The sequence below is a fragment of the Babylonia areolata genome, chromosome 5 (assembly GCF_041734735.1).
Source record: "Babylonia areolata isolate BAREFJ2019XMU chromosome 5, ASM4173473v1, whole genome shotgun sequence".
Lineage (NCBI taxonomy): Eukaryota > Metazoa > Mollusca > Gastropoda > Neogastropoda > Buccinidae > Babylonia > Babylonia areolata.
In genome coordinates, this window is record NC_134880.1 from 48,264,281 (window position 1) to 48,408,459 (window position 144,179).

Below are 144,179 nucleotides of genomic sequence, written 5' to 3' on the forward strand. Positions count from 1 at the left end.
TTTTGGTTTTCATTTGTCAATGCTAATACATTATCACTAAAAACAAACTCGAGTACATACGCATGCACACTCGCACACATACACAAACACGTGTGTGTGTGTGTGTGTGTGTGTGTGTGTGTGTGTGTGTGTGTGTGTGTGTAAACATCTGTTTCACAATGTACTTTAAATGCAGGATTTCTGAATGAAATCATCTTTGTGTTGTTGTCGCTTTTTGATCTGAAGAATCATTTCTTTCAAGTATATATATATTCTTATAATTGTCATAGAAACTGCTGCTGACCCAAGTCATCAAAGTCATTCAGAGTTGAGAAGAGTTCAGAGAAAGGCGCTATATAGATTTCTAGATGATTGCAGGCCCATATAGGTATGAGACCAATGTGGGTGACCCTGTCCTTGATGCTCCTCACTGGTGTCGATTTTCAGGCCGAAAAAGCTTGTCAGGGGGGTTGAGGTACCAGATTTTCCTCAGCGTTGTATGGCAACTGGGAGTGGTGAAACGTTCTTCCTCATATTGTTGCAAACCTGGAAAATATTTGTCAATAGCAATAACAATGATAATGATAATAACAGTAATAATAATGACAATTATGATAATAATAACAACAATAAGAATACACTACTGATAATAATAATGTGTGCATCTAGTGCTTTCCTGACAGCTCGAAGAACATTCAACCATCCAGTATGAATAAGACACAAGAGATTGATTTTTTTTTTAATGTATACTAACAATTTGAACATACACATACCTTCTCCAACCCACACACAAGAGTACTGGTCAGTGCAAGTAATAAACACACATGTTAAAACACACGCACACAAAAACAGATTAATACTTCCTGTCTACAGAGTGCCTTGGATGCTAGGACACAACCCTTGATCCTTGATTATACAGATATATTGATCATTTCATTCATATCTCACACCTCAAAGTAGACTACAAACGCATCCGCAATCCGCATCCCAATATTGAATCAAAAGTAAAACCAAAAAAGCAGGCTCAAAATTGAAAATGAAACAGGACTTGAACATGCTTCCAAATGCGGTGTAAAGCAAAGCGTAATCCTTAGTTTACAGCATGTTGACAAACATTGTCAATGTTGCGGCCACAAAATATCCCGTTCCAAATCTGAAACAGATACTGGTATAAGTTGATGAATGGAAACCTTTTTTTGCTGCCCCACCATCTGCACTGTTTCAGCAACATTACTCCCACGCTGTTCATATCGAGTCCCCCAATCAGCCAAACCCAGGTTCAACTGCCGCAGTCTCAGCGTTAGAAGTCAACAGGGAAATATCGATGTTAGGCTGCCAGGAGGCCATACACCAGAGGAAACCCTGCGCTGCAGCTGAGTCACTTCAGAGAAGTCCAGTGGTGCCTTCTCTATACAGGACACCACCTACTAATCCCCTACTGACGACTTCCTCTTCGTTCATGGGCTGCAACTCCCATGTTCACTTGTATGTACACGAGTGGGCATTTACGTGTATGACCGTTTTTACACCGCCAAGTAGGCAGCCATACTCTGTTTTCCGGGATACCGATGCTGGGTATGTTCTTGTTTCCATAACCCACCAAACACTGACATAGAATAAGATTACAGGATCTTTAACGTACTTATTTGATCGTCTGCTTGCATATACACACTAAGTGGGTTCAGGCACAAGCAGGTCTGCACATATATTGACCTGGGAGATCGGACAAATCTCCACCCTTTACCCACCAGATGCCGTCACCAAGATTCGAACACGGGACCCTCTGATTGAAATTCCAACGCTTTAACCACTCGGCTATTGCGCCCATCTACTGACGACAATAATCACTTAACTGCGGAGCCAGACTGGGTGAGCGTCACATCCATAGAGGAGACCGCTACCATGTCCCTCAAACAACAGTCCCATATGAATCTTCCGATACCTAAAGAATGGAATTCGTTCTCCTCACATTGACTCCATACACAGCAGGACAGTTCTGACAGACAGCCAGTTGCACTGTGAGCTTCAACTGCACTTCTGGCCTCCAAAGATTCGTCAGCTTGGGTAGAGGAACTGAAATGCTCCTCAACCTTTCCTCTTCGGAACTGAAATGCTCCTCATTCTTTCCTCTCCAGGAACTAAATGCTCCTCCTCACACTTTTTTCTCCAGGAACTGAAATGCTCCTCAGCCTCTCCTCTTCAGGAACTGAAATGCTCCTCAGCCTCTCCTCTTCAGGAACTGAAATGCTCTCCCTCAACCTTCTCTCTTCAGGAACTGAAATGCACTGCTCCTCCTCAACCTTTCCTCTTCAGGAACTGAAATGCTCCGCCTCAACGCCACCCTTTTTTTTTTTTTTTTTTTTTTTTTTTGCCTGCACGTTTATTCGTTTTCCTATGAATTTCTCTGCACAATTTTACCGAGGACAACCCTTTTGTTGCCGTGGGTTCTTTTACATATGCTAGGTACATGATCCATAATGGAACTCATCACCTCATTTAACACACACACTCTCTCTCTCTCTCTCTCTCTTTCACACACACACACACACACACACACACACACACACACACACACACACACACACACCAGTCTCTGGCTGACGTGCTCCCGATGACATCTAGTGGTCCTGTTTGGAATGGTTCTGCTGCTATGGCTGCTGATGGAAGATTTCTTGTTGTCCTACTCTTTGGTTGGGCTCGGGGCCTAATTGATTCTGCCGGTCAAAAATGATCTCGGCGCAGGCGCTCCACTCTCTCAGGAATCACCCCTCCATGCTCGCTGTATTCCCTGAAATCAAATTGGGAGCAAGGGGGAAATTTAACAGCGATATACTGTAAACTATCACCCACCCTCCCCTATTTTAACAGCGATATACTGTAAACTATCACCCACCCGCCCCTATTTGGTGTTAAAAATGTGCAGAGTGTAAAATACTTTCTCAAAGCCCACCCATCACTTTCACTCTGTGTGTGTGTGTGTGTGTGTGTGTGTGTGTGTGTGTGTCTGTGTGTCTGTGTGTGTCTGTGTCTCTGTGTGTGTCTGTGTGTGTGTCTGTGTGTACGGTATGTGTGGGTTGTGCATTCGTGTGTGTGTGTGTGTGTGTGTGTGTGTGTGTGTGTGTGCGTGCTGCCCTTTAAAAAACTAAGCAGATGTGGTATTGGGGACACGGATCAATCCGGACGCTTTGGCGCCTCCTTGAAACTGAAACTGAAATTGCCCTCACGGCTGTACTTCATCATAAAACTGTTATTACTGCTAAAATACTGAACAAATCTAATTTTGACAATTGCATGTGTACATTACTACTTGAATAAGAATGATACTTAGCTGACTTGCCTCTAAAGCAAAACCTACATACACTGAGGTATATATATAATATGTGTGTATTGTATTCCAACTTGGTTGGTTCGCAATCGGGTCGACTCTCGCTTCCAGCTGGGGAAGATATGAAAGATGGCGCAACCGTAATACCACCAGATCACAAAAGTCAGTCAGTGTGTGTGTTGGCTATGTAACGAATGTGTCAGCCTAGCTAGAGTTGTGTAAGCACAGTATAAGCGAGCACAATACATGGTGTCAGAAGTGGGATCGATAGCGTAACGTAATGGCTAACGCACATATCGCAAGAACGCCAGAGGCCCTGGTCGTCAGCGGCGGTAATCTTAGTCTAGCCTGGGAAAAGTGGCGAATGAAGTTCGCGAGTCGACGAAGCCAGACACTGTCAAGGTAGGACTGCTTTTGAATCATATTGGCGATGACGGGCTAGAGATTTTTTCGAACTTTGTCTTTCTGGACGCTAGTTCAGATCCAAACGACGTGGATAACGAGTTACCGGCAGAAAGCAAGACGCAAATTCGACCAACACTTTCACAGACGTGACCCGCAGCTGATGCTACGTCAACAGTATTGGTACTGCCTACAACGGGAACCAGGACAGTCGTTTGACTCGTGGCTGCGTACAGTCAAAGAGAAAGCAAAAGCGTGCAAATTTGACAATGTCCATAAAATGATTAGGGATAAACTAGTATTTGCATGTAAAGATGACTCTTCAAAGCTGAAGCTGTATGACATAGGGGCAGAACTGACCTTGGACAAGACTATCCAGATTCTTTCTATGCGTGACATGGTGAAGCAAGAGCTTGCTGACACCAAGACTGCCAGTACTGATGCATTTTCCAGAAAAACCGGCGACCAGCGACATGGAGGAGAAAGAGGAGACCTCAGACATCAGAACCAGAGAAGCAGCCAGGTTTCTGGTGGTTCTATGGCCAGTGACAATTGTAGCTACTGCAACGGAAGACATTCTCCTGGAAAGAAGAACTGTCCTGCAGCTAAGAGCTGCTGCAAGAAGTGCAGCAAGATGGGCCATTTTGCTATTGTCTGCAGAAGTTCAGCATCAGTTTGTGAAGTTTCTCAGGACCCAGCTGAGCATGCAGGGGAAGACAGCTACTTTATTGGAGGCATGAACGACAAGTCAGTGCCATCGACCAACCTGGAGTGGCACATCAAACTCAATGTTGACCACAAGAGCTTACTTGGTGTATCGACACTGGAGCTGAAGTTTCTGTGATGCCAGATCACATCTACAAGCCAGCCTTTGGGACTCTACACACAGCTGACCGCTCTCTTCTTGGACCTGGTGACCAGCGTCTCGGTTTCAAAGGTTTTGCTTACATCAGGCTCCACCACGGCCAAACAAGCATTCAAGAGAAAGTGGATGTCGTGAAAAGCTCTAAACTGCTGTTGGGTATGCCTGCCATTCACAAACTAGGACTGATCCATGACATTCCTGGTGCATTCTCAGTACGTGCCATTCGAACGCTGAAAGCCAATCAGCAGTCTCCCAAGACCCAAGCGCAGATCAAGTTCACATCTTCAGAGGATGTAAAGCGACGTTACCCCAAGCTGTTCACTGGCTTAGGTAAACTAGAGGGGGAGTGGAACATTGAGGTGGAGGACAATGCTAAGCCCTTCTCTCAAGTCCGTGCCCAGACGTGTCCCAGTTCCTCTGCTCAAGAAGGTGGAGGCGGAGCTGAACAAAATGACTGACAGTGGTGTCATTGAACCAGATAGTATGCCTGCTGACTGGTCCAGTCCCATCGTTGTGGTGCCAAATGCTAGTGACGACGTCAGAATCTGCGTGGACCTGACAAGATTGAACAAGAGTGTAAAGCAAGAAGTGTACGCCATGCCATCAGCAGAGGAGATGCTGAGCAAGATCTCTGAGGGCAACGTCGTCTCAAAGCTCGACGCCAACTCCGGGTTCCACCAGATCCAGTTAAACGAAGAAAGCTCCAAGCTTACCATGTTCATAATGCCATTTGGACGCTACAAGTTCAAGCGTCGACCGTACGGCATATCATTGGCGCCTGAACACTTCCAGAATACGATGGACAACATCCTTCAGGGCCTGGATGGAGTGCTGTGCCATATGGATGACATTCTTGTCTTTGGAAAGGACAAGGCTGACCTTGACATGAAGCTCAAGAACGTCCTTGACAGGCTGTCACAGGGCAGCCTCACGCTAAATGCTGACAGATGTTCATACCCGATCTGGCTGAGAAGTCAAAGCCTCTGAGAGAGCTCTTACACAAGGATGCCGCATGGACCTGGGGACAGGATCAGCAGTCTGCCTTTGATGCTCTAGCATCACCAGAGACATTTGCGCTGTACAACCCAGATCGCGAGACCGTAGTTTCCGCTGATTCAAGTAGCTTCGGACTTGGGGCGATACTCCTGCAATGCCAAGGCAATGGGGTGCTTTATCCTGTCGCCTATGCAAGTCGTTCGCTGACGGAGACCGAGCGGCGGTACGCCCAAATTGAGAAGGAAGTGCTAGCTGTCACCTGGAGCCTCGAACACTGGTCCGACCTGCTCATCAGCATGACATTCCATGTGGAGACAGACCACAAACCTCTCGTCTCCCTCTTTTCATCAAAACTGATTGATGAACTTCTTGTTCGCATCCAACACTTCAGGATGAGACTGATGTGGTATGCCTTCAACATCATTCATGTTCCTGGCAAGGAACTGTACACTGCTGATGCACTTTCCCAAGCACCGTTGTCAACGACTGAGACAGTGGACAACGATCTGACCTGCCAGGTGGAGGCATATGTCAATGCTGTCCTGCTGACCCTGCCACCTTCAGACAGGAGGCTGGATGAGATCAGGTCAGAACTCCAGAAAGACGACACCCTTCAAGTAGTGATGCATCATGTGCAGAATGGGTGGCCAGACAAGAACACACTGAAGGTTTACCTGAATGAACAGGGCGACCTGTCTGTTTATGACGACCTCTTACTGTGAAGCAAAAGGCTGGTGATTCCCTCTCTCTCCAACAAGACGTTCTGCGTCATCTCCATGATGGACATCAAGGCGTCAACAAGATGAAGGAGAACGCAGCAAACTGTGTGTGGTGGTCTGGCCTTTCTCAAGACATTGACCTCATGGTGAAAACCTGCCCTGAGTGTGCCAAAAACAAAAAGGCCAGAGTGAAACTAATGAAAGGGACACAGTTTCCAGAGCGGCCCTGATCCAGGATCGCAGCTGATTTTTTTCAGCATAGTAGAAAACTTTTCCTCCTTGCCATTGACTACTACTCCAGAGATGTGGAGATTGCACTGGTGTCCAACAAAGTGACGACTGCAGAGACTGTATCCTGCATGAAGAAAGTCTTCAGTCGCCATGGCATCCCAGATATCCTTGTCACGGATAACGGGCCCCAGTTCAGCAGTAAGGAATTCGCCAGCTTTGCCCAGTCCTGGGGGGTTGAACATGTGACCTCCTCCCCCCACTATCCCCAAGCCAATGGTGAGATTGAGCATGCCGTTCAGACCAAGAAGTGTGGTGACGATTACCTTGGGCAACTCATGTACCACAACACACCCTTGCCCAATTGTTTTTCCCCCGCCCAACTGAGTATGGAACACAGACTAAAAACCAGCATCCTATGTCCCGCCGATACCCTCCTGCCCCAGACCCCTGACAACTACATCCTCAGGAAGAGGGAAAAGCAGTATTGCGAGAACATGAAGGTTAACTATGACAGACGGCATTGTGTAGTTGGCCCTGAAGACCTGTCACTGGCGATGCTGTCTGGAATCCTGACCAGAAGAAAGGATGCACGGTGATTAGAAGCCATGAAGCTCTTAGAAGCCTCATTATCATGACCTCTGATGGTGGCCTCCTGAGGAGAAATAGGCAGATGGCACGGAAACTTTATCCATCTGTGCCCACTAGCACTGCAGAAGGTGTCTCTCCCACCTCCTGTGCACCTCCTGACTTGGATGCATTCTCGGATGCAGCCCAGAGCCGGCTTGCACTGAGCTGAGAAGACGCCTGCAGCTGAGAAGACGCCTGCAGCCCAGTGGACGCTGGCACGCCTGCCAACACCTGGGAGTCCGGAGCTGCAGCCAGCCACAGCCCAGACATCTCAGCCGAGACGATCAGCGAGACTCAGGAAGCGGACCCAAAAGAAAGAAATGTGAAACAACAACAACAACAACAACGAACCAGTTCTTTCAGAATATTCGGTTTCGTTCGACTAATTCGGTTTATGAAAGAATGTCTATTGAAAAAAAAAAAAAAAGGAGATGTATTGTATTCTAACTTGGTTGGTTCGCAGTCGGGTCGACTCTCACTTCCGGCTGGGGAAGATATGAAAGATGGCGCAACCCTAATAACACCAGATCACAAAAGTCAGTCAGTGTGCGTTTTGGCTATAGGACGAATGTGTCAGCCAATCTAGTGTTGAGTAAGCACAGTATAAGCGAGCACAATACAGTATATGCACAGCATTGGCCAAAACTTACTCCAAAATCCTGAGCGCTAAATGTCCTTGACCAACACGCGGTTGGAACAGAGCCTCGATGAAAATCCAAAATGCTGCAGCAGGACGTTTGATTAATCTGTCCAATAGTTTGCGCACTTTTTCCTCTCTGGTATTCTCCGCCTGGAAATCAGATATAATCGCAAGATACTAATTATCACACACATTGATCACACCACCAATGAACAAGTGTACCAAACCATAAATCAGCACATTGGAGCACACTAAAACCTGTTGACTACAGTTAAGAAAAGAAAAGCATAACTGCATGACCATGTAACAAGATCCAATGGTCTTTCTAAAATAATCCTCAAAGGAATAGTTAAGGAAGGGAGGGAGAGAGACAGAGAGGAAGACAAAAGACAACTACAAAAAACAACAACAAAACATGAACTGACAACATTGCAGAATGCCAGACTGGAAAACCATTTGCAGAGGCCCAGGTTTTGACACACAACCGAGAGACCTGTGGGATTCTGGTCAACCGTTCTTTTATGCAAAAGACCCTTCACAGTGTTAAGGGAGAATAAAAAGGATAAGAAATATATGAGACATGAGGGCTGGATTAGGATCGCAGAGAATGACCTTATTCACCTAAAATCATAAACGTGTACACATGGTTATACATTATGTATTATCATACAGGAATAAATGATTGTGATACATGTATAAATAATGTGCATCAGTGCTCATGTATCCACACACACAAACACACACATACAATGTATACGAATATGTGTATGAAGGTGTGTGTATGCACGTGTCATGTGGCAAAGCCTCACATACCTGTCTACCTTTCTCAGTCTACCTTGACTGATGATAAATTTGCCTGTCTTCTCTACCAGTTACGGAGTCAATGTCAATATTTTCCTAATATGCTCACTCGCCATTTCATTGAGATGAAGAGGAAAGTTTCATTATTTATTTACCCCCCTACTCGCCTTCACCTGTCATCCTCTCTTCTTCCTCCTGCCTTACCTGGATGTCACTGATGCAGGGAAAGACAGTGCCAAGCAAGTGGTCTAACAAATCTGTCACTTCCAGGTGATCCACCAAGAATGGTCGCACACGCTCAATAGCATATTTCATGTGTTCATCGAAACAGCTAGCAGCAAGGTTGACGTCTTCCTTTCGACCGCTCATGATTTTGTCCAACTAAAGTGATATCACTGATACACTTTACTTAATTTGCGAGCACACAGTCTCTTTCATTTGTTAACAAAAATAAAACGTTCAAAAGTATTCATCAACATGTACTGTCCTAACTGTTTGGGTTGAGGACACGGAAATGTTGGTGTCTATGCTCTGAACAAACGAAGTCCCAACTTTTAACAGCTTGATCACATGCATGTGGGCACTCGAGTTGTTGGAGTTTAACGACCTATTGGAGTCTACACCCTTAAGGTCAATGGCACTCGCCGATACTGAAGTCACGTCGTTTTAAATTCTCAACTGTCACCGACCGACCCTCCAGAGGTCTGTCTGACACAATTAAGTTCAATAGTTAGATAGCATATATGATATTGGAAATTATATAACTACACTTATTGTCGGTCGCAAATATCTTCCGGTTACCGGCGTCACCGAAACGACGCATAAAAAACCCCGAAGTTTCTAGAGGGGAGGCCACTGTCGCAATGCAGCAGAGACAGCTTCAAAGCGTGCGGACGGTGAGACACACAGTCTGCTTGACTTAAATAAACCAAAGAGAGAGAGAGAGAGAGCCTGTGTGTGTGTGTGTGTGTGTGTGTGTGTGTGACATGATGTTTCTGGAACACACACATTGTGACACAGACACACATTAAATACACACGCATTCATACCGGCTTCAGTTGAACTTGACTTGAACACACTGACGCGCACACACACATTGGGAAACGCATGCCGCGCGGCGCGCGCGCGCACACACACACACACACGCACACACACACACACACACACACACACACACACAGAGCGTTGGGCTACGCTGCTGGTCAGTCAGGCATCAGTCTGCCGGCTTGGCAGATGTGGTGTAGGGCATATCAGTGGATTTGTCCGAACGCAGTGATGCTTCCGGCTTCAGCTATACACACACACACACACACACACACACTGCGCCAATGATGATGATGATGATAAAATCCACCCCAGAAATAAACCGTCAAGTCAGTGCAGGCTCAAGGCTTGTGTTTGTTGTAACTCAAGTTGAAACATCGAGAAAAGATTCATGCCATGCATGTTGTACACCGGCCGTCGCTCTAAATCCATTCCGCCGCCGCGGACTTGCACGTGAAGGCAAACGATGCCAGTGAAAGTTCGTCAGTAGTGTGACGCACAAGGCCAGTGTGCTCGTCACTTTGACGATTTCGAAAGCAGTCAGGAGACACCTGTGCGAGTGTTTCTGTTCTGTTTTGTTAGTCTGACAGCCTGATAGATCTACAGGTTACGGTTTGCTAAAATATGACTAACATGTTAAGTGAATATTTATCTGATTTAAGAAGTATGTGGCCGGCGAACGGTCCGGATAGTCGTGTCTGCCAGTGTCGCATCACAGTTACAAACTGAGATTCTCAACTAACCAGTTTAGTGAAAGTTCAACAGACTTGAGTAGGCCTAGTACTGATGTGACCGAACGGTCGTATCTGTCCCGTTTCAAAGATTCGCATGTATACTAAGCTTATGCCGCCGGTCGAGTCATATTGGTGTCAGTTTTGCCTTCCGCGGATTCAGTAATGTCAGCGACGTTCAACCGATTGTCTTCTTCAGTTCCGCTTCAGTCCCGTTAATCAAAGTTGTTATTCCAGACTTTGGCAGTGTCACAGAATTTAAAAAAAAAAATATTAGAAGAACTCAGTAAAACAACAACAAAATTTAAAAACAAAATCAGAGACATGCGGCGTTACCGAGATTCAGCCTCGAGGACTGATTGTGATCACGAATCGACGCTGCAGCAGCCTACTCAGATGACATATTGGTATTCTTTCAGTCAGTTGCCGCCCGCAAACTGAGTATACAAATGCAAGATCATTGAAGCATCCATCTCAGCTGTTCCGGGAGTCAATTGACGGTCCTGAAAGGTAACTGGATTAAACTCGTCTTCGTTTGTCTGAACTTCTAAGAGTCTTTGTGGTTTGATTGTTTGTTCCCAACATCAGTTTAATTTATCAGCCATTCTTTGCTCCTACATCTAGCATGCACAATAAGGTGTTCTGCTCTTACACTCACTGAGCTCAGTATCAGTGTGTGTGGGCCGGGGTGGGGGGGGGGGGGGGGGGGGCGAGAGTTCAGTTGTAGTACGTTTGACTGTGCTGAGCAGCATAAGAATAGTATTATTCTTCTCATTATTATTACCATTACTGCCAGGATTATGGACAGAGAGGGGTTTTGTGAATAGAACTGACATCAGTCAGACCAACTTGGTGTCGTCAGTCTCAGTTGTGCAGTGGGGCAATTTAATATTGGCCAAGTTAAACAGAGGAACGAATACTCTTATATTGTAGAAGATCAATTTATTGGATGAACAACTACTGGAAGACGCAAAACAAATCCACTGACCCAGTGTGGGGCTCGAACTCACGCCCCTGGGATTAACATTCTCTACCGACTGAGCTAACTCCATGGGCTTCTGACTATGTGCTGTGTAGAAAATATTTTTCATCATATGTTTCAGATTTATAACTAACTTAAAACGTCCGCCTCTAACCTAAACACATTTTATTTCCCAAGTTGTAAATTATCTTATCACTAAAGCAAACATATATGTTGATTTTAAAATTATCCCCTGAACATCCCCCGCGCATAAATGGATCAAGTCCACAACTTAGAAAAGGTCTAAAGCATTTCTGGTTTTGTACGCTTGTGAATGTCAAAATGGAACTGTACGAATAACTTAAACACGTTTGTGTACCAAAAGTAACGAATCCAATCCTCTTCGTGCTACTGGTTACCAATTTCTGCCCGCATTTAGTACAAAGTTGCAATTCTCACCTTCAACTCCATCTTCAGTTGGGTGCTGCCGGCTCCGAGCCATCTGGGAGAATTGATTCAAACCTGCACACCCCGTCGACAACTCAAATCATCTTCCCGATTCACGGCGGCTACTTGCTCCACGCATTAAAACCCGATCCTTCGGTGATTCTTCCTTTTCTTATTCAGCTCCATATGTTTGGAACAGTTTACCTCACGATCTTCGCCACTCTCCTTCATTTCAATCTTTCAAAACTGGTCCGAAAACACATCTTTTTGAAAACGCCTATCCAAAGACCTTCCATACCTTTTCAGTTATAAGCCATGCCGGCAAACTCTCTCTCTCTTTCGTTGTGTGTGTGTGTGTGTGTGTGTGTGTGTGTGTGTGTGTGTGTGTGTAATTATGTAATACGTGTAGTCTCTGAATCTGTTTTATATTATTGTGCGCTAAATCATTATTTTTCTTTTCTTTTGTGAGCAATTGCGCGCGCGAGCGCCTGTGTGTTCAATGTTTCTTGTAAAGCTCTCTTTTCGGGAGGAAAGCGTTAAACAAATGTCGATTATTATTATCATTATTATTATTTAACTACTTAGATATTCCTTTGAAGTCCAGTATGTTCACTTGCTGATGAGAAACGGCAATAACTTCGATGAAATGGGAAGACAAATGAATTAGGCCTACTGGTTGCAATAATTTTTTATTGTACTTTTTTTCTTCTTCCCCCTTTATATATATATATATATATATATATATATATATAAAGCAAATGAACAGAACCTTTTATACAAATCATAATCATACGCAGTTGCGGTGATTTGTGTGGAGGGGAAAAAAAAAACCGCCCAATGTGGGGCTCGAACCCACGACCCTGGGATTAAGAGTCCCATGCTCTACCGACTGAGCTAACCGGGCTTCCGAAATGAGCGGGAAAATAATGTTATGTATAGGGAATGTTAGTATTGTTAGTATTTGTGGTGTTGGCTTTTTTTTCTTTTCTTTTTTCAAGGTAGTGTATGGGTCCGAATCAAGTCATTTTGATTATTGCCGAACTTTTAATGACAATAATGGATACTTATATCGCACACTATCCAGAATTATGCTCTAAGTGCTTTTCAAAACATAATTATATATAACTCGCCGCAGAATTTAACCCACCAGTTTTGAGGGATTCGAAACAACAAATGTAATAGAAAGACAGGCCATCAGCCACTCCCGTGGATTCCGGGTCCCCGACACGAGAACAGAGCAATATCGTAGCTCATTCTTCATCAGGACTGCCATGGAGTGGAACCAACTGAGTGAGGCCATAAGAGCAATAAGAGCTTCAGTCCTGGGGCTGGAGGGGGTGGGGAGGGGGGGTAACGGGGGGGGGGACAACAGCCATACAACAACACCCAGCAGTGGCCAGGCCACCACATCCTCCACCACCACCACTACTGAGCTACCACTACCACCACTCAGAACAGCAACGACCAGATTCCAATGACGGTTGTCTCAGTGCCTCATTAACAAAACAATTTAACTTGCAGTCACTGATGCAGCTAAACATTTTAAAAAATGAAACAGAAAAAAGCCGAAGTTTATAAATGCGGATCGTTATCTATGCTAGCTGGCCTGTTAGTTTAACAGTAGTAAGTTTAACAGTAGTAATCAGTTCAGTCGTGGTAGTATAGCAGTGAGGGGAAGAGCAAGCTTTGAAGGTTATTGATCGTATATTCGTGATCTGTAAGATAGTTTAGTATGAACATTAGAGCTGATTTTGCGAAACTATTGTGTGTAGCTCGATTGGGAAAAAAAAAAACCTGAATAAAAAATCGCCCAATGTGGGGCTCGAACCCACGACCCTGGGATTAAGAGTCCCATGCTCTACCGACTGAGCTAACCGGGCACCTGCAATTCAGCTGCCAATAGTGCTACATGTACATAATAAAAATATAAAATCTTTGTCAGAAGGAAAATTTGCTCAGCTACCTTTTTACTCGTACATATTAAATCATTTTCATGTTTATTGAATATAAACAGGCAAACACCCACATTAGGTGAAAGATAAATAGAATGGTTCTCGGCAACGAATGATCTCCCGCAATACTCCGATCACGCGCGAACTAGGACTTGCTCAAATGTTGTTATATTGTTTCCGGTTTCACATTAATGTTATCACTCTTGTGCAGTCGAGCTCATCAAATGAAACAGAAAATAAAAAGAATAACACTTGACTTGTACAGTCCGATTGTTCTCAAATCAAGACCAAGTGTAGATCAACGATTCTGTTATTTCCTTTGACGCCCTGATTCCTGTGCTTGCAACCAGTCTAACCGAGAGTAAGTGATTTTTCTGTGTATTTGACTTCTAATTCTTCTTCATTGTTTGAACATCCACCATCATTATTTTGATGGTTCTGATGTGTATAGAACTGGGGGGGTTCAACTAGCTAGGTTATTGTTTTGTAGAACTGGCAGTTTGAGACAAGAGGGTGGGGTAGGATGGTGGAGGTACAGGAGGAGGGGGTGGGTGGGAAGGGGACGTGAGGGGTGGGGGGGAGATGTGCTGGTCGGTCAGATTCAGGACTTGAAGCACGCCACCGAGGTTGAGGAGATAACCTCTGGAGGCAGGCTGTTCCAGTCCCTGACAGTCCTCGGGAAGAAGGAATATTTCTGTAGTTCGTGTTACAGGCTGGGAGGAGATACTCCCATTGTGACTGTCTTGTGGACCGTGCTGGGGTGTTTGGTGTGGGCCTGAATGGGGTGTTGATGCTGACCTCTTCACGATGGTATTTGAAGAAGGTGGTCAGCCTTGCTGCTCTTCTTCTATCTGCTAGGGTGGACCACTGTAGATGTGTCAGCATGGAGTCGACACTTGGCACAGTTCACATAATATATATTATATATGAAACTGCAAGTTTGTTGCATATCTGTTATGCATGTATGTGTATGTATGTCTGTATGTTTTACATTTATTTGCTTATTAAAGTTATTTGTTATCATTATTGTCTTTTTATTTTATTTTCATTTATCAATATTATTATCTTTTTTTCTTCTTTTCTTCTAATCTTTTATTCAAATATTCATTTACTTCTTTATTTGTTTAATCATTTATTATCCCTCTCATTTTCTTTCTTTCTTTTTTTCTTTCTTTTTTTCCAAGGCCTGACTGAGCTCGCTGGGTTTCGCTGCTGGTCAGGCATCTGGTTGGCAGATGTAGTGTAGTGTATGGATTTGTCTGAACGCAGTGACGCCTCCTTGAGCTACTGATACTGATACTGATATTGCAAAGAGGCCCTGTTACCCAGCATTAGTTTTAGTTTTCTAACTCTAAGTTGAGTGCTTGAAACAATGGAAGGTAGTCTATTTCAACTTGTTTGGGAACATTAAAATATTGTCAGCATTAATGGATTCTGTTACTATCCAGAACAATTCACTAGTATGTGCTTTGCAAAACACAAAATGCCACTTTACATCAATTTTACATCAATACATGGATGTATACCGTATACTCCACTAAATATCCATGCTTAAACCACATATGATGTTTGAGCCCCCCGTCAAGGGGCCTGTTCATCGTTCTGTAGGGTATAACTATAGATACTCAAAAACATTTTCAGCAAGTATATGGAGCAAAGCATTCAAACGAAAAAACAGCTATGGTGTCTGGCATAGTTTTTTTTAGTAGCTACCTAATCTTGACATGCTGGTGAGAAAGGGTAGGCAGATTTTTTCCAATGATAGTTGAGCCAGCCAGAATACATACAAATATATACTTACCCTCCCTCCACACATATGTGTGCACACACACACACAACTTGCATATTTTACATGCATATGATATATCTATATATGTATATAATTATGTGTACAGATACATAGTCAACCATACCACATGTACAGGAGTATATATACCAAAACTTATTGCTGACATGAGATATCCTGAGAAGTCAAGTATCAGAAGAAGAGCAGAGTTGCCTATCCCTGGACAAGAGGGTTGATATATCAGAATTTTTAGGTACTCTTGGGGACAGGACAAGGTAACATCAGCGACGTCTGACGTGATGCTATATACAGAGAGAAGACTCCTTGGGTAGGGATCTTTGACAGAATACACAGTGTTCGGTATATCTTGAGCAAGGTGCTCCTGGGGATGGGAAAAACTTGTCTGGTATAATACATGTCTGGTACAACCAATGTCCGGTGTATCTGCTGAGTTTTTAGTCATGTCAAAGAAGACCTTCGGCCGGGAAAATTTTTACTAAGACGGTACAAGCAATATCCGGTACATCCTGTGGCCGGTATAGGTGGAGCATGCTCTATCTTGTTCTTGTCCTTGCTTTCCCTCCCTTCTCTTTCCAGTCTTTCCCTTTTCAGTTCACAAATAGCAGTAGAAATATATCTAGCAGTAGAAATATATACCACAGCCCCCAACCCCACCCCCACCCAATAAATGACCTATTTACTTTAACTGCCTAGTCCTGCCTTACCCCCTTTCAAAAAAAAAAAGAATACACAAAGTGAGAAAGGTATAGTGTAAAAGTTGGGTTCCTGCCTTTTCTCATTTGTCAGGAGAGATTGTTCAGTTCTTTGACTGTGGTTGGAAGGAACTGTATATACCACAGATAGACTTGAAGAGACCTGCAGATCTGTTTGTATTGTCTTGCAGAGACCAAAAGATTTACAGAGAGACAGTAGCATGTATGTTTCAGTTTCTCAAGGAGGTGTCACTGTGTTCAGACAAATCCATATATGCTATACCACTTCTGCTGGGCAGATGCCTTAACAGTATCTTAACCCAATGTGCTGGTCAGGCCTGTAGTGTAAACATATATATTATATATATATATATATATATATATATATATATATATATATATTAGTGTACCTATCAGAGTGTATTTCATCTTCAGAATTTTGCCAGATGACAACACTTATGTTGCCATGGGTTCTTTCTCAGTGCTCCAAGTGTGTGCTGCATAAGGGATCTCAGTTTATTGTCTCTTCTGAATGACTAGATGCTTAATGTCATTTTTTCCAGTCAAACTTGGGAGAAAGGGTGTAACCAGGACACTGTATTGGAAGATGAGTATCTTAACCATCCTGCCACTTTTTTGATGTGTATGGACAAGCAGAGAGACCTAATGCTTTTTGTAGGCAGGCAGACAGATTGAATGATGCCATCATGTTTTTGCTGTGTTGTTTATGTTCCAGACCAATCACTGTGGAAGTAGGGCACAGAACTGGATACACGTTTCTCATGCAATATGACGACAGAAACAACAACTACTGCACTTGACTCTGAAAATGAAAGTACAGGTGTAACAGGCAGTGCTGATATAACCTGCCTGTTGAATATCATGAGTGCATTTAAACAGATAAAATGTGAAACTGAAAGGTTAGATTCTCTGAAAGCAGCTTCAGAAATGATAGGGAACATGAACTGCAAAACAAAGTGTTCCAGTAGCTTTGTGCAGCTGGACGCTGTTCTTCCAGACCTTGAAGACGTGGTGCAGCTTGCTGTCCCAGCCCCGTTTCCAGACCGAGGACATTTTATGTTTGAGGAGGAAGACTTCCGGAGTCTGACAGAAAGAACTGAAGTTGTGTTGAGCTTTATGAATTCAGTGCTTGAAATGTGCAATCACTGTGGCTCACCATCAGTGCCCACACTGCTGCACGGCTGCCTTCCCCACCTGCTGATTGTCCTGTCTTCCAACATGAGAGCCAGCCTGTGGTTCAGGGACTCCCTACACAATCTCACCTTGCAGGTGTTGAACCAGGTGAGGATTTTATACCAGGTGGACTCCTTGATGAAGTTGCTGCACTTGGATTGGAAAGGCAAGGACAGAGAGACAGCTACCCCCAACAGCTGCCTCCTGGGGCAGTATCTGAAAGCAGTCCGGGTTCGGCTGACCAAAGAGGACTGGCAAGCCAGCCCAACATTTGTGGAATCATTCGTGTGGATGCTGACGCAGATGATCAAGTTCCCCCACCTGAGTGACTACCTGCACCTGGTGCTGCCCCCAGCGTTGCTGTTTGTCGACAGTCATGTGACGGAGCACAAGGTGAAGGGTATTCGATGCTTGCACCATATTGCTGCCAACGTCTCCAATGAACAGCTGCGGTGGTGAGCCATAATTTCGGTCATGCTGTATAATGTTTGAATACATAAAAATCAGGGAATTAGTTGTTTCACAATAAGTGGGATACAGACAAAGGGGGTGGGGGTGGGGTGGGGGGATGGGGTGATTGTGAGGTGGCATTTATAGGACCCGGACTTGTTTTTGTTGCAGTGCCTTCTTTTCAAAGTAATATACACATCATGACATGTTCTGGATTCTTTTTTCAGCCTTATTGTTCTTCCAGCACAAGTTAAGATTCTGATGATTGTGTGATGAATTTTATTAGCAGAGAGAGCCTTGCATATGAAACATCGCTTTTGTATAGTGTTCTCACAGATGGTCACTTTTGAAATTGTTTGTGGTAGAAAAGTACAGCCTGGATTAAGCTAGATTAGTGGTGCGAAGTAAAATCAATTCTAATGTCTAAACTGATATTTGATAAGTTCTTTCCTGTTTCATGTGGGACCATTCCAGTAGGGTTTTCTTTAAAAGATATTTTTTTGCCTTTTTCACTTTTGACTGTTGGTGAATTCTGCATTCTTTACCCATTTACCATGAATTATGAAATAGGCTTACTTTAAATAGACTTCATTCTTTGAGGATGCTGTTATTTGCCTGTTCAGATCAGCACATGCACACAATCAATCAGAGCAAATCTTTTTTTCTGTTTTTTTTTTGTGTGTGTTTGTTTGTTTGTTTTTTTAATTCTGAATTGATAACAACTTTGTCCAAGATTGGAAAGAGATATTACTGTATGTATTTATGTGTGTCTTTGTCACAGTTTGTGTGTGTTACAGTGTATGAAGGGACATGCTGTGCCCAACCAAAAATTAGTGTTTATTCAGTTGTAGGTCAGCCAGAACTGTGAATGACCCTCACATTGACTTTTTACCTGTGCTGACAGGTATGGAAGAGCGGACGTGGTGTACGCCGCTCTCAAACATCAGATCTACTCCAGGGAGGCAGAGATCATCCGAGTCCTTCATCCAGCTCTGCTGACAGTGCTGCCAGCCATTGACACACACCTGGCCCAGCCCCAGGAGGTGGACCTAGTCCTGTCTTCAGTTAGCAGCAACGCTGTCATGGAGAGCAGCCTGGTCCTGAGGCGTCTGTACATCAGGAGCGTTGTCAACTACGTCAGCTACCTGGGTGTGCGGTCAGTGTGGCACCTGAACAGACTGGTCAGCCTGGCCTCCGATTATCTGGAGGTGTGTGATGGCCCACAGGAGGAAGCCCGGCTCAGCGCTTTGGACCTTGTGTCCACCGTACTGAGGAATGCCTGGCCTCGCGTACCACCCTACGCTGGTAAGATTGTGAAGTCTCTCCTGAAACTGTTCCAGGATTTGGAGACTGGCACTTATTCAGCAACCATGGGGCCTGTGAGGGAAAAGCTGTGTGATCAGGCTTTGTCATGTCTTGAACTGCTGATAGAGATATGCCCCCATGTCAAGGCTTGTTTGCGTCAAGTCGATCAGACGCCGGACCTGAAAATGGTATCGCTCAAATTTCAGAAGTTGCTGGAAAGCTAGCTGAACAAATTGTGGTCAGACATTTTCATCGTCTTACTTCCTTCCCAAGTCTTTCCACTGTTTGTTTCTGTTTTTCCATTTTTTCTTCTTTTTTTTCTATTTTTTAATTTTTATTTTTATTTTTTTACAGTATATATATATATATATATATACATACATACATACATATATATGTCTGTGTGTCTGTGTGTGTGTTTTAGAGCAAGGTGAGGAATGACGAGTTGAAGAACTAAGCTAGTTAGTCTTACAGGTTCAGCTTGTAGCAGTTTTCTGGGCTGTTCATTTGTGCAGGTAGATATGTTGTTGTTTCTTTATAAACAAAGGAGTAAGTAAACAATGAAATCATTGTATAATTAACCTGTGACCTTTGAGTCATGTTTATATATATATATACATCAGAAAACAATCAGACAGAAACACAACTATTGATCAGTTCCATCTTGGATAAAGGGTGAATGCCTGCTCGTGTTACGTTATATATGGGAAGTATTGTGGAGTTGGAACTCCAGTCATATATATTTTCTAATTCTTTTATTTTACTTGCACAAAAAAGAAGAAATTTACAGACAACTGGTAGGTCACAGGATAATTCATACAGCAGGTGCAGTGTATGCCTTCAGTACACATACAAAAGTAACAATGTTGGCGTCAGGACATAGTCACATGTACAAGGTAGAATCAAGCACATGTACACCATTTCCTTTGGATTAACATTCATGTTTTTATTATTATATTTAGTTGGGGAAGGAATAAGGAAGCTAATGCAATTGACTGTCATGGATGAGCGGTAATGCATGAGTGGTAACTGGTAATCTTTTTGAAATAGATTATTGATTTTCATGGGACGGCTTTATTTTAATTTTGTGGGAGAGATTATGAGAGCTTTATTTAATTTTGTTGGAGAGATTAATTTGATTTTAGTGGGAGAAATTATTGATGTTTGTTGCAAATTTGTCTGATTTTTGTTGGAAAGATTTGTTTGATTGATCAATGTAAACAAGAAATAAGTGGCACGAGCATGAAACTTGCATAAATAATGACCAACAAGAAAAACGTGAACATTGATTGTGATGTTTTATTCATTTCACTGGCAGTTTCAACATTTAGAACAAATGGAATGCTATCAAACTGATCAAAACAGTTCTGTGCATCTGAAATAGCAGTGTCTAAACTTAAATTCAGTTTCGACACAGACATGCTTTTTCAGTAAAGTGTGTGCACTTGTACACACACACACACACACACACACACACATACACACAGAGGCAAAAGCACAACTACTACAATCATCAAGTACAAGTCTGTCAGCTGTTTAGAACAATGTAACTGAGATATTTATGGTGGAAAAAAAATAGTACAGTGTTTATACTTGGCACACAAACAGAACAGGGCCAAAACGTGATCCTTGGAAAGTTTTGAGAAAAAAAAAAAGAGAAAAAAATCCATGCCCAGCAACATGGAAATTTTACTGCAATCGTTTTTATCCTTCCTGCTAGAAAAAACAAACATCTGAAATTTGGAGGATAAAAATGAACGCAGTAAATTTCCATAATCAACAGGGACTGACAGCAGTGTGCATGCATGTGCTGCACTGTGTGTAAGGGTATGGGTGTTTCAGGGGCAGCGTGTTCCAACAGGATGAGTGAGCAGCTGTTACAGTGTCAGGTGCTGATGATCCCTTTTCTTTCTGGTCCACTGGTTTTGAAAGAATGCACTAGATTGTTTGCTTTGCTGCTAGCACTGGGTCACAGCAGCTGGGGATTTGGTGATAGATAAACTGAAAACACAACACAACTCCCACCCTCTCTCTCTCTCTCTCTCTCACTCTGTGTCTCATTATGAAATGTCACATGTCCATGAATGTCACATACATGCTGTTCTGACGTATAAATGAATGGGGAAAAAATGGACATAGAACAAGTAAATGAAGAACAGCAATTAATGATAACAAAGGACACAAACACAATAATTTGAATAAATAATATGAATTAATTTTCAATATGAGGTTGGTTAATTGATACAAATGTGTATTTCCAGCATACTTGCAATGAAATGTCACTTTCATTTATAATAAATTGTTTCCCTTTAAAAAAAAAATCAAAAAAAATCAACATTTATTAATGTATAGATCTACTTATTTCTTATTTCTTCAGTGTCATTTCTCACCAACTATTGCATTTCCCTGGTCATTTCAGTTTTATTTGTTACTTCATCTTATGTCCTCAACACATACATACATTCTAAATAAAGTACAGTCCATGTACACAGCTCATGCATGGAATAAATTTATTCTGAAACAAATAAAAACAAAAACACAAAAGAAATTGTGACTTTGTGATGAGATTCTGCATTTGTGTACTTACTTTTTAATCATCATGATTATGATTGCTAAAATAATCCACTGTCTAAAACTCTGATCTTGGTCTTCGTTTAGGGATCAGTGACTGAAAATATATGTAAAAACTGTTCGGTGAGTGTGGTTCGATTCCAAGAGAGAGGATCAGAGAGGGGGATACTGGATCAATGATGATGCACACACTCACTTGCACTCGCTCACTCTCTCTCCACTCTAACAGCAGGGCCACATGGAGTGGTTTTTATAGAGTGTTTACTTTTACAATACAGCACACACTGCCTACTTCAAGTACTTCCTACAAGCAGCACACAGTAAGAAGTTCACCCTATGCCTAAAGCAGCACACAGCCCATCAAGGATTTCTTTGCACCTCACATCATTAAGTCAGCCTGTGTCAGTTTTCATTTTTTCTGGGAGACAGCTGAGAATTAGTTGTGCTGACTTGTTTTATTCCCTTCCCACAACATACTGTGCATACTAATGCAAGCTGCAACACTCACTACCCCAACAAGTTGAACTGAAATAATCAATCTTTGCTTGTCTTAGTGACGCTAAGTGAATGACTGACAGATTCACTGCTTAATCCTGATTCGTCCAATTAAACAGATTGATCTGATTCGCTCACTTCAAAACCTGTTTCTACACACATTCTGTGACAACAAGTTCAACATACTGTGTCACAAAGAGAGGGGAGAGGGAATGGGGGGTGGGGGAGGTACGACTTGAAAGACAGACCGCCTTACTGGAATGTTCTGACATGCTGATACTGGCATGTTTCAAACATGCCAACATCTAATTCAGCACAGGGATTGCAGCAGACATCACATAACCGCACGTGTTTCAACGACTGGGCTGGGTGATGCAGACTTGCTGACCAAAGACAGCCGACTAGGGAGTGCGGGTGCGGGAGGGTGGAAGGAGGGTGGGTGGCACGGTGTCGACGCGATCTCTAAGACTGGACGGAGCAGGGAGGGAGATAAGAAAGGGGGGGTAGGTTGACGGGATAGGGAGGGAAGGGGACAGGGTGGAGGTGCAGGTGACACTGCCAGCACACTATAACATATAAATGCCTTTGTTTTTGTTTTTTTACACACAATTTTTTGTTTCATCTGGTTGGGAAACCTAGCTCACCTCACAGACACAGCTGACAGTTGTTAGCACCAGGAGTACCTGCCAACGCATCAGAACAATATGTATGGCACTGGAGAACGGGTCAGAATTGATCGGAAGAGCACACAACAAAAGCCACACACACAAAAAACATCCCTATACCAGGGCAGGACAAAGTGATTGAGTTATTTCTTCTATAACAGGAACATGCAATCTCTGTTCTCTCAATCTCTGTCATCAGCTGTGTGATGTAATAACTGAAAAAATAAATCAGAAAAGAAACAGTACATTGTATTCAATACAATAAAACCCCACAAAGTTTGAAAAGAGATCAGGAGAAAAATAGTGCAGAGTAGAAAAACAGTGAGATTGTAAGGAGATGAAAAGAAAAACAACCCAAACACTATACCTAGTAAGAAAAAATGGCATTAAAAAAGATCAGGAGGGTGGGGGATCACTGAGAGTCTGGCCTGAAGTGGGCTCAGCTGTAACAAAGTGAAAATGTGAAATCACAGCTCAACATATTTCACTAATTTCTGAATGTTCCGTACAGATTTGTCAAGAGTAAACGAACCACACACACGCACACGAGTAATACGCTCCAGTTATGTCTTATATTTGATGAACATGCCACATTCTTTCACTGACAACATACCTTGTTCACCAAATCTGTAAGGTGACTGAACATACATGTGCACAAAATGATATAAAAAGTAGTATAACATTCACAGGGATCCATGCTCCAAACACGGTGCAGGGGAATTTATCCCTTATCTATCACTATCAGCCCCACAAAAACCATATACCGGTATATTGACAGTGTGTGTATTTGTCAGAGTGCAATGACATATATTTACATATATATCCACATGCTAATACATACAAACACTAATAGGATACTAAACTCAACCCTTAAGTCCATGTATGACTAGAGATAGCATGAGAAATACAGTATTCATTGCACGCCTTTCCTGATTCGCACACACACCCCCAATATTCTGAGGATGGGGCATATCAAAAGAATTTTTCTAAAACATCAACAAATACAATTTGTTCATATGATGGGCGCAATAGCCGAGTGGTTAAAGCATTGGACTGTCAATCTGAGGGTCCCGGGTTCGAATCACGGTGAGGGCGCCTGGTGGGTAAAGGGTGGAGATTTTTACGATCTCCCAGGTCAACATATGTGCAGACCTGCTAGTGCCTGAACCCCCTTCGTGTGTATATGCAAGCAGAAGATCAAATACACACGTTATAGATCCTGTAATCCATGTCAGCGTTCGGTGGGTATAGAAACAAGAACATACCCAGCATGCACACCCCCGAAAACAGAGTATGGCTGCCTACATGGCGGGGTAAAAACGGTCATACACGTAAAAGCCCACTCGTGTACATATGAGTGAACATGTGAGTTGCAGCCCACGAACACAGAAGAAGTTCATATAAATCTTTTGGTCTTTTTCTTTTATTTGTATCACATGTCCTTGTGAATCTTATGTGCACACTAAAGAACTGCAAATTTATGAGCTGAAAGCTTTCACCATGAAAAAACAATCCTAGTCTGCATGGGAAATAATGAACTTTCTTAACCTTCCTCCTTGGGATTTCTTTGCTTCTCATGAATCAAGTGAAAAATGAACATGATCTGTGTATTGCAAACTGACCAGCACAATCATCAACTTTTTATCACAGTACAAAGAACAATAAACTGGTTTGTACAGTGTACATACATGAGCAGCAAAGTTTACAAACTTGGGAATGAATTAGCACCAACTTGTTTAAAACACATGAATGTCTCTTAACTTTTAAGTGTAAGATATATTGGGAACTACAGGACCAAAAGGTAACATCTCTGGAGACATGAAAGATAATAAAGTTGACTGGAGACTGACATATCACACATGTATAGTGATGTAATATAGATAATAAAGTTGACTGGAGACTGACATATCACACATGTATAGTGATGTAATATGCGGCTTCTGTTCAAACGTGTGTGTGAGTGTGTATGAGTGTTTGTGAACATGCGTGTGTGTGTGCGCGCGTGCGTGCGCACATGTATGTGTGTGTGCGCGCGCAGTGCGTGCATGTGTGAGTATGCACAAGTTTTTATACTGATATGCACTTGTATGTATCTTAATTTCTGTATCTGTGTTTGTGTATGATTTTTGATTTGTGTTCGTACATTGTTATGTACTATCCCCCCCAATATTCCTTGTGACCCCGGTACACTTGGTAATAAAGACATATAATCTATTCCATTCTATTCTATGAGTCACACTTCACAAATGCTATCCTGATGATCAACTGCCAAACCCAACACTTGACCATGTCCTTCAAACTACAAGTTAAAAAACAACAGTAGAAAAATCCACTTCAATAGAAAAAACAAATAAAACTGCATGCAGGAAAAAAAATTAAAAAATGAGTGGCGCTGTAGTATAGTGACACGCTCTCCCTGGGGAGAGCAGCCGGCCCAAATTTCACACAGAGGAATCTGTTGTGATAAAAAAAGAAAGAAATACAGACATTTCATCAACTTGTTATTTTCCAATCGCAACAACTGACGTATCATCTATCATTGCTCAATCAACCAAGTCATTAATGTCATTTAATGATTAAAAAAAAAATATATCAAATAATGATCAGTTATTCAGACAGGCTCAATAGCTGAATGGTTAGACTCAAGAATTATATGAAAGTTCTGGGTTCAAGGGTTCAATCCCGGTATTGGCACCTGATGGATTATGGATGGAATTTGCTGATCTCTCATCATCCGAGGTCAGCATAATATATATGTATCATAAACACAAACATGATGGTGATAGTTCCTTATGCTCTTTCATGTGTATTCACATTCAGTCAAAGATCAAATACACATGTTAAAAATCCCATAATCCATACTGGTGTTCAGTGGGTTATGGAAACATAAACCCAGCATGCACATCCACAAAAATGTACTCTGCCTGCCGTAACAACAGGGCTAAAAGAAAGTCACTGCCTCATGAATACACACGAAATCCCGCTCCTAGCAAATGATCATGAGAGCTGCAGCCCACAAAATACGTTGAAAGAAAGAATGATCAATCTTTATTAAAAAAAAAAAAAAATACAACAATCTGACTAAAACTAATTATTTGAATTATTTGTCTGAGTAAAAGGGATGGTGTTTATGATAATCATATTATAAAATTGTATCCACATTTAGGGATTTATATATGGTAGATGATATGGCTGATATGGCTGACTGACTGGTTCAAGATCGAATTCTCAATCGTTGAATAAATCAGCCAAAGATTTTTTTCTTTTCTTTTACAAACATATAATTCACACACTCTCTCTCTTTCTCTACTTCCTTCCATCTCTCCCTCACAACTCCATAGTTAGAATTAAGCTGAAAGATAGATAAAACAGAGTCTAAAACTCACACAAAACATATATTAAAAAAAAAAGAGACGGTCAGTGGTCACTTACAATATGATTGTCATAATTTTTTTTTTCTCAAATGCAGTATCATTATCAGGAGTATGTGAAAGTTCCTACTCATCCCAGTCAACTGATTTTTAAAACACCTTGTAATCATACAAGCACAATGAACACATGATATATAATAATTGTATGTCATCAAAACAAAACACTGAAACTCATTAACCCTCACACTGTCTGAAATAAAGTCATACACAGTATAATCATCTTAAAACATTCACACATAAATGTCAGCACAAAACACCTACAACTGCACAAACCAAATCCCGCAACCATGCACAGTCACTGTACATAATATGAACTACACAGACTAAGGTATATCATTACATCAGACCCATTTCACACATCTAGGTACCACCATTAATTTTACAAAAAGGTGCTTTGACATCATCACTGAGAAACAAAATGCCAGTGACAGTGCCAAAACCCAACAACAGCATGAGTAACTTCAACAAACGGTCATGGGCATTGTTGAACTCTGCTGGCAGAACCTCAAAAAAAGTCATGTACAAGAAAGTTCCTGACGCCATGCCTGTCAAGATTCCGTCAGCAAGATCTGACGTGGTGGATGCCCCAAAGTATGTAATGATGATGCCCACAGCCACGCCAACCGGCGCCGTCAGGGCAAAAAACAGAATGGTCCTGACACACACTCGTAAGGACAGGCGACTCTGGACCAGACTCATTCCTATGCTGAAACTGAGAATGCTTTTGTGCAGCACCAGGGCAGCAAATATGCCCAGGACCTGGCCTGTGCTGGTCTGCAGGCCCACAGCCAGACCTTCAAACACAGAATGTAGTGACAATGCCATAACCAGCATCAAGGCACGCAGTGGGGAATGACTCTGCAAGTCGTCATGGTGGTGGTGGTGGTGGTGGCTGAGATCACTGTCACTTCGTTGTCTGTTGGTTGACACAGCACCGTTGTCTGGATACCTTACATTTTCCACCGAGACAATGTCCGGCTCATCACTGATGCCTGTAATGGTGTGATCACTCTCCAGAAATTCTTCATGCACATCCTCATCAGACCCATTTTCAACTTCACGCCTTTTGTTTGCTTCTCCAAGCAACGGTCTTCTCACGTCAGAGTTGTCATGTCTGCTTTCCTTCACAAGCAGAACGATTTGTTCCACAATGAGGATGAAAAACAATCCAAGAGACATGATAAACTCGGCCAGGGGAAATCCTGACGTAACGTTCATTTTAAACAAAACAGTGATGAGACGTTTTCTGACTCCTGGCAGCAGATCCAGGAAACATGTGGCCAGGAAAACACCAGCAGCAAAGCAGCTCAGGAAACTGAGGATCCGTTTATAAGTGGCAAGCCTGGGCCTCCTGCGCCTCCCTGTGATCTCATCATCCGCAGGGGGTGCAACAGCATTCCTCTGGATAAATGTCATCAACTTGACAGGAACCAAGCCCAGACAAAATGTCATCAGAAATAAAACACCAAGTATCAGACCTTTTGATGCAACAAGCGACAACATATTGGTACTGTTTTTTCTGTCTCACAAAGCTGTATGAAATAATAGTTTGCCTGATCAGTTGCGGGCATATATTAACACATTAACTTGAGCAAGCAACTTGGTAAAGAGTTTTTCAGTATAATTGTACAAAGTTGTACAAAGTTCATTAATTATATTCATACGTATTTTTCTGTCACTATAAAACCGTTAAATGCCTTATGAAAAAATGAAATTCCCTGGCGTCACACGTGTTCAGGTCGGTCTTTTGTGGTTTCAGTTTCACGTTCACTGTCACTTGCTTTAATTGTCAACAAGTGATGTGACGGGCTTTCCTCTGTCACTTCACACTAAACTTTAGTCAGTCCGTGAATAAAACACAGCTTGGAAACATAGTTCCCTTTTCCCATCAAGGCACCAATTTTTAAACGCTTGATTCAACTTTCCACGACACACACTGTGTTTAAAAAATTAGCGCCTGCACACATCACATGAACACGCCGCACATGACACACTATTGAACATGTGACCCATAGTGTACCACACATGAACAAGTTGGTTGTCACAAGCCCAAACCAACAACACTGGATCAGCAAACTTTGACATTTAATCAAACATAGTCTAGGCCAGGAAAGGAAAACCGCTGTGCGAACAACTGTCGAATTTGCAACACTACACACTTACGGGTAATGTTTTGGAAGCTACGTGCGGCTAGCCGTAGTACGATCACTATGGCCGCCAACTCGCTCTGATTGGATAGTATTTTTAACATTCAGCAGCCATTTTTGTTTGACGTCATACCCGGGAATTCCTTCTGCCTTCGCAACCAGCCAATGAACCGCCCTCAGTTGTTTGTTTTGTTTTTCAATCCATCGATTTTTTTTTTTTTTTTTTTAAACTTACTCTGAATTTTGTCTGGGTATTATCACACTTTAGCATCCTAAATTCAGCTCAAAGGTTCGCTCCAACCCCAGTTTTATTACAAAAAATGCAAATTTGACTGTGTGTGTGTGTTGATTTATGATTACAATGCATGTTACTTTGACCTGCTGTTCCAATCATATGTTCCATGTAATATGAGGTTATCTATCCATTAGCTATTGTTTTATTTACTCTCTGTCTCTCGCTCTCTCTGTGAGTCTCTCACTCTGCCTATCTGTCTGCCTCTCTCTCTCCTGTGACATTTATATTTTCATATAGTGATACTATATTTTATACACTGAATTATGCTTTCTTGGCAATGAGCATCCCCACCTTTTATTGCTGTCTGTAATTTATAAGACTTACTGTTTCATATTCACATTAGTATAGTATTTAATAAAATTCACAATGTATATGCCTCTGTGTGTGTGCGTGTGCATGTGAATAAGAGAGAGAGGGGAGGGGGGGGGAGAGAGAAAATGTGTATGTGTTTTCTATGTTGTTGTGTTTTTTTTCCTATGTAGTTTATCAGTACCATGCTTGTGTGTGTGTGTGTGTGTGTGTGTGTGTGTGTGTGTGTGTGTGTGTGTGTTATTACCTTGCTTATGCCATTAAGTAGTATTCTGTTTGCATGCTATGACTTTAAGTAGCTGTGTGTAGTGCATGCAATGACATACATAATGTAGTATTGTGTAGTGTAGACCCTGTTTCAGGGCCGGGACTGGATGAAAAAAAAAAGTGCCAGAGCTTATCTATCATCCTCGAAAAGAAAGAATTTTGTCTTGTCTTGTCACACACACACACACACACACACACACACACACACACACACACACACACACACACACACACACACACACACACATGGGAGGCAAAATATGTTTTTCTGTGGCAGACCTGGAAATAACTTAGTGACTGATGTAGACTGTATTTCAGAAGTATAAAAAAAAAAGGGAGAAAAGTCTATTTACATGTAGTTAAAAATAACAATATACACCAGCAGAAATTGCACATACAAGTTTATTTACATGCATTTTGAGAAAAACCTGCACTTGAATCCAGTGTGCACACATACACACCAGCAGAAATTGCACATAAAAGTTTATTTACATGCATTTTGAGAAAACCCAGCACTTAAATACAGTGTACACACAGTTTATTTACTGTTACATTACCGTCATCAGAACTGCTTTCAATTACTTTTAAAAGCTGTGTTTTATAATGTTGTAAGTTTGCAAAAGTCAATACAAATCAGTGAGAAATTCAAGAAAGAAAACTAACAATCTACAATTAATTCCACAGATTTTAAATCCTAACAACTGAGGACCAGCACACTTGCCAGACATACCTGTGGCATTGTCTGTTTAAACAAACTGCTGTGGATATTCCTATGGCTGGTATGTTTGTGTTCGGCACACATCTGGATACAAGATGACAATAAAAATGTGTTACTAAGAAAACTTTTTGATTCTGGGTTCTGCATGTTTGAGTATAATATGATTTTTGGAATCCTTGTCCACCTTCCTTTTCCATTCAGTAAAATCTTTTTCATTATTGAACTCTTTGATCTGTATTGACATTTCTTTTTTGTGCTTAATGTGGTAGTGTTCTATGAGGTCTTGAACTGTAACACATGTGAACTCCTCACAGTCTTGTAGGCTGATTGCTTTTGTGTTGGGCATACTCAACTGAGTGGTTTGTTAGTTTGTGTTTGGCCAACCCTTCCTTTGAGCCATAATTTTCATTACAAAAAAGGCAATTCCCTTTTTTTTTTCAAAGAGGAGAAGACTGAGCTGAGTGAGAGGTTTTTTTCAGAACTAGATGCAGTGTGGGTATTTGAGGTGTGTGAAGTGCTGCTTTCTGGTTTGTTCTCTTCTGTATCCCCTGTGCTGGCTTGTGCCTGACTGCTGCCTGAGTGGGTATCCACTGTGTTTGTGTCTGTCTGATCATCTCTAATGTGAAAACGTTTCTTGCTTGGTTGGTGAGATGAGGATTGTTTTCCTTTTGCGTCTTAATCTATCCTTGCTGTTGTGGTCACTGTGTGACTGATTGTCTGCTGAGGAACTATATACAGTGATTCTGTCCTCGCTGTTGTAGGTGTGGTCACTTTGTGGCTGGCTGTCTGATGAGGAACTATGTTCAGTGATTCCGTCCTCGCTGTTGTAGGTGTGGTCACTTTGTGGCTGGCTGTCTGATGAGGAACTATGTACAGTGATTCTGTCCTTGCTGTTGTAGGTGTGGTCACTTTGTGTCTGGCTGTCTGGTGGGGAACTATGTTCAGTGATTCTGTCCTTGCTGTTGTAGGTGTGGTCACTTTGTGTCTGGCTGTCTGGTGAGGAACTATGTTCAGTGATTCTGTCCTTGCTGTTGTAGGTGTGGTCACTTTGTGTCTGGCTGTCTGGTGGGGAACTACAGTGATTCTGTCCTTGCTGTTGTAGGTGTGGTCACTTTGTGGCTGTCTGTCTGATGAGGAACTATGTTCAGTGATTCTGTCCTTGCTGTTGTAGGTGTGGTCACTTTGTGGCTGTCTGTCTGATGAGGAACTATGTTCAGTGATTCTGTCCTTGCTGTTGTAGGTGTGGTCACTTTGTGTCTGGCTGTCTGGTGGGGAACTACAGTGATTCTGTCCTTGCTGTTGTAGGTGTGGTCACTTTGTGTCTGGCTGTCTGGTGGGGAACTATGTACAGTGATTCTGTCCTTGCTGTTGTAGGTGTGGTCACTTTGTGTCTGATTGTTTGCTGCATTTAGTCCATTTGGTTTATCAGTGCCTGCATGTGGGAAATGTTGTTTTATTATGGACACATCGAGATCTTTGATCATGAACCACCTGACGATGACTCTTCTCAGAAACCATTCGTACCTCAATGGGTGTTTCAGGAAGATGCCATCATCACCCTTTGGTCCAGTTAATATGCTGAAAAAGGGCTCATCAGTAGCAGCTAGCACAGCACACACACCAGCAATCACCCCACAAACATTGCTGCAGATCTGGAGGGGGCAGTTGTGGTCTGAAGGACTGGGGGAATGCATAACTATTATTTTTGATTTGTCCAGATGTTCTATCCCAAAGGCACCTGTGTATGGAGCCAGCCACTGCATAAGATCTTCAGGAACCTCCCACCCCAAACTGTCACAATACATAATGACAGATGGTCTGTTAAGTCAATGGTGATCAACACCCAGTGGTTGCCTCATCGTTTGGGAGAGCCAACAAAAGTTTTGTACCATTGGACTCCCTGACCAGGCACCCTACCAACATTGGCCACCAAGACCAGTCTCTCTACTGGAACGTCATGCTTGAGTGCCAGTCGCTGAAGAGTATCAGTGTAGACATGCCCACACACACAGTCAGAGCAGGAGTGCCTTGTTCGTTGGCCCTGTCTGCCAGCCATTGCAGCTGAGAGGAATACACCCACCCTCCAAGCCCTTCACCGCATAAAACTGCCAGCTCCTCCACATTGAGAAATATATTTTTTTTCTGAAACCAAATTTCTTTATAGTGAGAATAATAAAATCACAAATCTTTGTCGGAAAGCTCATAGCATCAATCCTTAAAAAATGTAACTGATAATCTGGATGTTTCTACTTCAAGCTAACCAGTCATGGGGTTCAAGGGAATTACAATCAGCATTCTATGATAAGAAAATGCTTAACACTGCTATTTTTTATTATTTTTTTTATTTTTTTTATTCATAATCATATGTTCATAATGTGGACAACATTCATGAAAATAATAGTAACTTCTTGCATTTTCGGATTTGTATAAAACTTCATATCAGTTTCTGTAATTGTTAGACCTGTGAGTCTCTATGTCTGTCAACCAGAACTCCTCAGCATGAGCACTATAAAAGATTTTTTGTTAAAAACAACTAATACCGTGTTTGACATTCCTATCCAAAAGTGAAGATCACAGTACTGCAAAACTTTTTTTGCCAAAGTTTGACAGCCGCATGTTTTTCTATCCAGGCTCTGCAGTATATGCATGGTTGGGATGTGAAGATCTCATTCCGTGTTTGACATTCCTATCCAAAAGTGAAGATCACAGTACTGCAAAACTTTTTTTGCCAAAGTTTGACAGCCGCATGTTTTTCTATCCAGGCTCTGCAGTATATGCATGGTTGGGATGTGAAGATCTCATTGGTCTTTTTTCCTCCAGAAGTGTATGTCGTAATGCTGCCGATGTGCCTGTTATAGTTATGAATGCTTATGAATGGCGTAAGTATAAGGCTTGTGATGTAATACCCATTATGAATAACGTGGCTCATTCTTATATAATGTATTCAATATAAGGACATGGACTGATGATAATGATAACAATCATAATTAACACTTTTTTCCCAGATGTATTCAATATAAGGACATGGACTGATGATAATGATAACAATCATAATTAACACTTTTTTCCCAGACTGAGCCGAAAGCACATCAGGCCTACAAAAAAGATGAAGACAGTTCAATGTCGGCAGATTCATGGGGGGGGGGCTGTTGTTTGGAGGACGTGGTGGTGGTCCCCACTCTGGGAGGGACGCTCACTCAGTCTGGCTCCGCGACTAAGCCATTATTGTCGTTAGTAGGCCGGGCTTAGTAGGTGGTGTCGTAAGTACGTTAAATCAGAACAGGCACCATTGAACATCACCGAAGTGACTCAGCAGCAGTGCAGGGTCTCCTTTGGTGTGTGGCCTCCTGGCAACCTAACATCGATGATTCCTGGCTGTGGACTGCCGACGCCGTGGAACTGTGACGGACGAACCTGGGTGTGGCAGTGTATGCCAGTGGGGGAATCTAAATGAGCGGCGTGGGGGTAATGCCACTGAAACGGTGTAGAGTATGGGGCAGCAAAAAAAAGAAAAAGAAAAAAAAAGACGAAGACAGAAAGAATGAAACAAGTTTATGCAGTCTCAACACCGATCGCCTGCACGTGCACACACACACACCACTCTCAGCATGGAGAACAAGCAGGTTGCAACTGCGAATAATTGTTGAGGCCAAATGGGTTTTGATTAAGAGAGGATTTTAAAGACACTAAATGAAAGTGGAAACGAGTCTGCAGAGATAAGCTGAAAGAGACCACATGAAAGTAGGACGTCTCGTGTTGAATGGGAAGGTTTTCCAGATGGTTGGACTCGGATAGGCGAGTTGGCCAATACATTTACTTAAGGATTGTAGGTTGTCTAAGGAGGAGTTCGAATTGGTTGAAATATCTTATTCAGAGACTGAGATGTTTGTGCAATGGTATATGAGTTGGATCAGGATAGGCCTAGCTCATAGCTAACCCCGCGGTGCTGAATCGCCCATTTTGTGGACTGGGATTGTTTTTGTTTTTTTTCCTCTTCTTTTTTCTTTCCCAGGTTCTTCGGTGATGACCACGCACGCTTGAGAAACAATCTCATCTTTTTTGCTTGGTTCATGCAGAATTGCTTATGCATTCAGAGAAGATGCTGTGGAGTCAAGTTGTAGCCTTCAGTCAAGTCTGCAGCCCAGGATTGCCTGATGGATTTTTTATTCTAATTATCAATTAGACCTTGTTACTTGAATATTTGGCTGAGTGGTATCACTCACTCATGGGGAATGATTTATGCATTGAATCGTTTAATTATTGTGTCTTTTCAGCTAAAGTGAGCATCACAGCCGGATATGCATGTTCATTTATCAGCGAATTTTCCTTCAACTCCAAAAGTGGAATGTCATCCGATTTTCTTTTTTTTTCCCTTCTTCAGCTCAGCAGTGTGCTGATGGATCCTCTCATTCCATCCAGTTCTGAGTTGTTCATTCCAGTCTCAGAAGCAACCTTTGAAGTTTTCTGTTGCAGATTTTTGTCATTCTCATATGTGCCGCAAGTTTTAATTGACCATTATTCAGTAATCTCTTTGGACTTCTACACTATGATAGGAAAAGTGTTCAAGGACAGAGTGGGGATTGCGAGGGGGAAAGGGGGCCAGTTGTTTGAGGGAGGAGCGTTGCTGGTGTCATGACTTAGGTGTTCCCTCTGCCCCAAGCTGAATTCACATACATCTTGATCTTTCTACTGTTCCACCCCAGCTGGCTGTTGCTTCATGATCCCCTCTCAGGCTGATTAGGGATCACCAACCCCTACTTCCTCTGCTTCTCATTTAGCTCAGCTCCAACTAAAGTATATGTATTTCATCAGTCTTGTCTGACAGGTTCTAAGGGTGAGACTATACCTGTTCTTCATTTGTCTAACTGGGAAACTTCTCTCAGTATTCTTTTGACATTTTTTTTCTTGTTACCAAATGCCAGTAACATTACATCAATTGAGTTGCCAACTTACATGTCAATGAAATTAGCCGAGAATTACATCCCCCTATTAATGCTTTCTTTGAAACCATAGCAGCAAAATGATCAAGATTCAATTACAGTATGTACAGTTATTGAAACCTCTGTATGATCCCAATATTTTCCTATGTGATTTTTTTTCTATGATGGCAGTGGTGTCTCAGTTCAATAACTGGTCCTTAGAAGGCAATCTAACTTGATATCCAGACCATATATATTTCATTATGTATTGCATGGACCATGGCATTTGATAAAGTACACACTGGACCAGCATGGATTCATCATGGAGTATACCTGGCAGGTTGAGAAAATAAACTATGTCATGTTGAAACTCTGCATTGAAAACAAAATTGAGTGTGTATGTGTGTCGGTGTGGTGTTGTGCGTGTTTGTGTGCTGGCATGTGTATGTACAGATGTTCACAGACAAAATTTGGTATGTTTGTGTGTTGGCATGTATATGTACAGATGTTTACACATAAGGTGTGGTGTGTGTGTGTTGGCATGTGTATATATAGATGTTCACAAACATTTTCCCATTCAGGTCACACTGCACACAGCAGCAAGAAGAGCATGAACATATGACTGTCACTTTTAATGACCGCATCTCGCACTGTGCTCACACACTTTCACAACTTGGGAACAGTAAACATTACTTGAACGTCTCCGGTTCTTTTATTAGCATTCGTTTCCTAACTAGGCACCTAATCACGCTGCATCATCTTTTGACGCTTGAGCTTTTTCTGTGAGACCTTTTTCTTGACAGGCTCGTCCTCTCCTGCAGTGGGTTTCAGCACTGCCTGTTCCTTCTCAGCCAGGATCACCTCAAAGTGGGAAGGACTGGACATGTATGCTGGAAGACACACCACACTCCATCATTAACCACCACATCCATGGGAACTAGGTTAAAAAGACAGGTAAGTTCAATGACTTAAAAAGAGATCAATATGAAACAACAAACACATACTACAAGTGTTGTTTTGGTGTTATGCTGTGAAGGTTTTCATATCAATGTCCCTCCCCACTCCTTCTGCAGTTCATTCATCAAGGATGGACTGAGACCTTGCTCCCCCCCCCCCAACTCTCTAGTAAACTGTCTCTGGTCAGTGAGGCACTTGCTGGGGCAGGCAGTGCATTGATGCGGTGATCCCCATGATGATGTAGTCTGTTTACTGACTGCTGTCCTAAGGACTGGGCACACACTTTACCTCCCCCATCCACTCTCCTTGCGACGTAATGTGTTAAACTTGTCATGCTGTAGAGAAGTTGGTTTTGAATTGTAGTGAATAAGAATGGAGCAGTGAATGTTTCACCTAGTCACCCAGCATCACTAAGACATGCCAAGATTGGTCAAATTGTTCCAACCAACTGGTGAGTATTGTAGTTTGTATCAGTATAGACTAAAGCTAGTGTGCAAACTTAAATTCTAGCTGTCTCCAGGAGGAAATGGAACCTGGCAGAGGCTGAGTGGAAAAATGCAGGGGAATCCTTGATGACTGTCAGCAGGCTGTGTGCTGCTTAGAGCTTAGTAGGAACTGCTTGACTGGAAATGTATGCTGCCTAGCAGGAAATGTGTGCTACTTCATGTAGGGTGAACTGCTTAATTAAGGGCTGTGTCTTGCTTGTCCACGATTAGTTTGGCTCAATGTTAGTAACATTTTATAAAAACAACTCCATGTGGGCCTGCTATTGGTATGAGGAAAGAGTGTGAGTGTGAGCACCCCTCTGTTCCTCTTACCTGTGATTCTACTATTCCTCAACCCTTCTCTCCTCTCCCCCCAATTCCCCCTCCACCCTTTTTACAATGGCAAGACAACAAACACACACCACAACTATTTCTCTTTGTAAAACTATTAGTCAGTGAGTTTAAAGAGTTTAAAACTTTGTAGGTTTTCTTTTTGATTGTGTACTATATATGATTGTGTGCTAAGACTTGCGTGTGCTTGTGTGTGTGTGAGGGGGTGGGGGTGGGGGGGGGACGGACAATTTTCAATGTTTGGTATATTGTGTTAATTTTTTTGTTGTTGTTGATATTTGCATGTGCATTCTAATTGTTATAAATGCCTATGGCTTATTTGCAAGATTGGGTGTAAATGCTCATAATAATAATAAAACAAAACAGTGCAAGACTGCATGTGTATCTGTGGTGTACTTACGGTTGATCCTGCCGTGAGCTCTGTAGGTCCTCCTCCTCATCTTGGGGGCAGCGTTCACCTGGATGGACTCGATCACCAGATGGTCGGTGTCCAGACCCTGTGGACAACACACACACACTGTGTGTCATTCTTTACACACACAACGTGTCGTTCTCTACACTCTATGCTGGGTGCTTACATGTATTTAATCACAGCACAATTTGTTTTACATAAAAGCCCATGATAGCTATGGAACAAAAATGGGAAAAGGGATTTAAGCTATCAGACTGTAGCTGAAAATTGTCAGATCTTTGCAGCATTTGTCAGGTTCTTGTGGACTGGAGAACTAGCACACTGACCAAAGGGAGAAGAGATGTAGTGCTTTCAAATAACACAACCCCTCCTCACCCTTCTCCTCAACTCTGTTCGAGTAATCCCCACCTCCTTTCCCCAGAAGCAGAGAGACTGACCTTGAACTCAGCGTTGCTCTCAGCATTCTTCAGCAGCTGCAGCAGAAACTCGGCGCTCTTTTTGGGCCACCTTCCCTGAGTGCACTTGAACTGTTTGGACTGCAAGTCAACCACACACCAAATCACTGAATCAATTACAAATCTGTATTCAGAGAACATATTATACCTGTACACAAATATACATACATGTACACATAAACAAGATTGCAGCTCAAGCAGCTAAATTACTGTTTGTTGGATTTAGTCAAACAGTTGCCTAGTTTGTGAACATTACACAAATGTAGTACTGTAAAGTTGAAAAACATATAAATGACTGTTACTTACTTACTGACATCAATAGTTTTTTTCTTTGAGCAGCTGAGGCTACTATTATATTTTTTACACAGTTACTGGCATGGAAGTGACCTTAAACACAATAATTGTCAGACTTACTGTTCCAAACATGATAGAAAGAAAATGTATAAAGTAGCAGATTAGAACAGTAGTATGAACCTTGGGCCAGATAAGGAATTACATCATCAATGATATATTACAATCAAGTGGACAAACTGGACAGAACTGCATATATATGCATACTTTTGTGTAAGTTTCGTTGAATGTATGTTCATATGCTATCTGTATATAAAAGTAAAGCTACGTATATTATATGCAAAAGCTGTAACATGTGCATGTAATTGTTAGCAAGTGAAAGGTGAATGTTTGTAGCCAATGCAGGAAAATGAATAACAAGCCGCGGTTGGGAAAAATCATGGACAATAAATATACTATCAATCAGTTAAATTCTGAATTTTCTTTTTTTTGCTTGACTAACAAACAACATGAACATAAATCATTGGAAAAAAAACACACACAAAAAAATCAAAACAAATCAAACACATTCACACACCAAATTATGTCACAATATCTTTTCAAAAAGACTGCTTTCCATTAAATAATGTTGAATTATGCTTTAAAAGAAAGGAAGAAAAAATATGACATACCATTAAATTAAAAAAAAGGTAAATGGCTATAAATCATTCTCCTTACCATCCACATCCAGACAAGAAATACTCTGCACCACTCAAACCATGCCAAGATTTTAAACTAGAAACAACAGAAAGTGATAAAATAAACTACATGCACACTCTCACCAAGTGACAACAGATATTCTACAGCCATCCTATTAACAAAGGAAATCAGTGCACAAGCAGAATGGAGGCAACAGCAACCTGGTCACCTACCTGGGCTTTGCGGCCAGCACAGCCACTGAAGCGACGGAAAGGAACAATCTCCTTCTTGGCAATCACATTCTTCAGGTAACGCATGGCACGCTTTAGGTGCATCTTCTTGATGGCCTGGGCTGTCTCACGCGTGTTCTGAACAATTGTAGGATATTAAAAAAAATGTATGTGAAACAATAAAAAGAACAGGAATACCTGTCTCATCTTTGTTCTATATAATGCACAGACTGGTGTATGCAATATCATCTAATATCACTCTTAGTGAAAAGACATAACATCAATGACCAACACATTACTGGAAACTGGTGGACATAATTTTGATACCAAAGCAAATGATTTCCCTTGGTGCATTTCGATTCACCAATACTGGTGAACATAGATTGATAGAATGGAAAAGGGTGGCAGAGGTGTAAACAGTAAAGTATAATCTAATTAATCGAATTTGTCAGTTACTCATTATCACCTCTTCCATCAAGACAGTTGTGCACAAAATTAATGGGAGAACCTCCATTTGAACCCTCCAGTAAATCACCTTTCACCCACAACCTCCAATGCAAATCAGCAAGCAAAATTATTGCTCATCATGATGATCTTTCATTAAAAAAAAATATATACCAAATGGAAACTACCTACTTTTAATTAAAAGTCAACACAGAGAAACATGAACTCACTGGTAAAATCAGAAGAGCATATTCTACCACATCAAATAGGAAACATGTGCTGCCCACACACAAGAAAACACATCAAAGGCAGAGACACAGTGAGAGGATCAGACAAGAAGAAAACATGTAGACAGGCACACTCAGGACCAGAACACAAACAAGACAGAAATATTGAACAGATAATGCTACCATAACAATCTAGAGATAACCAACTGATCAGAATAAAAGAGAAACTTATTTGTTAACACTACTGAGGTCAAAGCGGTGGCCAGATTGACATTCAGTTGATACACAGTCAGCTCCTAAACATTTGACACTGTAACTGTAATACTGTACAATTTCTAATTGCATATTTCTTCTGTCATTGCTGCTATGTGCCCATTAAATGATCGATAAGGACAAGCCTTTTATGAGGAAGTGTCTAGATTTGTTCCAATGTACCTTTTCATAACCAGTGTGCTAGCTGAATCAGTAGCATAAGCAGCATCGTCTTTAAGTTGTGTGCCTTGTACATGGAAAAAGTTACCACTATTAATTGTTGTTTGATACTCATCATACTGTACAATGTAATGAGTGCCAAGTTCACCCCAATCAACAGTTTAATCCAGTAAAACAAAAAGACATGTCATTCTTACCCAATACAGAGAGGATTTATCACAATGAAATTATCAATGTTATTTCTTCAGCATATACAGATGCTATGTACAGCAAGTTTACCAGTCACATATAAAATCAGAAAAATAAAATTTCAAACAAATAATTGAAATATAATACATACTTTGAAGTGAACACGCAAGTACGAGCCCCTTGCCTTTGCAGCTGAAAAAGACAAAAATGTAACATTTAAGTTTTATAAATATTGGTTTGTTACATTGTTAGTTATACAAGCTCTTTCAGATATGGACTAACTGAATACCATTCTCAATTCAACATGTAGTTAATCAATGTGTAAACAAGAAATAGACCAAAGCAAGAGTGGTACTGGTAGCTTTCTATCACACATAAAACAGGACCACCTCCCACCTCTCTCTCCACCAAACCTTCATCGGTGATCAGAGTGCAAGTCTTGTAAAAAGATAATGATAAATCAAGGTCTTGTGTGCAGTATGAGATTAGTGCATGTTAAAGCATTTAGTCTTTCCGAAAGGTTGACCCTGTCAACATTCAGAACTCAACTCAACTGTGAATCATAATGTAATATAATAACTAAATAAGAAAATAAATACAGAAATAGAAGGGAAAAAAAGACAAAAAAAAAGACACATACCATGCAGTTCAAATAAATCAAGGGGTAAAATTACACAGATATTTGTTAAACCATATCAGTACATGTATCTTCCTTCAATAAGTAGTGTTATGAATACTTACACTTTGAGGCATTTTCAGGTTCTCGAGCGTAACGGCCCATCTTCTATTCTGAAACACAGTAAAAAAGATTATAACAGTGATCACTTAAGAGCTTGTTTTGTTTGTTCTTAAAGGGTATTTTTTTGTTTTTTTGTTAGGTCAAAAAACAAACCTGTGCAGATATATTGTTACGACAATGGCAGTACAAAAGAGAGTGAGACAATGAGTGGGAGTGAGTTATGAGACTACCGTATTTACTCCTTTCAATGCTAAGATCTTATCAAAATTCAAATGCCCTGAAAGTTTCCAGAATAAACCAACCTATGAACTTGGAAGCCACCTAAGTTGCTCAGAACTGTACTGTGATATTTCATGCAAAAACGCCAAGTAACCCCCCTGAAAAAAAGTAATATTATTTGTATATATTCCTATGAATTTGTATGCATACACCATAACATTGTGTGTGTGTGTGTGTGTGTGTGTAAGTGTATGCACATGCACATATCTCTGTGTGTGCCACGGTGTACCATGTACATGCGTGTGTTTGGAGCACTGAATCATACATGCGCTTGTATACGCATGTGCCAAAGGTATGTCGGCAATTGTATAAATGCTATGGATAAGGAACAGTATGAAGTTTGCATACTTGATCTTTTACTTGATTACCATCATCTATTTGTTGATGACTCTATCGTCAAAAACAAATAAACAGTTGGTTTAAATGATCGAGTACATGATTTTCTGCATGTGTATCACCAGATTCGTACCTTTTCAGCCTTCGACTGAAATGTGTTGTTGTTTTTTTTCAATTCTACCGCGCAATTATGAATCACATCCTTCAACAGATGAAAGGAGGTCTTTATGATGTCCTCATTCTTGATCAACTGGACGTTGCAGTCACATTAGTTACTGCTGCCAACACAAAATGAGAGATCACGCTGGATCAAAAGCGAAACTTGCGCTTAAATCCTATATGAACGAAAAAATGTTCATATTACATTTCTTATAATAGATTAGGCGTAACATGCAAAATACGCACTAAGTCGGATACAAGCTAGATTATATATTTTCAAATGGATTGAACTAAACGTAAAACTCAAGACAGACCCATACCTTCTTCAGAACCGGAAAAAGGAAGTGCTCTCTAAATCGTATTGCAATGTGGGAATACCAACATTGAAGTTACCGTTCGTTACCAAAAATCTACCGTTACAAAAGAATACCTTTTAAATTGATCTCTACCAGTGAGATGAGTTTGGTAATTCTTTGCACGTTGTGAACATATTTTAATATATAGACAGATAAGAAAGTAGGAAGACCTCGTCTGCGACCATTATTGTTTCGACTGTCCCTTAAAATGTTAAATTGCTATAATGAAGTCAATATGAATAATGTTTTTAGAATGTCAGATTATGAGAATACAAGAAATTCAATGATGAAAATTTGTAAAGAGCACTGTAATACTAACCTAAGGAAAAATTCATTAGCTAATAGAATTGCACATATATGGAATGCACTACCATTGGAAACTAAACTTGCACAAAATACTAATGTGTTCAAAAATCTCCTTGACATGAACATCAATTTAAAAGAAAAATTTACCGACTTTGATGAGTGATTTACAGAACATGTAAAAGAAAACATATATGTATCCCACAAATAAAAGGAGACTGATATTGAAGGGGACATAAAAAAGGCCGTGAGACCTAGGCAGTCAAATGCCAGTCCATACACAACTACTACTACTACTACTACTACTACTAAGACCTCGTCTGCGACCATTATTGTTTCGACTGTCCTTAAAATCCGTGGTTCTGCGTGTGTGTTGTTCCAATCATTGTCGCGCGGCACAAGAGACCCACTGAAGAGTACAATCTGTCCCTGTTGTAACTGCAAGTGTTGGTACACATCAACAATCTCCTATTCAATCGAAAAGAAGAAAGTTTATTGCCCGAGAGTCTATTTTATTTTGACATGATTATGTGCTTTAATAATGCACATTGTGGCCACTTTACTCATCAGTCATAATTATTTGCGCAATGCTATGTGTTCGCCAGCATATATGCACGATAATTCTTTAATCACATCAAAATTGAATACTTCTTTCTTTCTTTTTATTTTGATAGTTGCGTTGGTGCTAATTATTTGTTTTGCTTGGTTGTACTGTTTGTTTTGATTTGACTCGTTTGTTGCCAATTTTGTTCGTCGGTATTAGTTTGGCAACATATATTTCTCATTAGTATCTTGTCATCATATTACCCGTTTTCTTTTTAATTATGATTAAACATAAACCTAGGTGATGAAATATTACCCAACCAATTCAAACGAATTCAGTTGATTATGTTGATTTACTTCTTTTCTACCAACAAGACCTCGACCTCTTTATATAATTATCTTTCTACGTCTCTGTTTTGCTGTCTGTCATTTACGTGTCTCCTGAAATCTGAAAGATGAAATCAACTATATATGGAGCGGGAAAAAAGACTCAGACTTTGTTAACCAGTATATGATATACAATAAAATACATGAGTGCTCAGCGATGATGGGTCGTGTATTGAGACTGTAATTTGGTGGAGTAAGGTCGGGATTATCTGATGAATATTCATATATTTCTGTATTTTCGCAACTTCCTACTATTATGGGACATAATGTGTGTGTCCCTATGTCGGTCATGTTTTGACTGAGCCGAACGCAACCTCCCGTTACTGTTGGTCCTTCAGATAGATGAATCGTCTGCTTTTACCCATGATTTAATTAGCTGAGACCCTTTGATGCGTCTGCACGATGCCAGCCAAAAATAAGCTGAACTTGACGATCTCCGTGGCAGAACCAGGCGGCCAGGATGGAAATTCCGAGTGAGTGTTTCATTGATGTCTTCAATCGCAGCAGGAATGCCTGGAATGCCAGAAATTTTATTGTGCACGTCAATTCACTAATAACGCTTGTCTTATTTTATTTTATTTTTAATTTAATTTTTATTTTAAGCGTTGTTCAGTTTTTGTGTTATAGTGATGCGAATGCTAAAGCAGATGAATTGTCCGTGGTGATATATTACTGCAGTGTTTAGCACTCGTCAAAATTTGTTTGGCTCTACCATGCAGTGCAGCGAATTAATCGCCGTTCTGTTTGCTGGCATGTTAAGGGCGTAGGGTTAGGTGGCACGAGCAGACGAGCTCAGGTAAAAAGATTTATAGATCGCTGCGGCTGACACAGTAGGCCGCTTGACTTGGAATGGCAGCCAGCAGCTGCTGTGCTTTATTTTTGGTATCTGGCTTCGATCAGAAAAAAAAAGGAGAAAAAGATCTGGCAGTAGAACTGATACAGTGGTAGTCGTGCAGTTGTCTTTCGTTTGTAGTGAAGGGCGGCCTGATATTTAGTCAGGAATCTGTTTGTATTGAGCAATCGTTGCCAAGAGGTCTGCTTACTCTGCCCTCCCCTCCACTCCACCCTCTCTATCACTTTCTTCCAGTCAGATTCTTTCTCTCTCTACCCAGTCTAGGTCTCAACACTGGCTACAGTCTCTCAGCCTCTCTCACACTTGCAATCTGCACATACCTGCCAGGCTGTTACTGTCTCCCTCTGTTTCTCTCTCAGTCTCTGTCTGTCTGTCTTCATCTCTGTCTCTTGATCTTTCTCACATTTGTAATTTCTGTGATTGTCCTTCATTAATTTGTCCATTCACTTTCAAAAACTCTTTTAGAAATGATAATTCATTTATTTATTTATTTATTTGTGTGTGTGTGTGTGTTTGTGAGGGCATGGTGTAAAGAAGCTTTCAGCTCATCCATTTTACCATCCATAAAACATTTGATATTTTTCATCGCTCTCCCTCCCCTCCCCCCCCCCCCCCCCCCCCCCAACTCTCTTGCGCTCTCAGTCACTCTCTTATTTCACTGGCCCCTGTATATAGACATGTCAGTATGTCACTTGCTCTCTGCAGACTTCTCTCTCCCCCTCTCTCTCACCCTTTCTTTTTCTTTGCCTCTGTCTCTATTGCTCTCTGTCAGTTTCTGTCCCTGTCTCTGACGCTCTCTCTTCCCGTCCCTACCCCACTTGCCTTGGTGTTGTTGTCACTCTGTCAATAAATCAACATGCTGCCAAGTCTTGCTGAACTGCATCAGTGACGTGAAACAGAAAATTACAAGTGGCACTGGTGGTGATAAATCATGAATACCTGATACACTCACAGGGAATGAGAATAGGGGTAAGGGTAGCACTTAAGTGCTGTTTACCTGATAGGTTTCCCCCACCCACAACCCACACCCCCAACATCCCCAGCCCCCTTTTCTTAAGGAAGCTAAACGATGTTATGCAACAATCAGGTATGGCGAACAGTTGAATGGGTGTAATTATATACTTTTTGATTTTATTGGATTAATCAGTTAATAGAATTGATGCAGCCACACAGACACCCAGATACACAGATATCCAGATGCACACACACACACACACACACACACACACACACACAGGTCATGACAAATCTAGGTTGAAGGAGAACCAACTCACTGTCATCTAATTCTGATTTTTTGTTTGTTTGTTTACAAGGAGCCTACTTGGGCCAATTTCATTCTGATGATTATTTACAGACAAAACGAATCATGTTGGGATTTTGAAGCTGTCTTTGTGCCTCTGTAAAAGTGATGAATGTGTGTGTGTGTGTGTGTGTGTGTGTGTGTGTGTGTTGTTGTTGTTGTTGTTGATGATGATAAACACCAGGTCCATTTTCATGATCTAGAAAACTTGTATACTTACATAGTAAAGCAAAATTGTATGCTTGATCAGTCAGTGAGAGATAAAGTGAAGAAAACACGCATGAACATACACCCCCTCCCAACACACACGCACACACACACACACACACACACACACACACACACACACACACACACACACAAAACAGGCTGAAAGTGAAACAGAAAATTACACCAGGAACTTTAGATCATCTGCTTCTTTCTTTGTGAAAATTATAGAAAGTTCCTTGGTTTTTCCTTTGTCCCGACCATAACGAGCAAGCACATGGAATAGATTAGGGGAAAAAGGTGCTTGAAGTTGGATTAAATTCCAGTCAACTTCATACATTTGCTTGAATTAAACAAAGATTTGTGACAAATTCACAGCTTGGATGGAGGAAGAAGGACTATTTGTGGAGTGGTGGCCTAGTGGTAATGGATCTGCCTTGGCAGTGTGAGAATTTGAGTGCACAGGATTGAATCCCACACTCGCCACTGTTTTGACAGGTTGAGTGGACGTGTGGATTCTAATCATTTGGATAAGATGATAAACTTATATCGTGTGTGTAGCATGCAGCATGATGCACTTAGCACACATTAAAGAACCCACAGCAACTAAAAGGTTTTCCATGGTAAAATTCTGTAGAAAAAGTCCACTTTGATAGAACAAGTACACGTGTGTACAGGCAGTAAAATGAGGGAACAGAAGGGTGGTGCTGCACTGCTGTCCCTGGGAAGAGCAGCCTGGATTTCACACATAGAAATGTCCTGTGACAAAGAGTAATAGAATACTATACAATACAATATTACATAATTCAGTTACAGTAGAGTACTTCTTCTTCTGCATTCGAGGGTGCAACTCCCATGTTCACTCATATGTACATGAGTGGGCATTTACATGTATGACCGTTTTTACCCTGCCATGTAGGCAGCCATACTTCACTTTCGGGGGTGTGCATGCTGGGTATGTTCTTGTTTCCATAACCCACCGAATGCTGACATGGATTACAGGATCTTTAACATGTGTATTTGATCTTCTGCTTGCGTATACACACAAGGGGGTTCAGGTACTAGCAGGTCTGCACATACGTTGACCTGGGAGATTGGAAAAATATCCACCCTTTACCCAATTCAAACCTGGCACCCACAGATTGAAAGTCCAACGCTTGAACCACTCGGCTGTTGTGCCCGTCTCAGTAGAGTACAAGACAATGCAGTACAAACACAGTGCAATGATAAACAAGTCACAAGCACCTCAGTGATTGTTGCCACACCCTCCCTCCCACAGCACAAATGATTCGTCCTGAGAACGCCTTTGCTCACAGCTGAGCGTAATTATGTGTAATCACCACAGTAAGTAAAGGTGATGAGAGACAGAGACCATGTCAAGGGAATGACAGCAATGTGCCTATGGACACAGGCTCTCAGTTAATAAATTGTTTCCAACTAGAGTATGTCTGAAAGTGAAGAAATTTTTAACAAAACTGTACCCATTGGTTGATAGAAGCTTTGTTTAAATGGAAAACAACAACAACAACAAAAAACCTCACCCCAGCCCAAATAGTGAAACTTCTCCATTAATAGTTGCACACTGCATAATCAGGTGGTCTCTCCCAACTGATTATTTGCGGGGGAGGGTATCCTGACATAGGACAATAGTTTTTCATGGCATATGTGTTTTGCATCCGGGATCCTGGTGAGAACTCTTCATGGCTCTAATGTTCATGACAAAATATAATAAAAAACCCCAAAAAACGTGGCTCTCAATGCTTGTGACAGGCTGTTTTAAAGAGTTGTTGCTCAGAATGTTAATGACAGAATATTTTAAAGAACCCTGGCTCTCAATGTTAATGACCGAATATTTGAAAGAACCTTGCCTCTGAATGTTCATGACAGAATGTTTTAAAGAACCTTGCCTCTGAGTGTTCATGACAGAATGTTTTAAAGAACCCTGGCTCTGAATGTTCATGACAGAATGTTTTAAAGAACCTTGCCTCTGAATGTTCATGACAGAATGTTTGAAAGAACCTTGCCTCTGAATGTTCATGACAGAATGTTTGAAAGAACCTTGCCTTTGAATGTTCATGACATAATCAGATAATGTTTGAAAGAACCTTGGCTCTGAATGTTCATGACAGAATGTTTTAAAGAACCTTGGCTCTGAATGTTCATGACAGAATGTTTGAAAGAACCTTGGCTCTGAATGTTCATGACAGAATGTTTTAAAGAACCTTGGCTCTGAATGTTCATGACAGAATGTTTTAAAGAACCCTTAGCTTTGCCCTGACCCTCTGTGCAGTATATTTGTTGCAGTAAATTTCAAGAACCCTGCCCTCCTACCTGTTACCCAGGACAATTTTCATGTCAGCGCATCATGGTTTAAACTTTAAAGAAAATGATGTCTTTAAAAAACTCAGAATGAAAAACAGATAACCCAGAACCAACCATTCAACCAACAAAACAAAAAATAACAATCGGAAACAGAAAAGTGAAAAGAAGTGAAGTGTACAATATTTGATTCATGGGATATAAATGCACACAGTATGTTCAAGAGTGTCAAGTGTGTGTGTTTGAGAGAGAGAGAGGGAAAGAGATTGTTTATTCATGTATAGGACAAGGCCCCTTATGAAGGGGTATGTGAACATTATATTAAATAAACATAATTTAAGGACATAAGTCTACACATAACACACTGTCAAACAGTTACAAGAGCTAGAACAATCAACATTCTTATGAAGTAGCAATTTCTTGGAATTTGAAAGCTGAGAGAGAGAGAGAGAGAGAGAGAGAGAGAGAGAGAGAGAGCATGTGTGTGTGTGCGTGTGCGCGCATTTAATGAAGACATGTATTCATGTGCTGAAAAAAAAGCAAGAAAGAAAGCATAGTGGTGTATGAGGAAGTGGATGTAATGGGTGGATATGTAATTGTAATATAGCAATTTTGGCTTGTAAAGACTTGCAGACTGTGACAGATGATGGTTGTAGTGTGTCGTTACTGTCAAGAAGGAGAGCATGGGTGTAGGGAGGGACGGGGTGGGTGGGTGGGGCACTTGAAATTCGACAAGTGATGCAGACACCCGACCCATTCACACACCACATTGCTCTATTGTGTGAAAGCAGTGAATCACTGTGACAGTGAGTCACAGTCTGTGTATTATCATTTGGTTCATTAAAACACACACACACAAAAACAGACTTGGTTGTGTTTGTTTCGTTAAAGCATCTGCATGACAAATTACTCCTCTCTCCATCCATCGTTAGATTCCCATGTCATTATGAAATTGGGGGGGGGGGGGGGGGGGGGGGGGGGAGGGGGGGGGTGTGTGTGAAAACATGCTCCTTGAATCTTTCACTAGTTTAAATTTTATTCTGTATCACGTGTAGAGCGATGGCTGAGTGTTCATGCACAAGACCAGGAAGTGAGGGTTCACGGTTTCGATTTGGGGCATGGACCATGACTTTTGCTCCCACCTTCCCAAAGACCCTGAGTGGTTGTCTGGTTGCAACTGTATGACTTGTAATTTTTATATGAGATGAGAAACGGAGGTCCCTTGTGCATACTGCACTTAGCATATGCTTTTAAAAGGGCCCATGGCAACAGGAGAGTTGTACCTGGTAAAATTTTATTGAAAAATCCTTTTTGATAGTAAAACACACATACCATCCCATTGAAATGTCCAGGAAAAAAAAAGAAAGAAAAAAAGGGTGGTGCTGCTGTCTGATGACAATTCTGCTTGAGGAGAGAAGGAGAGGAGAACTTACACACAGAGAAGTCTGATGTGACCAGTACAATACATTAGAAAAGAATAGAATATAATACAATACAATACAGTTCAATGCAATGAGATGCAGCACTTTAAAATACATATCTTTACCTTGAAATTTGAATTATGGCATGGTGAATGGTCTAATTCCTTGCTACCCCAATTCATATGGTAATGAAAGAAGGCCTATTCTGTTCTACGTCTATATTACGGACTTTATTGTCAGTGTACTATTGGACATTTTGTGGGAGTGGTTCAGGCATATGGTGACCAGACTTAATTTTCTGACATGCAAAATGAACCTCCTAAAAAAACAAAAACAAAAACAAAACAGAAAAGAAGAAAAATGCACACAAAAAATCAATAAACCCCCCAACTGTTCTGTTCCCCCCCCCCCCCCCTTATATCACTTAACAACTTAGCAAAGCATGACACAGTTGTCAGAGCATGCATGACTGATAGACCAGCAGCAGAGTTAATTTTCTGACATACAAAACACCCAAATCTGTTCTTTTTCCTCTGTCACAGAACAACACAACAAGAATATCAGAGCATGGATGACTAATAGACTGGCTGCAGGAGAGGCTCTCAGCAGGCAATAATTGTAATTGCGTGTGTTGGTAATCGTGGTTGAATGGATGCACACTAAAGGAGCCATGACGCCAGAGAGGAAGGAAGTTTTCAAGTGACAAGGAAAGGACTCATTAAAGCCTGATGAATGGTTACGATCCTGAGCGAGCACATTGGTATTGTTGTGAGGGGCGGGATATTGGCCTAAAAACATGTGTATGGCAAGGCCAGAGTTGCGTGAGTCATCGTCATGGTCACCTCTGCCTATTATCAAGTGGTGGCAAGTTAGGAGGCTGTCAGTATAGTTAATGCTACTAACCTTGACCTGACATTAACAGGGTAGTCAGTTCATCTAACTTGTTGTCAGTATAGTCAAGCCTTGAACTGATTAACTGGTGAGACTGTTGATGTTGTCGGTATAGTCAGTAAGGTAATATGTTACTTTTTGTCACAACAAATTTCTTTGTGTGAACTTTGGGCTGCTCTCCACGGTGAGAGTATTACCGCAGTGCAGTGCCATCCCCCTTTTTTTCTGCCTGCAAGTGTATTTCTTTTCAGATATCAGAGTGGATTTTTCTACATAATTTTGCCAGGGACAACCCTTTTGTAGCCATGGGATCTTTTAAATGCACTCAGTGCATGCGGCTTACATGACCTTGATTTATCATTTCATCCAAAAGACCAGCACCAGAGATCACTGTCAAGGGTCAGGTGGAGGAGGGAGTAAAAATCCAGGTTTGTATCAGTTTGGGACTGGAACATGTGGACACTCACTTCCTAGTTGAGCACGTCACCACCAGACCACTGTTTCACACTAACCTTGAATTGATAGGCGTGACAGACACCTACTCACAGAATGTGTCATCCTGAAAGTCACTGAGTTATGGTGATGACAGCAGTGGTGATGGGGTGATGTAGGGTTGGGAACAGGGACGGGGAAGAGGGTGGGATGGGTGAGTGAAAGAGATACTGGCATAATGATGATTTTGCTGAAATTGTTGCTGGGTAATTGCTTTAGATGACATACTAATACGGATGTCCGTTTTCCACATGGTTCAGTTGCGTATATGCGTGAGAGCATGTACAAATGCTGCCTTAAATCTGTGTTCATAAACACATTCACACACACGTAGATACATACAGTGATGCACACACACACACACACACACACACACACACACACACACACACACGTGTATGCGCACTCACATGCACACATACAAACATGGATATATGTGTATATATGCACGTACGCATGCGCACACACCACCACCACCACATACACCACCACCACCACATATGCCACACACACATACAGACACACACACACACACACACACACATACACAGAGTCTAAATTAGTTTGCATTAATTGACATTAAATTAATGACCAACCAAAACACACACACACACACACACGTGCACGCAAAGTGTTGATACAGTGTGACTTATTCCTGTGAACAAGACGGTTTGCCAGGCCTCTGCTGATGCAGAGCAGATGCCTCCAGGGCATGCACACTGTGTCAGCCAGGGTCATGACAGAGACAGATTTTATTGCCCCCAGTTTTAATCAGTTTAACACGCGCCCCTTGCAATGGCCTGAGTGCATTGGGAACAAAATGCTGTCTCTTACCTGCCACTGTGGCAAAGAGGTCAGCATCTTGGATTGATGACTGTGAGGAAGAGGGTTAGAGCCCCACCAAAAGCAGGTTGTTTTGGGGGTTTTTTGGCCAGTGACCAACTCCTGTCCAAAGTTGAGTGTGCTGTGGCATCCAGTGGGAAAACTGGGACACAGTTGAGGGTCATCCACTTGATGGATGCGTCTTTGGGAGTGATGCTCAAATTTCCTGACCAACATTGCAGTTGTGGTTGATGCAGGGATATCAGCCTTGTCAAATCATCCCAAACATAAATGGACCCCCTTAACAGCAGCAGCATCGCCCCATGCATCATTCATTATAATCAAAATATAGAAAAAAAATGTATGAAATTCTGAACCACATGCATGCACATGTACTCACACACACTCTCTTACTCACTCAGTCACATTCACAAGCTGTGATTTTTTCCCCCTCCCCAGCAATTGCCCCTCAACCCCCCTTCTTGTCTAATATGACTTCTACACACAGTTCTAGTGAAACAGACTGAAGAACAAACACAAGTGTTGTTTACTTTCATAGTCATGAAAAAACAACAACCCAAATCTGCTTGTGTATATCTGTCTGATCTGAGTAATCTTTACCTTTTGCCCTGCCCTGCTCTCTGTCTGTCTGTCTGAGAGATGTGTACGTGCTGTTCCCAGGCCTAGGCCAGAGGAGTTTAACCCCTCAGCTGCCAAACCAGGGTGGAATTGAAATCAGTGAGGCACGAATTTAAGTGCAAGAACTACTTCTTAAGTTCTTTTAAGGGGTGTGATTGATTTCGCTGAAGAAGAGTAACGCAGTCGCAAGAGGAAGATGTCCCGACAAAGAAAGGTGACCTGAAACCTCTGTCTTACCTCAGGCAATGGCCCTTCACCGATGAGCGTACTCAGGCATACTTGACAGCAGCAGAGAAGCGGTTAATCAGAGTGCTTTTCATCCTGTGGTCATCACGGTGTTTTGCTGTGTCTCTGCAGTTATACAGAGTGTTGGCCTTGAGAGCTTTTGGAAGACTGACGTTGACACTACTGCACTTTCCACAGAATGCTGAAGAAGAAAGAAAGAGACTTTGTTATTGTCCCCATGACATTGACTGCTCCTCCTTTACATGCATGTATGTGATGAGGCAAGACAGAGTGAGTGTGTGTGTGTGTGTGTGTGTGTGTGTGTGTGTGATGAGGAAGAAGGGGATGGAAAGGGTGGGTGAGATTTGAGTTTTTCTAAAGTTTAAAGCCAAAGGGGTGTGAACAGATCCAGGCAAATTCTATCCAAATATGTGTGTGACCCTCTCTTTGTGAGTGTTTATTACCGTGACTGTGTCACTTTCTGTGTGTATCTTTGTGTATCGTGTGTAACTTAAGTGACATTATGTTTGTGTTTATCAGTGTGACTCTCAGTGTGTGTGTGTGTGTGTGTGTGTGTGTTTATCACTGTGATTGTGTCAGTATGTGTCACTCTGTCTGTGTGTACCACTGTATGCCTGTCACACTCTCTCTCTGTGTTTGTGTGTATGTGTGTTTGCACGTATATATAATGTATATTGTTTTTCACCGTGACTCTATGTCACTGTGTGTGTGTGTACCACTGTGTGTCACCATGACTTTTTGTCACTGTGTGTGTGTGTGTGTGTGTGTGCGTGCCGCAGTGTATCACTCTGTGTCAGTGTGTGTGTGTGTGTGTACCACGGGGTACATAACTCTCTCTTTGTATATATATACGTGTGTGTGTGTGTGTGTGTGTGTGCAGTCGTCAGAATGGGGCCCAGGCCAGCCTGGAGGCCCTGCAGCAGAAGCTGAAGGAGCTGGACATTGACGACCAGCAGCGGGAGCGCCTGGAGGAGTTCCTCTCCCAGAAGCAGAAGGTCGGGGAGCTCCTGGAGGAGGACTTTGAGAAGCTGGGGGAGCTGGGCGCCGGCAATGGGGGCGTCGTCACCAAGGTGCTGCACAAACCTACAGGGCTCATCATGGCCAGAAAGGTAAGGCAACACACACACATACACACACACACACACACACACACACACACACACCTACCTACATGTGGAGTGATGTCCTAGAGGTAATGTATCCGCCTTGGAAGCGAGAGAATCTGAGCGCGCTGGTTCAAATCATGGCTCAGCCGCCGATACTTTCTCCCCCTCCTCTAGACCTTTAGTGGTGGTCTGGACGCTAGTAATTTGGATGAGACAATAAACTGAGGTCCCGTGTGCAGCATGCACTTAGCGCATCTAAAAGAACCTATGGCAGGAAAAGGGTTGTTCCTGGCAAAATTCTGTAGAGAAATCCACTTTGATAGGAAAAACAAATAAAACTGCACGCAGGAATAAATACATAAAAATGGGTGGCGCTGTAGTGTAGCGACGCACTCTCCCTGGGGAGAGCAGCCCAAATTTCACACAGAGAAATCTGTTGTGATAAAAAGAAATACAAATACAAATAAAATACCTTTGATCACCAAGCCAGGAAGGCTTATCATGGCACGTAAATTGAGTTATACGTGTACATAGAGATACAGACAGACAGACACACCAAGGTCGTCAAGGTGCTGCACATACCTGCAGGACTCACCATGGCCAGAAAGATGAGTCACACACACATATACATATATACATACATACAAGTATATATATACTTACATACGCACGCACGCACGCTCACAGTATTCCTCCAATGGACTGGGTTCAGGTGGTTTTCTTCAGTTGGGCCAGTGTTCATCTGGCTGCCGTCGTTTTGTTACCCCCCCCCCCCCACCATAGTGCATGCTGAACATAAGAATTCGCTTTATTGCCTCATCTGAATGACTAGCTCCCAGGCCAACAATCGGTCTGGTGGAGGGAGGAGAGAGAATCACGGTTCATATATATATGGGACTTGAACATGAAGAAACCGGATTCCTTGTCAGGCACATTACCGCTTGGCCACCGCTCCTCAGGGACCTGTGTTCTGAGTGCAGGGATGTTTTTCTTGGGGTTGATTTCCCAAAGAACAGCCTCCCTCACCCCCTACCTCTCACCCCCACCACCACATTCCTCCTTCCTCTCTGCTTCTTTTTAACAACTGTAAGTATAGAAGAATCAATAGACTGTTATTCTTCGCAACATAAAAGCATTGAAATGGCAGGTAACATGATGATATGATGATCTGGTGACCTACTCTACAGACCAGCAGCCTGAAATGTTAGAAGATGTTTTCTGTTTGAGCACATGAATAGGAGGGGCATGTTGAAAGTGGGTTTATTTTGTGAGAGAGACAGATCTATCTTGCCCTCATCAGAATATCTTCTCTGTTGATTGAATGTCTGAGCCAAAGTGAGTGTGTGTGTGTGTGTGTGATAGAAAAGAATAATATTCCTGAACCTGTAACCTTCATTAGAGAAAAGACAATGCGACTATGATACATATATATCCAGATTGTCATGCATTTATGTGTGTGCGTGCATGTATGTGTGTGCAGTTAATTCACCTGGAAATCAAGCCAGCGGTGAGGAACCAGATCATCCGTGAGCTCAAAGTGTTACATGAATGCAACTCGCCGGACATTGTGGGTTATTATGGTGCTTTCTACAGTGATGGAGAAATCAGCATATGCATGGAGTACATGGTAAGTGACTACTGACACACTGCAGTCCATTTATCCTTCAGCTTGTTTGGTCTTTTCCAGTTATAAATGCTTTTGTGTGTGTATGTTTTATTTGTTATTTTTGTAAAAAGAAAGAAAAGAAAAAGAAGTACATACAAGAACATGTAAGAATCAATAAAGCGTATTTCACCAAAGGAATGATTCAGCGCTTGTAGCTTTTAGAGGCGTTTGATTGGCTAAGAGCGGACCGGGCAAGCCGGTGTCCTTTCACCGTTAGCCACACAAAATTTGGCCAAGCAGAGCAAACCGATAGGCCTAGTTTGCATCAGTTTGACATGGTAAGTGTATGTATCACCAAACATGGAGTATAATACAAACTCCTCCTTTTCATTTAAATGAGTAACGAAACAGGATGAATGTGTAAGTGAAGGTTGTGATGGGTTGCAATCAAGAAATCTTACAGGCTGGTATGGTTACACAAAATAAACTTGTGATGATGGGACCAGGCAAAAGATAACAACACTGCACTGTGGATCAGTAAAATGTTGTTACACATCACAAGAGCACATTACTCTTTTTTCTTTTTCTTTTTTTTTCTTTTTTACTAGGAAAATGTGTGTGGGTGCACACTTAAACCCATTCGTAGAATAAGAACACACACACACACACCCACACACACACACACACACGCATGCACATACATTATGCTCTCAGTCTCTCTCCCCTGACCTCCCCCCATCCCTCCCCTTTCACTCGCCATCTCACAGACACACACACACACACACACACACACACACACGCACACAATTTCCCTCGCATGCACAAAAACACACATGCACATCCACACATGTTCACAATACAGTTGGATATTTGCTTTAAGTTTTGCAGTTTATATTGCATCAGGTTTTTAGCACCTTTGTACATGGATTTGTGTGTGTGTGTGTGTGTGTAAAAAAATCATACTATCTGGATTGATGTTAGAGTGAAGAACATGCGCGCGCATGCACGCACACGCGCGCGCGCATGTGCACACACACACACACACACACACACACACACACACACACACACACACACACACACACACACACATTCCCTCCCTCCTGTTCTGATGCCTCACAGCACAGCACAGCACAGCACAGCACAGCAGGGTTTAGAGATGGTGGAGATAAAATCACTCTCACCTTGACAGGGCTGTGCATGGAAGGTCAGGAGGGGCAGTGGGGGAGGGGAGGGGGGTGAACACACACTACTCACCAGTCCCAGCTGATGGTCACTGACCTCTCTATCTGTCTCACACACACACACACACACACACACACACACACACACACACACACACAGAAGCAGACACACACGCACACAGACACACACACGCAGGCACCCAGAGGCAGACACACACACACACACACACACACACACACACACACACACACACAGACATTTCACACAGACACAGACACACACACACACACGCACACGCACATGCACCCAGACAGACACACACACACAGAGACATTTCACACAGACACACACACACACACACACACACACACTGCAGCTGTTCAGGGTCTGGTTGATTTTGTTTACCTTCACAATACTTCATCAGGTTGCCTTTGTATTCCTGTGTCCAGTCTTCGCTAAAGAAGCAGTGCTCTCCTTTGCGACCCATACTCACTGTTGAGTCAGTTTTTGCAGCTCTCCTCTTTCTGAGCATGGTGGGTGTATCAGACCCATACTCACAATAAAGTCAGTTTAGCAGTACTCCCTGTCTGTCTGAATGTCACGGGTCTGTCAGACCCATACTCACTGTAGAGTCGGTTCAGCTGTGCTTCCCTTGGCCACGGTATATGGGACCTACATTGTTTTGGTTAATGCACACAAACTCAAGGCTGCCTTCATGAAGCGTGATGTTAAAAAAAAAATGACAGCTGTTCTTGAGGCCCAGTTTGAAAAGGGTTGGGGGTTGGGGGGGAGTGGGGTTTTTTGTTGTTGTTTTTTTTAAAAATTTTCTATAGATCTGTGTTGTTTTTTTTCTTTAGAAAGTGTGGTTCTGTGAGATCACCAAAGTGATTATAGGAGTTTCTCCGAGGTGTGTTTATTAACTAAACCAAGACGATAGAAAATGTGCTAAAAACAAAGAAGAACAAGAACAAGAACAACAAAAAACCAACACGAAAACATAAAATTAAAAGAATGCGCAAAATGTAGAGTTAAAAAGACAAAACAGTGTCTGCTAGATCCAGGATGTATGGTGAAGGTTGAATAATAGAAATAGTGGACACGAAATATTTTGTTCTGTGAACAGGCAGCATCAACATCAGCAACCAGATCAGGAACTACAGCTATAACAATACCATCAGCACCATAGTACCACCACCACTACTACTACTACTGAATGATAAATAGACAGTTGTAATAATAATCATCATGATGGTTATATATGATGAAGATATGATGAAGAAAGCATGATGATGATGGTGATGTGTTTATCTACTTTACAGTATGTACATTTACTTTTTTGTTTCTTAACTGGTCTATTTTTCTGTTGTTTTTCAGGATGGTGGCTCTTTAGATCTGATTTTGAAAAAAGCGGGTAGAATTCCTGAGCCAATACTGGGTGTTATCAACATTTCTGTGAGTAGACATTGTTTTTATGGTCTGTTTATGTTATTTGTTTGCACAGGAATGGTTTGTAAAATGTGTGATGTTTGCCACTTTTGATTATTTCTTCTTTTCGAGAGTTCAGATTGATCACATGTAATGCTGAAATGCACATGTACGCTTTTTTTTTGTTTTTTGATTATGTGACAAGGCTGCCGTCTACGCTTACCTTCATAAAACAAACAGGTCCAAGTCAGGAAATTTGAGCAACACATCCACCTGTGAAGCAGATGATTGTCGACTATGTGGTCCTCGATTTCCAGTTTAATCACATAACACATTCAAGTCTGGGTAGGAGCCAGCCACGGACTGAAAAAAAAACACACCCTCTACCGGGAATCGAACCAGCATCCTAGATGTCAGTCTTTGATGCTAACCACTTTGCCACAGTGGCTACTTTGCAAGAGATTTCTTTGTTGTGAATTTGATTTAATTGTGTTTCAGTTTTGTAAAAAAAAAAAAAAAAAAAAAAAAAAAAAAAAAAGACTCCATTCCATGTTTTTTTCCCCTTCTTTTTCAGGTTTTAAAGGGATTATCATACTTACGAGAAAAACATCAGATTATCCATAGAGGTAAACAAAACTGTCGGTGAATTTTAAGAAATGTCCTGTGTGTGTCATGGCTTGTGTTGTTTGGGATGGGGAGTGTATGAAGACTTCTGTCAGGGATTGAAGTACAGATGATAGAGAATACAACATTTAGCACTGTGTTTACCCCCTTTTTTTTTTTTAGTCTTTCAAAGCGCTACTTTAAAAAAACCCAACTCAAATCTGACCCCTGCAGCATATCAGCTGTATACACCCTATCTGTGTCTGAAAACTTAATTCTGGCCACCACTTTGTGCCACCTGTCATAACAAACTCAATATATGACAAAATTGTTATTCACATTACCTGTACATAGTAACACTGAACAGCAACACTTCCGTCTTACCACTGTTTGATCCACATGTTGAGAAGGAGCATTATTGTCAGTTGATGGAAAGAGAGAGCGAAGTGTTGTTTTTGCTTCATGTTGTCTGTGCTGTTTTTCTCATGGCTGTTGTGTTGATATTCAGTGTAATTTTTCTCCCGAATGTTGAGAATGAGCATTCATGTTAATGGATGATGAGAAAGAGTGAAGTGTGAGTGCATCTGACTTAGCTTCATGTTGCCTGTAACAAGATTTCTCACGGCTGCTGTGTTGATATTCATTGTAATTTTTTAAAAAATTTGAGAATGAGCATTAGTGTTAATTGATAGTGAGAGAAAGAGAGAGAGAAGTGTAAGTGTACCTGACTTTGCTTCATGTTGTCTGTGACGTCCTGTTGGTTGTGTGTGTTTCAAAGAGTATACCAATGTAAGAGCTGATTTTATCATTACTTTCTTCGAAATATTCCTAAGCAATTTTATTTGTTGTTTTGCCTTGAACATGTGCATGGATTTTGTGAACTTAATGTTTTATTCACTACTTGATTTGTTGCTGAGACAGTTCAGTTATTGGTTGTATTTTCATTTATTTTGTTGATGTTTTCTGTTTGTTACCCTCCATGCTGGGAAAAGAAATAAAATCTTGAATCTTGTCAACTGTTTCTGACAGACGTGAAGCCTTCCAACATTCTGGTCAACTCGCGAGGTGAAATCAAAATCTGCGACTTTGGGGTCAGCGGCCAGTTGATAGACTCCATGGCCAACTCCTTCGTGGGCACACGCTCCTACATGGCGGTGAGGGGGAAATAATGATAACAATAACAATGATAGTAATTATGATGATAATGATGATGATGATGATGATAATAATATGTAGTACTTACATGGTGCAACATGGTGCAAACTCCCCATGTGACGGGCTCTAACTAAGCACCTCACATAAAACAATAAATATACGCTAGTGCATGGTAGTAAAGGGAGATGGTTAAATGATAATAATGATAGTAATGATAATAATGTGCAGTACTTAAATGGTACAGATTCCCTATTTAATGGGCTCTGAGCGCCTCACATAAGAAAAGATATATAGTTGTGCATGGTGGTAAGGGGACGATAATCAAACTGATGATGATAACAACAACATTGAGAAAAAAAAACAATTGATGGTGATGATGATGATAATAATTATCATAATAATAATTGTAATAATAACCGTAATAGTAATATGTAGTACTATATGGTGCAAACTTCCCATATACTGGGTTCTAAGCTCCTCACATAAAACAGTACATGTACAATAGTGCATAATAGCATACAACAACACCAGAGGACATAAAAGATAAGAAGAAGAAGAATCTATATATACTAAGACAATACTGCAAATTGCAAATGTAAGCAACCACAGCAAAAAGCAGTAACTATAACTGGGGAACTCAACACTGGAGTTGTCAGTCTGTTGTTATTATCATTATTATGTGGAGTGATGGCCTAGAGGTAACGCGTCTGCCTAGGAAGCGCGAGAATCTGAGCGCGCTGGTTCAAATCATGGCTCAGCCGCCGATATTTTCTCCCCCTCCACTAGACCTTGAGTGGTGGTCTGGACGCTAGGCATTAGGATGAGATGATAAACCGAGGTCCCGTGTGCAGCATGCACTTAGCGCACGTAAAAGAACCCACGGCAACAAAAGGGTTGTTCCTGGCAAAATTCTGTAGAAAAATCCACTTTGATAGGAAAAGCAAATAAAACTGCACGTAGAAATAAATACAAAAAAATGGGTGGCGCTGTAGTGTAGCGACGTGCTCTCCTTGGGGAGAGCAGCCCGAATTTCACACAGAGAAATTGTTGTGATAAAAAAAGAAATACAATACAAAATACATACGATTATTATTATTATTATTGATACCTATATTATGCCAGTCTTCAGTCAGAGACCAAGCTCTAAGCACTTTACAAGTATATAGTCATTTGCACAACAGGTTGCCTACATCTAACCTGGGTAGAGCTGACCTCTAACCTGGGTATAGCTGACTGACAGCTGTTTTTAGGAGCTCATCATTCATGTCCTGTGTCACTCAGTCAGGCTTCTGTCACGTGCACACATACGCTTGAACACCAGCATGGGTTTTTCTTTAGAATTTTGCCAGGGACTACACTTATGTTGCTGTGGGTTCTTTAACGTGCAGTAAGTGCGTGCTGCACATGGAACATAGGTTTATTGTTTCATGCAAATGACTCATGTCCAGACCACCACTCGAGGTCTAGTGGAAGGGGAGAAAATATTGGTGACGGCGGGGTTCGATCCTGAGTGCTCCGATTTTCTCACTACCTAGGTGTTATTTGTTGGTACGGTGAACTGGAAACATGATTTTATAAGTTAAAAAATTGTTGGTTTTTTTTTTTCGTTATTGCTATTATTGTTGTTGTTTTTATTCTTATTTGTTGTTCACTTGATTTTATGAAGAATAATCAGGAGGGATGTACACTATTATTTTTTTTTTTTATAGCAGTTGTTTTATTATTATTATTACTATTGTTGTTGTTATTATTGTTTTTTGTGTGTGTGTGTCCTGTGTTGTTAATTTTTGTAACATTCTGGGCCCCAGTGCTAAGGATGTAGAGCACATGATGAATATCCATCATATATAACAACAACATTATTATTATTGTTATTATTATTAAACTATTTTAAACTTATATATTGTCAGATTTGTTATTATTATTCTTAGTAGTTGTAGTTGAGGTTGTAGTAGTAGTAGTGAACAGCTATTCTCATATTTTTAACTTGTTAAAAACATTCATTATTTTTACTGTTATTATTATGATTATTACAAGTAGTAGTAATAGTAGTAGTAGTAGTGGTAATATTCTTATATTTGATAGCTTGTTATAGATATTCATGATGATGATTACTATGATCATCAGCATGATAACGATTATTATTGTTCTTCTTAATGTTATTATTTAACAACTAAGCTGATATTTTGTAGCTTGTCACAAATATTGTTTATTTATTATTTATTACTGTTATCAAACAACCGCTGTTATTTTATCTATTATTTTTGTTCACCCTGTCAGCCGGAGCGTCTGCAAGGAACGCACTACTCGGTGCAGTCGGACATCTGGAGCCTGGGTCTGTCCATGGTGGAGATGGCCATTGGCCGATACCCTGTGCCGCCCCCTGACCCCAAGGACCTGTCGTCCATCTTTGGGGATGACGTCATGGAGGAGCACATGGATGCTGCCCGCACGGGCAAGGCCCTGAAAGGTGAAGTGCATGGTTTCCGGGTTCAAGGTTCGAGCCGACCACCACTGTCGTTAGACCTGTTTTTACTGCATGTCTGAACCTTGTTCTCTGTGGATGTGATTATAGATTATGGAAAAATTGATATATTTTATGGAGGCTTAGCCGAGGGGTTACATCGACACCACACCACACCACACCACACCATCCCAAACCAGCGTGTATGGGAGTGCAAAGGAAAAATATGTTTTCAGGGAAAATGTAGAAGAATTTTAACTATAAACCCCCCCACACGTCCCCCCACATGCCCCCCTTACCCCCCCCCCCCCCCACCCCCCCTACTCCCTCAAAAAAATGTTGCCCAGATTTTCCTTAGTTTGGGTTAATTTTTGTTTGCTTGTGCCATAGGAAGTTGACATTTTTTTCTCTTTTTGGGGTGAACGTAATACAAAGGATAATGCTGAAGGGAGTTGGATGTTATTTTTTTTTTTTTTATGACAGTAATACTATGGCTAATGTTGAAGGGAGTTGATGTTATTATTTGTTTTATGAGACTAATATGATGGCTAGTGCAGAAGAGAGTTGATGTTTTTTTGTTCAGTGAGAATACCAACGTGAACTTCAGATAAGTTACAGATCTTGGGGGTCCCAGGCACATTTTAACTATAACTCTCGGGGTCCCAGACAACCCCCAGAAGGTCATTAATGTTGCACATTGTTATGGAAGCTGCATTGATACACACACATAGAGGCAGACATACCTTCCAGTCATAACTGTCCAAGAAGTGGCTAAGAGAAATAACTCTTTTTTGTTGTTGATCCTTGTATCGCTGATGCTCCCATATAGGGATTTTCACTCTTTTTATCAGATGTTTGTTCTGATTGAGAGTAACATGATGGCTAGTTTCCAAGGCAGTTGCCTTTTTGAAAATCCATTTTGTTTTGTTGTTATTTTTTATTATTTTTTTTTTCTAGTGAGAATGGTGATGGTGGGAAGGAGGGTAGGGAGAGAGAGTGGGGGTGACGCTGTGGGTGGAGGTGTTGGTGAGAGTGGTGGTTGTTGTGACGTGACTGTGTGTACTGACTGAGACCCAGTTCCACTTTCCAGCGTGCCCTGGCGGGATTGACGTTCTAACCAGCACCAGTTACTTTCCAGCCTGTCCCGGGGCGCCGGAAGTTGTGAGTGGCGATGGGCCACTCCCCATGGCTATTTTTGAACTCCTGGAGTATATTGTCAACGAGGTAATGGGACGGACATCCCTCACCCCCACCCACCACACCGTCTGCCTGCCTGCGTTGTACATGATCTGTTCTTTTTTTTTAAAACATCTTTTTGATTGCATCACTTGAGCTGTACAGCCGCTGTTGTGTCCTTTTTTGTTTGTTTTTTTGTTGTGACTTTCTTTTCGGTCATGTTTATTTATTCATTTTTTTATGCTGCGCTGGGTCCATGTCTTACTACAGCTGACTTGTCTTCTGTTCTTTGGTGTGATCTGTAGCGTTGGTTATTTTTGTTGTATTGATGTTACGTCGCAGTGTTGGTGTCTGCATGGTTGGGGTTTGTTATTATATCTTTTCTGTTTGTTGTTTTAATTCTGTTATTTAAAAAAAATTTTTTTTTTTTGCATTGCAGACTGACTGTGTAGCTGATGTGTGCGTGTGGGGTGTGTGGATGTGTGTGGGTGTGGGTGTGTCCTCAGTAGCGAGCTGTTCAAAGGAGCACGGGAACTAAAACCTAGTTGGGGCATTTTCTCTGGCATCTCTTGTTTTGTTCCTGTTCTCATAGTAGTATACAACAGCACATGAAGTTATTTTAAGAAATTGAAAGGTTTTAAGGTGTCATCTATAAGTATCCTCACTCAAAAATGCAGGATTATGGTCAAAGAGAGATGGTGACCAAAAGTTCACTGGAAACACATGAGAAATCTGTAACCCAAAAAAGATAGCAAAGTGAGAACACAGAAGAAGCGACCTGCCAGCAAACAGCTGGAAACTTGAAGATATGATCTGTTAACCAGAAGATAGCCAGGTTTTCAAAATGATCTCCCAAGTTGAAGAGATGGAAACATAAAATGAAGATGGTGAAATTGAAAAAGAAAAGACAAGTCGCCCCAGTCGTTCATTCTGAGAGAAGACAGTGAGTGGTTACATGTGTGTTTAATGCATTGACAGAACATTCTTCTTGATGACTGATTCTTCGCACCTGTAAGACAGAAAATAAAATGACCAGATCATAATCATGCTCACATCGATCTATCACCAGGTAAAACCTTGGCAGCGAGTCATTTTACTTTGGAGCGCTTTTAACAGAATTAGAAGAGGGAAGAAAAGCAACAAAACAACAAAACTTGAGGAAGGAGAACGGTTAATCTTGCATGGCTGAGTTTGCCTGTGGTAGAGGAAGGAGGTAGGGAGGGAGTGGATGTGGGGAAAATGGGAGAGGTGGGGAACGGGTTTGGGGGGCAGAGGAGGGAGAGTTGCTGCCCCTGCGCATCCCGAGCCCCAGCATGCGGGCCAGCAGTAGCCAGGAATGAATTGGACGTCCGCTTGCTGGCTTGCCAGGCAGCAAACCCCCCCCAAGCCCCCCACCACCAACCCACCCACACATTCTGCCCCTTCACCCAGCCCAGGCTCCAGTGGGTTTGAATGTAGAGAGACTGGCACCGCTGGCTGCTTCCTCTTTCTGGCATGATTCCAGACTGTGAACACTTCTCTCACTCTCTCTGTGTCTGTGTCTGCATCGCCATCCCTCATGTTCATGTTCTATGATCAGCAGATGAGGGTGAATGTTTGGACCTGTCATCGTGTCTGGTATAGGTCATTGGCTACGGATAGTCTTGACTTGTCTTTGCTGCAGGGCTCTTCAAGGACGGCTGCACTGAGTGATGTGAATGAACCATTTTACAACATGCATAGCAGTCAGAAAGCTCACAGGACGTGGAACGCTCCAGTGAAGGAGAAATGGACTTTCGTTGTTTTGGCCAGCTTGTTGAAGACAAGGCAGATTGGGTGATTGAGTACCCCTTTTTGTGAGACTGGACTGGTTCGTGTGTTGTTTGAACATACGGAACACAGATACTGGTGTTCCGGGGAGGGGGGGTTGGGGGGGGGGAGACAAAATCAATGAAGTTATAGACAAATCAATTAAATGATTGGTCATTGATGAAACAAAATCAGTGAAATTGTTGGTCATTGATTATGTAAAGTCAGTGTAGATATTGGTGACTGATTAAATAGAATCAGTGAAGATATTGGTGACTGCTGAAACAAAATCAAGTGCAGATATTCATTGTTGATGAAACAAAATCAGTTAAATCATGGAAAAACAAACCAAGTCCGGTTATTGGTCATTGATGAACTAAAATCAGTGAAGTTTTTGGTGAAACAAACCAGTGAAGAAAATGGCCATTGATGAAATATAATCAATCAAGTTATTGGTCACTGATGAAACGAAATCAGTAAAGTTTTTGATAAAACAAAACCAGTGAAGATATTGGCCATGGATGAAACAAAATCAGTCAAACTATTGGTCTTTGATGAGACAAAATCAGTCAAGTTATTGATGAAACAAATTCAGTCAAGTTATTGATCGTTACTGAAATGAAACAAATCAAAATCAGTCAAGTTATTGATGAAACAAATTGTCAAATTACTGATCATTACTGAAACAAAAATAAATCAAAACCAGTCAAGTTATTGATGAAACTAAATCCATCAAGTTATGAAACTTATTCAGTTGTGTTACTGGTCATTGATACCCATTGCAGTGTCAGTGAGGTGATCACTGAGAGAACTGTTAGCCTGGAAAGCTGTGGTGTCCATGTTGTGTTTAGCTCTCTGACTGCTGTGGTCAGGTCTACACATGTTGTGGGCTGTAAATAAAGACAGCCCCATCAAACACCTGCTTGTATTGGGCTGTATATATTGAAAGTCCTGTAACACACCTGGTTGTTGTTGGCTGTGTATATAGACTGTCACACACCTGGTTGTTATGGACTGTGTGTATAGACACACACCTGGTTGTTGTGGTATATTGACAGTCCTGTGACACACCTGGTTTTTGTCGATTGCATATATACAGTCACACACCTGGTTGTTCACTTGTTGTGGACTGTGTATATAGACTCATCACACACCTGGTTGTTGTGGGCAGAATATATACACAGCCCTATCACACACCCGGTTGTTGTGGACTGAATATATACACAGCCCTGTCACACAGGTGGTTGTTCAATGTTGTGGACTGAATGTATACACAGCCCTATCACACACCTGGTTGTTGTGGGCTGTGGTGTGTCTGTGTGTCATGACGGAACGCTGTTGCTGATTGAATTCATGTCCATGTCATCTTTTTAACCGGTTTCATTTGCAGCTACAAGTCATTGCCCTTTTGTTGTTGGGTTTTTTTTGTTTTGTTTTTTCTCTCTGTGTTGCGTGGATGTTGGATGTGCTATGTGTGTGTGTGTGTGTTCAATGCGTGTCCTGTCAGTCATGTATGCATCTCTTCTTCATGTTCAGTGTGTCTGTTTCTTTGGTTGGGGTTTGGCTGGCTGCTTTTGGTCGTTGTGCACCGTTCACTTTTTGCTTTGGCTGCCCAGGCGTTGTGACTGAAAAACACAACCACCACAACTTTTAAGACTGAATGTTTTGGGGTTTTTTTTTATTATCTTTTTTATCTTTTTTTTTTTTTTTTTTTTTTTAGAAAAAAAAGTGTGAATTTTGGTGTCAAGCTTTATGTCATCTGAAACACCCATGTACAGTTTTTTAAAATTATTTTATTTTATTCTTAAGCAAGTGTTCATGTTTGTGGTTTGTTCCTTCTTGTTTTGTGTTTCACAGGTTTAACAAAAAGAAAAAAGAAGTCTGCTTTGTGTTCACACACATGTCACGCACAGCCATGTGTTGTGAGCGTGCACAAACCACCCCATTCGGTGCAAGTGTTGAAGAATTGCGCACGTTGAAAGGTCATGGGCGACACTTAGCAGCCAGGGAGACCCCCCAACTCCCACACCCACTCACTTCTTTCCATCCTCACTCCCCTCTAAAGCCAGACATTGTCCAGCTCTTTTTTCTGTGGTGGTTGTGTTGTTGGTGTGTGTGTGTGTTGCGTTGCGTGTTTTGTAGGTACGTTGTTGGTGTGTGTGTGTGTGTGTGTTGCGTTGCGTGTTTTGTAGGTACGTTGTTGGTGTGTGTGTGTGTGTGTGTTGCGTTGCGTGTTTTGTAGGTACGTTGTTGGTGTGTGTGTGTGTGTGTGTGTTGTGTTGTGTGTCACTGTGTGTGTGTTGTCCGCGTGTGTGTGTGTGTGTGGTATGTTGTATGTGTGTGTGTTGTCAGTGTGTTGTGTATGTGTGTCAGCCAGTGGCAGGGGCGGTGACCGGGCGATGTGTGTGTGTCTCTGCTTTCTAGTGGCGCGCAATAGCTTGGTGTGTCCCCCCGGAGCAGACGGACCCCGACCCATGGCCATTTTTGAGCTTTTAGATTACATTGTCAATGAGGTAGGTCACCATCCAATCCTCAAACCCCCCACACACCCTCCACCCACCACCTCCACTTGCAACAGGCTCTGTGGACATTCTGATAAGGAGGAGGGGTGTCTTTTGAGAGGGTGCCTTTGAAAAAGAGTGGTCGTCGTCTTGTTTGAAGTGTCACTGATATTGTTGATCTCTTTTTTTTTTTTTTTTTTTTGGTGAAAAATGGGAAGACGACGCTGAATAAAGGTTCAGAATGATTTTCATCAGTATTGTTCAGAACTAATTGATTTTTTTTGGTCTGTTTCCTGTTGTTGTTTTTTGTTTGTTTAGTCATATTACTTAATTTTTTTTTTAATGTAACTATGTGAATAAAAGAGAAAGAGAGAAACAAAATTTTTGAAAGAGAATTACACTGTATTTGAAAAAAAAAAACAAGGAAAGAAAATGACGACAAAAACATGATATATTTCTTAAGTGAGAATCTGTGTTATATTTTATCACCATCTTTTTTTTCTTTTTTTTTTCTGACGACAAAATCAGAGAAGACCGAAGTGTGTTTGACATCAGGCATCATACTGAGCGCTGTCTGCAGAATTTAGCCTTTTAAAAGAACAGAGGACAACAGCATGATGATTGTCAGTGGTGTGTGTGCAGGCTTTGAGAGCCATGTGCAGTGAATGGTCTGTGGTAACAGAGCTGATTTTGTAGCAGTCAGTTTCACTGTTTCTCTCAAAATCCTGCCAGAATTTTCTCCACCTCCACTAGTGGTGGCTTGGATGTGGATGAGACTATAAACCAAAGTCTCATGCACTTTAAGCATGTTAAAGAATCCACGGCAACAGGAATGTTTTCTGTGGCAAAATTTCACGGTATAGTCCTCTCAAATGCAAGTTTGTTTGATTGAAGCCTGACTGAATGACACAGGAAACGAATGATGAGCGCCTAAAGGCAGCTCTCAGCTGGCTGTACTTGGGTAATCAGCTTGTTGATCAAATGACTCGGTGATTTTGAAACACTTACACAAATTGTCCCCTCTCGTCAGCACTATGCCGAGTGTCATTCTGCTCTGAATGCCTCAGTGTGCGCACAGGAGCCTTTTGTAAGTGGGTGGTCTTTTTTTTTTTTTTTTTTTTTTTTTTTTTTTTTTTGTCGACGAGACATTCACTGTGTGTACTGGTTGCTTACATGTTTGCGTTGTTGTCCAGTGTGTGTGTGTGTGTGTGTTGTGTTGTGGTGGTGTGTGGGTGTGTGTGCTTTGTACATAGATATGCTTTGTTTGACTTTGTGCTGTCTTCTCTGGTCTTCCCATTATCGCTTGCTGTAAGGCCTGTTGGTGTGTACTTTCTTTTTTTCTCTCTCTCTCTACACTTTGTACATAATCGTTATTGAATTCTTCTAACTTCCGTCTTCAGTCTTTCATATTTCACACACACCCCACCCCCCCCCCCCCTTTTTTTTTTTTTTTTTTTTTTTTGCTGTTTGGGATGTCATTGGGGGAAAGATCAGAGGATGAACAGATAAAGAGGGGAAAGAGAAATGGAAAGACACAGAATGGGGGTGGACAGAGAATGGACAGAGATGGATACAGATGGGGGAGAGCAGAAGATGAACGGAGAAAGATGTGCATTTGTCTGTGGGCTAAATTCATTTGTTTCCAATTCAGACAGAAGTCTCCTTTGATGACGAACTGACACTTTCATTAAATAATTTTCCGCTGTGTTCTGTGCTCATTCTCAGCTTCGATACGAAGAAGGTTCATCCAGGATTCACTCAGAGGTTTATGAATGATCAGAATGATTGACAGTTCACTTGTGGAGCATTTCCTGTTTCCCTTTTTCAAGCAAGTATCATGTGACTTGTTAAAGAATTGCGTACAATTTTAAATGCTAACCAAAAATGTTATAATAAAATTACTGGAAAACTGGCTTGCAACCGTTAACAGCATCTGTTATTTTACTAATCATTCTCAGTTTTTGCATAGTTTAGTGTTTCCTCTGTCTTTTACTTGTTGCCAGTTAGGTAATGCTAGTTTTAACGTGAGTTTGTTTTGCCTTCGGAAATAGCTGGACTGAGAAAAGGTATAATGTGTTCTTGAGTGTGTGTGTTTGGTTTGTGTTTTGTGTGTGAGTGCGTGTGAGTGTGTATGTGTTTATTTGTGTGAGTGAGTGTGTGGTTGTGTTTGTGTGATGTGATGTGTGTGTGTGTGTGTGTGTGTGTGTGTGCTGAAGTAATTTTTGTCTGTACTGGACCAGTCACCTTTTTAAAAGTCTGCACATAGTGGATCAAGGCACACACCTGAGTTTGGCTACAACTTAACAGTGAGACTAAAAGTCCTTCAGTTAATATTATGAATCAGATCAGATAAAATCAGAATAAAATAAGATGAAAGAAAAGAAAAGAATACTTAGCAAATGTTTATTCAATAACTCCTTTTAATCAAAAGGTAAATGAAAAAAAAAAGACTAACTTAGGAACATAGGTATGGTCACTCCTTTAAGTCAAAAGGTAAATAAAAAAAGGGTTTCATATTGTGCACTTGGGAAGGGGGCAGAACTGACACAGCTGTTTGACAAGTCTTTACTGCTTTGATGGGCGTTGAGAGTTCTCAGCCTTGGCTGTCCCAGTGACTGCGGTGTGGTTTTTCCACAAGGCCTTTCTCTCTGCTTCTCTCGTGTGAGAGCATCACTTGTTGCACAATGAATAGCTGTTGGTTTTGGGTTTCCTTTTTCTTGTAGTGCGTGTGGATTGCCCTTAGTGTTCTGTAGTTGTTGCGTGGCTAGGTGCCTGTTGGTGTATGGTCTTTTGCATTGGTAGATACGCATACTCATTTGTGTAGTTTGCAGTTTTGGGTTTTGGGGGTATATATACTGAATGTGTAGTTTGTTGTGTGGTGATTGTATCCTTATATTTGAGGTTTGTTGTTGCTAACATATGTTCTTTCTGTTCTTCTCTCTGTCTCTTCTTTTTCTTTGGGTCTTCATGCTGTCTGTCACTACCCCTCTCTCTCTGTTGCTGAAAGTGAAATGGTTAGTGGGGATATAAGATATAGTTTGTTCAGGTATATGTAGTAAAACAAGTACACTTTGACTTGCAGACAGACAGAAAAAGGGTGCTGCAATATGGTGATGCTGTCCCTGGGTATAGCAGCCCAGATTTCACACACACACTCACACACACACACACACACACACGCACACACACACGCACACACAATATGTTGTCTAAAATAGTAATATGATACATTTGAATACAACGCAACATGAGTTTACACAAGTACAACACAACATTAAACATGAACAACACAGTACTAGAGTACAACACAACATTAAACACGAACAACAGAATACTAAAGTACAACACAACATTAAACATGAACAACAGAATACTAAAGTACAACACAACATTAAACATGAACAATACAATACTAAAGTACAACACAACATTAAACATGAACAATACAACACAATTTGGAGTGGTAGCCTTGTGGTAAAGCATTCGTGTAGGAAGTGAGAGAATATGAGCATACAGGTTAAAATCACACACTCATCAGTAATTTCTCCCTCTCCACTAGACATTGAGTGGTAGTCTGGATGCTAGTCATTTGGATGAGATGATAAACTGAGGTCCCATGTGTGGCCTGCACTTAGCTTAGTTAAAATAAACCATTGTAACAAATGGGTTGTCTCTGGTAAAATTTTGTGGAAAAATCCACTTTGATAGGAAAACAAATAATCCTGCAGGCAGAAAAGATTCTCTCTCTCTCTCTCTCTCTCTCTGTTTCTTTATACTCGCTCGCTCTCTTCTCTCGCTGTCTGTGCGTTTGTATGGCCGTCGGCTTGTGTCTCAGAGTTCTTGTTCTTGTCTGTTTAATGAGACTGGTGGCTTGATATGTGTGAAAACTATTCAGTACATCAACAAAGAGCTAAAGAGATTTAAAGTAGTTAAAAAGAAAAAAAGAGAGGGAAGAATTTCAATATTGTGAGTACAGTTAAACACTTCACACTTGATACATTCTGTGTTCCTGTCTGCAGAAGACAGCAGTTGATATCAAACAGGTTCAACATCCAGTGTGAAGATCATAAACAGATCAAACCTGATTAACTGTTTTGAATTTGTGCAAGGTTTCAGTGAGGAACAAGTGTTATCATTTCATTGCTTTCAAGCGGTGATAGGAAAAAAAAAAGTTTTATGTGAACACAAGGAAACGGCAATGAAATGACAGTCGTGTAAATGTAGAATGAATTAGAAATTCTCAGTGGCTCGTCACTGTGCTGCTCATGAGGTGTAGAGAATCTGCTGCAGTATAGAGAGCCAGAGGGTGCTTACAGTGTTTCTCAGCCTCGCTCTTTCTCCTCAGTTTATATATATATATTTTTTTTATTATTATTTTTTTTACAATGCTGGACTTGTTTTCACTTATAATGTTACTTTCCCACTCCTGTGAACACCCACACTTGCACCCACACCACCCTCCTCATCTACACACTCATACACAGGCATACAACACTACACACATACAAGCACACACAGACACAGACACACACACACACACACACAGACACACCCACCCATGCACACACAGAGACAGACACACATGCACGGACACATTAACACACTTATTCCCTTACAAACACACAAACACACACACACACAAACACACACACACACACACACACTCTCTCTCTCTCTCTCTTACAGACACAGACGCATGCATGTGTGTGAGTGTGCATGCATGCGCGCGTGCACGCGCGCGCGCGCACACACACACACACACACACACACACACCTGTAATAAGAGTTGTGAGAACATTTCCCATAATTATTTTGATGGACTAGTCAATCTTTTGCATTGCCCTGTCTTACGTGAATTAGTATATATATATACTGCCTGCTCCCTCCCCCCTCTCCCCCCGCACCTCCTCCCCCCTCCATTGTTCATACACGTCTAGCTACAGAGAGTGTGTGTGTGTGTGCGTGCGTGTGTGCATGTATGCGTGTGTGTGTGTGTATGTGTGTGTGTGTGTGACCCTTTTTCCAGCCTCCACCCACCTTGCCAAAAGGACGCTTCTCTGACGAGTTCATTGACTTCGTTGATAGATGGTAAGTACTTCATGTGTGTGTGTGTAGGGGGTTGGGGGTGAGTGTGTGTGTGTGTGTGTATGTGTGTGTTTGTGTGTGTGTGTGTGTGTATATTTGGGTCAATGTATGTGTGTGTGTGTATTTGTGCTTGTATGTGTGATGTGAGTGTATTCTTTTTACATTGTGTGTGTGTGTGTGTGTATGTGTCTTGATTAACATGTGGATGTGTGGCAGAAACTGAAGTTGACGCATTGAGAAAACAAGTTGTGATTTTTGTCATGTGTGTGTGTGAGTCTCATGTCAGACTGGCTCTTGTGGAAATGGGACACAACACACACAACACACACACATACCCAACACACACACACACACACATGCCCAACACACACACACACACATACACACTAAAACACACACACACAGACTCAATAGCACACAGTTTTTAACAACTTATTTGTAGATTTTGCTGTATTCTATTACAATTGGGTATTTTTGATGAGTAGAAAAAAAAAAAAAAAGAAAAAAAGGTCGATTTATTCAGACACTAAGATTCAGCCTGTGCTTCAAGATTGTGTAGAAGATGGTCCAGTGTAAAGAATGCCAGATTTGATGTTTTCTTTTGTGTCTGTGCAGTTTGAAGAAAAATCCTGCCGACAGGGCCGACCTTCAGTCTCTGATGGTGAGTACCAGCATGCAGTGCTGTGTGGGAATTATGGGAATGGTGTTTTTTTGTTTTGTTTTTCCTGCACTGTTGCCTGCACCTTTCAGTGGCATTACTCCCACACTACTCATTCTGAGTTCCCCGTACGCATCTGCCCCAGTCTAAACACCTGCACTTCATATGGAACTGTCTGTGTTTGGTTGCCAGGAAGCCACACACGAGAGGAGGCCCAGCACTGCTGCCGAATCACTTTGATGGTGTTTGTTAGTGCCTGCTCTGATTCAGCTTCTGAGGTCAGCACTTTTTAAGACCCTTACTGATGACTGTTATATGTCGCAGAGTCAGACTCAGCGAGTGTCTCCTCCAGAATGGAGACTGCCACCACGTCCTTGTGACAGTCTGCGATGAAACTGGTGACTCCAAACACTTTGACATGAAATTACCCCAAGCATGGATGTAGGGGAGAAAAGGAAACTGAGGTCACCATGAGAAAAGGGCATGAAAGGCCAAAGAAATTGGGGATTTTTTTTTCCCTCTCCAATGAGGATGATGACGGTACTGCTGTGGAGGTCTGTTGTAGGTTTGGGACCATGTGACAAGGCTTTGTCTCGACACCTCTTTCATGCAGCACTCCGCTGTCAGCCAGACTCAAGAGATACAGACACCCATGGTGTTGGTCAGGAAATTTGATCAGCGCTTTGGAAGACACATATGTGAAGGGGTTGACCCTCGACTGTGTGGTCTCCGTCTTTGCATTTGAGCCCTCAGCACACTGAGTTTCAGTTTCAGTTTCAGTAGCTCAAGGAGGCGTCACTGCGTTCGGACAAATCCATATACGCTACACCACATCTGCCAAGCAGATGCCTGACCAGCAGCGTAACCCAACGCGCTCCAAGCGGTGGTGGCCGACTTCCTTTCGCTCCGACTCCCTTTTCAGGGGGAGGTGCTGTGCTGTCCTGTGCGCAGGGGTGAAGGACATGGCTCGGATAGCACACTGAACTCTTTGTAGGAGTGGACCACAAGCTGGAAGCCTTGAATTGGTGTCCCCGTCGTCAGTTCATGGCACTGACTGCTTCACATGGGGGCCGGTTAACCCCTCGACTGCTGAACCTTGGTGGAACAGAATCACTGTGGCTACTTCGTCTGTGCTTTTAAGTTGTGTGATTGGTTTTGCTGAACAAAAACAGTGCAGTCTCTTGAGGAAACAGTCCAAACAGAATGGTGACTGCCGTCCTGACCTGTAACCCCAATCTTTCCTCTGTTCGGCAACAGCCCTTCACCCATGACACTGTAAGCAGCAGTCAAGGAGTTAAATACTGTCATTTATGGCCTGTACATTGATGACAGTGAGAGTCTGCTCTCTGCAGCATGGCCTGTGGTACATGTATGAATAATGCTGTCATCGTCAGCTTTATGTGGAAGGCGTTGTGGCAGAATCAGTTTGGTGTTGGACTTCTGATCGACGGGCACAATAGCTGAGTGGTTAAAGCGTTGGACTGTCAATCTGAGGGTCCCGGGTTCGAATCACGGTGACGGCGCCTGGTGGGTAAAGAGTGGAGATTTTTACGATCTCCCAGGTCAACATATGTGCAGACCTGCTAGTGCCTGAACCCCCTTCGTGTGTATATGCAAGCAGAAGATCAAATACGCACGTTAAAGATCCTGTAATCCATGTCAGCGTTCGGTGGGTTATGGAAACAAGAACATACCCAGCATGCACACCCCTGAAAACGGAGTATGGCTGCCTACATGGCGGGGTAAAAACAGTCATACACGTAAAAGCCCACTCGTGTGCATACGAGTGAACGCGGAAGAAGAAGAAGAAGAAGGACTTCTGATCCAGCATTCACCAGTGATCATGGTTCAGCGCTCAGTTTTGGCATGGTGTTTGAAGTAGTCCTTGGGAAAGGCATTTCACTCCATCTTTAACCTGTTAAGACACTGGTAGAGCAGAAGTTCCTTCATAGAAAATGTGAAGTAGGTTGATCCTCTTGTGACACCACAAAATGTGTGATAGTGTATAATTATGTTTGTAATATGACTCCTTGATTTAAGATATTATCAACATTTAATAATTCTTTGTCTATTGTATATACATATTGAATGGCTGTTGTGTTATTCTTATGCATTGTTTATGTGCTTCAAATACATGAAAATGTGGTATTGGACAAAAAAAAAAAAAAAATCTGTATTCTGCCAGCTGTCTTATTGACTAATGTGCTGTGTCAGTTTCTGCTGGTGATTGTGTGTGTGTGTGTTTGTGTGTGTTTGTTTTTTTTATGTGCACACACTTGTTTTGTGTCTGACATGTTGTACTTAAATGCATGTATATTTATGTGTGTATAACTTTTATTGTAAACACCACAGATCCCTGTCTGGGATGTTTTAGCTTCAATCTGCATATCTATATGATGATTATTATTTTTGGTGTCATATACTGTACCATGTCAAACTGATGCAAACTAGGCCTATCGGTTTGTTCTGTTTGGCTAAATATTATTACTATTATTGTTAGTTGAAGTAGCAGTTGCTGTCATATTTTTAGGTATTTTGTTTGTGAGTCTTTTAAAGAATCATTCATGTATAGGTTTTTATTTTTATCGTTTCTTTATGTTTGTGTTTCACACAAACCTAGCATTGGTTCTCAAGGCTATGATCAGCTCATTGGGTTTATGTGAAGATAAGGCATCTGCCTTTTTTTTTTCTTCGTCCAACAGATATGGTGTAGCATATATGGATCAGTCCACACACTTTGACGTGTCCTGGAAACTGAATATGAATTTGTGTGTGTGTGTGTGTGTCTGTCTGTCCTGCCCAGAACCACTCTTTTGTGAAGAAGTTTGAGAGTTCGGACATCGACATCGGCCACTGGGTGTGCCAGGTAATGAACATCACCCCCAGTCAGGCCAACAACACCTGAGGAGCTGGCTGTTCCGGGCTTCGGCCTCCCTCCCCATGCCACCTCTCCCCCACCCCCACTTTGGCACGTCTCCAGGCCACAACACAACACAGCAGTGGCTGTTTGTTTCGGGTTTTTTTTGTTTTTGTTTTGTTTGGGTTTTTTTTTTAAATGCATACACCAACACACACACATATATATATATATCTATATACCTAAAAGTCATCATGCATTTATATCATTTTTAAAGAAAAATCTTGGACCGGAGCGCCTGTATCTTAGGTGGTGTCGGACACAATGTTGTGATGTTGTTTTCTATTATGAGGCGTGACAGGGGATTTTGAGAGAAATGGGTTTTTTTTTTGTTGTTGTTTTTTTCTTGTCCTGTTTCTTTTTGTTGTACATACGTATGTGTGTGCTTGATGTGACTAGTGGTGGTCTGTTCCACTGTGAAGGATGCTAGGCTCAGTACGCTTCTCTTGTCGTCACCATTGTGATCAAATGCAGGAAGCCATGACTTTGTTGTGTCAGCTGCCTGCTTGTGTGTGTGCATGTGCACTCACATGTACGCACATGCACACACGCACTCTTGTCTCTATCTGTCTCTCTCTCACACAAACACACACACATACATACACATACACCCTTACTGACATACACACACATCCTTACTTACACACACACACACACACACACACACAATTTCAGAATGAACACATGCGAACACATGCATGTTTGTGGATATGCGTTCACACACACGCATGATCGATTACAAAGCTTCATTCCAGATTATTGGAGAAGTCATGGTCATTTTCTACCATTGGATACGTGATCTAATCATTTTTGTTGTTTCTGTGCATATGTATATCGATGATCATTGTTGTTACATGGAAAAGCATTGTCATGGCGGTGTGTTGGTATCATTCTTTCACGTGTTTTCAGTTTCCATCGCCTTTTGTCCTCCCTTCAGAGATCAGAGCAAGTACACTTCATTCATTCAGTCTTTCTCCGTACCTCATGTTTTCTGACACAGTGGTGTAAGGTTGGTTTTTTTTTTTTTCGTATTTCTCCTTTGTTTGGATAGGTTTTGAATTAATTGCTGGGTGGAGTCTGCCGTGACCATAATGTGATATTGTTTTGTTTGTATTATTTCCCCCTCTCTCTGTCTCTTTCTCTCTCTCTCACAGCTGCCATTACCAGCTTTCACTGTGTCTTTGACAATGTTTTTTTTTATTGTCAGTAAGAGGTGAGTTGGGTTTTTTTGTGTGAGATGAACAATGGAATTGTTGTTGATGGATGTTGTTGTACACTGACATCTGTTGTTGATACCGTGATTATTTGGTTGGTTTCTATTCTTTTATGTTAAGTATTATTATTGTGTGTGACTCTTATGGACACATATCTTGTCTTATTTTCTTTTTTTTTTTTCTTTTTTTTTTCTTTTTGTTGGCTGAATATTTGTTTTCAGCTTGTCCACTGATTTTGATTGTTATGTTTATTGTATTGACTTTACTCCTGACACCAAAACATTTTTGTTCTGTTTGATCACCTAGTCAGAGGAAACATTGGGTTGCTCTTTTATCAAGTCAGTTGTAGTTTAGAAAGTAGACAAGCAGGTTTTTTTTGTTTTGTTTGTTTTGCTTTTTAGGAACAAAAATGTCCCACTTTTTTTTGTTGTTGATTCCTTGTCAGAAGCATTACAAGTTACTGGGTCACAAGCTATGATGATTGGATTGAGGATGGTAATGGCTGCAGTGCGGTGGTCTGGGCAATTTGCAACATGATTTGATTTGATCTGATTTCCTCATTCCAGCTGACGGAGTGTGTGTTGGATGGGCCCCACACCTGGCACTGAGGGTAGTTCAGTCAGTAGAAACTAAGGTGTGTGTGGGTGGGTGCATGGGTGTGTGTGTGTGTGGGCATGGGTGTAATATTAAGGTGTGTGTGGGTGGGTGCATGGGTGTGTGTGTGTGTGGGCATGGGTGGGTGGGGAGGGTGGGCGTGCATGTTTGTGTGTGTTTTTGTGTGTGATTTTGTGTGTGTGTGTGTGTGTGTGTGCATTAATGGTAGGATATTTTTTGGCTGTGCATCTTTTCTCCTAGAAGGTTGGTTTCAAATGAATCAGGCGTCAGGTGTTCCCCCTCCACATGTAGCCCAATGGGGATGGTTGTCTTGATAATAAGATCCCCCTCCCCTCCCCTCCCCTGCCCTCCCCCTCCTTCCTTGCTCCCCCTCCCTTCCCTCCCTCATCACTGTTTTGTTTCTTGGTTGTTGACACTGTCCATGAAAGTAGTTGTTTACCAAGCATTGCCAGGGACAACCTACTGTCCTGTCGTTGAAGGTTCTTTAACATATACAGATTATATGGTGCTTGCAGGATACAGCCCTCCCCCCCAACCCCCTCCCCATGCCCCTCCCAACCACTCCCCTCCATATAATGATGATGCTTATCTTCATCCTGGTTACCTCTTGGGAAGCAAGGATGACGATGCGGTGTGCCGTCATCAGTGGACACGATTGTGGATTGGAGCCCCAAATCCAAAGCACAAATGCAGGAACAAGTGGGGCATGGAACATCAGCAGGCAGGGCAGGGGCAGACGCAGCTCTGTGTCGCCCATCTCCAGCAACTGTAAGACACTGGCAGTGGTCTCCCTTGAACGTCCTCACTTTGATTTTTGTCAGAGCACACCAACTACTTCTATGAGTGATATGATGATGATGATATAGACTACTTACATGGCATTGACTCCCTGTGTAGCAGGTTCTAAGAGCTGTACTTACATGGCATTGACTCCCTGTATAGCAGGTTCTAAGATCTGTAAGTGAAAGACAAGCTTCCAGACTGTGTTGGAGGCCTGAAAGTTGAAGGGTGGAGGATGATGAGGTGGGGAGGGGTGGGGTTAGGGGGGGTTCCATTCTTTCAGTGGGGGGGTGGAGAGTAGAGGGTGGAAGTGCTTCCTTGGTAGACAGTGGTCTTACCACTGATCGGTTTGTTCCACACAGGAAAGGAACTTCCTCGGTACGTAGTGGTCCGACTACTGATCGCTTTGCTCCACACAGGAAAGGAACTTCCATGGTAGATAGTGGTCTTACCATCGATCGCTTTGTTTCACACAGGAAAGGATCAGGCTGGGGGTGGGGAGGTGAGAAGATTGTGAGGTTGTCCATAAACATTTGTTGTTTCATTTGTTTAGGAGAAAGTACTTACACCCTTTCGGTCTCACAATGGAGTTATGTGAACCCCATCCCCAATCCTCAATTAAAAAAAACACAAAAAAAACACACCAAAAAAACCAGAAACAAAACAAGAATCCCAGACCAAGAACATCAGCTGAATATTATGACAAGTGGTATGTGAAGAAGACTTGGCTTGAGCAATACTTGATTGACAAATGATTTATTTTCCCATGTAATTAAATTGGAGAATGTGATGTTAACTCTGTTCTTTATTATTTTTATTCAAATTTTTAAAGATTTTTTTTTTTTAGTAAAGGTGTTGCACTTATTGTGTAAGTTGCAGTGTTTGCTGTGTAAAGACTACAGTGATTGACAGTGGGTGAGTGTTGGGGTCAGTGGTTGTGGTGACTCACTTTGCCATCTTGGGGGTCTTTTGATATTAATAATAATGATAATGATGATGATGATGATATTACTGTTATTGGTATTGATAATAGTGGGTACCGTAAAGTTTGGTCTATTGAGTGCACTGGTATATAAACCGCACCCACTAAATTTTGGAAAAAATTGAATTTCATACATACATAAGCCGCACTGGCTTATAAGCCACACTTATTTCCAGTACCAGAACACATACTGATACTACAGAAATGCTGTCAATACTGTAGGTTATGAAATAAACACAAGCAGGAACAGTACAAAGAAAAGCAAGCGAAAATACTGCTAGTGCCACAAAAAATTAAAAAATAAACACAGCGAAAATAAGATCCATAATTTAGGGATAGTCACATTTATTCAACGTCATCCTGCTCACTGAAATCTTCGTCTTCAGTGTCCGAGTTGAAGAGGGGGGGTTGGGGGGGGGGGGGGGTTTCATGAATTAACAACACAGGGCATTGTAGTTCAGACTTAAGCAAGACTATTGGAATGTGTCAATGACTGAGCACACACACACGCTCACATGCACAATGCATACGCACATCACTCGCCAAGCCCCTAGATGTCTTATCTATGAAAGCAGATTCGTACAGGTGTGTTTTGAGGCCAGGTGTGAAGTAAGATTTGTGAAGAACATGCCAGGAGACCGTCACACACAGCCCCATGTTCATGTGTTGGCGGTGTTCTGTTCTGAAGATGTCATCTTCTCTGCTCTGTCGGGTTTGAGACAGACCGTTCTTGTGTTCATGGCATGATAATCTAAGTCATTTGGATTGATATTTTATAACCTGTTCTCTGTTCTTTTTTTGTTTGTTTTTTTATACAGTTATTTTCATTTTTTTGTTGATCATTGGCAAAAATTGTGTGTGTATTTGTGTGTGTATATGAGAGAGAGAGAGAGAGAGGATGAGTTGTTTTTTTTTTTTATTGATTATGACTCTGAAAAATTAAAACAAAATTGGCAGGCTGAGTGAGCAAGTAAAAGAAGCAGAAGAGGATGAATCAAGAGCCGCTGTGTACCTACTTATGTCACATTTTACTGGGTTTTTGGTGTGTGTTTTTTTAACTTTTTTTTCAATGAACAGAACAGTCACTCTGATGTACGGAAAAGAATTGTAGATGTACAGACATAACAATGACTTGTGCAGGTCATTTCTTTAAGGTGCCCTTTCTCAAGTCATTGTTTGAGCTTTGTGGACATAGTCATCCAGATGGAGTACTTTTTTTCTTTTTTTTTTACCAAATTTTTTATTTTATTTTTAAGCTCATGAGGAAGCCTATTTATACCAGACTTATGGGTGTGTGTGTAGTTGTTTGTAATGTTGCAATGTCAGGCTGATGTCAGACAGATGAGGACTATGACCGGCATGTGGCATGCAGCTACCTTTGCCTTCATACCCATTGCCCTTAGCCCCTCCATTCCCTCAGTGGTGTTTTACATCAGTGACTGTTTGCCTTGCATGTGTTCTGGAGGCGGCATGATAGAATCTGACAGGTGTTGGACCACTGATCCAGGGTTCACCAGTGATCGGGGTTCAAAGCCCAGTGTCAGCATGGTGCTGTGTCCTTGGGGAAAGGCACTTGACTGATTTTCCTCAGGGTGTGGATGTGTAGCTGACTTTGGTCAGGGAAGGTTAACTCACTCTGGATGAATAGTTCTGTCCCTTGCTTTCCCTACAGACGACCCATTTGTTAGGGTTAGGAAAAAAAATCACAAAAAAACCCAAAACATAAAGTACCTGAATGAAACTCACTGTACTTGACCCACTGACCCCTCTCCTCAAGTCGTGTGAACGCCCACACCCCTCCCTCTTCACTGCTGTCAGAAGCTGAGTCACTATCAGTACCTTCTTGCTGGTAGCTTTCTTCACTGAGATACTTTATTCAATGTCTTCATCATCCTCGTCGATGTCGAAACCTTCAGTTTGAAGCATTTCAATCACTTCAGCAGTGGTAAAAGCTTCTGTCGTGATCTAGTTTGCTCCAAAAATTTCCACTTGTATCGCCTGTGACGCCATTTTTGATACGTATGCAGATTAGCTTGTCATGTGGGGTCCTGAACTTGCTGGCTTGCTGTGGAGTGTTGTTATGGAATCTCATGAAGAAACTTTCCATTCGACCCTTGACATGTTCGCAGTGCCCGGTGTTGCTATGATTGTTATGCTAACCCATGAGGAAAACGTGGAAAAAAATTTTAATTGTTGAAACCGCTGTAGCATTCCGTCGTCCAGAACGCTGCCTTAGGTCAGGAACACTATAGCTTTTCATCGTCTGGAGTGAGTTAAAAGCAGCAGATGAAGAGGATTGGGCCCCACTTTCCTGTGCCGAGTCCTGGACACAGCGGGTATGTATTCACTGTCCCGTGGCTGTGAAGGACTACGGGATCTTGAACTTTGAACCTTTGTTTGACTGTAGTTAGGGGTTGAGGCACACTGAGTGTGTTCACATCACCACACACACTGAAGGCAGATATGAATGCCAGGATCTTTAACTCTCTCCATACAAACGGCGAAAGAGACGACGTTAACAGCATTTCACCCCAATTACCACCATCAAAATATTGCAAGTGGAAGGCTCTTATACTGAAGAGGTGAACGTTGACAAAGAACACCACAATTCTGACGACAGAAGCTGAAGGTTGGGTCATTCAGACACCCACTGGACATCCGAGGGGTCTGTGTAGAGGAGAAGAGTGGACTGGCCGTACTGAGTGAGTTAACACGCTTAGTTGATCCTCTGTATTCGTAGGCATGTGGAAGGAGTGAAGGAAGTAGCAGGTCTTTCACTTCTGAAATATGAAGTTGGGAACAGGGAAAATCACCACAGGAGGCAGCTGTGTCCTTTGGCAACAGAGGTTGCTCTAGTCAGTGGGATGGCAATACAGACTGACTCACAGATACACACAAAAAACTGGTAGTCATGGACAAAGTGGTCATATTGGGGCCACACCAAAACTTGCAAATCCATCAGATCACAAACCATTGTTAGACAATGAATAGAGGTAAAGAAATGAACCCATAGTGTGTGTGTGTGTGTGTGTGTAAACTTATGCAAATATAACCCTCCCTCCCTCTTCTCCCTTCATAACCCCACCCTCTCCTTTCTCTTTTACCAGGATAGAATCAAAAGTGAAGGACAGGTTGTTTTTCATTGTGACATGTTGTGATTGGCTTTTGTGTGCCACCAGGTCACACGTGAAGTGCTGTGGATGTGTTGGTTTTTTTTGTGGGTTTTTTATTTACTGGGCAGAAATGTGAAATGGCAGGAGGATGAACTGTGAAACTTGAGCACAGAGTGTGTGTCTCTGTGTTTCCACCCTTTGCCTTTTTGTTTCTGTGAAAGTTATTGTTGTGATGGAGTGCCCTGTGGCAGAGTGGGTTAGGCATTGGAGTTCTGATCCAGTGTTCACTAGTGATCAGGGTTCGAGGCTCTGTTTCACCACGGTGCTGTGTCCTTGGGGAAAGACACTTTACCCACTCTGATTTTCCCCGCTCCACGCAGGTGTGAATGGGTAGCTGACTTTGGTTGGGGAAGGTTAAAACAGGAGAGGATTGGGCCCTGCCTTCCCGTGCCAGCCCTGGACACAGTGGATATGAATTCACTGCCTTCCTGTACTGAGCCCAGGGCACAGTGGATATGAATTCACTGCCTTCCTGTGCTGAGCCCAGGGCACAGTGGATATGAATTCACTGCCTTCCTGTGCTGAGCCCAGGACACAGTGGATATGAATTCACTGCCTTCCTGTGCTGAGCCCAGGGCACAGTGGATATGAATTCACTGCCTTCCTGTGCTGAGCCCAGAACACAGTGGATTTGAATTCACTGCCTTCCTGTGCCGAGCCCCAGACACTGGATATGAATTCACAACCCTGATGGCCATTGAAGTCTATGGGACCTTCAACCAATTGATTATTGTGATACTTCATCTGTCATAGATGTTCATTTTCTTCTTTTTTCTCTTCCTGTTGTTTAAGCTTTGTTATTTATTCTCATTATTATTATCATCATTGTTGTTGTTGTCATCAGGCTTGGTTAGTCATCATCATCATTGCTGTTTGTTGCTGTCATTATCATCATCGTCATTGTCAGTCATGATCATGATTGATTTTATGATAATTACGGTGTCTTCACTGACAGTTAAAAAAAAAAAAAATTCTGTTGACGGTTTTTTTTTGTGAGCGATGATCAGCTTGTTGCATTCTGAGTGGGGGCGGTGTGTTGGAAGGTTGGTTTTGTTGCGTTTTTGTTGTTGTAGTTTTTTTGTTTTTTGTTTGTGGTAAAAGAGTGGGCCATCAAGTTGTGTAGAGAATGTGAGTTGGGCCCCGCCCCCGCCCCCCCCACAGCCCACACCCACTACATTGCCACCCCTCATAAAAGAACTACTTAGGTCGGTGTGCAGTGTGCCGTCACAACGATCACCTCTGCATGGTGTTGTCACAACAGTGAACATCAGCTGGCTCCGTTTTTTTTTGTTTTGTTTTGTTTTGTTTTTTCGCTCCAGGTATTCAGTGGACAGTTTCCTCCCTCTCACATGACACCTGTTGACTCCTAAGGCCAGTTCGGCACAGACGTCTGGGATCCTGTTCCCTGCACTGTGTGGTGTTGATCCCAGTCATTGCACCGTGCGGTGTGAGTGGGGATCCCAGTCATTGCACCGTGTGGTGTGGGTGGGGATCCCAGTCATTGCACCATGTGGTGTGGGTGGGGATCCCAGTCATTGCACCGTGTGGTGTGGGTGGGGATCCCAGTTCCTGCACTGTGGTGTGGGTGGGGATCCCAGTTCCTGCACCGTTTGGTGTGGGTGGGGATCCCAGTCATTGCACCGTGCGGTGTGGGTGGGGATCCCAGTCATTGCACCGTGTGGTGTGGGTGGGGATCCTAGTTCCTGCACCATGTGGTGTGGGTGGGGATCCCAGTCATTGCACCGTGTGGTGTGGGTGGGGATCCTAGTTCCTGCACCATGTGGTGTGGGTGGGGATCCTAATCTCTGCTCTTTTTGGTGTTGATCCCAGTCCCTGCACCGTGTGGTGTGGGTGGGGATCCCAGTCATTGCACCATGTGGTGTGGGTGGGGATCCTAATCTCTGCACTGTTTGGTGTTGATCCCAGTCCCTGCACCGTGCGGTGTGGGTGGCTGTCATTCTGTGCGGGTCGTGATTGATCTTCACCGCTGATGGCTGCTGACTCCCCTGTGCTTCCTCTGGGCTTGATGAGGGGCAGGCTTGTCTCCTGCTGCAGCAGACAGCACTTTTTTTTTTTGCTTTACTATCACCATGTTGGCAGTATGCTGCCTGGAAAGGTTTATTTCCCTGGGTTACAGTCCATACTTTGATTTCTGAATAGGACCTTTTCAGCGTCTGATCACAAGTTAACATGATAGTCGCACGAACCTGTACTACTCTATATCTGTCGGACTTGTCACGATACACTTTTTATTTTTCCACTTTATTACTGTTTTCTTATGTCAGCATTGAGGAAAAGGGGAAAAACCCAACAAACAAACAAAAAATGTGGGTAACGTTCCACCTTTTTTTTTTCTCCTCACAGCGACACATCCAACCTTTTGCTGCCCTGTCACTTGAAGGAAGATGTTTGCTGGCTGCCTCTTGTTTCACCTTCACCTTCCTGTGTCAGTGTACAAGGCCGGCTGGTGTGGACAGTCAGCGACATGGGTTCCTGTCCTTTGTGCTCCTTTTGCCCATTGTGTCAAGGTGTGACAGAAACCAGTGTCCTTTGTTCTCCTGTCCCCTGTGTCAAGGTGTGACAGAAAGCAATGTCCTTTGTTCTCCTGTCCCCTGTGTCAAGGTGTGACAGAAAGCAATGTCCTTTGTTCTCCTGCCCCCAGTGTCAAGGTGTGATGGAAAGCAATGTCCTTTGTTCTCCTGTCCCCTGTGTCAAGGTGTGACAGAAAACAAGTGTCCTTTGTTCTCCTGCCCCCAGTGTCAAGGTGTGACAGAAAACAATGTCCTTTGTTCTCCTGCCCCCAGTGTCAGGGTATGACGGAAAGCAATGTCCTTTGTTCTCCTGCCCCCAGTGACAATGTGTGACAGAAAACAAGTGTCCTTTGTTCTGCCCCCAGTGTCAAGGTGTGACGGAAAGCAATGTCCTTTGTTCTCCTGTTCCCTGTTTCAAGGTGTGACAGAATACAATGGCTTAACCCTCCTTTTGCCCGTTGTCGAGGTGTGACAGGAAGCAGTGGCCTTTCTTGGTTCTGTTTGTTGTTTCCACTCTCCGACACACCATGAATTGGTTTGGCAGTGTTTCTTGTTTCTTCTCAGAAGCTCACACCATGAATTGGTCTGGCAGTGTTTGTTGTTTCCACACAGAAGCTCACACCATGAATTGGTCTGGCAGTGTTTGTCGTTTCCACACAGAAGCTCACACCATAGATTGGTCTGGCAGTGTTTGTTGTTTCCACACAGAAGCTCACATCATGAATTGGTCTGGCAGTGTTTGTTGTTTCCACACAGAAGCTCACACCATAGATTGGTCTGGCAGTGTTTGTTGTTTCCACACAGAAGCTCACACCATGAATTGGTCTGGCAGTGTTTGTTGTTTCCACACAGAAGCGCACACCATAGATTGGTCTGGCAGTGTTTGTTGTGGTCTTTCTGTGAGGGGGCCTGAAAAGAGGAGGAATCGTGTGTAGCGTCTTTTCACTGTTCCTTGTCAGTCAGTCAGTCATGGTCACATCCAGTGTGGGAGGGAGGCGGGGAGAGGGAGGAGAGGACTGTGTGGCCTGGTTGTTCCCTTGTGTGTGTGTGTGTGTCTTCCCCCTCTGCCCACCCCCTCCCCTTTTCCTCAGAGGGACACATCACGTCAGTCATATTCCTCCCTGCACATCACATTCCATGCGACTCTTTGTTTTCTTTTCTATTGTTGGTGTGTGTGAAATCGCCATATATTCCATCTGACATTTTTGTTAACAAAACTGGGCTGTATAACTAAAAGCCACGTGATTTGATTTTTCATTTCTGTTTTCGCAGTAGCTATGTAGCATGGACCAATTGAATTCTTTTTCATGGATTGGCATTTGATGATAGAATCCCTTTTGTTCCCCCATCAACCTGTTTTTTTTAGAACAAAATTGTTGAAGCAGTATGTAGGAACGTGTGAGAGTGTGCTGTTAATTAGACTTGACAGGCAGACGATGCCGAGAGAAGTGTGTGGATGTAGAGTTAAGAGAGTGGTGGGAAAGAGACTGTGGGCTGCATGGTCGGCCGCCTCTGCTGGGTTTGGGGATCAGGCTGTTTCCCCCTTCAGTGACACACGTTGTCAGTGTGTGTGTGTGCGTGCGTATGCATCATCGGCTACCAGCCATTCATCTGTCAGCTGTGTGTGTGTGTGTGTGTGTTACCAGGTTGAATTTTTATTCAGTTGGGAAGTCCTGATATGGCCTAGTGCGGTTGATGACTTGAAGCAACAGTGTCAAGTGTGTGTATGACCTGTCTTTGTGGTCACTGATGTTGCCTCCTGTGCTGTCCTGTCCTGTGCTGTGCTGTGCAAACACTGTTCTGTCGCCGTGTGGAATGTTGTGGCCAGGTGACCGTGGCTTTCAGTGACGTGTTAACTTTTGCACAACCACCATCATCATCCGCCTGGATGTTCAGTCCTGATCCTTGGGTTGCGGTCGTTCGTTAACTTTTGTCCTAACTGTTATTAAAGGAAATCTTTGCAAACCGACCTTTTTTTCTTCCCTCTCTCTCTCTCTCTGTGGAACAGGTGTCCAGCATGTCTGTGACTGTACTTGAGTTTAAAAAAAATGTTGTCTTCAATGGAGAAAAATACAATTATTTTGTCTACTGAACTTTGGTTGTCTTGTACCTCTTCTGACCCAATGAAATGACACCAGCAGCAATGCGGTGTGTCTGTCGTCTTTGTTGTACGGGGGCTGGGATCACTGTGTGATATATATTGATGGAATTATCTTTCCTTGCCGTTTTCTCTTGCCTCATGCAGTACATGTGCAAGAATATTTTTATGGTAATTTCAGGGGTGTGTGGGGGAGGGGAAGGGGGTGGGTGGGTTGCTATTTGTATTGCATTGTTTCACATTTTGTCACAACTGTTTTCACTGTGTAAAAGTCTGGCTGCCCTCCGTGAAGAGAGCAGGTTGCCACAGTGCAGTGTCACCCATATATATATATATATATATATATATATATATATACACACACATACATATACACACACACAACCACTGGGCCTTCTCCGCATGGTGCGTTTAATACGATGGGCCTAGAGCACACCCATAATACAGCAGGAAAAAAACAACAGATTTGATGACAATACCCCCGAAAACGGAGTATGGCTGCCTGCACGGCGGGGTAAAACCGGTCATAAGCCCACTCAAAGAAGAAGACTGACAACTGGGGCACTTTGGCACAGTTATCCGAGATGTTGAAAAAGTAATGTGCACAGTGACTGTGACTCCGACAACAGCACCACACAACAGTGAACAAGACAGTATCTTTCTCCCTTGGCGTTGTCTGCCATATGGCCATGGTCATAACTGTATCATCCAAGTTATGCTTGGTTGTATTGTATTACTTATCATCACAACACATTTCTGTGTTTGAAAGGCTGCTCTCCCCTGGAAGAAGAATGCATTGCCACACTGCAGCACCCCCCCCCCCTCCCCGCCTGTTTTTTCTGTCTGCAAGTGTATCTTGTTTCACTGTCAAAGTGGATTTTTCAACATAATTTTGCCAGGACAACTCTCTGTTGCTGTTTGGGTTCTTTTAAGAGCATTAAGTGCATGCTGCACATGGGACTGGGACCTTGGTTTAAATGATCTGAATGAGAGTGAACTGAAGGCATCTCCTCTGCTGACTCTTGTTTCATCTTCCATGCTCTCAGGAAACACATTGTAAAAATTCAGGCTTTTTCTCTGTCTTTTTCCATACTAATTCTCCCCATACACTTGATTTCATCAGCAAATGATTTATCTTTCTGTCACAAACTGAAAATACAATGTCTGAAACGCTGATCATGGAGTCAACTGCCCTGATGTAATCAGTTATTATTATTGATACTTTAACAGCACCTGTCCTCTGTCAGAGACCAAACTCTTATGTGCTTTACAAACACGGAATCATCTGCGCGACAGACTGACAGCTGCCTTTAGGCGCTCATCATTCGTTTCCTGTGTCAGTCAGGCTTCAGTCATGCGCACACATACACAAGTAATCAATCAAAGCACTCTCAGAAAAATGAAATATCTCAAGTAACTGAGCCATGCATGTGTTTATTTCATGTTTCTGCAACACAACCTGTCAAGGGGGACAGCACAATCCATACATCCCACACGTTTTGCTCCACGTCAATAGTTCCCCCACACCACTAATTGTTTAATATATCAGTAATTCCCCCACCCTTCCCCCTCACTCAACACTGAGTGTATACCCCCACCCCCTCATTGTTACCTTCATCAGTACTCCACCCCCAATCCACCAGCTAAAGGAGACCAATGTACAGCACACATCTTCAAGTTGGACTGCCTGACAGGAAAGAGTCATCTTAGCTCACTGGGAATGTTCATGGTTTCCGCTTTTAACATTCACTGCCAGCTGTTTCTCTTCTTGAATAAACCACTTCCCTTTCAACAAGTCCACTCAGTCATTTTCTTAAATTGTACTTCTATTCATTTCAAACATTAGTCTTAGATTCCACCTTTCATCCGTCTTGTTTCCCCCAACTCACCATACCATTCCCTACGTTTTACTTATGTATTAGAAGAAAACAAAAACCACCAAAACAAACAAAAACCATCAAAATGTGAGCATGACAACCTTAACTCAGTGTCTACAATCACCAGGGTGTGTGACAAGACAGTAAACAGGAATGAATCCTTTCCAGGTTGGACTGCACCCCTTCATTTCCTGATGATAAACAGACTGCTTCTCTCACATTTCTCCGACACTGGCCGTGACTTCACAACACACTGACCCAATGACTCAACACTGCTAGCTGTTTCTCTTCTTGAATAAACCACTTCCCTTTCAACAAGTCTATTCAGTCATTTTCTTAAATTGTACCCCTTTATTTCCTGATGATAAACAGACTGCTTCTCTCACATTTCTCCGACACTGGCAGTGACTTCACAACACACTGACCCAATGACTCATCCTTCACTGCAGGGTTCTACTGGCAAGGACACCAACACAACAAGAAGGCAGCGAAGCAAAATACAGTTGTTGCCCTTTCATGGTGTGACCAAAAAAAACAACAACAAAAAAACCTGTGAAAGGAGTCAGAATAAATGCAACATCCAATCAGATATCCCAGTGTTGACTTTCTCTCCACCCTCAAACTGTGGCCTCAGTCCTGAGATTCTTAAGGGGAATAGAAACCCCCCAAAAAACTTTTATTAAAAACCATGTGGAAAATAGAGTACATTACACTGTTCAGAATGTATTTAAAAAATATCTCCTAAAATACTGTTATATCAAAACAAAAATCCCCTACAATACCGTTATTTCAAAACAAAAAGAGTACAAAAGAAACAAGCACCTAATTACAGAACAGTGTATAGGAAGGCAGTATATAAAGAAACAAGCACCTAATTACAGAAGTGTATAGGAAGGAAGTATAATCGACAACAACAAAAAAGCAGACACTTCGCATTTTACCACTGACGATATAGGAATTTAGAGTTAAAAGCAGACACTTGGCATTAAATTCACCACTCAGGAGATAGGAATTATAGTTAAAAGCAGACACTTTGCATTTTACCACTGATGGGATAGGAATTCAGAGTTCAAAGCAGACACTTAGCAGTTTACAAATGAACCCTGCCCCAAGATATTTTTTAAGTTGCACTTATGATGATATTCTACCTCATTTATGCTTGGCAGAAATGTGGCTGCCATACTTTTTAAATGGGAGCAATCATCAACACACTTTACTGTTGAAAGGGTAAAAATATATCAGTCGGCGATAAAAGATACTATCAAACCCCAAGTTAAAAACTGGTCTACCTGATCATACATGAATATGTAACGTGAACAGTTTAACAATGGTTCTAAATGGGTTTCCACAATCACACATATGTGTGAAAGGACATTAAATAAATGTCCTTAAAATGGGTAAAAATACAATTTAAGAGAGAAAACCAATATAACACTTACTAAAAGATGTAACCAACAGTCAACAGAATGCACTGATAGAAAATATCAACCCCGCCAATATAGTACTGACTTGAAATGTAACCAATAGTCAGCGTAATACTTTAATAGAAATATCAACCCCGCCAATATAACACTGACTAAAAGATGTAAACAACAGTCAAAAGAATGCTTGGATAAAAAATATCAACCCAACCAATATATCACTGACTAAAAGATGTAAACAATGGTCAATAGAATGCTTTGATAGAAAATATCAACCCTTCAAATCAATCTACAATATTGTCATTTGTTTCTATACAACAGGATTCCTTCCAACAACCTAAACCTTTCAGCTTCACTTTAGGATTTTTATCACAACAACGTGTACAATTCTGTTCAATATCAGCAGACTACTGACCGGATGCATGAAAAGCACCAGCTGTTGAGAGCTGCATTTCATGCAGGGCATGCCAGAACAAGGTTGTCAGGAAAGACCTTTACTTCTCTGCAGGCACACAACACTGTGACAGCATCACACACACATACACACACACAGAGCCATGGCATTGCTATATAAAATCATCGTCGTCATAGTAACCACCTCCTCCCCCTCCAGTGGCATCTCCAATCAGGTCAAGGTCATCAGCTCGGTCCAGTTTGATGGAGGCTTTTGATTTCTTTTTCTTCTTCTTCTCTGTTTCCTGTGGACGAAACAAAACAAAGAGATGTGAAGGTCAAGGTCTATGTAAAAGTACAACTCACTCAGGGACGGGTGGGGAGGGGGAGTATTATATATTACAGATCAACACTGAGTGGTCAGAACACTGTCTCCCCCCCCCCCCCTTCCCCCAAAAAACTACCTTCTCCACAGGTCATGTTCCTGTTTCCATAGTCCACCCAATACCGACATGGATTACAGGGATTTAAAAAAAAAAAAAAGATCTGCTGCAAGTGTATTATAGTTTATATACACAAATGATTTTCTGCAAGTACCAGGTCTTTCATCCCTGTATAACTTGGCACAGGAATTTCTGCATGTCATTGGCTTGTTACACAAAATCCCCAAAGACACATTTGGTACTGTTTACAAACTACAAAGAACGTTGTTTCTTCACTTTGAATTCTAAGAGGCCTTTATATGGGGAATGATAAAGCTGAAACTAGTTTTGGAGTGAATCTTGCAACACATGGTAACCTGTTATTAAAGGAATCTCTGTAAAGAACAAGGATTAAAGAAAAAAAAGTAACAAATAATGTTAGAGCATTAGGAATATAAGTACAGATGAACCTGAATGTGGTGCATGCTGCACGTTTCCTGAATACTGAATCAGATCTGAGAAATTTACACACAGAGGGAGACAGTGGGTGCAGGGAGATTGGGTGTGTGAGTGTGCATGAGCATGTGTGTGAGTATGTGGGTGTTTGAGGGGAGGATGTGGATGAATGTGGTATTGTGAGGTGTGGTGTGTTTGTGTGTGTGTGTGTGTGTGACTGTGTGTGTGTGTGTGCATGTAACCACACTTAAGCTTATCATATGTCTTTGTGACACACACAGAAACACACACAATGAGAGACAGTCAAAACAAACAAGAAGGCACTGTGTACATACATACAACAGACCAAGCCCTGTGGATCAGAGCACTGGACTACACTAAGACCATACAAGAGCAACAGTACCTTCCGAAGGCGTTCTTTCTCATGGTACAGGTTGTTGACATTGATGCTCAGTTTCTTCACCTCCTCAAAACTCACTGTCAACACAACATACACTGTGTCACTCAACACACAAAATACATAATGTCACTCAACATGTGTATGTGTCACTCGACACACAACATACACTGCCTAAAAACACAACATACCCTGCCTCACTCAACCTGCACTGCCATCACTAAACACTCAAACCAAATCAACAGGCCCCATAGCATTTTATGGCCATAAGGGTACTGTAGTGAATTCAGTATCCACTGTGTCTAGAGCTCAGTACAGGAAGGAGGGTCCAGTCCTATTCTTCTGCTGCGTTAACCTTCCCAAACCAAAGTCTGGTACCCTTTCACACATGCACGCATACTCAAACAAGCATGCACACAGACACACAGAGATATATGATGCACACAGATTGGTTTCGCTGCCCTCCACCAACACGCATACATACCCAGGCCCCATTCTACACACACACACACACACACATACATACACACTCTAACACACAAACATCCTACCTCAAAATGGCAAATATATATTACATGTGACTCACAGACGCATAAAGCATCATTAAGCAGAATTACGCCCACACACAAACAAACAAACATGCAGCATCACTTTCACCTTGCTCCAGTCCCACAGTACATACACACACACACACACACACACACACACACACACACAAACGTCAGGTGGCTGCGCCAGGCGATACTTACTGGTGACAGACAGTTCTTGGACCAGCAGCGCCAGAAAAGACTGGTAGTGCTGACTTTGCTGCACACATACACACAGGGAGGGGCTCACTTTGGATCAGAACATACATTGCTGCTCTAACAAACATCCTGTGTGCCACTTCACAATTCTTAAAAAATACTTTTTAAAGCATGCCCGTAAAGTACAAAATATACAAACTCACACCACTATGCACACAAATAGTTTTTCAAAAAAAAATCATTTAAAGAGGTTGTTAGTAATTTTGCACTGCTGTTAAAATTTTTTGAAAGTTTGCTTCGCAGTCCAGTTGAACAGTTGATTTAATTAAGTTTGCAGTTAACTTTGTTCTTGGTTTTCATTCCTTTGTATATACATACTTCTCTCACCCCCACCCCACTCCCTGTCTAAAATCTAATTAGGTGGATAAACAATAAACCGATGAACACACAAACATATGCACTCATAATGATGCTCATACACACAGAGACACACCACACCCACACAGCATAGGAGAGGCAAGCAATGAGACACTGACCTCAAAGAACTGGATCTTGTTTTTCAGGGCCTCCCCAAACTCGACAAACTCCTCCTCTGTCGTTGGTATCATCTGGTCAACGCTGCTGGTGCCCGTTGAATCTGTCATACACTGTCACACTGCCTCAATACTGTCATACACTGTCACACGCTGTCACACTGCCTTAATACTGTCACACACTGTCACACTGCCCCAATGCGGTCATATGCTGCCACACTGCCTCAATACTGTCATACGCTGCCACACCGCCTCAATGCTGTCATACGCTGTCACACCAGCCTCAATGCTGTCATACACTGCCACAATACTGTCATACGCTGCCACACTGCCTCAATGCTGTCATACGCTGTCACACCACCTCAATGCTGTCATACACTGCCACACCGCCTCAATGCTGTCACACTGCCTCAATGCTGTCATACACTGTCACACCACCTCAATACTGTCACACTACCTCAATGCTGTCATACACTGTCACACTGCCTCAATGCTGTCATACACTGTCACACTGTCTCAATACTGTCACACTGCCTCAATACTGTCATACACTGCCACAATACTGTCACACTGCCTCAATGCTGTCATACACTGTCACACTGCCTCTATGCTGTCATACACTGCCTCAATGCTGTCATACACTGCCAGACTGCCTCAATGCTGTCATACACTGTCACACTGCCTCAATGCTGTCATTTTCTGTCACAATGCTGTCATATACTGCCACACTGCCTCAATGCTGTCACACTGCCATAATACTGTCATACACTGCCACACTGCCTCAATACTGTCAGGCACTGCCTTAATGCTGTCATACACTGTCACAATGCTGTCATATACTGCCACACTGCCTCATTACTGTCATACACTGTCACAATGTTGTCATGCACTGCCACACTGCCTCAATACTGTCATGCACTGCCACACTGCCTCAATACTGTCATGCACTGCCACAATGCTGTCATGCACTGCCTTAATGCTGTCATGCACTGTCACACTGCCTCAATGCTGTATGTCATGTACTGTCACACTGCCTCAATGCTGACATACACTGCCTCAATGCTGTCATACATGGCCACATTGCCTCAATACTGTCATAGACTGCAACACTGCCTCATTACTGTATGTCACACTGCCTCAAAGCTGTCGCACACTACCTGAATACTGCCTCAATGCTGTCACACTGTCCCGATACTGTCATACATTGCCTAAGTTCTGTCATACACTGCATCAAAGCTGAAATACACTGCCTCAATTGTCACACGCTGCTTAAATACTGCCTCAGTGCTATCATACCCTGCCTCAATTATGTCGAACTGCCCTAACGCTGCTGTACAATGTCACACTGCCTCAACACTGTTTTGCACTGTCATACTGCCTCAATGCAGTCATGTTCTGTCATCCTGCCTCAATGCTGTCATGCACTGTCACACTGCATCAATACTGTCACACAGTTCTCTGATGTCACGGTCATGCCTGGTGAATTACGGGCGGACATTTTTCCCCATCTCCTCGGTCAACAGATGTGCAAACCTGCTTGTGCCGAAACCCCCTTTCATTTGTACACGTATGCAGAAAATTAATGCGCACATTAACGATCCAGTAATCATCCACGTCAGTGCTTGGTGTTTTATGGAAACAAGAACATACCTAGCATGCACTTGTCTGGGAACAAAGTATGGCTGCCTATATGGTGGGATAAAGATTGCCATGCACATGAAAGTCTAAAAGTCCACTCACTGATGCAAGTGAATGTGAGACACAGCTCACCAGCACAGGAAGAAGAAATTAACTTGACAGACTACAAACAGATTAATGCCTTCCTGCTGATCGGGTGTCAAGATTTGGGTGGTGTTAAAGTGTGTGTGTGTGTGTGTGTGTGTGTGTGTGTGTGTGTGTGTATGGTGTGGGTGGGTGCATGTGCGTGTGTGTGTGTGTGATTTCTTTGTGATTGTGTGTGTTGGCATGTATGTACACACGTGCCTGAACATGTGCATACATGTTTTTTATGTGCATGCATATGCGCTCATGCAAAGCTTCTCAGAGAAAAATTGTTCATCTTGATTCTTCTATCCAGTCACTGGAATACACAGCTTTAGTTTTGACCAATTGCCTGACGCGCATTCTACATCATAATCAGAATCACTTTACTGTCTCGGACTGAGAAATTAGGAAGTGTCATGTAGCAGGATGGCAGCCCTGGGTGAAATGGGGAAAGGGATGAAATTATGGTGCTTAGAGCCTCGCCGACCACTAAGGCCATCTCAAGGCTATGGGGAAAGGGATAACCAGGAAGTAGGAAGTTTGGTTGTCATGGTGATACATATATGTGTTTAGTTGTTTGATCTCTTTTCTTTTTCTTTAAAACTTTGCTTCATTTCCTTCAAGCCCCTCTTCAGGGGGAGGGCTTCATTTCCTTCAAGCCCCTCTTCAGGGGGAGGGCTTCATTTCCTTCAAGCCCCTCTTCAGGGGGAGGGCTTCATTTCCATAAAGTCCCTCTTCAGGGGGAGGGCTTCATTTCCTTCAAGCCCCTCTTCAGGGGGAGGGCTTCATTTCCTTCAAGCCCCTCTTCAGGGGGAGGGCTTCATTTCCATAAAGTCCCTCTTCTGGGGGAGGGCTTCATTTCCATAAAGTCCCTCTTCTGGGGGAGGACTTCATTTCCATAAAGTCCCTCTTCTGGGGGAGGGCTTCATTTCCGTAAAGTCCCTCTTCAGGGGAAGGCTTCATTTCCGTAAAGTCCCTTTTCAGGAGGAGGGCTTCATTTCCGTAATGTCCCTCTTCAGGGGGAGGGCTTCATTTCCATAAAGTCCCTCTTTAGGGGGAGGGCTACCTCTGAAAATAGCGGATGGCTGCCAATATGGTGAGACAAAAATGGTCTGGCATGTAAAAGCCCACTAACACATGTACATGAGTGAATATGGGAGTCACAGTCCATGAACAATGGAGGGAGAGGGCTGGATGTATACAAAAAGAAAAAAGCAACAACAAAAAAAAGCATGTCCACTGATTAAAAAAAAAAAGGGGGGGGGGGATGGGGAGGTGTGTGTGGGGGAGGGGGGAGGGGTAAAGGTCCTGCAACCCTTTTCAAGCCAGCTGGGTGGTGAATCCATATCCACTGTGTGTAGGGCTCAGCTTCAGGTAGAGCCCAATCCTCTCCTTCAGCTGATTTAACCTTCCCCAGCCACAGTCAGATACCCATTCACACCAGGGTGGAGAGAGAAAAATTGAAGTGAAGTGCCTTTCCAGTTTTCCCCCCCAAGGACACAACACTATGCCAAAACGGGGGCTTGAACCCTGATGACTGGTGAACACTAGGTTAGTACCCAACTGATCCTGCCACAGCGGCTCCCGGTTACCTATTACCCGCGTTGATAAAGAACTTGCCTAGCTGTGTAACCAATGCGGAATGGGATGGTCAGCCCAACAGTCCAATCAAACATACTTTTCTCTTTCACACACACACACACACACATACAAGTTTAACCATCATTCTTTGTTCTCTGATGAATCATTGCAGCAGAACATATAATCCAGAAAAGAAAAAATGTAAAACCAATGCAGTATTGAATTAAACACAAGCAGAAACTTACACAATGAATTACAGAATTAACTAAACAACAACGAAAATAATATATATCACCCTTTATTCAAACAAAGTATAATTATCAAAGAATGAACAAGTTCACAAAGTATTCACACACACACACACACACATACACACACACACACACATACACACACAAACATGCACACACACACAAACCCATGATAACTCAAAATACTAACACATATATAAAACCACACACACAACACTGTCGCCAGGCTAACAACACTACCAACACTGTGTCAGGTGAAACCACGCAAACAACACTGCTCTAAACACAACACTCAAAAAGACCATGCAGTACACATTCACCAATACCTTAATATCAACAAGCAGAGTGATTTAAATACAGAATGCCACATACAAGTGCACATGCATAAATTATTTAAAGCATTTTGAAGAATTTAAAGAAGTTATGAGATGAACTGATGATAGCGGCGATGACATCACTATCACCCCTCCCTGACAGACAGCATGGTGCATTTACAATCAAATAAATCATATTTTGTTATACACTGTGATCATGGCGCTTTTGATTCTATTGACAAGATAGTGAAGCCAATACACGATGAAAACAAAAACAAAAACACTTGTGTGGGGTCACGAATCCTTTAAAGCTTTAAATAAGTTTATTTTTAACACCTCTGTATTTTATGAATTCCCTCCCTTGCGCAGTTTCTCCTTTATACACTTTCTTTCTTTTGAAACTGATTCAATAGTGTTCATTCATCGCTTTCTTAGTAAAGCCTAATCAAAGGTCATACATATACATATACATGTACACTCTGAGATCGCAGCAGACTTCAGACAACAGAAGTACTCTGTGACGGAAGGCAGTCAGTGAGGAATAGAATCAGAAAACCTGTACAAAAAGTGTCTCACCAATCAAGACAATAATGAAAGAAAAAAAAAGAAGAAAAAAAAGAACACCTATAAAAACAATGACAGAAGCCTATCAGAAAATATGACTGAAGAAGACCGAAGGAATCTGTTCCCCTCATTTTCATAATGTTAGCCATATGGAAAACGACAACATCTAAAACAACTAATCAAACTCATCTAATACAACAACAAAGTGATATTTTTATTCCAACTATCATCATTTCATGAGTTCATGTTCACTTTTCTACATGTACAGCATTTATCACAGCATGCGTTGAAAAAAAAAAACATCATCCCAAAATCCAAAATGTGTTTAGACCTTAGAAACTCTCAACAAAAGAAACATACAAAACCAAAGCAGGTAAACATGGAAATACACAAAGGAAAATGAACAACAAAACTCGCCTGACACTCAGAAAAGCAGCATCACAAAAACAGGGGAAGCAAAACCAGCTTAACACGACATACACATGTGACATTCCCACACAATCCTGGTTTCATATTAAGTAGATCAGTATAACTATAAATATTTTTTGATCAGTGAGTGCAAATACTGGATTACATTGTCATTTTCACGACCTTGTGTTTTGATCCCATCACTTCCAGGCACTTGCCCGGCAGTCTAAAACCACAGGTTTCTGGCCAAGTTCTTTGTTCTTGTCCACAACAGGATCGCACTGGTTCCATCATGGAGAAACAACAGCCAGTGTCCAGCAAGTTCACATACATCTTTGCTTCTTCTATCGGAACGGTGCCCGCATGGATTTGAACCGCCTCCCATACGAGTGAAGGCAGCCTCGCGTTCCATACCAGGAACTTGTCCGCATGATCTAGGCTCTACTCTGCAGACAAGTCGGCAAAGACCAGTTGGTAACCTGCCTTATAGCAACCCCTGACACAAACTGTGTCCTTTAGTTTAAGACATTGAACAGAAGGGAAACATGGATACAGGGAGTGGGCTGACAAGGTGGTTGGGCGTTCTGTTCTCTAACCACCACTATTGTATTGTGTTGTCTTTCTTTTTTGTCACAACAGATTTCTCTATGTAAAATACTGGCTGCTCTCCAAGTAATAATTGTGTCACCACAGTGTAGCACCACCCATATATTTTTTTTCACTCTGCAAGTGTCTGTTTTACTATCAAAATGGATTTCTCTACCGAATTTTGCCAAGGGCAACCCTTTTGTTGCCATGGATTTTTTTATGTGCACTAAGTGTATGCTGCACACAGGACCTCTACTTAACATCTCATCTGAATGACTAACGTCCAGATCACCACTGAAGGTCTAGTGGATGGGAAGAAAGTACTGCTGAGTTTGGAATTCAATCCTTTACATTCACATTCTCTAGCATCCTGGGCAGACGTGTAACCACAAAGCTACTACTCCACCTGTGATGTTAAAAGAGTGTTCATACTTCAAATATTTCCTTTCTTTTATAAAATAACTTGATTGTTCTCTCAGTGCTGAATAAGGCAACATGTTATTTATTATGCTTTTTTATTTCTATGGTGGACATTGTACATTGCATATTTCTGTAGTTCTCAAGTATTGTGCATGTTTTTGAAAAGAACAATCTATGCACACAAAAAAATTGTAGCATAAAGAAAATAAAAATAAAAATAGACCGTCTATGATGGATAATCAACTGCACAGTCATTTTTGACAAACTCAGCCTAACCCGATTTTTTTTTTTTTTTTTTTTTTACACCATCAACATGTTATACATCAACCTACATTTTTTTTTTTTTTTTAAATCATTCTTTGATTTTTTTCTCCCCTCTGTAGTACATGGTTTACCCTGTTTTCTTCAAGACATCAAGGACAAAGCGGGAGTGGTAAAGTATGAGAAAGGCAGTCAAACAAACAAAGCTTTCGCATGTAGAAAAGAAAAAAAAAACTAAAAAAAAAAAAGGTAACAACATGTTAGCCACAGTGTGCCCGTCTAGGGGAAGGAAGGAAGGAGCAGTGGGGGAGGGGTGGAGGGAGAAGAAAGCCAGTCCATTAGAGTCTATACTGTAATTTACGGACTACAAGGTGCTTTGGATTTTTAGGCATATACTCCAAAATGTTTTTGAACTAAAAGTAAAAATCGAATTTTAACAACACAAATGATACAAGCAAGAAAGATCAAAATCTTTCAGGTGAGATGACAGACTGAGGTCCCAGCATACGGTATGTATGCCTAATTGCGAAAAATCCAGTCAAAGCTACCAGCGCAATGTGTGTACTGTAATGAAAACATGTCCTACGATAGTCAAACGTAGTTCTTTTGTTTTTGAAGGCTTTCTCCAACTGGTTGCACCAGGAAAATTTCGTCTGCTCATTCTTTTCAATGTTTTGTCGACATCTGAAATAGCAGGGATGCCTGAGGGTAAATGCTAATGGGCAAGTCTAATTGCGAACGATGGCTTTGGGTACATGTAGACAATTAAAACAGAAGCAGGTTAACTCATTAGACATATAATTGAAACATCGCACCAGACTGTTTTATTGCTGGTTTTGATCACACATGCACACAAACACACAAACAGACATTCAAACATGCACGCCCCACACTGCACACAAACACACCCTTTTGAGAGTTCTCAGTAACCATGCAGCATCGTTCGCAAATAGACTCGCATCAAAATATCCTATGGTATAATTGCAAACGACACTATTTCGCAGATTCCTGTCAAAACCAACGTTCTGATCGGTCACCAACACACTTTCTTAAGTTCTCTCAGCACTGGTAATGCGCATTCAACATATCCAATCAAATCAACTATTTTCAACTGTGTCAAAGTTCAAGTCCTACAACTTGCTTCCCTTCATCTTAGGATTTTGTGAGCAACTTTGTAACCTTGGTCAGCAGTGGTGCGCGAAGAGAAGAGAGAGCATGGAAATAGCCAGAAATAGCTGATGTTTGACTGGTTCTTGGAAATGGACATTCATTAAAGTATTAGAAAAAGGTCGAAGCAGACGTTAAATTGTGGAATGCAACCGTCAAGAATGCTTCGAAGTGGGGTGGTATATGAATCGTTCACAATTACACGCTGGTTGCATTTACCAATACCTACTCTACACTCTGCAGCATGCAACAGAACCACAGCCACACATGTTGTCAAAGCGTTGATGTCATCATTGAAACTCTGTTCAAGCACTGCACAGTCTGTGCTGTCTTTGCTCTATCATGGGAAGTTTTCATTCATTTTCGTTACCATGAACATCAGACATCTGGGTTCAGAAGCTGACCTCAATACAATTCTGATCCACGACAGCCTTTTGACAGAATTTAACCACACTTACTGTATGGCACAAAGGGTGAAGTTGATAAGAAAAAAAAAATCACCTTATAGTCCGTAAATTGCAATACTTGATCAAGCAAAGGAAAGAAAAAGATCCACAAAACCACCACTGAACAGAAAAGAACCACAAAAAAAAAGTGAACCAACAAAATCTCATGGTCAACATTCTAAACAGGAATCACAATTTCAAAACCAAAACAATACAGCCCAGAAGCTGAGGTAATAGCTGTCTCACAGAATCAGAATTCCATATTCCCAGTTTGCCAGTCACTGAAATTCTCTCATCAGTGTTAAGTAATCAGTGTATTCATGTGCCTGAGTATAAGTCTCTCAATAAACACCTTGTAGCTCAGACTGTTCACAGGCCACTGCTTTGATATGACATTAGCTGCAGCATCCATTCTGCATCAGATCCTCTCCCCCCTAGCTCACTGTGGAGAGGACACTTCACTGCTTGTGTGCCCCGTCTTCTGCATTTGCAAGCTTACTCCCCACGTTAACCCTATGTACACATGAGATTTTACCCCACCATGTAGGCAACCATATTCCTTTTTCTGGGGTGTCCATACTGGGTATGTTCTTGTTTCCACAAACCACTTAATGCTGACATGGATTATGTGATCTTCCACCTGCTTAACTGATCTTCTGTGTGTGTGTACTCACAAAGGGTGTTCAGGCACTGAGCAGGTCTGCACATCTGCTGACCTGGGAGTGGGAAAAATCTCCACCATTAACCTACAAAGCGGAGCAACATGGATTCGAACCCAGGACTCTCAGACTGAAAGCCCAAAGCCTTAACCACTCGACTGTTGCGCCAATTCTGCCACTGCGTTATTAAGACATGCACTGGTCTGTTAGCAACCACACACAAACACATTGAACAAAACACCAAGCAGATGCAATGAATTTGATAATACCCAAGCCGACAGTCACACACACACACAAGAAACCAAAAACATGCACAATATTTGAGAACCACCAAGGATATGAAATGACAAGATCACCTCCATTCTGGAGAAGCGTGCATCATGGAACATACCAAAGAGGTTTTCAGCCAGATAGAAGCTTACCTGTTCCTTGATCTTTTGGATCCAGTACAATACAAAACAATACAATGTTACATTACTCACCAAAGAGGCCTCTGAGGCTTTCCTGTTTCTTGATCTTTCGGATCCAATACAATACAATGTCACAGTACTCACCAAAGAGGCCTCTAGCCTGACTGAGGCTTTCCTGTTCCTTGATTTTTAAAATCAAATACAATATAACACAATACAGTTCAATACAATACATTATAATACAATACCACGGTACTCACCAAAGAGGCCTTTAGCCAGACTTAGGCTTTCCTGTTCCTTGATCTTTCGGATCCTTTCCTTCTCTGCCTGTTTCTCCTCCGCAGTCGTCCCCTTCCTCTCCTCCTGAGGGAACAATAACAGTTTCAGCTCCAGCTTCTCAAGAAGATGTCACTGCGTTCGATCAATTCCATATATGCTACTGATATCTACTAGGCCTATGTCTGACCATTAGCTTAACCCAACGTAATCAGACTTTGAGTGCATGCAAAGATATACTTGTACTGAGTGAGTAGATTTCTTCAACATAATGCCAAAGGACAGCTTATGCTGCTATGGGTTCTTTTTCAGTGCACAAAGTGCATACTGCATACAGGACATCAGTTTATCGTGTGAGCCAAATGACTAGCCAAATGTTTAAGTTCTCGACAAAGAAGCAAGATGGTTCCAGATGGGAATAAAGGAGGCAGTCCACATCGCCGCCAGGAATCCCACCCTCAACCATGACCGGGGCTGACACAACCTGCCTGTGGTGTACTCCTCACTCGTCATGTCGCACTGTCTTGAGTTCGCTCACAGCGATGCGTACAGCTGCTAGTTCTCTACCCAGCAGTTGCGCTGAAGAAGCCGGCCAGATCGCCGACGAAAGCTACACAAGTGAGTATCCTTCTTTGACTGAGAGATCAGTTTAACTTGGTAGTCATTATGATCAATTTGGTTTTCCAGTCAAACATGGGAGAAAGGGCAAGACCGGAATTCAAACCCAGACCTTCATGGACACTGTACTGGCATGTAAGTGTCCATGGATTCCTACAGCTGGTTTGCTTAGAGAGTCCACAGGACTCCCACTTGGGCATTTTAGGGAGTCCTAATATGGTTCTAGAAAGTCCAGTCAGTTGCAGGTCAAGAAAGCATTCTTTCATCCAGACACATTACACACTGCCTTACAATCAGTTCACATGCACACACACACTGAATGAGTGAAAGAGATAGACACACACTCACTCACAAACACTCTCTCACTCAAAGACAAAGAGAGAGATACACAAAGTAACACATGCACACAGACACACACACAAGACAGACACTGACACTGACACTGACTATAGTTTATTGAATAAGTCACAGTCCCTTTCAACAGGGGTTCACAGTCGAAAGATATATTACTATTTACATAAGAGAAAAAACAAAACAAAATCAAAAACAAAACCCATACATTAGTAATTAGCAAATTCATGGACAGAATTCTTTCCGTGATACCTAGATTAACCGTTTTTTTTAATACGCTGCTTCACATTTGTATATTTTGGTCTGCATTCAAGATCTGATATCTGAGTTTAAAGGCATAAAATAGAAACTTCGCAAAAACAAAAATACTATCTGCTGGAACTCTTACAAATTCCAGATTATGATTTTTGAAACTGACAAGATTCTGTAAATACTCAGATCTTAAGTCTTCATACTTTGGACACACAAGAGAGAGAGAGAGAGAGAGAGAGAGAGAGAGAGAGAGAGATACACATGCACACACAGACACACACATACACACACACCAGTCCCTTGCCCCCATCGCCCTATATACACACAAACTAGCACACAGTGAGAGGGAAAGAGTGAGAGGAGTGAATCACTGAAAATGAAAAGCCATACAAGGACGATGTTTAAAAGTTTGTTGATCCTGTCACAAACGCATTTATTTCCTGGGAGTTGCATGATGACCCGACTGCAAACTTCACACAAGTTCTGCACTTCATTACAAGTGCATCTTCGTCGTACTGCAGCCATTTGAATTCTAACTCCCATGAATGTTAACACGTGCAGCTTTCCTTTTTCGGTGACCTATCCCCTTTTGAAACTGCCTGTTCATCGTCAGCTGACTCAGAATCAGCCTTTTCATCTTGTTTGCGTTTTAAAGCATCAAGCCACAATAGTGGAGGCATTATTAGATTTTAATTTTGAACCGTTTTACCGAATACTTGACAAGCCTCGTGAGCATACCAGAAATGGGCGACAGTTTTCTGTAAAGGGGGATAAGACGAAAGTAATGAACTTTGCTGCAGTCGCCGATTTGCCGAAGATAAGATGCCGACTGAAAACTAGTGAAACGAGAAGAAGCGAGTGCTGTTGTTTGACTGTGCTCGTTCACATTTTGATTGACGTCGATTTTATAATGCGTCCCGTGGACTCCCTAGCCGAAACTGTAATGCGTCCTCTCTCATTTTAGAGCCAGAGACGCACCTATGTGCGTTAACGGAAGCCCTGGTGTCTTAACCATTCTGCCACCCTCCTCCTAAATAACAATCATATACCAATGACCAATGGGCACAACTGATGAGTGGTTAAAACATTGGACTTTCAATATGAGGGTAACAGGTTCAAATCCCAGTCACAGTGCCTGGTGGATTAAGGGTAGAGACTGTACCATCTCACAGGTCGACTGATGTGCAGACCTTCTAGTGCCTGAACACCCTTGGTATGGATACGTATGGAATAAGATCAAATATGCAGATCAAAAATCCTGTAATCCATGTCAGCATTCAGCAGGTTATGGAAACATACCCAGCATGCACTATCCCCAAAACAGAGAATGGCTGCCAACATGGTGGGGCAAAAATGTTCATACACATATAAAGCGTTCTTGTACATATACGAGAGAATGCAGGAGTTGCAGCCCATGAGTGCAGAGGTAGAATCAACCAGTTTCTGCCCAGCACACCACAGAGCTGACAGAACTACTGACATGGTGAATGCTCTACCAGGAACACTGAAATGAAACAGCACTACACACACACACACACACTCATTAATCTTACATATTTAGTGCTCAGAGCCCAGCCCACCACACAGGCCATATCAGTGCTGTGCTTAAAACACTATCAGTACTGATGCCTTATAACCCATAGAAAAAGAAGGAAAAGAAAAAAAGATAAAAAAAAGACTTCCATCTTGCATTCACCTTTCAAAATTTTCATCAGATGATTAAAAAAAAAAGTAAACTCAATATAATCACGTATAATACACACAGTCACATACGAAAAAACAAACATATAAAACCTAGAAATCACAGCCAGCAACCCACAAGTCCTAAAGATAGTCACAAAGAAGATTACAGCAAAGTAAAAATGTCTAATTATCAAGTTCAGAAAAAAGCAAAAAGTATTCAAGGCTTTCCAGGAAAAATATAGGTGAATGGACAAGCAAAGCAGAAATGAAGATCAAGTGTGTGCGTGCATGCATGCATGCATACATGTGTCTGAGTGGCGTGTGTGTGTGTGTGTGTGTGTGATGTACAACTGCTATATAACTGCACTATCATTTTTATTTTCATCTGTGCTTCAGCCACACATGTGGAGTGGTGGCCTAGAGGTAACACGTCCGCCTAGGAAGCGAGAGAATCTGAGTGCGCTGGTTCGAATCATGGCTCAGCCGCCGATATTTTCTCCCCCTCCACTAGACCTTGAGTGGTGATCTGGACACTAGTCATTCAGATGAGACAATAAACTGAGGTCCTGTGTGCAGCATGCACTTAGCGCACGTAAAAGAACCCACGGCAACAAAAGGGTTGTTCCTGGCAAAATTCTGTAGAAAAAAACCCACTTCAATAGGAAAAACAAATAAAACTGCGTGCAGGAAAAAATTTTTTTTAAATGTGTGGCGCTGTATTATAGCGATGCGCTCTCCCTGGGGAGAGCAGCCCAAATTTCACACAGAGAAATCTGTTGTGATAAAAAGAAATACAAATACAAATACAAAACCCGCCAGCTTTTTCTCCAAAGAGTCAACTTTCTTTTTTTTTTTTTTTTTTTAAATACATTTCCTATTTCACAGATACAGTGATACATACATGCAAACACACACACACAAAGTTATAATAATATTCACTGTGCAGTGCTCACCTTCTGTTTTGCTTTTTCTTCTTCCTCCTTTTTCTCCTGGGCCTCTTTTTCTGCTATTTTTTCTCCAATTTTCTTCTTTGGTCTCTGGTACGCCTGTGAGTCTAAACATTGCAGAAAATAGGCTTGTTCATCAGCACAGATGTAAATAACACATTATCTTATTTTAAGGCCAATCAACAAGCGCAAACTAATTCTGCACATCCATGTAGGCACCCAGAAACAGTTACACTTTTTTTTCTTCTAATACACATATTTGTAGATATATATATATATATCTATACATATTATCTATCTATTTATCTATCAGCTAATCTCTACTGATGCTGATGCAGAAAAACTGATCTTAGTTACTGGACATCTCTTAACAACACCTTTCTCATGCTCCTCTGTATAACTATGCACATATAAATTTATGTTTGTGAGTATGTATAAATTTGATGACATCAACAAGCCAGGTAAAACACAAACCAACCAGCCAACCTCTCCTCAGCCATACATGATACTGGAAGATGTGAGACTGACTGTAGATTTCCAAGTTCAGTATAAAAATTATCTCCGAGTCTAAACGCACCTCTTCTGTTCTGCCTAACATCTTATCAACTAACCTGCTTCTTGAAATTCTGCTGGCTGTGTGGATGTACTTGCCTGTCTGCATGTTTGTGTATGAAGGTGTACGGCATACTGTACTTGAATGCATGCATACTGATGTATACATACATAAACTTTATTGTGAACGCCATGAGCTCTGGGTCTGTGAGGTGTGAGGTCAGTCTGCAATATTACTAACATTATTATCATTCTCATTTATTTATTACAATCATTATCATCAATATTATTATCATCATCATCATCATAATCATTTCTAACTGGCTGTGGTTTAACAGGCCATCCTACCTGAATCCTTTTTGCTGTCGTCATCTTCTTCCTCATCCCAGTCACCCTGCCCAACAGCAAGTCACTCAACACTCAAAGACTGCTTTACTGTCTGTGCACATGCACACAAGTTCAAAATTTGCACATAAAAAACAAACCACCAAAATTAATTGCAACTAAGATTTGAAGCACACAATAAACGTTCCCCCCCCCCCCCACCCCCAAATGAAAAACAAACAAGAAAACAAACATGAAACAAGCAATTTAAAAAAAAAACGGTTAAAAGAAAACCCTAAACAACCCCACATACTTAAACATGCCACACACAAGCACACACTTATACATGCATAGGTGTATGTGCACACACATGCATACACACACACAAAGTATCTACCCTCTTTCTCCAATTTGTGTGCATCTATGAACACACACACACACACACACACACACACACACACACACAGAGTTAGGTTTTCTTTCTTTCTTTTTTTTTTGTTTTTGTTTTTCTTTGTTCAGGACAGAACTAGAAAACAGGCAGACGCAAGGAACAGGATAGACAGCCGGCAAAATGGAAGGGTAGATAATCCTGTCATGCCTACCTTTGCACCATTATCTTCATCCTCCCCCTCCCATTTATCGGGATCAGATTGTCTGGAAGGCAGTTCAGGTTCAAAGTCATCAGCATCTGAAACATTAGACAGCCTCATCATCACTGGTTATTCCCTGCATTTTATCTATTTTTGATTTCACTGATACATAACGAAAAGGCATACATGTACGCATGTATATCTCATTATTTGATACTAAAACAAACAGTGCAGGGCTTACCAGTGTGTTGGGGGATATAAATGTGCAGGTCAGGTGCACATCTACTGAATTTCTATTTATCAACCAAGCACAATTTCTACTGATGTGTTTCAAATCCTGGTTGTTCTTTTACATCATGACAAAGATCAACTGTGGTGTTTGCACTGTGAATAAGAAGTTGTGAATACAACTACAAGTATGTGTTTGAATATTTCTGTCTTGATATATATATATATCTATATATGTATAGGATGTAGACAGTAGAGGGAGAGCCCAGGGTATGTGGATCCAGGCAATGTACATGCATTGGTGTATGATTGGGTCTGGGTGTCTGTGGGACTGCAAACTATTGCAGGTGTGTCACATCTATGTGTGTGTGTGCGCACGTCTGTAAGTGTATGTCTAAATGTGTGTGTGTGTGTGTGTGTGTGTGTGTGTGTGTGTGTGTGTGTACATCATTGTGTAAGTATACATGCTTGTGTGGGTGTCCACAACAAGGTTGCTGAATGTACTTTTTTTTTCTTCTATTTTAATTATTTGCCTTCCGTGTGTATAAAATATCATTCTTATTCTATATTATACTTTTTAAAGTTTACTGTTTCATACAAAGCTCTCAAGGCCTGATCACTGCTGTGGGTCTGAGTGTGACCATGGTGTCTACTCCCCACCCTCCTTTTAGTTTTTTTTATATATTTTTTCAATAATAATTTTTTATGGCAAATGTAGTCTTGGGTTTATGGATGTCTGCACAGTTTGATGCCTTCCTGAAACTGAAACTTAATTTGTGTGCCTTGACACTCCCTTTCCTAAAGGAAATTGTTAGAGCTGTTAATTTTCATCAAACTTTACTGGTGATGAAGTTGGTTACAGAACTCAGAAGTATCTTTCTCTGTCCTGGTTATGTGGAAGAATGCACAATCATAAAATTGTTATGTAACTTATGTTGATACATGATGTATGAAATGCAATAAAATGAGGTTCTGCTATTTACCAAGACAGTTGAATAGCACAGGCCTATTTTGAATCATATTCATACATACATTAGGTATCAGTCCATGTACTTGAAAGTATGAAACTCAACCAAGTAAGCTAAAACGAAGCAGACGCCGCCTTATGGTTCAACTAGAAAGTTAAACATTCTTTGCGTGTGTGTAATCATCAGAATAAATGGGGATGAAGAGCCGGTAACGGTAACCCTTCCGAGTGATATTCTCATAAAACAATTTATTACCGGTAAGTGTTGAGGAAAGAACACACGAATTGCCATAACTTACCCCATGCGTCTGTGTCCGCCATTTTGTCACGTTCAGTGCCGACGATTGCTGAGGGCCACACACCAGTTTTAGCAAGGGGGGAACGAAAATTGGGGAAGGGCCACTATTCTATTTTTAGATCAGTGGGAGGGGCGGTTGGGGGAGGGGAGGGGGGAAGGGGAGGAGGGGAGGGGAGAAGGGAAGGGACTGGGTGGGTGGGTGGGGGGATGGCTTGACGTCTGATTCATGAACAACCTGACCCAATTGGGTGCAACTGACCCGGGCCTCTGAGTTCCTCAGTTCCGCCGTTTCAGTTAACTTCAAGTCAAGTTCAGTTCCCAAACCGAAATCAGTTTCCCATTCACCTGGATGGAGCGCTGCCAGGAGCTAAAAACGGGACCTTTCAGTTCAGCTCAATGGGGTGGAGTGAAGAATAACCGCCCTGAGTAACTGACGCTATTCCCCAGGACAGAACACATCGCCGAACGGGGCCTGGCCGTGAACACTGGTTCCTCCGTCGGAAGTCCAACGCCTGATCCATTCTGCTACGACTGACGCTCCCTGGAACTGTTTACTGAGCTCTAAAGCATGGCGTATGGTCTTTGTAGACTGGGAGTCATCGTGAAGCTCAGAAGCGAAGTCAGTGAAATATCTCCGACTTTTTTTTTTCTTTTTTCTTTTTTTCTTCTTTTTTTTTTTTTTTTTTTTTTTAACACGTAGTCCAGTTATGAAGAGAGTGTCAGTGGCTTAAATCGAAAGTCCACATCGGTAAATGTCCTTGTGCGAGTTTGATTGTGTACAAGTAAGTAAACACACGTGTACGCGCGCGCACGCACACACTGACAGACACCGGCACACAGACACAGACACACAGACACAGACACAGACGCACTGGCAGACAGATACACAGACACAGACGCAGACAGACACACAGACACAGACAGACAGACAGACAGACAGACAGACACACACACACACACACACACACACACACACACACACACACACACACACACACACACACACACACACACACACGGCGCACACTGAGTAAATATCATCGCTTTCACTGTTGCAGAGTGAAGAGTCAGAGCGGGTGAGACAGACGGCCGAACAAGTGAGAGGATCATGGACAAGATCAAAAAGTAAATGAATGAGATCATCATGGTTTCATCATCTCTAAACATTGAGACAACGTGTTGTTCAGACACACACAGAGATCATGATTCTATTCATTTCTGAACTTGACAACCTATTCATCAGACACACACGTGCACGCTAAAAATAACAAACATTGGTTTAAGTGCTTCTTAACGTTTGTTTTGTATGCAGTAAGTAACGAATCTTTATATGATAACCCGTGAGCAAATGAAATTCTAGAAATTTCGCCCCAGTTGATTATATTTATTAAAAGAAAGAAGAAACATTGAAACATTACACACTCACATCCTTTAAGCTCATCATACAAACAGAGTCACAGTCCTGATGTCAAAAACTCAGGAAACAAAAAAGCTCGCTCGAGCAAACATACATCAGCATTTGTTTACCTTTGCAATGGATAAAATTCTTTTCCCACACACCAAATTCTTTTCCTTAGCAATGGACTTTTTTCTCTAGCCACAGACCAAATTCTTTTCCCTAACCATTGATTTTTACATAGTCATAGACAAAATTGTATCAGTCCTGCCCGCTGATGTTGTGAAGTCAGCAAACCACCACATCAAGGGCAGTAACCAAGCCAGCAAACCACCACATCAAGGGCAATAGCCAAGTCATCAAACCACCACATCAAGGGCAATAACCAAGTCAGCAAACCACCACACCAAGGGCAATAACCAAGTCAGCAAACAACCACATCATAGGCAATATCAACATGCAACAGCATAACTTCAATCACTTTAACTGCACTATTTAAATGTATTAGAAATGTCATTTGATGTCAGTGTTTGGTCTTCACACATATGCATTACCAAGTGGTAGTATTTCCATGTAATATGTATACATGTGCTTTACTATTCACTTGTGCCAACATGTTGTGCTAATGACATTTGTTTGTGTCATTCCAGGCACTGTCTTCTTACTCTTAGGTCTTCTCTTCTTCTATCTTCTCTTTTATGTCTTCTCTTCTTCGTATTCTCTTTTTATGTTCTCATAACTATTGTAAATAAAACAATAGAAAAACCCATTTGTGACTGGCCTCTATATGTTCCTGGCCTGTGTGTGGGAATTCTGATCTGTCCTTTTGTCATTTAAATCATTTAGTTAGTTCTTTTGTACCGTCCCCTTGAATAACCACTCAGTCGGCTACATATTTTTCGTATACACATGTTTATATATAATAGATGGTGACAACATTTATCTTGACTTCTGTGGGTCGGCATATAAACATAAATGGATAAGACAGAGCAAAGAGAGTGTCACCAACTTTGATTTACTCGTCATGTATAAAAGTATACAATTTACACTAATCCCCAGTTGGTCACTACTCTTTCGCACACTGGTTCAAGTTATGATTGATAAGAACATTGAATAAGTGAAGCAGGTGTCCTTTTACATTACTGATAGTACAGTTTCATTTTAGCATTTCTCCATTACAAATTAAGTAAGTCAGTCTCAATATCTGAAATTATTATAAATATTACTAAAGGTTCTTGTCCAAAATTCTGATGCTTTTTCAGGATCGGTGTATTGATAGACATGAGAAAGTGGAGAAGAAAGTAAATCATACAAAAATGTATCTGTGTTAAAACTGTTGAAACATCTATGGTTTTGTGACTAGCTTTTGGAATCTTAATACCTTTTCTTTTCCAAGTGATGCAAACGGGTGGGTGATCGCTACATCCAGTGACTGGAAAACATATTTCTACAATATTCAGTGTACATGAAACATAAATGTGATCAATGAGGGTGTTGGAACTAGGGGTTACTCGTGTTGGTTTATCGATAAGTTATTCCAAACTGAACGCTATATGTATCTGATTCCATATTGCGGTTGAGGTTTTAACAGATTATCATTAAAGTCACCGAATATCATAATTTCTTTATCTTCGAGCATGGCAGCATCCATCATTGAAATAAAATAATCAAACCAGTTAACTCTTTCAGCCGGGTTTCTGTAAAAAGATCCAGTAAGAATTGGACTGGTCCGTTTTATCTTAATTTCTAGCTATATGCATTCAATGTTGAACATATGTAAACTCATCTTTCGCTTTAATGTGATTGCTTGACTGTAATACACTAACAGACCTGTTTCCTTTGAAGTTTTTGGATCAAGGCAGAGTATCTTATAACCTGGGATAGTTACATCAGAGTCACACATGCTCTCAGAGAAACGTGATTCTGAAAAAAAAAGAAATGAAAGGGATTTCCGGAATTTTCTAAGATTAATGATATGTCTTTCAATTTATTTAATGCGTGATTGATATTTAAATAACCTATGCACAGTCCTTCTATAGAAGGCCATGTACAGAGTGTATACATATTTTTAAACGGAGAGAGAGAGAGAGAGAGAGAGAGAGAGAGAGGTATACGTTCCAACGAAAAATTAGTAATACCGAAGATGCGGGTAAGGATTATAGGAAAACAGTCAACCCACAAAGAGAGACAAGACAAGACAAGACAAGACAAGACAAATTCTTTATTTTCGAGGATAATAGATAAGCACTGGCGCGTTTTTTTTCATCCAGTCCCCGCCCTGAAACAGGGTCTACACTACACAATACTACATTATATGTATTATTGCATGCACCACACAATACTACTAAAAGAAAGAGAGAGAGAGAGAATGCGAATGCGAAAAAATTATTCGGATTAGGCCAAGGCCCCTAACTGAAGGGAGCAAACATAAACTATTTCAATCACACTAGTAGATATTGAGATAGAACACGAGTTACATGGTAACAATTGTTTTCAGGAAACTTTCACATTTCTTTTGTGGTCTAAGGTAGTCTAAGTTGCAACTAAACGTAATCGTTGAAGAGCTTTGTAGAGAGAGAGAGAGAGAGAGAGAGAGAGAGAGAGAGAGGGGTATACGTTCCAACGAAAAATTAGTAATTCGAAGGTCCGAGTAAGGATTATAGGAAAACAGTCAACCCACAAAGAGACAGAGACAGACAGACAGACAGATAGACAGACAAACAGACAGACGGAACAGTCACTTAGACAGACAGAAAGAGATACACAGATGGGTAGACAGACAGAAAGAGAGAAAGGGATTAGAGAGAGGCAGAGAGAGTAAGACAGACAGACAGATTGAGATACAAACAGAGAGAGAGAGAGAGATACATACATACATACATACATAGGTCTACATATATACAGACAGACAGACAGACAGACAGAACGACAGACAGAGAGACAGAGAAATACATACAGACAGAGAAAGACAGATAGAATTCAAATCTCAAATCAAAGTCGTAAAATAACCGATGCTAGCAATAGCCTCAAGATGTGAGTTGGGCCGGATCCGGCTATTAATGAAACAAAACATGTGTGCTTATATCTGTTCGTTAGATTGTTGAGGAGAAGGTTGTAGGGGTGACAGGGACAGGGGAGGGTAGTGGGGGAGACAGGGACAGGGGAGGGTAGTGGGAGACAGGACAGGGAGGGTAGTGGGGAGACAGGGACAGGGAGGGTATGGGGAGACAGGACAGGGAGGGTAGTGGGGAGACAGGGACAGGGGAGGGTAGTGGGGGAGACAGGGACAGGGAGGGTAGTGGGGGAACAGGACAGGGAGGGTAGTGGGGGAGACAGGGACAGGGGAGGGTAGTGGGGGAGACAGGGACGGGGGAGGGTAGTGGGGAACACAGGACGAGGGAGCAGGAGGGTAGTGGGGGAGACAGGGACAGGGGAGGGTAGTAGGGGAGACAGGGACAGGGAGGGTAGTGGGGGAGACAGGACAGGGGAGGGTAGTGGGGGAACAGGGACAGGGGAGGGTAGTGGGGGAGACAGGGACAGGGAGGGTAGTGGGGGGACAGGGACAGGGGAGGGTAGTGGGGAGACAGGGACAGGGGAGGGTAGTGGGGGAACAGGGAAGGGGGTAGTAGGGGGAAAGGGACAGGGGAGGGTAGTGGGGGAGACAGGGACAGGAGAGGGTAGTGGGGGAGAAAGGGACAGGGGAGGGTAGTAGGGGAGACAGGGACAGGGGAGGGTAGTGGGGGAGACAGGGACAGGGACAGGGGAGGGTAGTAGGGGAGACAGGGACAGGGGAGGGTAGTAGGGGAGACAGGGACAGGGACAGGGGAGGGTAGTGGGGGAGACAGGGACAGGGACAGGGGAGGGTAGTGGGGGAGACAGGGACAGGGGAGGGTAGTGGGGGAGACAGGGGGGAGACAGGGACAGGGGAGGGTAGTGGGGGACACAGGGCAGGGGGAGGGTAGTAGGGGAGACAGGGACAGGAGAGGGTAGTGGGGGAGACAGGGACAGGAGAGGGTAGTGGGGGGGACAGGGACAGGGGAGGGTAGTGGGGGAGACAGGGGAGGGTAGTAGGGGAGACAGGGACAGGGGAGGGTAGTGGGGGAGACAGGGACAGGGGAGGGTAGTGGGGGAGACAGGGACAGGGGAGGGTAGTGGGGAGAGGACAGGGGAGGGTAGTAGGGGGACACAGGGACAGGGGAGGGTAGTGGGGGAGACAGGGACAGGGGAGGGTAGTGGGGGAGACAGGGACAGGGGAGGGTAGTAGGGGAGACAGGGACAGGGGAGGGTAGTGGGGGAGACAGGGACAGGGGAGGGTAGTAGGGGAGACAGGGACAGGGGAGGGTAGTGGGGGAGACAGGGATGAAGAAACGATATGAGTCTGAAAGACCGCATAAAAAACAAAAAACAAACAAAATAAACACTAAAAAAGGAGAGAAAGGGACATTCTTACAGCCTCTCTCTCTCTTTCTTTCTCTCTGTCTGTCTCTGTCTGTCTGTCTGTCTGTCTTTCTCTCCACCCTCTGTCTTTTTCAGGGGACATCTTGTCAATTTTTTTTTAATTTCCCATGCGCGCGCGGGAGTATGTAAGCGTATAACACACAGTGTGCAGAAGACTAGTATAGCTCTGTGTGTGTGTGTGTGTGTGTGTGTGTGTGTGTGTGTGTGTGTGTGTGTGTGTCTTAAATTTGCGAGTGTTCTGGTTGGGAAAATTGGTCGAAAATTCTGTTTCATCAGACGGCTGAGTCACCGGTTACCTGTTGATTTCCGTGAACTTGTAATCCTTTTCGCACTGTCACGATGGGCTTGTGTTGGGACCATTGCCGGCCTAACAACCAAGGTCCGGGTTTGGGTGGTGGTCACACACACACACACACACACACACACACACACACACACACACAGTTTAAAAGATTCAATGTGTCTACCTACCTACCCACCTATCTGTCTGTCTGTCTGTCTATGTGATCGGGTGAGGGCAGGGGTTGCTGGGCGGGGAGGGTATAGGGAAAGGAGGGGTTGAAGGGAGGATGGGGGGGGGGGGGTTGTTGTTGTAAAGGAGGAGTATGGTGAGGCCACGGACTTAACGGGTTTTTTTTTTCTTTCTTTCTTCCCTTCTGCTGTCGCAATACAAATACGTGTGTGGAAAAACCTACCACCACACTCCCTCACCCTCATTTCAATGAAATCGCCTAAGGGGGGTAACTCATATATAATAGGCCTGAAAGGCCAAGAAATAAACAAAGAAATCACAGCCCTCCGCTCAGATACTCTCTGACAAAGTGTACGTCACAGTGCCTTCACAAGAAAGAAGAAGCAGAAGAGAGAATTTCAGGTGACCTCCTCTCACCGAGGTAAGAACATTTGTATTATCTGTGACATAGCTGGAAAAGTGAGTCGTATCTATCTACTAGAGCTTAGGGGGGTGGGTGGGTGGGTTGGGGGTATCTAAAAATATGTGCATCTACGAATCTTTCTTCTTCTTGTTGTTCAAACTGGAAAAAAAATGTATTTCTTATATCTACTGTTTCAATTGCTTATTTTTTTGTCGTCTGAACAATACGATATACTACAAAACAATATACTACAACACACTGCACTACATTACAATGCAATGCAATGCAATGCGATACAATACAATACAATACAATTGGAAATTATGTGTGGATTTACTTCTCGTCGCTCAGTCTCTCAGCAATAGTCGAGTCCACCACACACATGAACGTGAGAAATGCTGAAATAAAATGTCAAAGAGTGAAATACGTTAAGCCAAATAACAAGAACATTAACAGCAACAAGAAAACGGCATGAAGTAATTTTTAAAAGACCAAAAAACACACGACAGGTTGATTTTACCAGAAGTGAAATAAAATAACATGTATTAAGAAACAGTACGGTTTTTTTTTTTCGAATAGAAAACACTACTGTAAATTTGTCATTATGAATTATCAAACGGCAGTTCCTATTTTTTAAAAAATCGCATTCATGCGTGCAATAAAAGATATATGTTCTGTTTTAATATGTACATTTAAAAAGAAAATTCCAAAACATAAAACACTACCCCAAAATATAAATTCTAAAGATTTCAGGCACAGTATACATCAATACAAAACATAAAATGTTGGTGATATTGCATTTTTCTCGTTACGGACAGTTCATTCAGGTCGCAGGAAAAGAAAGAACAAAGAAAGAACAAATTGTAATGTCAGTTTGAATTTGTTTCCATTTTTACTCAGTTACTGCCTGTGTCTATGTGTCGAGATGTATTTGTCCTTGCTCTCTCTGTTTTTCTAGTGTAGATTGTGGGACGTGGGGAATAGGGGGATGTGGTAAGGGTTGCCGAGAGAAAGGTGAAAATGTATCATACAACTTTTCAGACAATGTGGAAACCGGTGAAAGAGCAGCAGGTGTAGGAGCAGCTGCCGCCTGGTCGCGCAGTATATGTACAGACACATGTACATGTACATGTAAAGGGTGCAACTCTGCCAACGCGCCAGGACTTTTCCCCTCTTCATACAGCCAGAGGACGTCCCCCCCTCAGAGCACCAGAACAGCCAGGACTTCATCCCTCAGTCTTCATACAGCCAGAGGACGTCCCCGCTCAGAGCACCATAACAGCCAGGACTTCATCCCTCTTCATACAGCCAGAGGACGTCCCCGCTCAGAGCACCATAACAGCCAGGACTTCATCCCTCTTCATACAGCTCTTCATACAGCCAGAGGACGTCCCCGCTCAGAGCACCATAACAGCCAGGACTTCATCCCTCTTCATACAGCCAGAGGACTCCCCTCTCAGAGCACCATAACAGCCAGGACTTCATCCCTCTTCATACAGCCAGAGGACGTCCCCGCTCAGAGCACCATAACAGCCAGGACTTCATCCCTCTTCATACAGCCAGAGGACGTCCCCGCTCAGAGCACCATAACAGCCAGGACTTCATCCCTCTTCATACAGCCAGGGGACGTCCCCCCTCAGAGCACCATAACAGCCAGGACTTCATCCCTCTTCATACAGCCAGACGACGTCCCCGCTCAGAGCACCAAAACAGCCAGGACTTTACCCCTCTCCATACAGCTCTTGATACAGCCAGGGGACGTCCCCCCTCAGAGCACCAGAACAGCCAGGACTTCATCCCTCTTCATACAGCCAGAGGACGTCCCCGCTCAGAGCACCAAAACAGCCAGGACTTCATCCCTCTTCATACAGCCAGAGGACTCCCCTCTCAGAGCACCAGAACAGCCAGGACTTTACCCCTCTTCATACAGCTCTTCATACAGCCAGAGGACGTCCCCCCCCTCAGAGCACCAGAACAGCCAGGACTTCATCCCTCTTCATACAGCCAGAGGACTCCCCTCTCAGAGCACCAGAACAGCCAGGACTTTACCCCTCTTCATACAGCTCTTCATACAGCCAGAGGACGTCCCCCCCCCCTCAGAGCACCAGAACAGCCAGGACTTCATCCCTCTTCATACAGCCAGAGGACTCCCCTCTCAGAGCACCAGAACAGCCAGGACTTTACCCCTCTTCATACAGCTCTTCATACAGCCAGAGGACTCCCCTCTCAGAGCACCAGAACAGCCAGGACTTCATCCCTCTTCATACAGCCAGAGGACTCCCCTCTCAGAGCACCAGAACAGCCAGGACTTTACCCCTCTTCATACAGCTCTTCATACAGCCAGAGGACGTCCCCCCCCCCCTCAGAGCACCATAACAGCCAGGACTTCATCCCTCCTCATACAGCCAGAGGACTCCCCTCTCAGAGCACCATAACAGCCAGGACTTCATCCCTCTTCATACAGCCAGAGGACGCTCCCCCCTCAGAGCACCAGAACAGCCAGGACTTCATCCCTCTTCATACAGCCAGAGGACTCCCCTCTCAGAGCACCAGAACAGCCAGGACTTCATCCCTCTTCATACAGCCAGAGGACGTCCCCGCTCAGAGCACCAGAACAGCCAGGACTTCATCCCTCTTCATACAGCCAGAGGACGTCCCCGCTCAGAGCACCAGAACAGCCAGGACTTCATCCCTCTTCATACAGCCGGGATCCCCCAACCCCACCCACCCCAACCCTCAGAGCACCAGAACAGCAACCACTTCACGCCTCTTCACAAAGCCAGGATTCCCCCCCCCCTCCCCCAACCCCCCCTCCCGCCTCTCCTCCACCCGATCCCTGCACTGACTGAGGGCAACAGACTGTCCACAGCACCACCATGGCCAGGTTAATGCTGTGTCTGGGCCTGCTGTTGATGCTGACCAGCCTAATGTACGCAGCGCCCTTTGCTGCCCGAGACAACCTGGTAGATGGCCAACCAGGCAACTTTGGAGACCAGCAGAAACCCAAATACGGTGAAGAAGGAGGCGACCCAGAAGTCAGAGGAGAAGACAAGCCAGAAACCGAAGGAGAGGCTGCTCCAGAAACCGAAGGAGAGGGTGACCCGGAAGGAGAAGACTTTGCAACCAATCGGGATGAAGCAAAAAGCCATCCGGAAGTGGAAGGTGGGTCTATGGCAGAAATGTGGTCACTTTTTTATTTTTATTTTGATGTTGTTTACACAGTTTTGTTATTTTAGACTTGACTTAAGATCAGATAAAATATGAGCTTTTTTTTGGTTGTGTTTTTCTTTCATTGTAACAAAAAATAAACAAACAAAAACCAAAAAACCAAAAAAAAACAAAACCAAACCAAACAAACAAACAAAAAGAAAAAAAAGAAAAAAAAAGATTCTGAAACCGTTGCAGTGTATATATATATACACATACTGATAGATAGATAGATAGATATGGATATATATATATATATATATATATATATATATATATATATATATATATATATATATATATATATATATATATATATATATCATTTACCAGGCAACAAGATATAAGTGCAAAGTACGATTCTCTTAATGTTCGAGGATTTTGGATGAACTGATACGCATTTTGTTTTACGTCGTAAGTAAGAGAGCAAAACATGTCCTCGTTCAAATGAATGATACCAGGAGCATTACGTGTGTAGCAGGCTCGATGAGCTCTTCACTTTACGAAGAGCAGGTAAAAAATAGCAACAATAAATAACTATGATTACTAATTAACAGAACCTTGTTCGCTTGTTGTGTGCCTCACCTTTAAAGGAGTACCTGTCTCACAGATAATTCAAGTGTGTAGTCAGGTAGAATAATCATGTTCACTGAGTAGAACCATTCAGCAGTCATTCTTCAGAACAATAATTTTATAATACTATTTTTACTTTAAACAGTACGTGACAAAAGTGAAGCAGAAGGTGTGGCTGGACCAGAGGTAGGACCAGAGAGTGGACCAGACGTTGGACCAGAGGGTGAAGTTGGACCAGAGGGTGGACCAGAGGTTGGACCAGAAGGTGGACCAGAAAGTGAAGGTGGAACAGAGAGTGAAGGTGGACCAGAGGTTGGACCACAGGGTGAAGGTGGACCAGAGGTTGGCCCACAGGGTGAAGGTGGACCAGAGGTTGGCCCACAGGGTGAAGGTGAACCAGAGGTTGGACCAGAGGGTGAAGGTGAATCAGAGGTTGGCCCACAGGGTGAAGGTGGACCAGAGGTTGGACCACAGGGTGAAGGTGGACCAGAGGTTGGACCACAGGGTGAAGGTGGACCAGAGGTTGGCCCACAGGGTGAAGGTGGACCAGAGGTTGGACCACAGGGTGAAGGTGAACCAGAGGTTGGACCAGAGGGTGAAGGTGAACCAGAGGTTGGACCAGAGGGTGAAGCTAGACCAGAGGTTGGACCAGAGAGTGAAGGTGGACCAGAGGTTGGACCAGAGGTTGAAGGTGGACCAGAGGGTGAAGGTGAACCAGAAGGTGAAGGTGAACCAGAGGGTGAAGCTAGACCAGAGGGTGAAGGTGAACCAGAGGGTGAAGGTGGACCAGAGGGTGAAGGTGAACCAGAGGGTGAAGGTGAACCAGAGGGTGAAGCTAGACCAGAGGGTGAAGGTGAACCAGAGGGTGAAGCTAGACCAGAGGGTGAAGGTGAACCAGAGGGTGAAGCTAGACCAGAGGGTGAAGGTGAACCAGAGGGTGAAGGTGAACCAGAGGGTGAAGGTGAACCAGAGGGTGAAGGTAGACCAGAGGGTGAAGGTGAACCAGAGGGTGAAGGTGAACCAGAGGGTGAAGCTAGACCAGAGGGTGAAGGTGAACCAGAGGGTGAAGCTAGACCAGAGGGTGAAGGTGAACCAGAGGGTGAAGCTAGACCAGAGGGTGAAGGTGAACCAGAGGGTGAAGGTAGACCAGAGGGTGAAGGTGAACCAGAGGGTGAAGCTAGACCAGAGGGTGAAGGTGAACCAGAGGGTGAAGCTAGACCAGAGGGTGAAGGTGAACCAGAGGGTGAAGGAGAACCAGAGGGTGAAGCTAGACCAGAGGGTGAAGGTGAACCAGAGGGTGAAGGTGAACCAGAGGGTGAAGGTGAACCAGAGGGTGAAGGAGAACCAGAGGGTGAAGGTGGACCAGAGGGTGAAGCTAGACCAGAGGGTGAAGGTGAACCAGAGGGTGAAGGTGAACCAGAGGGTGAAGGTGAACCAGAGGGTGAAGGTGAACCAGAGGGTGAAGGTGAAGTAGAGGGTGAAGGTGAACCAGAGGGTGAAGGTGAACCAGAGGGTGAAGGTGAAGTAGAGGGTGAAGGAGAACCAGAGGGTGAAGGTGAACCAGAGGGTGAAGGTGAAGTAGAGGGTGAAGGTGAACCAGAGGGTGAAGCTAGACCAGAGGGTGAAGGTGAACCAGAGGGTGAAGGTGAACCAGAGGGTGAAGGTGAACCAGAGGGTGAAGCTAGACCAGAGGGTGAAGGTGAACCAGAGGGTGAAGGTGAACCAGAGGGTGAAGGTGAACCAGAGGGTGAAGGTGAACCAGAGGGTGAAGCTAGACCAGAGGGTGAAGGAGAACCAGAGCTTGAAGGTAGACCAGAGGGTGAAGGTGAACCAGAGGGTGAAGGTGAACCAGAGGGTGAAGGTAGACCAGAGGGTGAAGGTAGACCAGAGGGTGAAGGTAGACCAGATGGTGAAGGTGAACCAGAGGGTGAAGGTGAACCAGAGGGTGAAGCTAGACCAGAGGGTGAAGGTAGACCAGAGGGTGAAGGTGAACCAGAGGGTGAAGGTAGACCAGAGGGTGAAGCTAGACCAGAGGGTGAAGGTAGACCAGAGGGTGAAGCTAGACCAGAGGGTGAAGGTGAACCAGAGGGTGAAGCTAGACCAGAGGGTGAAGGTGAACCAGAGGGTGAAGGTGAACCAGAGGGTGAAGCTAGACCAGAGGGTGAAGGTGAACCAGAGGGTGAAGCTAGACCAGAGGGTGAAGGTGAACCAGAGGGTGAAGCTAGACCAGAGGGTGAAGGTGAACCAGAGGGTGAAGCTAGACCAGAGGGTGAAGGTAGACAAGAGGGTGAAGGTGGATCAGAGGTTGAACCAGAGGGTGAAGGTGGACTAGTGGTTGGACCAGAGGGTGAAGGTGAACCAGAGGGTGAAGGTGGGCCAGAGGTTGGACCAGAGGGTGAAGGTGAACGAGAGGGTGAAGGTAGACCAGAGGGTGAGGGTGGACCAGAGGGTGAAGGTGGACCAGAGGGTGAAGGTGAACCAGAGGGTGAAGGTGAACCAGAGGGTGAAGGTGAACCATAGGGTGAAAGTGAACCAGAGGGTGAAGGTAGACCAGAGGGTGAAGGTAGACAAGAGGGTGAAGGTAGACCAGAGGGTGAAGGTGAACCAGAGAGTGAAGGTGAACCATAGGGTGAAGGTGAACCAGCGGCTGGACCAGAGGTTGAACCAGAGGGTGAAGGTGGACCAGAGGTTGGATCGTGGTGGATCAGGAGGTGGATCAGAGACAAGCGGAATTCGGAGACGTCGATGCAGGACAACACACACACACACACACACACACACACACACACACACACACACACACACACACAAAACGACCCTCAAAAACTCCCCTGTTATCTTTCTCTCAAATACACTCTGAATTTCGTGGCTTATAGTTATCCCATTTCTGATGTTTTGTGCTCTAAAAGTTGTCTGCATTTCGGTTTGTAGTCAGCCATGCGGTACACAAAAACCAGGATCCAGTGATTATTGTACAAATCAATGTACATTCGTTTCCGTCCATCAGTTTAAAAAGAAAGTGAAAACGGTGATGAAAAAAAAATTTAAATGTCCCTATTTTCGTCCAATTTTTTCTCAGCGAAAATATCACCCAAAGAGTAAGACACAGTTCGTTTTGTATAATCGCTCTCAAAACATTAATTCACTCACTACGGCTAGTCCTCTCTTCTCCTCTACACAGACCCCTCGGATGTCCAGTGGGTGTCCGAATGACCCAACCTTTAGCTTCCGTCGTCAGAATTGTGGTATTCTTTGTCAACATTCACGTCTTCAGTATAAGAGCCTTCCGCTTGCAATATTTTGATGATGGTAATTGGGGTGAAACGCTGTTAACGTCGTCTCTTTCGCCGTTCGTATGGACAGAGTTAAACTGAACCCAATGAAAATATTGTCAGAGTAAAATATACTATTTCCGCAAGCATTAAACGGGTTAAGTAAAAGTGAAAGTTGGCCTATTGATGAAAAAGCAACAACAACAACAGCATCATCATCAACAACAACGACAACAAAAACACCAACAACTAAAACAGCATCACCAACAACACAATTTACAGATACATTGTCTAAGTACAATTTACAGATACATTGTCTAAGTTTGTTATGTTTTGACTGATATATGTTTATTTCTATCATGTTTTATTTTATTTATTTTATCTTATATTTTATTTTATTGTTTCATATGATGTTTACGGTGTGACCGGGAATTTGTAATGCTACAAGCTAGATTAAAAGTTGTGCGAAACTTGTGTACAAAATGGATTTATCTCATTTATTTGTTTACGTTATGCTTACGACGATGTTGCGCCGTGCATCTCAGTGTATTTGAATGTGTGTGTGTGCGCGCGCGCGCGCGCGCGCGCGCGCGTGTTAGTGTGTGTGTGTGTGTGTGTGTGTGTGTGTGTGTTCTCTCTTTCAATGTCTTTTTCACGTACGTCACTTTAGATAGTGGATGTCAGGATCGTCTGTCATGATTTTCACATTATGGTGAATATTTTGCTGCCTACAAAGTCACAACTTTTAACGATGGAAGTTGACGGGCGCAATAGCCGAGTGGTTAAAGTGACAATAGCCTGGTGGGTAAATGGTGGAGATTTTTACGATCTCCCAGGTCAACATATGTGCAGACCTGCTAGTGCCTGAACCCCCTTCGTGTGTATATGCAAGCAGAAGATCAAATACGCACGTTAAAGATCCTGTAATCCATGTCAGCGTTCGATGGGTTATGGAAACAAGAACATACCCAGCATGCACACCCCCGAAAACGGAGTATGGCTGCCTACATGGCGGGGTTAAAACGGTCATACACGTAAAAGCCCACTCGTGTGCATACGAGTGAACGCAGAAGAAGAAGAAGAAGAAACGATGGAAGTTGAAGCTGTGACACATGCTCTCCAGTGACTATCATCCATTCATACGCCTGGAAACCAACATGCCATGATTCTAACGTACTCAATGAACCTCATACAAAAAACTGAAAGTGGAATGGGAAGCCCGGAGTGGTATGAGGGAATGCGCAACTTTCAGATTCAAAAACTTACATGGTCATACTGCCCGGGACATGCAGGTGTTAAGGGGAAATGAGCGAGCTGACACACATACTGGTAACGCAATAACAACGAGCGGCCTACATACAGGAAAATCGGAAATCCTCAGAAAAGTCAAAGGATACCAAAAAGAACAGGTACAAAGCCATCACACCATCGATCAGTTTCAGTTTCAGTATCAGTAGCTCAAGGAGGCGTCACTGCGTTCGGACAAATCCATATACGCTACACCACAGCGCTTAGTCAGGCCCTGAGAAGAAAAAAACAACAAAACAAAACAAAACAAAAACAACAAAAAAACAAACAAACAACATCGATCGCCTCAAAGAACGAAAGCCAGAGATAGGGAGCAGCCATAAGTCTAGCATGAAAGGTAGAGTGCGATGCTTTACAAATCAAACGATTATTGGCATCATTTCCAAACCAACATTGCGCAAATTTCTTCAAAACATAACAGTCTCTCTGGGCTCACAATAGACTGAGCAACACGCTAGACGCCACGTTCTTTGCACGCCATCAGAGATCTTTTCCCATCTCTCTTGCGGTCAGTCAGTGGCAGCCTCTCTCTCTCTCTCTCTCTCTCTCTCTCTCTCTCTCTGTGTGTGTGTGTGTGTGTGTGTGTGTGTGTGTGTGTGTGTGTGTGTGTGTGTGTGTGTGTGTGTGTGTGTGTGTGTGTCGGAGCTTGTGTACGTTTGTGTGTATTTGGGCCTGTACACTTTTGTTTGTACTTTCATATATGTGAAACTGCATGTTTGTTGCATATGTATGTATATATATATATATATATATATATATATATATATATATATATATATATATATATATATCTGTGGGGGAGGGGTCTGTATGTTTTTGACATATATTTGCTTATTTGTTTATTTATTATCATTATTGTCTACTTCTTTTTCAGTCTTCAAATCTTTTTTTAAAAATCTTTATATATATATTTTTTTTTTTTTTTTTTTTTTAAATATATATATTTTTTATTCATTTATTTATTTATTCATTTATATTTTGTTTTATCTTTATTTACGTTCTTTGTTCTCAAGGCCTGACTAAGCGCAATGGGTTACGCTGCTGGTCAGGCATCTGCTTAGCAGATGTGGTATAGCGTATATGGATTTGTCCGAACGCAGCCTGTGACGCCTCCTTGACCCAATGATACTGATACTGATACATTATGGGTCTATTGATAATAACCAGTACGGAAGAAAAGTAGGTTCATTATAGATTTCAATGTGGGTGGCCAAAAGCTACCTAGCGCTATTCGACAAATAAAGATACAGCTTGAAATGCACCGAACCGTATCGCACTGATTTGTAGGCCCACTGTATACAGATTGCATCACCTACTGTGCACATACTCAAATGTGTGTTTGAGAGTTTTGCGAAGGGAGACCACTCTTGACGCACACACCGATGCACCAACAATCTTTGACGTGGATGAATGTGTACACATCAGTCGAACACAGTTGTACAGTTGTTAAGGAAGAAAGTATGGCTCACTGTGATCGAACCGGCATAGTTCTAAACCATTCATGACAGCGCTTGTGGTTGTTTGATTTCGCTATGAGTGCTCACTCGCATCCTTTTGCCAAAGGCCGAGAGGTTTCCTCTCGCCCTCCTCATAGCAGCAAGGGTCAGATTCAGAACGTGAAAGCCGCGCGAGTCTACGTGTTTGGAGACAGCGACATCGTTGAGAATGACGGCGGCGACGTCGCAGAATTTGAGATGCCGGAGATACGGTCACGGAGGGGTCAGAACGGGTGTGCGGGATCGTCCAGTGTTTCGGCACAGGAGGAAGAGGCGTTCTTTGAGAAAGAAATCAGCGATGGAGAAACTCTGCAGAGCTTGTCTTTGAAATATGCATGCCCCGTGAGTAAACACGCGTGTGTGAGCGCACGCGCATGCACGTGCGCTCGTACACACACACACACACACACACGCACATGCACACACACACACAGCCAAAATACAAAAATGACATCATCAGCAACAACAACAACAACACACACACACACACACACACACACACACACACACACACACACACATGCACACACTACACACATTTGCTGGGTCCTCTGTTGCATAACCTATGGCTATTCTGTTAATCAGATTGACTGTTGTGCTGGTTGAAGAACGTGATCTTACCAGTTGGTAAAACTTATAGTATTACTGTTAGACTCTCAGTCTGACCAGGGGTCCAGGGTTTGATGCCACCAGTGCCTGGTAGCTTAAGGGTGGAGATTTTTCAAATTTTCCACATCTCCCAGATCAGCAGATGTGCAGACCTGCTAGCATCTGAATCCCCTAGGCTAGTGCATAAACCCTCTGTGTGTGTGATGATCAAATGTTATATATAAAATAATATATATATATATATATATATATGTATATATGTATGTGTGTGCGTGTGTGTGTGTGTGTGTGTACAAAGGCCTTTTGCACACACACATGAAAAGTAAAAAAAAAAAAAAAGTGATAAATTATTGGTGGGTAATAATAATGGACTTGCTGCATGCATGCTTGCCTTTAGTCTTAAGACACTCCAAGTCCAATTTGTAGTGTCTATATCAGTGACAGATTGAGTCAACACTTTTCATGTGATTTTGTGGTACAAGTTCTGACCATGTGGTTACCATTTTCTCTGTGAAGATATCTTCACTTGTAGTTGTAAGTTGTCAGTTGTGTTCTTCTTCCCAAACTGTCTCTGACTCTAACAATACATGGTGAGATTCAGAGTAATATTGTTTCACCTTTTGGATGATGCACTGACCTGGAGAAGTTGTGGTGAGAGAGCTGGGACAGAAGTTTAGAAAACAATGACAAAGTCTTCATTTTTATATGGTTCATTCTGTCCTTCATTTTCATTTCATTTCAACAATTTACCAAGAAACGAAAGAATCTGTGATAAAATAATAATGTTCCACAAATGACATTGCTGATGAGTTTCACTATTTTCTTTCTTTGAAAGTGATTGGCAAAAGTATCTACCTAGATATTATAGAATCCGCCCAAACTCCCTTAAAATCCACTTATTGTTTTCCGGGAAAAAAAAAAAGAAGAAAAAAAGTTAAAACTAAAAGCACTTGTTCTTTCTATTTGTTGTTCCTTTCAGTAAAGCTACATCTGCTGTTAATGGATGAAGATGAATTATTTATTAATGTATATTGTATGTGCCTATTGCTGTGTATTGGTCTTTTGTTTTTTCTCTTTGTTCTTTTGACATCACTCTTATTGTTTGTATGGTATATCTAAAATTGTATTGTATTGTATTTCTCCTTTTATCACAACAGATTTCTCTGTGTGAAATACGGGCTGCTCTCCCCAGGGAGAGCGCATTGCTACACAGTACACTACAGCGCCACCCATTTTTTTTCATTTTTTTTCCTGCTTGCAGTTTTATTTGTTTTTCCTATCAAAGTGGATTTTTCTACAGAATTTTGCCAGTAACAACCCTTTTGTTGCCATGGGTTCTTCATGTGCGCTAAGTGCATGCTGCACACGGGACCTCGGTTTATCGTCTCATCCGAATACTAGTGTCCAGACCACCACTCAAGATCTAGTGGAGGGGGAGAAAATATCAGCGGCTGAGCCATGATTCGAACCAGTGCACTCAGATTCTCTCGCTGCCTAGGCGGACGCGTTGCCTCTAGGCCATCACTCCACTTATGTATGTATATAAATACAAATATGTATGTATGTAACGTTTTGATGCCCATAGGGGGCACAAGAAATAAATTTTTGCCTTGCCTTGCGTTGCGTTTACATACAGTGAAGTGTGTTCAGAGTATATGAGTATTTTCATGTGTAAAATGCTGGTAGTAATAATAAATACTTTTGTTCATTTATATTACAGCTAGTTAACAGCTTTAGACTTGACCTGGAAAAGTATGTTGACTGAACAGTTTTATTGTCTCATTCATCTCAGTGTAAAGAGGACAAATATTCAATTATGTTTATCTGAGTCAGGACATTTGTCCTGTTGTTTTCAGCATGGATGTACAACCCTGTACACAACAACTTAAATGTAAAAAGTGAAATGTTTCTCTGTCCATGCAGATGTCGGAGTTAAAGCGAGTGAACAAACTGATCAAGGACCAAGACTTCTTTGCACTGCGGGTGTTAAAGATTCCACTGCGCCGCCATGGTTACCTGGCAGAGATGGTGAAACAGGAGCTTAACGAGGCCCCCAAACACCGCCCACACACCTTCTCTCACAGAGAGCCCATCACTTCAGACTCTGACGTTCCGTCTGATGCTTTGTGTTCCGACGTTGACTTCAGTGACCCAGAAACACAGATCCGCATCATGCGCACGGTCAGCATACGAGACAACTTTTCTCGGCAAGGACGAGAAGCCAACCGGTTCCTGAAGAAGATGGACAAAGACTTGGCCAAACTGCGTCAGTCCACAGTCACTGATCGGGAGTCGCTGGACGAGGTGGTGTCGGTGTTGACCAAGACTCGTATTCAACCTCTGGAAAAGGAGAGGAGCGACGGAGCGGACTGTGGTCTGACCTGGTGGAAGGTGGTGGGTGTGGCGTTCCTGGTGGCAGTACTGGTGCCGGCCACCTACTTCATCTACATCACCTTCTTCATGGACACCAAGCAGGGGTCCTGAGGTTGAATCTGTGCTTGCATGCAATACATGCATGTGATGGGGAGAGGGAAATGTCGCATCAAAGATGTTATGATGTTAGTTGTGTAGACATAAACTCTATGGACACTGAGCACGGGTCCTGAGGTTGAATCTGTGCTTACATACAAGCATGTGATGGGGAGAGGGAAATGTTGTATCAAAGAAGTTATGATGTTAGTTCATGGACACTGATCACCAGTCCTGAGACTATGCTGACGTGATTGATGGGGAAAGAACTATTGCATCATACTCGTAGATTTTATTATGTTAGTGTGTGAATATTAACTTAGGAAGCAAAGCATAATGAATGATATCTATTTGGGACATTGCAGTGAAAACAGAGGCTGGTTCTTGTGGCTGAAAAATGTCAGTAATATTGTATGCCAATTAATGCTGTGTCAGATGTTTTTGAAGGGTAGTTCAATATAGATAGCATTCCATATCATAAGTTGAGGGAAATAATTCCTGGGGATTTTTTTTTCTGTAGATACTGTCTTCATCACTGGGATGGCAATGAATATCGTTTAAAATTTATGCTTAATAGTATACGTCCATAGATTTATCAGTAAACACATGTCAAAAGTGAGAAAGAAACTGAGAGTCTGATGAGCCATTCTGAGCATAGTGCCTGATATATGAATTGACGCATGTGCTTCAAGATTGCATCAGGATTATATATACATGTTTTGCTGACAGGGCATTGCTGACAAAGGCTCACACACACATGATTGCCAGTATTCCCATGCTGGCAGTGTTGTATTTATAAATGTAATGTATGTATGTAAATATTGCAATTATTTAATGTGGTTGTGAACTTGACATTGAAACTGTGGGTTGGAGAAGCAGTGCATGTGTGCACACATAGATCTATGTGTTTGGTCTTTTTTTGCATGGTACGTCTACTAGTCATTATGGAAATACTTCATTCATTATAATTTTAGATATTATGCATGAGCTGCTGGGGTGGATTTCTGACAGACACAGTATGCAAGTTTATAAATTGCATTGTCCCTGTATTACATAGTACTCTTTGCTATAGGGTGCTGTTGACAGTTGGGCTTCTCTGCCACAGCCTCCCTCAATTCTAGACCTTTCTTCTTCTCTGGACCTTCTAAGACACTTTTCTCTGAATGTCCACAACCTGATCTGTACCCACACCTCTGCTCTCATCTTTGCTCTTTTTTCTTCTGCTGAATAATAATTAAAACTTCTCTTACATCTTGCCTTGACTTCCATTGCCATTTCCACTGATCACAGCCCCTGTGGAAGGACCTGTGGTCAGGTCAGAAATGCTGACACTTCTTTACAAAGTGAGTCTTATAAATTTCACTAGCCACAGTTTTCTTTTACAGACTTTCTCCATTTGTCGGTTTATAGACTCAGCAATCATCTTTCGCTGTATCGCTGGGCTTTTGAAAGGGAGAGAAATAAACATAATGACAAGATATAAAAAAAATACATACATGTATTCAGTCAGTGGAAGTACTCAGGTTGTGGTGTCTAACAGTTTATGGAATATTAATGGATGTCACAGTTTTCCATGTGTTCAAGTAAAAAAGACATTCCAGGAAATATGTGTTTATGATGTGTATAAATGATCAGAGCACAAGATGACTTTGTGTACATTTGTGTTATTATACATGCTGGGCAATGAAGGGAAGCATTACTTACTGTTATTGTGAGATTAGAACTGATTTCATCAGAGTGGAACTGAAAAACATGGAGATGGATGTGAATTGGGTCATTGAGAATTCTAGAATATTTTTGTTTATTCATTTCTGTATTAAAATATCTTTTTTTGGTATTAGGAAGTGTAGTCCCAATACCAGCACTGTGTAGTTGGAATGGGATGAAAGCAAACAATTTGAACATTTCTTCATTTCTTGATGTTCTTTTTTTTTTAATGTTTTTTTTTAATTTATAGATTTAATTCTTCCATCTTTGCTTTCTTCTACCCCCTTCCCTTACCTGCTCTGGCTTGCTGTCTCACTTGATGGTGTGCCAGTGAGAAGGTCATCTCTATTCCCCCCCCCCACCTCCCCCCCACCCCCCCATGCCCCCCCCATTACCAACCATCCCCTGAAAAAACGATCATGGTGTGTTGACTGACCCCCCACCACCTTTCCCCACCCCCACCTCCTACCCTGAACTCCTTCCCCCCCCCCCCCCCCCCTTGCCATGTGGGGATGCCAGGTGCTCTTTCAGTAGGTTCAGTTACAAGGAGACGTTTGAACATGTGGACAGATCCATATACACAACACCACATCTGCTGGGAAAAAAAGGACAGATCCTTGACCTTCATATTTATAACCCAACGTGCTTTGCCGTGGGAGCCAGTCCTAGGCTTGTGTAAAACATTAACATAAAAAAAAGAAAAAAGATAACTAGAGAAAAAAGGTACACAGAAACATGGTGAAGGGAAAGATACTTCGAGGGCAAATGATCAAGAGAGAGAGACTCGAGATACAGATAGAAGTCCATTCTAAAATTCTGCGCCAGAAATTGTATCTTTTCTATTCTCTCTCTTTGTTTCTGGCTTTTCCCTTGTCTTTCTGTACTCTCTTCCTTTCTTATTTTCTCCCTTGCTGGTCATTGACACATTTTTTACTAGGAAGCCTTGAATATTTTTTCTTCTTCTGGGCTTGATGACTAGGCATTCTTTCAATAAAAATTCTGTTGTATTTTTTTTGTGTGTGTGCCTTGAACATGTCAGGTATCCACTGGCAAGGTTTGCTTTTGTGTGCCTGTTATTGTGTATGATTTTGTTTATTATGTATAATTATGTTGATGTTGTGGCTAATTTAAAGAAAAAAAACTTCTGATGATAAATTGACAGAGGAGTCAACAACAGAAGCATGTCCTAGGTTTATGTGCATGAATCTCGTTGTACTTGTGCCTAATTTTCTTTTCCAGGTGTTTTGTTTCCCCAGGTTCTTTGGGGCTGACATTTGTAGTTGTTCAGGCCTGGTGTGGCTCTGTGTGTTTGGCAGGGCTTTTACCACATCAGTTCAGTCAGACATGTGCCAGTTCTGGCTCAGGGTGAAGCAGTGTGAAGCCCCCAAACTAGGGAGAGTAACTCACTGCCTGAAGGGTGAGCAGGGTTGAACACGGAGACTGTCGAAGTGCAGATACCCACCAGAAAGAACAATGAACCATATGAAGATCTGCTGTCATCAGTTATGAAAATGTTTACTCTAATATCACTTACAGTGAAAAGACGTTAAACTAAAGAACGAACGAACAATGTTTACTCCACGTAACAAGATCCAATGGCCTTGCTAAAACAACCCTCCATAGACTTGTTGAAGGGGGAAGATTAGATTGAAGGGAAGACAGGAACAGATCAGGAATGATGACATTGCAGAATGGATGGGAAAACCATTTGCAGAGACCAATACTTTGACACAAAACCAGCAGACATGGAAGAATCTGGAAACAGTTGTTCTGTGCAATACCCCAGTGGCTTTTCTCAGAGATAAGGAAGGAGAAGATTCTCACACTGTCACTCCAGCATGCTTCTGTTTGTGTGCATGCATTTTAAACTGTTGCTTTGCTTGTGTGTGTGTGTGTGTGCGCGCGCGCGCACCTGCTTGCAGGTTTTCCCTCTCTCCCTGACTGGTATGTTTTCTCATGATTGTGTCAAACTACATGTGATGCTTAATACAATCATTGGGGGCCTCATGGCAAAGTGTACATCTTCACTGCTTCATTTCTTTTTTTCTCTAGATTAATTTCAGAGAGAGAGAGAGCAACTGAAAAGAATCATGGTAAACATAGGGTGTGCATACCAGTTCTTTACCAAACCATGACGACAAACTGATGATGATGTGCAGCCAAAGGAACAAATACTCTGGAGGCATAGTTCAGTTCTTTCTACATTATGTGAGCTTTCCTTTCTACCCCCCTCCTTTGCGTGGTGAACTCATTTTGTGTGCAGTGTCAGTCAACATGGATTTGGGTGCAGAAATCTGACATGGACTGTTGTTCAGCATCATACAGGCATTATTTAACTCATTCAGCCTTGTTCCCGAGCAGTGCTCTGGCGTCGAAATTAGTTTCATTAATACGGTTTCCACGTTCCTGTATATGCCTAAACCACAAGCAAAGGGAATCAACTTCAGCAGTATTTGTGGCTGTGCCCACTAGCGTCAATTTGGAGGAAAAACCGCTTTATTTCAGTATATTTTCTGTGTTTTTCAGCATCAATTTGACAGGGATGTCTGTCAAGGCTGTAAACTCCCTAGGGTTGAATGAGTTAAAAGTGTTTTAAACAAAACAACGACAAAGTCTTTAAAGATAACAAATTTTTAAAAGACATGGGTTCATTAACCTATTCAACCCTAGGGCTCTACAGACTCGGCAGGCTTCCCTGTCACATTTATGTGGAAAAACGCAGAATATACACTGAAATCAACTGGTTTTTCCTCCTAATTGACTCTTGTGTACACAGCTGGAAATACTGTAGAAGTTAGTTCCCTTTGCTTGCAGTTTGTGCATATTATGTAGGGACATTGGAACAGTGCTTGGGTGCAGGGTTCAATGAGTTAAAGTTTTTTAGATTTTGGCTTACTATATTGAAAACAAACATTAACATTATTTCTGTCAGTGATTATTGATAAAGCACAGCAGGGAAATTCAAATTTACCTAAATTCAAAAGTAAAATACAGATTAAATAAAACAGTTAATTAAAAAAAAAAATCTTGAAAGGATTTTGCAGTTCTCATCTTTGAAGCAGACATCCAACTTGAAAGGATTTTGCAGTTCTCATCTTTGAAGCAGACGTCCAAACATTCAAGGAGTAGAAATGAGCACCCAGAATACTGTGCCTTTCATCCAGATTTTCCAAAATGGTAGTTTTTTTTTTGTTTTTTTTTTTTTTTCCTTTTGGGGGTTTCAAAGGTTTTTAGAAAGTTTTTGAATCTTGCAGTTAACAACCTGTGTGAATCCTGAGGGGCCAACTCCACACCCTGTGCCATGAGACTGGAGACAAACCTAATGCCTGACTGGGACATCTCAGATCTTTCTTCTTCTTCTTCTCATTGCTGTATTGTCGGTTCATGACAAGGTAATGTAATTAGACACATCACTACATATACGTTCTTCTTCTTCTTCTTCTGCGTTTGTGGGCTGCAACTCCCACGTTCACTCATATGTACACGAGTGGGCTTTTACGTGTATGACCGTTTTTACTCCGCCATGTAGGCAGCCATACTCCATTTTCGGGAGTGTGCATGCTGGGTATGTTCTTGTTTCCAAAACCCACCGAACGCTGACATGGATTACAGGATCTTTAACGTGCGTATTTGATCTGCTTACGTATGCACACGAAGGGGGTTCAGGCACTAGCAGGTCTGCACATATGTTGACCTGGGAGATCGGAAAAATCTCCACCCTTTACCCACCAGGCGCCGTTACTGAGATTCAAACCTGGGACCCTCAGATTGATAGTCCAACGCTTTAACCACTCGGCTATTGCGCCCGTCTACATATTCGTTCATTTCAGCACCTACTCACATACTCATACAATTGATGTTGAGATTGGATGAGAGTTTGGACATGGGAGAGGGGGAGGCACTGAGAAAAACACGCACACAGAGAAAATCTCTTGGATCTTGTCACACTGCTTGTGGCTGCATTGTCTGCTGGGCAAGGAGATGGTGATAACGTCTTCACTTGCTCAGCTCAGTAATGGTGCTTGCTTCTTTTTTCTCTCTCTTTTTTTCCCCGTGGTATGAGGAATTATGTAAATTGCGCTTTTTTGTGCTTATTGTTGTGTGGATGTAATCTATAGAATGGAAAAATTTGGACTGTGATCACAGGAACTATTCACATACATGTTTTGTTCCTTCATGTAGATTCGAGTGATTAAATGAGACTTACCGGTACTTGTAAGCTGAAGTTTGATCAGAGTTTGATCCAAAGAATTCAAAGCTCTGGAGACTGTACAAGTGATTATTCTGGTACACTGTGTGTAAATGACTTGCCAGAAGAGTGGGAAACTGGACAGGTTGGAATGTACCGACCAGGGCGTGTATTGTTTATAAGATGTGATATTGTAAATAGCAGCATGCTTAAACACTGACTGATGCCCCACCTGCTGTGTTTTGCCCCAAGGTCATTTATGGCTTGTCAAGATGACACCCCACCCCCACCCCCACACCCCCGAGCCCCTCTGGGGAAGAGGGGCTGTTCTGGGCTTTCCTTTACCACCCCCCCACCCCCCACCCCACCTACTCTCCATCACAGCTTAACAGAAGCTAACGTGGGGGAGTTCTACTTTTTTCTTCTTCTTCTTTTTTTTTTTTAGCCTATATAAGTGCATTGAATCTAACTGGGACAAATTTACACCAGGAGTTCGTTCCATGCTTGCCTGTTATGATTCCCATATTATTCATTACAGAGGGGAGTGGGGGTGTTAAATTAAGGGGTGTCTAGCTGGAGTTCACCCCTGGGGGTCAAATGGGCTAATATACATAGACCAGGGAGGGGGGGGGGGTAATTTGGGCCAACCAGATCTGACCTGGGGTAAAAACCAGTAGGGTTACAAATAAGTTGCTACACCAGGTCTTGAGGCTGAAAGGATAAAGAGCAAAGTGTACAGTGTTGTTTGCTTTGAAAACAAAGGTGTGGAGGGAGCAGTGGGCAGACAATGTTATTGTAGCAAAAGAATTTTGTTGACATGAGTTGTTCAGAAGACTGAGCTGTCTGGGCAAAGTGACTTATGGTTGTGACATTAAAAGAGAGGGCTGTGACAGAGCAGGTGTTGTTCAAGCTGTTGGTGAATTATTGAACGGCAACCAGTCACCTGCATGTGGAAAATTTCAGTGTGAGCTCCCTTTTAATGAAACAGTTGAAAGAACTATTTCCTCCACATTTGCATGTGTGCACATGTGTGTGCTTATATAATATGCTTTATGTCTGACTCATCTGACTGAGGATGTTTTTGAGATTTTTGAAAGGATTCTAGAAATGTACTGTTATTATTATTATTATTGACATGTACAGCCAAGAATTGAATTTATTGGTGGTTGTTTTTCAAATGTCATCTTTGTCATTGATTTGACTTACTCTGGGAGTGTGTGTGTGTGTGTGTGTGTAGTGGGATCCAGATTAGTTATGTTCACATGGGTGCTTGCATTGCAAGCAGTGTTATGTGCTGTAATATAAAACCTACTTCAGTCATAATCCTGTTTTGACTACTTACCTTTTCTTTCTTGCCTGTTCAGCCTCACACACTCACTGTTCAGGGATGAGAGTTACAATATGTGTACAGACATCAATGCTTGAGTCCAACCAACAGAACAAAGAGGAGAAACTAAAGACTCAAGGTTTTTTTCCTCCACCATTTAGTGTATGGTGAATTGAGAATAGGTGAAGTGGGAATGGGTGAATCAGAATTAAGTGAATCGGGAATAGGCAAATTTGGGATGACATCAAAAGAAGTGATGACAATGAAGCTAAGCCCCAGTACTGTGTAGCATCCACATCAAAAACATCATCTCTCATGTTGAAGTCCTTTCTGCCCTGAACACAAATCACTCGTTTCTCTCTGTCTCTCAGTGTGTGCGTACAGTGATAATGTGAAGGGAAAATGAAATGGTGATCAGAAAACTCAGGACTTGTGCAGTTTGGAACAGGAATGAATTTCCTTCCACCAAGAGACTTGTGTGTGGATTTGGAGAGAAAAAAAAGAAGAAAAAATGCTTTTGTATATACAAAACTTCTGTAGTGATTTTGTTTGTGCCACATTGTCTGGCTTGAAACTTCCCCATTGGCATCTGATGACAGGCTGAAACTGAGGGCTGCAAACTGTATTAAAAAATTATACACTGGTATAGTTTGGCCTTCATGTAATGTATACATGCACCTCTACATGACAAAGTTCAAAGTGGTTTTAGTGCAAACGAAAACTTGGAGTGCCTGCATTTTTTCATGCCAAAACCAGTCTTGCGCATGCGTCTTTATTCTGCCATAATGTCTGGTTCATATTGGAACAGTGCAAAGGAAAACTTGTGTGCATGTATCTCTACATTCATAATCAGTTATGCTCAGGTTGGTTTAAGCACAAAGGAAAACTTCAATCTCATACAAAGTTGCTAGAAACATACAGAGTTTGTCTTACTGGATTACTGTCTATTCATATATGTTGATTTCGATACAGAAATTGTGTAAAACAGACAACAGTGTGTAGTTGACTGACAAAACTTCATAAACAGCTTCCTCCACTACCCGTTTCTTTTTTTTTAATTTTTATATTTTCTGTTCCAGTAAGTGTTGAATTAGATTTATCATTCTGTTATTATTAAAAAAAAATCAAATAAATATGTAAATGTTGGAAAAAACCCTCTTCATTTCCACCCATACAGAGAAAAATGACCTCCCACCACCAAAAAACAAAAGCAAAACAAACTTTCACTTCCCCCTTCTCTCTCATTATTTCTGCTCCTCATCCTCATCCTGTTCCAGTTCTCGTTCTTCCTCACTTATTTGTGAAAGAGAGATTGCACATTATTTTATTATTGAAGAAAAGAAATTTGCTTGTTCATATTTTAAGCATGGTATATTTGTCAAGATGAGAGAGAGTCACTCAGTGTTAATTATTTACTCAAGAAGAAAATTAAATGACTGATCATGTTTTCAACCTTAACTCACTCAGTACGGCCAGTCCTCTCTTCTCCTCTACACAGACCTCGGATGTCCAGTGGGTGTCTCAATGACCCAACCTTTAGCTTCCATCGTCAGAATTGTGGTATTCTTTGTCAACATTCACCTCTTCAGTATAAGAGCCTTCTGTTTGCAATACTTGGATGGTGGTAATTGGGGTGAAACGCTGTTAACGACGTCTCTTTCGTCGTTCGTATGGAGAGAGTTAAAAGTACTTGCTAGTACACCAGCAGTCTCTCCCACCAACAAAAATACTGCTAACTAGTTGAAGTGACATTTTATTATGTATCATTTACTTAAGTGCTTTTCATGTATTATGTGTTTTAGACATGTTGAATAGCAATTGTGCCCGTTTGCTTCAAAGCCAAAATCATAATGTACTGATTTATTTGTATTAGGTATCAGTGCTTAAGTCTGGTTTCATGCACTTGCTAACCTGAAGACTGCCAGCAGACATCATCTTATCATCTCTGTTCCATGTGGATTTTCATACTTACAGTTACACAGGCTCAGCTCAAGGGCGATAAAACATGTAGGACATAATTATGTAGTCTGTACTTGCTGAATTGTGTTGTGCAACATGAATGACATTGTCTACTTTTAGTTTTCCCTTCAGATGCTTGTAATAGCAAGAGATGAATTTGAAGAATTTTGTTTCAGTCTGGTCTGAAATCAATACATTACCTGTGCAGTTACATGTAAAATTATGAGATGTGTGTCACTTTGCAAATCTTCCCTCTTGTCTCATTTCAGACTATAGTCTGAACAATCTTTTTTCTGACAACTGAGCGGCTAGAGCTTTGGACTTTCAGTTTGAGGGTGATGGGTTCAAATTCTGGTCACGGTACCTGGTGGATTTAGTGTAGATTTTTTTTTTTTTTTTTTAACTACTCTCCCAGGTTAACCTATACATGCACAGACCTGTCTCTGCCTCAGTTCCTCAAGATTCCACCCCAACAACAAATCCTCACTAAATAAGGCCCCAGCCTTAACAACTTGACTTAAGGACGCTGTCCAGTTAGTCATGAACTTCTTCTTCTTCTTCTGCGTTCACTCATATGCACACGAGTGGGCTTTTTTGTGTACGACCATTTTTACCCCGCCATGTAGTCAGCCATACTCTGTTTTCGGGGGTGTGCATGCTGGGTATGTTCTTGTTTCCATAACCCACCGAACGCTGACATGGATTACAGGATCTTTAACGTGCGTATTTGATCTTTTGCTTGCATATACACACAAAGGGGGTTCAGGCACTAGCAGGTCTGCACTTATGTTGACCTGGGAGATCGTAAAAATCTCCACCCTTTACCCACCAGGCGCCGTCACCGTGATTCGAACCCGGGACTCTCAGATTGACAGTCCAATGCTTTAACCACTCAGCTATTGCGCCCGTCATTCATGAACAACTTTCTCCCTTTAGTTCCCTGTATGTGTGTATTTTCATGCCGATGATTAAATATGCATGTTGAAGATCTTTAAAAAAATTTTTTTTAAAGATATACTGCACTCACAAACATATGCATGAGCTATGATGTTTGCCCACACAAACTGACCCATTTTCATCATGTCACCTCTCCTCTACAAAAAAAAAGAAAAAGAAAAAAAAGATTTCCCCTCCCTTTCCTTTTTTTAGCAACAGATGATTGACTTGCTTAGATAAGTAGGATGTATGAAATATGTGTGTAACATATGTGCTGTGACCAATATCTACATTGTACATAATTTGCATTGTCACACATGGAATCACTGAAGAGTATTTCTAAGCTGAGCTGAAATATATATTCCAGTTGTACATATCAGGTGAATAAATATTTGGTTTAAACTAGATTTTGTCTGTTGTTTGAAGCTGTCCAAAAATAGTGATCTGCATATGCCTCAACATTAATGTACCACTCAGTGGCACTCGCACACAAACATGCATGCACACAAACACACACTGTTTTTCTCCTAATACCTCCACCTTAATGTACCGCTCAGTAGCACCTGCTCACACACACACATAAACACACACAAACTCATAGTTTCTCTCTTTATACCTCTACATTGACATCCCACTCAGTGACCCACTCATACACATAGGCACGCACACACACACACACACACACACACACACTTTCTTTTCTCCACACACGGGTTTATTGTTGGTCTCTCACCACCAGTCTTCACCATGATGGACACTCCTGCATACACATGCATGCAATCTCTCTCTTTCAACACAATCAAATCTCTCTCTCTCTCTCACCTCTTCCTCACACAAGCACACACCACAAAATTCTATTATGTCCTTTTTCAAAATAAGAGCAAACACCATTCCTGTACATGCCATGTGTTTTCCATTTCTTCAGGTCATTCATAACAAGTTCATACTGTCCATCGGAATGAAACACTGCAAGCTCATGCAATCACTTTTCTTCTGCCTTTCTCATGGCCACTCTCACTCTTTCACAGGTCATACAGTCAATCACTTCATTCACAACTTCATCTGCTTGTGAGAAGAAAACATGTCCTCTGACATACGTGCAGATGTGACAGAACATCCCCTCAACAACATCACAGTCATCACTGTCACAATATGATGATGATGATGATGACTGTCATCATCATCACCACTATTTCTGTCATCATCTTCCTCATTGCTGCCACCGTCAACAGAAATCATAATCCACAGAACCAGTGCAGGCAGGACAGGCACGATGGCCAAGTGGTTTGTGCACTGGACTTCCAATCCTAGGGTCCTGGGTTGGAACCCTGACCACGTCTGGTGGAAAGGTGAAGATTTTTCCAATAACCCAGGTCTCATTTTTTTGACACACAGTATTGACAACACAATCGTTCAAAAACAACAAACAAGTTCAATTCCATCAATAAAATAAAGTCCACAACAATCAATAAAACCAGTTCCACAACAAACATGTGTGTTCTTAAAAGGCACCATCAACTGTAGGCTGGCTCATCATCATCGTCGTCGTCATCACCGTAACCTTCACCGTTGTCAAAGTATGTCAGATTGTAATCCGTTTCCTGGAAACAAACAAATTGAAAAATAAAAACTCTAGACAGCCTTCAAAATAAAATACCAAATGACCTTACTTCCACCTGTCTTGCATGGAGTTAATGGTCAAAGATTCCATAGCCTTTTATGGCAATTGAGGCCTTCCCCAATCAAAGTCAGGTAACCATTCACATCAGGGCAGAGTAAGGAAAGCTGGAGTACAGGGCCTTTCTCAAGGACACAACACCATGCCAAAAACAGGGTTTCAAAGCCCGGTCACTGATCAACACTGGATCATAATTTCAACACTTACAGTGGTTCTGCCATGGTGCATCTTTGTCCAGAGAGTAAATCATATCGCAGGAATGGAAACTGTACTTTGGTCACGTGGTCATCACGATGATCGTCACCTCAAGACCTGACCAGCACACTAGGGTAAGACACGGGTCTGCCCTCATTTTTCAGCAGGTGTGGGGAGGCTGACATGGATCAGTCTGCACGCTTGGATGCCTCCTTAAACATGGAACTCATCATCAGCACATCACTGGTGTCAGAATTCCTGCAGACGTTATGTTTTCAACTAAAACAGGTGGCGCTGGGAGGTACTGTGGTATAATGGGTAAGGCGCACTCTGGACCAGGGTTCAAGGCTCTGTTTCGACATGGTGTTGTGTTCCTGGCAAAGGCACTTCACTCTGATTTGCCTTAGTCCAGCCAGGTGTGACTGTGTACCTGATTTCTGACACGGACAGGTTAGGTTAAAATGACAGAAGGAGCACACTGGGCCCCACCTCCCTGTGCCAAGCTCCAGACACAGTGGATACAAATTGTGATGGGCATACAAGGCTATGGGACCTTAATTCATATGGGTGGCTGCCCCAGCCAACTGGTCCATGAACCGGGCAGTCTGGATTTCAAGCCTACACATCCCAGTCAGGGAGCTCATGGTGTTTACAATAAAAGTTATATATACACATAACTGTACATGCATTCAAATACGACATACCGCACACAAACAAGCATGAGCACACAACAAACATGCAAACACACAGACACAAACAGACAGACGCACACACACACACACACATACACGTGTGCCAGCATAAGTTAAGAATCACATCAGTCAATAAGATGAAATGCAGAGCAGAAGAGGTGTGTTTTGAGAGATTTGTTAACCTGGTCTGGAGAAGCAAGTTGAAGCGAGCATGTCAGTTAACTGTGTCATGGTGATGAACAACACACCAAACCAAGATACCAGGGCACAGAACAGCTCTTTATCTTTTGCTACTTCTAGTACAGCCAACTATACAGGCCCATATTGGGACCAAAAAACTAAATACCAATACTGCAGAACCAAAAAAAAAACCCCCCAAAACAACAACCAAAAAACAACTGAAAAAGAAAATAAGATACATGTATAGTCATATACATGCACATAAACCTGGGACATGGCTTTGACATTGATACTCTGTCAGTTTTTTGCCAGAGGATTAAGAGAAAAACAACCTGAACACAAACATAATATGTATACAAAAAATCATAAACAATAACAAGCATAGAAAACACAGGCAATTTCACATATACTGGGCACAAAAAAAAGAACACAACATGTTAAGCGCCCAATTATCAAGTCCAGAATAAAGTTATAAAAAAAATTTTTTTAATAAAAAATTTGAGGCTTTGTAGTAAAAAAAGCTATGTAAATGGACCAGTCAGGCAGAAAATAAGAAAGGAAGAGAAGACAGAACGAACAAACAACATAACATCACAGACAAAAGCGAGCGATAGAAAAGAGGAAACTTCCAGCTCAGAATTTCCAGAAGGTGGGGATGCTATTTAAACTGAAGGAGTCTAGGGCATCCAAAGAGGAGTGAGGGGGAATGGTAGGGAGGGGGGGTGTTGGGGGACAGGGGGGTGGGGGGGAGGGGACGGGAGGCATAAAACAGCAGTGTGAGATGCATCTTACCTCTTCCTCATCCAGCTCTTCTTCCTCTTCCTCCTCCTCCCCTTCTTCCCCCTCCTTCTCTTCATCCTCTTCTTCATTTTTCTCCTCATCGTCATCCCTCTGTACACCATCCACTGTGTCCACCCCTAGACGTTCCTGGGATGGAAAGTACACAATAAGCATAAATAATAAGCATTCACATCAGCTGGGTGCAAGGAGGGAGGGAATAATAAGAAATCGAGGAGGTAGGAATAGAAGTGGGGGGAGGGAGAGAGAATTTTACAGGGTCCATACTTTGATTTAAAAAATCTATGACTCTTCCAGAACTTTTGCATGCCATTTTCAGAAATTACCTGGAATACTACTGCACATATATTGACACTATACAGTTGGTGATGGTCCAAGTCATGAACAAAGTATCTAATATATTTCTTCCTTCTTCAATCAGCGCAAGCGCTTGTGTTTTTTAAGGCCTTCTTTTTCACTTCATGACTTTTCTGTGACTTCAACCATAAAACCATGACTTCCCAGTCCTGGAAAATCATGTTTTCAAATTCCATGACTTTCCGGGATTTCCATGACCTGTGCAGACCCTGGAGAAAACAAAGATAGTGTGGTAATTGTGTGGCTATCATGTGGCTATCATCAATTGGTGAATCACGAATCTTCATGCAGTTCCCGATTCACCAACAGATGATAGCCACACAATTACCACAGAGAGACAGACAGGAAGACATACAAAAGGAAATAAACAAACACAACCTCCAAGGTTTAACAAACAAATACTGGCTAGCACAGAAATAAGCGCTAAATCAATTCTTATCATTTCACTCACATCAACACACTTGTACAACCATCTAACCCCCTGGCCCCTCCCTTCCCACTCCTCTGATCAACCCAGATACCCTCCTTCACTCCTGTCCCTATCCCTATCCTAAGCAAGAATGCACACAGACACAGCACAGCAAAGTGTTAATTAGAAGATAACAGTCTTTCTACTTTCTTTCGTTTAACATCTTTTCCTTGTAAGTGATAACAGGAAAAAACAAACAACGACAACAAAAAACATGGGAGGCAGGGAATACAAGCTATGCTATGCATATGTGTGTGTGTGCGTGTGTGTGCGTGTGTGTGTGTGTGTGAGTGTGTGTGTGTTTGTGTGTGTGCGCATGCGCGTTTGCATACATGCATAAGTGAGTGAGTAAATTAGTGTGATTGTGTGTACGAG

General features: G+C 42.3%; 8 protein-coding genes and 2 non-coding genes across 12 annotated transcripts in view; 3 read left to right on the top strand and 7 right to left on the bottom strand.

The window, feature by feature from the left end:
• Window positions 1-9,363, bottom strand: part of LOC143282109 (uncharacterized) — a 13,322-nt gene extending 3,959 nt beyond the window's left edge. The window contains exons 1-4 of the mRNA XM_076587612.1: window positions 8,790-9,363; window positions 7,795-7,934; window positions 2,567-2,767; window positions 1-525 (exon numbers count right to left, since the gene is read on the bottom strand). The exon at window positions 1-525 is cut by the window's left edge and continues 3,959 nt beyond it. Coding sequence (XP_076443727.1) covers window positions 2,701-2,767; window positions 7,795-7,934; window positions 8,790-8,954 — 372 coding nt within the window. The 5' untranslated portion in view covers window positions 8,955-9,363 and the 3' untranslated portion in view covers window positions 1-525; window positions 2,567-2,700. The remainder of the gene's footprint in view (window positions 526-2,566; window positions 2,768-7,794; window positions 7,935-8,789) is intronic.
• Window positions 9,364-12,599: 3,236 nt separating this feature from the next.
• Window positions 12,600-12,672, bottom strand: Trnak-cuu (transfer RNA lysine (anticodon CUU)). Its single transcript has one exon. It is a non-coding gene; the product is annotated as a tRNA-Lys (tRNA).
• A 903-nt stretch (window positions 12,673-13,575) lies between these two features.
• Trnak-cuu (transfer RNA lysine (anticodon CUU)) lies at window positions 13,576-13,648 on the bottom strand. The gene has a single exon. It is a non-coding gene; the product is annotated as a tRNA-Lys (tRNA).
• Window positions 13,649-13,896: 248 nt separating this feature from the next.
• LOC143282110 (TELO2-interacting protein 2-like) lies at window positions 13,897-25,975 on the top strand. Its single transcript, XM_076587614.1, has 3 exons — window positions 13,897-14,081; window positions 16,956-17,868; window positions 18,768-25,975. Exons 2-3 carry the CDS (start codon window positions 17,009-17,011, stop codon window positions 19,390-19,392), a joined length of 1,485 nt encoding a protein of 494 aa, XP_076443729.1. The 5' UTR covers window positions 13,897-14,081; window positions 16,956-17,008; the 3' UTR covers window positions 19,393-25,975.
• Window positions 25,976-26,127: 152 nt separating this feature from the next.
• On the bottom strand, window positions 26,128-28,539 carry LOC143282111 (zinc transporter ZIP1-like). The gene has a single exon (XM_076587615.1). It carries the CDS (start codon window positions 27,831-27,833, stop codon window positions 26,691-26,693), a length of 1,143 nt encoding a protein of 380 aa, XP_076443730.1. The 5' UTR covers window positions 27,834-28,539; the 3' UTR covers window positions 26,128-26,690.
• A 7,063-nt stretch (window positions 28,540-35,602) lies between these two features.
• On the bottom strand, window positions 35,603-42,002 carry LOC143282505 (large ribosomal subunit protein uL22-like). The gene is made up of 7 exons (XM_076588167.1): window positions 41,970-42,002; window positions 40,878-40,925; window positions 40,288-40,328; window positions 38,848-38,982; window positions 37,628-37,726; window positions 37,179-37,275; window positions 35,603-35,875 (listed from the first exon to the last, which is right to left on the bottom strand). Exons 2-7 carry the CDS (start codon window positions 40,915-40,917, stop codon window positions 35,727-35,729), a joined length of 561 nt encoding a protein of 186 aa, XP_076444282.1. The 5' UTR covers window positions 40,918-40,925; window positions 41,970-42,002; the 3' UTR covers window positions 35,603-35,726.
• A 1,519-nt stretch (window positions 42,003-43,521) lies between these two features.
• Window positions 43,522-87,485, top strand: LOC143282112 (dual specificity mitogen-activated protein kinase kinase 1-like). 3 transcript variants are annotated; one of them, XR_013055213.1, is made up of 12 exons: window positions 43,522-43,711; window positions 53,309-53,537; window positions 55,015-55,161; window positions 57,700-57,777; window positions 58,325-58,376; window positions 59,383-59,507; window positions 61,789-61,978; window positions 63,063-63,196; window positions 67,361-67,449; window positions 72,464-72,525; window positions 73,138-73,183; window positions 75,984-76,011. XR_013055213.1 is itself a non-coding variant. In XM_076587616.1 (11 exons), the coding sequence occupies exons 1-11, from the start codon at window positions 43,641-43,643 to the stop codon at window positions 76,083-76,085; spliced, it is 1,236 nt and encodes a 411-aa protein (XP_076443731.1). In that variant the 5' UTR covers window positions 43,522-43,640; the 3' UTR covers window positions 76,086-87,485. The 3 variants fall into 3 exon arrangements, 2 of the variants coding, with proteins under 2 accessions (XP_076443731.1, XP_076443732.1); XM_076587616.1 differs by lacking the exon at window positions 67,361-67,449 and having other exon boundaries at window positions 75,984-87,485; XM_076587617.1 differs by lacking the exon at window positions 63,063-63,196 and having other exon boundaries at window positions 75,984-87,485.
• Window positions 87,486-90,994: 3,509 nt separating this feature from the next.
• LOC143282113 (eukaryotic translation initiation factor 3 subunit J-A-like) lies at window positions 90,995-109,727 on the bottom strand. The gene is made up of 9 exons (XM_076587618.1): window positions 109,656-109,727; window positions 108,174-108,259; window positions 107,596-107,641; window positions 106,702-106,802; window positions 102,829-102,931; window positions 93,739-93,839; window positions 93,206-93,263; window positions 92,463-92,536; window positions 90,995-91,486 (listed from the first exon to the last, which is right to left on the bottom strand). The coding sequence occupies exons 1-9, from the start codon at window positions 109,675-109,677 to the stop codon at window positions 91,355-91,357; spliced, it is 723 nt and encodes a 240-aa protein (XP_076443733.1). The 5' UTR covers window positions 109,678-109,727; the 3' UTR covers window positions 90,995-91,354.
• Window positions 109,728-126,134: 16,407 nt separating this feature from the next.
• LOC143282506 (lysM and putative peptidoglycan-binding domain-containing protein 3-like) lies at window positions 126,135-131,313 on the top strand. The gene is made up of 2 exons (XM_076588168.1): window positions 126,135-126,581; window positions 128,772-131,313. The coding sequence occupies exons 1-2, from the start codon at window positions 126,276-126,278 to the stop codon at window positions 129,330-129,332; spliced, it is 867 nt and encodes a 288-aa protein (XP_076444283.1). The 5' UTR covers window positions 126,135-126,275; the 3' UTR covers window positions 129,333-131,313.
• An 8,815-nt stretch (window positions 131,314-140,128) lies between these two features.
• The window catches only part of LOC143282507 (DNA-directed RNA polymerase III subunit RPC7-like), an 8,085-nt gene continuing 4,034 nt past the window's right edge, over window positions 140,129-144,179 (bottom strand). The window contains exons 5-6 of the mRNA XM_076588170.1: window positions 142,973-143,107; window positions 140,129-141,036 (exon numbers count right to left, since the gene is read on the bottom strand). Of these exons, the coding sequence (XP_076444285.1) occupies window positions 140,950-141,036; window positions 142,973-143,107 (222 nt within the window). The 3' untranslated portion in view covers window positions 140,129-140,949. The remainder of the gene's footprint in view (window positions 141,037-142,972; window positions 143,108-144,179) is intronic.

Excerpts from the sequence above, each read along its gene's own strand:
- LOC143282110 (XM_076587614.1), top strand. The coding sequence starts at position 17,009 with ATGACGACAGAAACAACAACTACTGCACTTGACTCTGAAAATGAAAGT. Across the intron at positions 17,869-18,767 it reads TCCAATGAACAGCTGCGGTG|GTATGGAAGAGCGGACGTGG; the intron begins GTGAGCCATAAT and ends CTGTGCTGACAG.
- LOC143282111 (XM_076587615.1), bottom strand. The coding sequence starts at position 27,833 with ATGTTGTCGCTTGTTGCATCAAAAGGTCTGATACTTGGTGTTTTATTT.
- LOC143282505 (XM_076588167.1), bottom strand. The coding sequence starts at position 40,917 with ATGGGCCGTTACGCTCGAGAACCTGAAAATGCCTCAAAGT. Across the intron at positions 40,329-40,877 it reads ACCTGAAAATGCCTCAAAGT|CTGCAAAGGCAAGGGGCTCG; the intron begins GTAAGTATTCAT and ends TGTCTTTTTCAG. Across the intron at positions 37,276-37,627 it reads AGAGCAACGCTGAGTTCAAG|GGTCTGGACACCGACCATCT; the intron begins GTCAGTCTCTCT and ends TGTTGTCCACAG.
- LOC143282112 (XM_076587616.1), top strand. The coding sequence starts at position 43,641 with ATGCCAGCCAAAAATAAGCTGAACTTGACGATCTCCGTGGCAGAACCA. Across the intron at positions 57,778-58,324 it reads TGGGTGTTATCAACATTTCT|GTTTTAAAGGGATTATCATA; the intron begins GTGAGTAGACAT and ends CTTCTTTTTCAG. Across the intron at positions 58,377-59,382 it reads ACATCAGATTATCCATAGAG|ACGTGAAGCCTTCCAACATT; the intron begins GTAAACAAAACT and ends TGTTTCTGACAG.
- LOC143282113 (XM_076587618.1), bottom strand. The coding sequence starts at position 109,677 with ATGGCGGACACAGACGCATGGG. Across the intron at positions 107,642-108,173 it reads ATGAAGATAATGGTGCAAAG|GGTGACTGGGATGAGGAAGA; the intron begins GTAGGCATGACA and ends GCTGTTGGGCAG. Across the intron at positions 102,932-106,701 it reads AAGAAAAAGCAAAACAGAAG|GAGGAGAGGAAGGGGACGAC; the intron begins GTGAGCACTGCA and ends TTGTTCCCTCAG.
- LOC143282506 (XM_076588168.1), top strand. The coding sequence starts at position 126,276 with ATGAGTGCTCACTCGCATCCTTTTGCCAAAGGCCGAGAGGTTTCCTCT. Across the intron at positions 126,582-128,771 it reads CTTTGAAATATGCATGCCCC|ATGTCGGAGTTAAAGCGAGT; the intron begins GTGAGTAAACAC and ends CTGTCCATGCAG.